Source organism: Cuculus canorus, chromosome 1 (genome assembly GCF_017976375.1).
Source record: "Cuculus canorus isolate bCucCan1 chromosome 1, bCucCan1.pri, whole genome shotgun sequence".
NCBI lineage: Eukaryota > Metazoa > Chordata > Aves > Cuculiformes > Cuculidae > Cuculus > Cuculus canorus.
The window spans coordinates 87,598,416-87,742,594 of NC_071401.1; the positions used below are offsets into that span (position 1 = coordinate 87,598,416).

At 38.2% G+C, this 144,179-nt stretch overlaps 1 long non-coding RNA gene across 2 annotated transcripts; it reads left to right on the forward strand.

Moving 5' to 3' along the window:
• Window positions 1–29,847: 29,847 nt before the first annotated feature.
• On the forward strand, window positions 29,848–118,594 carry LOC128850981 (uncharacterized). Of its 2 annotated transcripts, XR_008448252.1 has the most exons (4): window positions 29,849–29,956; window positions 30,793–30,938; window positions 31,514–31,575; window positions 118,404–118,594. It is a non-coding gene; the product is annotated as an uncharacterized LOC128850981 (long non-coding RNA). The 2 variants fall into 2 exon arrangements; XR_008448253.1 differs by lacking the exon at window positions 30,793–30,938 and having other exon boundaries at window positions 29,848–29,956.
• The last annotated feature ends 25,585 nt before the right edge of the window (window positions 118,595–144,179 follow it).

Below are 144,179 nucleotides of genomic sequence, written 5' to 3' on the forward strand. Positions count from 1 at the left end.
GTCAATAATTGTAGGATCTTCCCCTGTAACTGGTAAGAAGAGGAATAAAAATAAACTCTCACAGCAAAGCTGTCTTCTTCAATAAACACAGCAGCTTGCTTTGCTTCCAACATGTTGGAAAGAAATTTGGATAATGTGTCCAAGTTGTTTTAGCTTTCAGAAATATAATTCATTTGCTGATTGAGCTAACAGTGGTAAAATTCATCATTAAAACTATGTATTCAGTGATCCTCACATGCTATCTACAAACAGGTGGCAGTCTTACTAATTTCTTCATGATTCACAAAACTTTGACAGCTTTTATAAAAATGTGGCCACTTATGGCATTTTACAGTTTAAATGAAAGAATTTTTCCTTTCTCTACTGTTCACAAAATTCTCAGATAAAAGCAATTATCAGAGGCCAGTTCCAATAAGAGATAAGTATTTTGATAAAATTATTATGCAGATTATGATGAATAAATATATTTAAATAAATCATTGACGTAGGAAGCTCAGAAAAGCAAATTCACAGGCTTCATCCACAAAAGTGTCCCAAGAAAAAGAATTAACTGCATTGTCATTAAATGTATAGGGCACCATTACAGCATAAAAAACTATACAGACCAGAGCAGAACCTCATGTTGGCAAGACTGAAGCACTAATATCTGAAACAGAGCAATAGTCTGAGGAGTTGTGTCTGTGCTTTCTGTGAACACTGATCTGTGAGAGATGTGAAATCTGTTATGGGATCCTTTTAGCCTTAGTCTTTCACTTAGAATGGACAAGTCTCTTGGCTCAGGCAGCTGGAAAGGCCTCACAGAGCCCCATCCAAGTCTATGTCCTTGTGTTAGAAGTCCCAAACTGTGTGGCACTTATATATCAGGGATGAAAGTGGAAGCAAGTTCATGCATGGCACATCAATGATCTAGGCCACTGCTGTGCTTTGATTGCTCTGCAAGCTTCTTGTAGCCTTTTAATGCCATTACAAGGTTCCCTTTGAACACCTTCAGCAAGTTAGTGTCCAGCTAGCTGAGTCTTTGGCCATAATCTGTCAAAGTATTTGCAATTTTATGGGAAAAGGTAAGCTAAATAGCCTGCATAAAGCATGCAAGAGGAGGAAATATATCTGATTTCAGCTGAAATATTTAGCTGAGAAATGAACTTCCAGACTAACGATGACATTCAGGATGCACTGCAGGAGCCTCTTTGAGAAAAGCTTTCTCACCAGCATTAAATTAATGGGGGATGGAGGAGAGTAAAAATGTCTTATTTACCCAAAGCAAAACCTCCTCAACTAGGAAGTAGGATCCCAGTAAGGAACCTATTATGCATATCTAATTAACCAGAGGATACTTAGATACTGCAGTGATGAATGCCACAAAAACTCTAGGAAAGAAAAAGCTTAGAAAAACCTGCAGGCTGTATTTGCGCAACTTTATGTAAGTATCACTAACAGGTATTGTTACAGCTGTGACTTTATTGTATAGTCATCCATTAAAATGAAGTGGCAAAACTTACAGAACTTATTTTCTTAAACCAGCTTCAAAGGTTGCTACCACCCATAACATTAAAATGCAGATGGATTTTCTGGATGAATAACTCACAGTGTACCCTTGTGTCACTCCATTAGCCCACTTCACTTATCTATCATTTCTGAAGATGACAGGAAGGTCATATATCTTATTCCCAGCTTCAGAACAAATGCTTCTCTGGCATCTTTGGAACTTTTCTGTCTCCTCTTGTAATTTGTAGCTCCTGAATTCCACTGAGAAGACACCACATTGCTATGTGAGGGGAAATTTCAAGTAGTCATGAGAGATGTTTTCCACAAGTGAACTACCTCTGGTGAGAATCTTAAAAAAGATGATCCTCTTCATCCATTTGAACATTATGAAGTGTATTGAATGTGAAAGGGCATAGCACATGTCTGATTCTTTTAGATGAATGTGCTGTTTTAATAGGTGGGTACAAAAATTTGTGCCAGCTTATTTTCAAGAAAACTACTTGTCTGCTCTTTCAAGTTTTCATTTGTGAAGGTGAGAAAAATAAGGCACAGTTATTATTTTTTTATTTATTTATTTATTTATTTATTTATTTATTTATTTATTTATTTATTTATTGTGCTGGAGTTTGAAGCCTGTACTTTCCCTTCAAAAAGTAGCAGAATTTCCCATTTCTGTTCAGCTTAGGATATGAGCAATGATGCCTATTTCCCCTTTTGGAACAAGCCCAACATTATGTTTAAAGAACAATACCAGTGTTGACAAGACTTTTTTTTCTTCCAAACTGCATTCCCAACTCTTTTCAGATACAAGATCTTGGTTAATGCTTTTGGATGACAGCACTGATACTTTATTGGAGACACCTGTTCTCCTCTTGAGTTTCTTCTGTCCTTTGTCAATGCTGCTTCTGAAAACTGGGTCTGCAGAACAGATACTTTGCCAGCAATTTATAGCTGGTCTACAGCTTGGATTTGATTTTCCTCAATGAGCCCATTTTCCCCCCCCCCTTCCTTCAGCTAGCATTTGACGGTGCTGTAAAACCCAAATTTCATTCTTCAAAGCCAAAACAATTTACGGTTTTAGAGATCAAAACCCACAGTCTTTGAAGGCACTTTTCTCAGTGTGTACAAAAAATGTTACATTTCCACCTATGACAATCAATTACGTACCCTTGTCAATTATCAAGCTCATCCTGCTTATATTGGAAACTAAGTAAAAAAAAGACCATTAAACCAGGCATCATTGGATGCATTAAAATTAAAATTGTTAATGTGCAATAGATGACTGATGTTGATTTGCTATAATTTACCCACCGAAGAAGTACATGAAAAGAGATTTAAGAGTCTGTTTGACACAAACCACGGAAGAAAGAAATGCATACCTAAGTTTGACCTTGCAAACATAGAATAACTTCACATAAATCTCCGTGTGTGTTAATTTACTCACATGGTCAGATTTTAACTCCGAGCCTTCGATATTTTGTTGTGTCTTCTGTCATAGCCTTGTTTGACAGCATAAGATTTTTATCTCAGGTAGGTTTTGTGTTCCCCAAATGCAGATCCTGGAGGGCCGTTAGGCAACTTCCCTTGCAGACAATAAAGCTATTACTGCAAAGCAGCCTAAAACACTTCCTTTCTAAAGGGCTGAGCAAAACCTGGAGTGTCCTTAATGAGATCAAGAGACAAAGTCCTAGCTCTTTTATGGTGATTGAGAATAGTAATCATCCAGGCACTAAAACAATCCTCTGGGTTTTATATTATGCATCAGATTAAATAAAATACAATATTTTATTTTATGAAAGATAACTGTGTTGCAACTGAGTTCTTTTGGTCTTTGTCAGGGAATTTACTTCAGCCTTGCTCTTCCTTTCTCTCAGATTGCATTCTATTTACTCAACACAAGCACATACTTCACAGAAAATATATTCCATTCTGCCTTTGAATGTTCCATTTTTCCTTAATATACTGACAAAGGAAAATAATTCAAATGTTGCAAGTGTGGCAATTAATAAGTATTCTGGCTCTATTTAAAATCACAATTAAGTACCTAATTTTACAATAACAGTATTTGAATATATGGAATAAAAATTGATTTGCAAATTGAAAAGCTAAGTAAGATCTGAAACCTCTTCATCATTTCCATTCAAATTAATAATCCAAAGTTAGACTCTCATCTTCCTATTTAAAAGCAGAAGCAAGAGAATTTCAAAATCAGTGCTTTACTAGAATTTTCTGTCAAATTCAACAAGGTGTCCGTCCATAAGACTAACAACTTCTGTAGACAGATGGCGGTGCTTGTGAAATTAAGAGCTCTGGATACCTGACAAGTCTAGTTCCTGAAGAGCTAGAAGCTTCTGCACAACATCTTCTCAACATGACCATTCCTAGACCTGGCAATTGAAAACACCATCTAGTCCACACTACACGTAACATTTAAGTGGTATCACTTGAAGTCAGTCTTCAGCTGCTTTATGACCTTCTGCTCCCCACCTCCATACAACAGCAAAGATTCTCCAAAAATGCATGGTGAACACACAAGTTTCCACACCATAGCCGGGAAGCAGGTGTCATGTTCGTAATAGTAGCACCATGTTCTAATTCCAGTGTATGCACTGTATTTTCAGAATCACAGATTTAGTTTGATCTGCATATCACTTAATAGATGTCTTTTAATCTGCTTTAATCTATCTGGATCATGCAATGCTTCACTCCAATCTTAGCATGGAGTGTTTCTCCTGTGCAGGCATTGCAAGAGGCTGCTCCTTTCTTGGCACTGATGAAGCCTTCGGGTACACATCAGAAGGAAGACCTTTGATTTCAGTGCAAATACAGTTCTGGAGAGCTTCCCCAGCTCATGCTTTCCAAATAAGACAGATAATGAAAACATTGATGCTATTATAACTTCAGTTAGTTTTCACGAGGCTAAGGTATTGCCACAGAATTGTTTGTTCCTAATGAAGATGCTATGAATAGGGAATGTACTGTAGTATGAAAGATACCTCTGCTGGTATGGGTATGGCTTATTAGTGTTTTCTTAATGCAAGGTTTTGCTAAAATCCAGCAGGAACTCTCAGGGCCATGTAGCTCAGGCACCGAGGGTAGCCTGTCACATAGACCCACCCAGGTGCATGCACTAATATGCCAGCATATAATGTATTTCTTCTGACCAACAGAGATTCACCAAGCTCACAGCAACTTGAATAGTAGAAAAACACCTTTTAATGTGACTTACACCTTCCTATATAATGAAGCAGGGATGAAACAACTGAGGCTGTTGAGGACACAAAGCTGAGCTATCCCAAATCAAGATAAAAAAAGCTTAGTCTTCTGGACTGGCAATGCAAAGCATGCACATGAGTTTTAGACTGAGTGTGTAGGTCTAAAACACACATTCCTTCAATGCCTTATGCTGGTGACTGCTTAGGAGAACATCAGATGCATTTCAAATTCATAGAATTATAGAATCATTTAGGTTGGAAAAGATCTTTAAAATCATCAAGTCCAGCTGTAAATCTAATATGGCCAGGCCCACCACTAAACCATGTCCTAAGCACCACATCTACTCATGTTTTAAATACCTCCAGGGATAATGGCTCAACTGCTTGACCGGGAAGCTTGTTCCAGGGCTTGACAACCTTTTCATTGAAGAAATTTTTCCTAATATCCAGTCTAAACCTCCCCTGGCACAACTTGAGGCGATTTCCTCTTGTAATAGAATGACAGAATCATGGAATCATAGAATGGTTTGGATCAGAAGGGACTTTAAAGATCATATTGTTTCAACCCCCTCGCTATGGGCAGGGACACCTTCCATAGATCAGGTTGCTCAAAGCCTCTCCCAACCTGAACTTGAATAACTCTAGGGATGGGGCACACACAGTTTCCCTGGGGAACCTGTTCCACTGCCTCACCGCCCTCACAGTAAAAATGTCTTCCTAATGTCTAATGTAAATCTACCCTCTTTAATCTTAAAACTATTACCTGTCATCCTATCACTATAAAGAGCCTGTTACTTGGGAGAAGAGACTAACACCCAACTCGCTACAACTTTCTTTCAGATAGTTGTAGAGAGCAGTAAGATCTCCTCTCAGTCTCGTCCAGGCTAAACAATCCTAGTTCCCTCAGCCACTCCTCTTAAGACTTGTGCTCCAAACCCATCACCAGTTTCATTGCCCTTCTTTGGATGAACTGTAGCAGCAAAATGTCTTTCTTGTGGCCCAAAACTGAACACAGTATTCAAAGTGTGGCTTCACTGGTGTAAAGTACAGGGAGCCATTTGACTAGAAGAAAACTTATTTTCCTACTTTGCATATTGCCATGAGTCAATCATGAGGGGTTAGAGTGTGGGGTTGCTAGTCCTGTGTCCCTCAGACATCAGAGAAAGAGGATGACTTTTCTGTCTAACAACACTGACATCCCTTACTTGGGAATTTGGCACCAACCATTGGTGCAGTACTCACCTGACATATGAGGCTGTAAAGTGAAGTGCAATGAACAGGTTGATTTACAGAGCAGCTATGCAACTGCTCTTCGAGCTTCACCATTGCATGTGAAAACAATGGTGTGGGCAGGACCAGTTTTAGTCCTGGGTGTGTGGTGGAAAGGAGAGAGCATGGCTGAAGGCTTGGGTCCAGCACTGGGTGGCAACATGCAGGCATCTCAGCCTTTACGTCAGGAAGGGACTCAGTTCCAAGAAGTGAACTTGAAAAGTTTTCTTCTCCTGTGATGCTGGGCAGTGGCAGAGATCAAAGGAAAGCACAGTCACAGTTCAGTCTCCATTTTTTTTCCCACAAGCCACCATTTCTTGAGGGTGTAATATTGTTACCATCCAGCCTATCATGTTTTAAGTTTCCCATACATTCTGCTGCACAACTAAGTTAAATGAAAAAATAAAGGTTAAAAAAATACTGAAATATTTTCATCAATGAACAGGCTTCAGTTCAAAAATGCAGCATATAGCAGTTTTGTGATTTTTTTAGTAACAAGTAGGCCTAAAATGTCGTGTTCAGATATCAAATGCTAAAACTTGTATAGATAACATATAAACAGACCTCAGCACAAGGCAAAACCCATTGAAGTCATGATATGTATGAAGTTCTGCTGAAGTAAATGAGTGCAGAATATGCACTTGTTCATTAATGCACCAGGGCTGAATTTCAAATTAGAGATTTACTCCTTTTTTTAATTATTTTTAGGGCACTTTATATGGAAGCTGATAGTTTTCATGAAAAAAAACCCCAATAGATTTAAAAAATATATTCAGTGTGCAAGGCATGTGGTGCTGGCAACAAAATCTAACACAGTGTTGACCTAACAAGAGCTATGACTTTTGCTTAATGCATTCTGTTCTTTCCAAATCCATAGTTTCTGTTATGCTGTCTCTTCTGTCTTTCTCATTGTGCTTTTACTCTGCAGTCTAAAAAAATCACGATACCCACTCACCATGTTTCTACGTAGATATATTTGTATTCTAACCAAAATAAGGAGGAAGGTACAAAATTTTTAGAGCTTCCAGAAATATAATCAGAATTGGGAAGAGTGAGACCTATACGACTTATTAATATGTCATAATAAAAACTTAATGTTGTTTTGCAGTGAAGATTTTGCTAGTTTCCTTTGTTATCTGTCCTTTGGAGGTCACTGAAATGCTAAGTGATGTAAGCCTTTTTTCCTTTAAACCTTTTAAACACTTAGTCAGCTTAATATCTTATTTACATTTTTAATTCCAAAGCTTATAGAAATAGTATTAGTAGTAATAAATACAGAAAGTAATTAATAGCTCCACTGAGTTCATCCAAACACAGTTTTTGAGATGTCATAATAAACTATTCTACAACCAGTGTGAAGTTATTTAGAGCTTGGATTTCACCTACCTCAAAGCTGTTATTTCTCTAAATCCACTGAATTATCCCTGAAAAGTTACCAAAAATAGTACTAAAAGTAGAAGACGACGATTTCTGGTGGTCAAAATATCAGACTTGATAGAAGAGTCTAAAAGCTTACAGCCTCTTTGCTTTCATAGTTCTTACAGCGATGTATCCTACAGGGTTGGTGCATCTTGTACATATCAGCATTCAGGTAAAAAAAATAATACCAAAAACATGTCCTCCTCCCAAAAACCAAATAATATATTGCAGTTTTGAAAATGCTGAGAATTATATGGCTGCTATTTCAATTTTCAAGCTTCTAAGAAAAAGAGCAGCCTTCTCTATGAATTGTGCCTCCCTTAGACACAGAGATTTTTACAGGTGTTTATTAAAAGCAATGGAACTTAGAGGTCTGAACCAAACACCTTAGACTGAAATACACTACTCAAATTTTTGCAAATGATCCTTATTACTGCTCTGGTAATTCATATCTACTGAACAAAGCATTTTCCAGCCTGGAGTTTTTCACAGTCTGTACCGGTAACTATCTATTGACTTGAACATATTTGAAACAAAATGGGAATATGAGCTTTTGGTATGTTTTGTATAAGAACTGGACGTTTTGTTAAAATTATTTACACTAGCACATCTATATTATAATGAAACAACCAATAGGGAAATAAATCAACAAAATTATTCTGGAACATTTCAAACCTTTGTGGAAATGGATTAGGATACGGTACAAGAGATGATACTGCAGCAGAAATAGTTTTGTGGTTGCAGGATTAAAAAAGATAGATTTTCACTCTCTGTAACAAGATGAATAATAATACATTAGCTACAACCATCGATGACTAATATGACCATTTCTCTAAGGCTGCATGCTCTATGTGTTAAAAAGAATTTGTGTATCATAAAGAAGATTAAAAAAAAGATAAAAGAGAAAGAGAGGTGGAGCCAGCAAATAGTGCTGCAGGGCAGGTACCAGTGCATGAGAAGATGGCAGCGAAAACTTGCAGTGAGGTATACCAAAAATAAATATGCTTTTATAACAATTTATGTACTTTGAAGTTTTTAAGATTCATACCTTCTTTTACAGGATAGGAATAACTTTCTTAAAGCTTCAGTTCCTCAGAACAGAATACAAATGATAAATATCTAATGCACGCGACAAATTGGACAGTACTCTATAATACTATCTTGAAAGCATGAAGACCAGGTTCCAATATTTTGAATTAGGATACATACAGATATTTCCTTGCCATCTCTCATTTATGAATCAAAGCTCTTTTAAACAGCCTAATTCAGCCCAAGACCTTAAATGCATGTTTGATTTTCAGTGCATGTAATTCCAGTAGGGAGTGAACACATGCTTAAATAAGTTGATAAAATGCAGCCTGTTTGTGATCCAGTTGCAAAACTACTGGCCCTATTAATGCCTTAAAATAAAGGAAGGGATGATTGATCACTCATATCTTCCCTCTAAGCACCTGGAAATTTTCAAGTAATGTTAAGCTTAATATCATTCATTACTAATAACAAAAAAAAGAAAGAAAGAAACAAAAACTAACACCTTGCCTTTCAATCTAGTTTTGCAGTTAACTACTAGAGGCAAAAGTTAATGTTCTATAAATTAGGTGTTATCCCATGTAATGGCTGGCTTCATGCAGGTTATTGCTATTATAAACCACACTCAATTGTTTGGAAAATCAATAACATATTAAACAAAACAAAACAATTGCGGTATGTCTGGAACAGCCCTATTGGCAAATTGAGTGTCTGCTGACACTTAATGACTGATTTTCGTATACACAAAAGGTGGGCTTTGCTTATTTTATATTTGAAAGTCGACTACTTGTATTTTGAAGTTTTATGTTTTCCTACTGTCAAAGTAGCACTAGGCACACTTTGAGGTCATATTTTTTTAGGTAGCAAAATCAATTTGGAATCACTCAGGTTAGGATAGTTACAGAAAATTACTGACATATGATATGTGAAACGTTTTTTTCCATGTCAGAATTCTGTCCAAAGCCAATACAAATGGAGAAAAATGTTGGCAGCAATCTAAGAGTTAATCAGAATTCCATGTACATTTCTAATACAGCACTTAGAAAGAGTGCAGAGCTGGGTGAGTTACTAATTATCCAAGGGTTTGAGGGATTTGCATTTTCTTTCCTCATACTGCTTCAGTAATGTGCTATTAATTTTACTTCTACGTTAGGTTAAAGTGTAGTCTAAAAGCTATTGCATCCCCTGCCTTCTGTGTTAAAAAATTTATGAGAACTATTTTTCACCATATATCAGTGTGCCTTTTCATCTAGCCAGATGACAGGAAGTCTGATACTTGGGAACTTGTTTCCACTTTTTCCTTCTGTCCTTTTAACCACTTGGAAAACACAGCATAGGTGTTAGGGAAGTGTGAAGCATGTGCAGCTGGCTTTCATGGACATGGTGAAATCTTGACACCTCTGAAAAATATTAGGCCTTCAGTCAACAGGTAGCAATATTTTTTACTACTGGTTGGCAAAAGAGTAAATACTCCACTAATAAGGGTCGGTGATAACACAGTATATATACCTTTATTGTGTCTATTGTTTGTGACTGCTTTTTACATGGGTGTTCTCAGAGCTGTCAGTTATGGAAATGTAGAGTGGAAAAAATACATGGTAACAATGGGTTCAGTGTGCCAGTACTAGCCATGTTTTGTCGGAGTGCATTGAATTTCTCATCTTTAAAAGAAAATAATGCAATTCCTTTCCTGTCACTAGAAGGGTTACCAGAGGTATTCATCGTTAGATGAAATTAAAACATTTTTCTTTTACAGTTAACCTGTGAAAGAGGTCATGAATATCTAACTGTCTTTAAATCATGAACAGAATTAACTAGTTAAAAAAGAAACATATTTCATGTCTGCGTCTTATGATAAGCTGATCTATAGGTATATCTCTGTATTTCTACATGTAGTAAATGGGTGTATGTATATAAAAAAGTGGTTTCGGCCTGGTGTGGCTTACCTGTGTTTCCTGCACAAGTTTTGATTTCTACTTTTAGTAAAAGGTGACAGTAAAACTGGTCTGATTCAGCTGGAATTGCAACCTGTTCCTGAACGTGGCAGTCTCTAAGGCACACTTGCCTATTTGCCCATTTGAGAAGATTCACACAGGGGCTTGTGGGTGCAGCAGATAAAGAAGTAGGCATCTCAACAATATACGCTGTGAGTTTCAGGATACTCTGGACTGAAATATCTCACTCCAAATCAGAGATGCTTTTGACATGTACACCATTGTAAGTAGAAAAGATACCACACAGGAAAAGAGACGGAAAAATCCATCAGGGAAACTGCCTGAGTTTCAAAACCTCGCAATTCATGCTTGAGCAAGACAACTTCTTGAGCAACAAGTGTTTGGGAGGCTGGGAATGAGACTCGTCACTTTACAAGTCTTCACAGCACTGTGCGCACTGGTCTGCTGTCCCATGCTAAAGAAGCAGTCAGTTTTCATTATGGCACCGGCAGCTGCAACGCAGCCTGCTTCATCCTCACCCTGTGTAGCTAGGCAGATTGCTTGCAGGTGATACAGAAGCATTTAGGCCTATGGCAAATAGAAACTACGGGAGGATTTAGGGTACTACGACCACCACTTAGGCAGGCAGCTCAGACAAAGCAAAAAGATGTGGGAGGTAACTCTGCCGAGAGATTTCCAATGCAATTGTGTACAGAGAAAGGACAGCTGCACACTGGATATGGAGGCAGCTGAGCCTCCAGTCAGCCCCTCAGTTCACAGAATCACAGAATCACCAGGTTGGAAAGGACCCACTGGATCATCGAGTCCAACCATTCCTAACACTTCCTAAACCATGTCCCTCAGCACTTCATCCACCAGTTCCTTAAACACCTCCAGGGAAGGCGACTCGACCACCTCCCTGGGCAGCCTGTTCCAGGGCCCAATGACTCTTACTGTGAAGAATTTTTTTCTGATATCCAACCTGAACCTCCCCTGATGGAGCTTCAGGCCATTCCCTCTAGTCCTGTCCCCTGTCACTTGGGAGAAGAGGCCAGCTCCCTCCTCTCCACAACCTCCTTTCAGGTAGTTGTAGAGAGTAATAAGGTCTCCCCTCAGCCTCCTCTTCTCCAGGCTAAACAATCCCAGCTCTCTCAGCCGCTCCTCATAAGACTTGTTCTCCAGCCCCTTCACCAGCTTCGTTGCTCTTCTCTGGATACGCTCCAGAGCCTCAACATCCTTCTTGTGGTGAGGGGTCCAGAACTGAACACAGTATTCGAGGTGCGGTCTCACCAGTGCCGAGTACAGAGGGAGAATAACCTCCCTGGACCTGCTGGTCACGCCGTTTCTGATCCAAGCCAAGATGCTGTTGGCCTTCTTGGCCACCTGGGCACACTGCTGGCTCATGTTCAGTCGGCTGTCAACCAGCACCCCCAGGTCCGTCTCTTCCATGCAGCTCTCCAGCCACTCTTCCCCCAGTCTGTAGCGCTGCATAGGGTTGTTGTGCCCCAAGTGCAGGACCCGGCATTTGGTCTTGTTAAACCTCATCCCATTGGTCTCGGCCCAGCAGTCCAGCCTGTTCAGATCCCTTTGCAGAGCCTCCCTACCCTCCAGCAGGTCCACACTTCCTCCCAGCTTAGTGTCATCTGCACTTAAGTTCCCCCCTTAGCGTTCCTTCCTCTGGGGCTGCTGTGCCTCAGAGCCTGTTGGAGGAGCTCCAGGTGGAGATACTTGGGCCAGTGCCACACCCAGTGGACCTTGCCTCACCCGTGTCCGACGTGGGATTTGCTAATCCTTCTAAACTGGGGTCACTGAGCTAGACCCATCCCAAACAGGATTAGATATAGCGATTGCAATGACAACAATTGTTCTTTATGTGCCTATCTACCATGGAAGAAGTCTGGGAAGAGGGACTTTGAGGGTAATGCAGATATTCATATTTTAGTCTCTGCATAGGTTTTCAGTGCAAATGTATTGAAACAACTAAATAACAAGTTGGGTATATGTTCAACGGTTAGTAAAGCTAACTGCCTTCATTGGAGACAAATAGATCATTGAAAGTAATTTAGCAAGTAGACTTGACCAGGAACTTTGCTTTTGGTTTTCTTTTCTTTTTTGATCAGAATATATGAGTTGACAGGGTTGATTTAATCTAATTTTCATTTGGTAAAAATGTCAAAGCTGTCAAAGTATATTGATTTGTCATTTTCTGAATAGGAAAAAATTTGATTATTTCAAAATAAAATTATCTTTTATTTTGAAACATTTGTAGTGAGAAATAAATCAATGCAGAGAAAATATGAGTGAGAGATCCTTATTGTTTAAATCAGTAGGCATATACTGATTTCATTGTATGATACCGTTTCTCTGTCCCAGAGAGAAAAATCAGTTGATAAATATCACATATACTATCACAGGCAAAGATGGGAACAGAATCTATATTTATTAGTTTTAGTAGGTCACCATTCAGTCCTATGCATCCTTCTCGCTCATCATAAAAATAGGCCTACACCTAGGCTCACATCTATGTTAGATAAGCATAAACCACTTTCTGTTTTTTACATAAATAAAAAATCTCAATTAGAAATTCACTCACTCCAGATTTCATAAACTTAATATGGAAAGGAGTGTTTTTCCAAATACAGACATCTGTACTGGTGTTGGAGTCCTGGGCTTTGCTTGAGTTATCTGTATAGTTTATAATTCTTATGAGGTGCAAAAATGTATCTAAAGGCATAAAATCTGAATTTTAAAACTCCTAGTATGACTTATGTAAAGTAAGTGAAAAATGATTCATGACTATGCCTTAATGTAATCAACCCAAAAGAGAAGAAAAGCCCTATTCACTGATTCCCTGAATCACTGCCTGCATGCTTAGGCTTAGTAGCTTGGTGTTCAGTGCCTGTGGACACAGAGATAACATTCTTTCAACCCTCCAAACATGTTATGTCAGGTCACATCACGTCGTACGTGAAATGACTTAATGCGATGTGACACGGTGTAGCCCAACACCATGCCTCATCTTGAGCATCGAGGAGCTGGTTGAAAGGACTCTCAGCCATACCCATGGTGATTTGAATCCCTGGCTCTGGGAATACTACTAGGCTCAAATGTGACATCGATTTTAAGCAGATTTCCGTATTTATTTCATATGTTCTGATGGAAATCAATGGCACTGCCTCAAGCTGCTGATGAATATTTGCTCCTTATGAGCTTGGCCACATCATTTCCTCTGTTACAGAAACTGAAGAATAAAGAGAAGCATCACTTTACATATGTAACGAAACACACTGGGCACGATATTTCACTACTCACTGAGGTAACTCTCCTGTAACCCAATGCAGACTGCTAAATTTACAGCCTTCAAAGTAGTAGCACCTTACTTGCATTAAAAATGTTATAATAACTGCTTTAGCAAGTTGCATCTGATGTTTGTAAGACTTGTAGTTTGACTTCAGGTACATGAAGTACACTAATTGTGTTGCTACTGTGATATTAACTCCTACTTTTTGCTGGTACATACCAGAGCATATTACCAATCTTTGCTGGAGAAGGACTAAGGTAGAAGTCCATCACAAGTGCATCAAACAACATTTATTATCAGATAGTAATTTTTTTTTTAATGCATTTTTCTTGAAATATGCAACTGTGTAGTGCTAGCTTCAGGGTTGTTACTTTTCTTCCATTCCTTTTCGCTCCTGACCCTTCCACATGGGTGCCAGAAAGAGACAGATGCCATGTTCCTCCAAAACTGTCCTTTCACTTGTACTACCAGAATTAGAGAAGCTTCATAAAAACTCAGATGCTGACTCATCACTACAGACTGAATAGCACCAGGAGAAGACACACACTTACCAGTCACCATGGTCGCCTCCTCACCGAGAGAAGTAAGGATTATAAAGCTGCCATCAGATTGCCAAATTTGGAATGCATGGCTCTCCCAGTGCCTCACACATTTGTAGATGGTACATCTCCTGCTGCCTAAATAGGGACGCTTACCCATGTGTGCTGATTACAGAAATGTAAATGGTATCTTTTCCAATCTATTTCCTCACACATGGCTGCTCAGAAACCTTCAAATTAAGGGTATTATCTGGTTTCACAGGTGAAACACAGAAACTAATGCTAACACAACCAGCTCCAAAGAGGAAAGAAAAACACCCGTCTTGTTGGTTTACCACATTATAACTAATAGTAGTTTATAATAATATATAAGAATGTATAACAATATATAAGAATGTATAATAATAATAATGTAGTATAATAATGTATAATAATGATATCTAAATAATAAAAATAAAATAAATGTTATTCTTAAAAGTAAAATAAAAATACTTCACTATTTTCTGTTTCTAAAGGGTAATTTTTTAGTATAGTCTTTTTTCTTTTCAAGCCTCCATTCCCATGTATTTGAAAGTTACTTACTGAAACTTTCAGTGATTAGGGCCATTTATCTTACGTCAGTTGTGCTAATGCAAACCCCCAATGAGCTGACTGATACAAAAGAATGATAGGTAGGACTGGCATCTATGAAACTTGATTCATAATCAGGATTGGCATTTTACACTCTATCCTATTAAAGACAGTGAATTCTAACATAGCAGATGGAGACCTTGCATGTCGGGATACAGAGACTTTGGGATACAGCAAAGGAGTAAGAAAAAGCAAGAGTTTAGCATAAAAGGAAACTTTCAGTCAACTACTAAAAACTGTTGGATTTCTTGCTAACTCTGCTCAGATATTTGTCTACTGCACTTACGTCCTCTGTGTGACAGCCAGTGACCGACTCCCTGGTACCCAGCTGGGTCAAATTTCTACAGATTAAATAATTTGCAGCAAATTTTTTGCTCACGCTGTGACTGTGTAGTATGAAAATACTTCATTGTGATTCTTTGCAGTCTTAAAACTCTCATGTAAGTCTTAGAGCTTAAAGCTCCCTTCTAAGTAGGGATTTCTGGGGTAAGGTCTTTAGAAAGAGGTAAGGTTTCAGTGCCAGGAGCCAGAAGTGACTGAGTACTAGTACTGTTGGCACTGTCTTCCTAACCACCCTCGATACACAAACATGTTTTTAAAAGAAACTCCTGATTTATGTTGCTGTTATGTTCTCACGTTTAGCTTGAAGCTCTGCATGTATTTGTTCAGTCAAGCACTCAAAATCAGCAGTCCCTGCAGAACATTTTGGCTCCGGATTCCTTATGGCTCAGGTTTCTCCACCTGTTAACCCAGGATGACATCTAGGCATCTAACTTAGAGTTTGCAAGAATTATTTCACTAGAACTAGTAACATGCTTTGAAGTTCAGGCTTTTGTGTACAGTCATCCATTTTAATTGCTTTGTTTTCTTCTCCTGCCTTAAAATTCATTTTCCTCATGAAGTAAATCTCTTCATCAGGCCTTCTCACAGTTGAAAAAAATACACACAGACAGAAGGTGGGAAAGGCTCCCAAGGCCCATATGTTATACAGCATGTTTCTTGCATAAATATGTCATGGGTATTTTAGTAACCTGCTGCCTTCTGGCATGAGATGTATTCAGCTTCCCATTGTTTGCACAGACGGTTGGAGCAGGGGAGAGGGAGGATAAAAATCCACAGAGGGAAGTCTGATACTTTTCTGCCTTCTCAGGTCATATTCATTTATTTGGAAATAAACAGTCGTTCTCCAGTTTGCAGATTTGCTTAATATTGCGAACCACAGTATTATAGCAAGTCATATACTAGTATATCACTTGCTGCAAAGCTTGAAAACAAAGCAGAACAAAAGCTACTATTGTGTCAGTTCAGACAGAATAATCTACTCGTGCTGCTCTCAGTCTTTACTAGGTACTCTATTTGTATGCTAAAAAGGAGACTGCATTTAAATTCACAGCTTTTCTCTTTTTCTTTAAAATGGGCTTTCTGAAACATGAACATCTGAGGAGATAAACATTATTTAGAGCTTTGATTTATAATGGTTAACCATCATCTACCATTAACCATAGGTTGTCTGTTTGGTTACCTCCAACCCTTGTAAGTCCTTATTTATCAGCAGAAACCACACACTTTTAATTTAGTGTGTTAATTTATAGATCTTGCTCAAATTTTATTTAACAGACTGATTTATAAATGTTAGACAAAATGATCCAAATGATAGGTGTTAACTTTGGCATCAGATATATGCATTCCAACAAGGAACATGGTTGTATTTCTTTGGTTGGTTTACAAATGATAACATTAATTAGTTCTCTAGCTGTCTGATTAGAAAATATCTTCTATCCTGGCCATTAAGTTCTGATTCATCTTTTTGACATACAACTAGATCCCATAATTTGTTTCCACAGAGTTCTGATTTATTAAGGCCATGTGCTAAATTTTAAAACATAAATTTCAAAAGCTCTGAAATAGATGTAAAAAAAAAATTCTGACTGAAAAATATTTTTTGGGAGCATAAAGTAGACTGCTTTTACAGTTTTGCTTGAAGCTTACGGAAACTATTGAATGACTTTGCCAGGAAGTTTTTCCTCTTTTATTCTTTCTGCATAAAAAATGTCTGTATTTGAAAGCACTTGCAACTGCTAGAAACAGACATGTAATTCCACTATTGCAAGCACGAGCGTTACAGTATTTGATCTGACTGAACTGAGACAATTAGAGTCTACAGGGTTCAACTTAGGGAACTGGGACACAGTTTGGTTTCAATATACCAGCATCTCCACTGTTTTCCTTCTTTGGAAGAATAACCAAAGTTATGGGTTTTTTTTTTTTTTTGGTTTTTTTTTTTTTTTTTAATTTAACCAGCCGCTTAGAAAATTGAAGCTACTTATTGGACAAATTCTTAATTATACATCTGCTGAAGTTGCATATTCTTTGTCCAAAAAACTGCTACATGATTTGTGTTCATCCGTACCACGTTCTCACTACTGACTGTTGAGTTCCAGGGATCTTGGGCAGGGCTGGAGAACACTGGGCAGGAATTAGCTCAGCAGAGCAGTGACTTGCTAAGGCCCCTTGTATTTATGGCTAGAAATTTTACGGTTCTCATAAATATTACAAAAAATTTAGCTGATTCTTTTTGTTTATTTCTTTTTTTCCCAAGATTCTTGCTCCTTTTCTTTACCTGCCAGACCATTTGGGTAGTTTTCTACTAAGCATTATGTTCTAGAAAGACTTCTTATTCTTCTGAAATAAGCCTGTGAACAGCATCATCAGGAAAAAAAAAAATGATAAGGGCTGTTTCTCTCTATATTCTGCTAGAGCTAAAACCTGGTTCCATTGAAACAAGAAGATTTTGCCATTAATTTTACTGTGCTTGATCTCTGGATTTCAAAGAAGCAAGAACAACTAATATAGGGTAAAGCCTGCAGTCATTCTTGAAAATCTGTATAAAACCAGTGACTAAGGAAATGAAGCAGAAAGGTTTTGACTTGTTTTGGGTAACACTACAGACACACCACAGACAAAATGCTACATCAACAATCCAGTACTTATATGGAAAACATTATATAACTACTAAATAAGTCTTGCCTCCCTGTGATACTATTTCAATGACACCAGGACTCAAATTATGCTGAAAGACTGTTTGTAAAACATGTTGCTAAATCAGTAAAAAGGACCTGCAAAATAATGTTGAAAGAATCTAACCACCCTCAAATTTACACCCTAGCTTTAAACCTTAGTGTCTAAGCATAATAATGATTTTCATGGCTTGTTTCATCAAAATAATTACTAGATTTTTTTTGTATTATAATATTGCAATTCTGAAAATGAACCTTTCCTTGAAATTAGTGCAGGATCCATGTCTTTCTATTTATGGGTGTAGAAAACCCTTCAGCCTGATGAAAGGATTTGGGAGCCACTGAAAACACAGAGGGTCTGAGAAGCATATCTTTTTGCTAATGAGAATTCTTATCACAAAATGCTGTTTCTATTCACATGCAACATGCAACTAAGCCTCGTAAATTTCGACGTGGTGGTCAGTCTAAAGAGTTTGGGAAGAATTTTACTGAGAGTAGCTCAGCCATTTTTCAACTGAAGCTACGGAAAATTGTTCTGCATTTTAAAATTCTGTAGTTTAAAATCCTTCCTAAAATTCTAACTTTTAAAAAGATCTAGACTTCCTATATTTTTGCTTTTCACAATTGGCAGAGGAGACACAGCGTTGTTTTGTTCATCTAACATATGTCTAGATAGAAAATGTGATGTAAATAGTAATATAGAGAAAAATATAACTATGTACATGGGAGAGACTTGTTTGGCTTTGCTTCTCCATTTAAGGAAAGCTTGCAGTGAGTCAAGAAGTGGGACAAACTAGTAAGGTCCCTGTTTCATGCTTAAATTATTATGCAGACTTTTATGCTTGAGATAGCATATTTGGAAATATTTTGAGGTTTCTGTGGGTTCCTCTATGTTGCTGAATGATGAAGAAAGAAGAGAAAGAGTACCGCACATGACTCCTCCAAACTGACCACCCAAACAAGGATATAAAATTTGATAGATTGTTCACTCCAAGAACTGATCCAAAAAGACTGTATTGAGTGGATCATTACACTAATTGATCTTGTTTACCTGAAAAAGTCTTCTAAAATTTCTTTGGGCTGTAAAGATACACACACAAAATAATAATTTTTTTTTTTTTAGAACTATAGGAGTCTCAGAGGAGACCTGGGGCCCCACGCTGAAGACCCAGACTGTCTTCCAGTAGTATCTGGCCTTAAACAATGTGGCCACAAGCCAGCTAATGCTATGCGGGCCTTGGGACATAGCAATCAGCCCTGATCCTTTTTCGTTTAGCAGTGTACCATAGTAAAAATGGGTTGTGCAGTATTGGAAACTTCTTTAGGATCCAGCAGCTGAATCCCCAACCTCAGTGAATAGGCACATATCTCCCATGCTTCTTTTACTTTCAGAGTACCCTTGTGCCGCAGGGTAGAGAGTACCTTGTGCCACAAGGTACAATGTGAGCGCTCTATTTTCATTTCACACCCAAGGTGAGGAAGGTGCCTGTGAGTGTAGTGATTTGCAATGGATAGTCGAGGGACGGGCTAACACCTCGGAATGAAGATCTCTCTTTGATGCTTACAGGCATTGTCATCACCCCATTATGCCCAGGCAAGATGTACAAAAAGATAACCACGAGGGCAAGGATGGCAGAGGAATGAAGGAAGGGAGAGGAAGAAGATCTGCTACCAACAAGATGATTCTGTCAGATCCCTATGTCTGTCCTGCTCCTCCAATGGCAAGATGGCACAAGGAGACCAGTGAAGGACTGCTGCTTGGAAAGGATGCAGTAAGAGAAAAAAGAGCAAATTTGTTCTGGAATAGGGGTAGCTGGGATTATTTCAAGCAAGCCAGTTATATAGGTCCTTTATCATCACTGGCAAGAAATAAGACACTAGCAGAGCGCAATTCTTCTCAACCTAAATCAGGCACCTAAAATAGGTCAGATGAGTACCCTCCTACACTTGATTACAGAAGGCACTTAGAAGACCAGGTCAGACACAAACATTTACATTGCAGAATGTGAAGTTAGGTGAGATGAAACCCACCTGTATGGACTCCTTAGGAGATGGTTCAGCACTCAGATCTGGGAAACCCTGACAGATTAGAAAGGGTGGGTTGGGAAAGGAGAAAACTTAGGGAGAACGAGGAGAGTTTTTGTCCCCTGGTATACATCCCTCCTGTTTTGACAGGACCAGAAGTTTGAGAGTCTCGAGTATCACCCTTCCTTTGCTGTCCAATAAATACCTATGAAAAACATTGGCAAAGCTATTGCAGGTTCACACCAGTGCTGCTGCTGACTGCGGTAACTACTCCATTAGCTTAAGTGACACGTTCAGCTGTTTTAATGATTCCCAATCTGCTACTGACCTATGCAAATATCAATATGTATACAAAAGATAAAAACAGTTTTGAAAAAACAAAACACCAAGTAAATTGCACACATGCACAGAAATACATTAAAGAACATTATTCATCTCCACAAGCTTAATAACGTTCTTTTAATGTTGTTTGTGTGCATAATAATGGTTTAAACTTCTCTGGCTCTTGAGCATGGAATGATAAGTATCCAAAATAAGACTAGGATTTCAATGAGTATCTATCACATTGAAAATTATATAATGGGATTCAAATCTGAAAACTGAACAGAGCTGCAAAATTCACTGTTAGCAACTTTGTAATGCTGCTGTACAACATTATGAAGTGCTTCCTTCATCCCAGGCTATCATCTCTATCCACATGTCCAGATTGTTTTATTGGGAATAATGTACTGTACTCAAGTCCTTCAATATTGTCCGTGTACTCATTAAAGTAACTGTCTTTGTCTGCAAGGCCTACTGAATTTTGTTTGTTCTCAGCCTCCTTTTCACAATCTCAGTTCCTTAGTGCCAAAAATTGTCTCAAAGTCCAATGTGTGTAAGCACAGTGGCTGACTGTATTCCTTCTCCAATGCTAATGGAGCTTTAAATTCCTTTGTTAACCCTTTGAAAATGCCAAGTAAAGATTTACAATCTCCCTGTCCCTGCAAGGCCTCTGAAAAGCAAACCATCCAGATGGCCAAACGCAGTTCTGCAGTAACCCTCTCCCACAACTGCCAAATGCAGGAATGTGCTAAAGGCACTCAGCACAAGAAATTTCACAACTCATTAGCAATGCCACATGAAAATAATAAAGAACAAAACCCAAAGTGAAACCCGTCAAGCTGCAAACCCAAGGGTTAGCTGGCAGCAGCCTAAATGAGGATTTGATGTCATGATTTACACAGATAATGTTCCCTGATCACTATATTGCACTGCAAAAATGTTATAAGCCTAAATCTACAAGAAAGTGGAAAAAAACTTATTGACTCAGTCACCTTTTGAGGATGCAGATGCTAAAGGGTTTAGAACTCCGTAGGCATCTTTTCAAGAATTAGAAACCAAATTATTAGGTTGCTTTTCCCTCTCCTCCCAAAAAACAGAAGGTACAGCTGATTTTGCCACCCCAATTTTTTACATTAATCTTTCCTGAGAAAATGCCGAGGGAGTGTGAAACTGATTTTAAACTCCTTCTGGCAAAAAGAAGCAGCAACTGAGCTTTGGGAAATCTGAAATTCTTTCCCCTACAACTCCTTACTGCAGGCTGATCTTTTGTGTGTTTAGCACCGAGGACATCATGCTATCTACTGATTAACCACAAAAAACTCATTTTTTCCAGTTCTCCAGATTTTCTCAAGGGAAAGAAATGAGTATACTTAAAACAAGTGAAGTTATTTACTGACAGATTATTTATGCTAACTACTTGTGGGTTTTGCCCATGAACAAACTTCAGTTTTCTGAACTTGTTTGATATGAAGATGATGCAACAAATGCATTCTGCAAATGTATTTCACCAAGCTCACAAGATCTTTCAAGATCTTCAACTGGTCAATACAACTATTGCTTGAAGAAGGAATCCATTTAAGATTTGATATTCCCACCAGAGAGTTAGTGGCCCACTCACAAGATGAAACATTGCAGTGATTACAGGGTTGATTACACGGTTGACCATAGCCAATTTCCAGCTACCCTTGACTCATCTGAGCCACTGCACGCATGCAGCTCATTAGCGTAGGGCCACATCCTTGTATTTCTCCAGTTATCCCTTTATTTATTCTTTATTTGATTTGTGAGGTAACAGCCTTAACAGGCTAACCAACCAGACTTTTTACTAGCACCAGATAAGAAAGTCAACATTGGCACTGACAAGTTTGTCTGAGAAATCCTAAAGTAGAAATTGCAAATTGGAGTTTATATTCACATGTTGCTTCCCCTGCTTTCTCAGAGGATTACCCAGGGTAAGCAGAGTGCTCCAGTGGGTGCCTCTGAGTGACATTTGTGGCATTATGGGAATTTGTATGGCACTTAAGCAGTGTGAGTTGAGGATACTGTCACTGTCTTTCCCTTCTTCTGCTTCAGCCCCTACTGGTCACCCACCTCTTTGTTTTCTCCTCTCCACTTCTGCTGCCTCTCTCCATCCCAGACACCCCCTTTCGCATTCCTGACCTACCTCTAGGAGCCCAGAACCTGTTCTTGCCCTTGCTGTTGTGTATAGATTATATCCTACACACACATGGAAACATGTGTGATCCCATCTTCTGCCTTCTGAGGGCTGCTCTTATATCTTGCATTAAAAGAAAAAAAATCTTCTCTGGTCCTGTTCACTGATGAGAGTTTAGTAGCACAGAGGTACCATGAGCAGAAGCCATTTCCAGTCTTATTCTGGAAAGAGTGGACTCAGGTTAACCTGGGCATTTGACTATGCAGTTCCAGTCATGACTGGAATGACTGGAATTAATTTTATGAAAAAACTTAATTATACAGGCCAATTTGTAACAAAATTCTTTGTAGGAGCATCAGGTATGAATTGATGGAAATACTCCATGATGGAAAAAGGAGTAATTCCTACATAGCGCTATGCAAATCAGCTTCTCACAACTTCCTTCAAAGTCCTCTTGCTGTGCAAAAACTGACATTTGATTGCTGTCTGCAGTTTCACAGGTCCCTCCTTGGGGAACTCCTAAATTACCCTAATATTTTGGCAGGTATGACAAGGATATCCTTGAGGTGGGGTTTTAATTTGGTCACATAACAGGACCAATAAAAATTACAGAACAGGAACGTTGCACCTTTTTATGTAAAGGTATGTGATCGTAACATTAGAGTCAAAACTGTCATTTCCATTATAAATCTTATTTATGTTCTGGGTTGCTGTTTTGGTTGCAAACATTTTCTTCAGACTAAAATCTGACTGACAAACCCATAATTTGGAAGGAAATATTTACATTGTGTGGAAAAAGTCTGCAGTTTGTTGCTTTGGTGTTGCATTCAGAGATAGAATAAAATCAACCTCCATTTACAAAAAAAAACCCCAAACAATAAAACCACTCCACAGCCAAACACTGGTCTAAAATGATGTCTCTCTGGGGAAGCAAAGAAAGATATTCATGAAGGCTAACATTAGCCTTGGGAAGGAAGTCTGCTGTATTCCCTTTATAGGCTAGAGTAATGAAGGCTCCTCCACTGGGTGATTTGAAGCAAGAGACTAACTTTAGGTGCTCTGAATCTAGCCCCCTGCAGGAAATTGCCTCTCTGCTACCTGTAGGCATAGGCATGTACTTGCAGGCTGCAGAGGGTCTTTCTGAATGCTCTAATGTTCTAGTAATGCATTAATAAAAAAGACCATACAGGTTTGCAATAATTAAGCCATTGCACCAGTTACAAGGATTTTAAGAACCACCACCACCAACAACAAAAAAATTGCCCCTTTTGTCCCTCTAGTTTGGGTGTGAACTGAACACCTGTTTCACATAAAACTTGCCATGCTCTTACTCCTTATGGCAACAGGATGTGAGGTCTTGCCAGGGTATTGATCCTCAAACATCCATTTTCATTAACAAGCAGAGCATTTAGGGGATAAGGGATATATCCCAAACTTAATCATGCCTACCAGCTTGCCTGCTTGTAAAATCTGAAATGACAATGAGGTGACTCACTGCTTAGTATTCTATAGGGAAGAGTAAGATCCCAGAAGACCAGAGCTTATCATGACTGCACACACTGAGGTCCTTTTGAAGAAATAACCTGAAAGCTCTTTATAATCTTTCTTATGGCATGTAACTAGTAATAATTCACAGGGATATTTTGTTCGAGAGAAGTATCTATTCAAGGAACTCTGTGCTTCTGAGGCGGGAACAGACTAATCTTCCTTCAAAGCACTCTGCTGCGTTGTAGAAGGTAACAGCAGGACTTGTGACACACGTGCATTTTCAATTGCAGTCTCATAATTTTAGGAAAGTACTTACTTTTAATTCTTTGAAGCTAAAGCACAACAGAACCCAACCCATGTTTTTTCCAGCTTCAAGGTACTTAAGAGTTTCCTCTGTTTCATGTACAGTTTTTGTTTCTGAAACCATCAATTCTGCCTTAGCCCTAAGCCACTGTTACTTTATGCTTTGAATGTAAATTAAGGGACACTCATCAAATTATTTTGACTGGTTGATCAAAATTTATTTCCCCCGAGTCCTGAATTCTCTTCCTTAAATTAAATTGGAAATAAAAATTATTCTCATATCATTCATTTTTGGATACAGGTACGCAGACAATTTTAGGTTAGTATAGATAGATGGTAAACAAATGCAACAAATAATGAGATCTTAAAACATTTCATGAGGTTACTGTTCCACTAACAAGGCAGAACACAAGTGTTCCACAGCGGCACCAAGTAAAGCTGAAAGATGTAATCAAACGTTGTGGGCTGTAATTGAGGATTTGGGCAAAACAGGATTAACACATATTTGTCTGTTGAGTTGTAGAGTAAATTACAGCTGCTCTAAGAGAACTACTCCAAACTGATGACCGAGGAAATCTCTAAACCCATGGAGAACTGTAGAATTTTAGAGTGACTGAGCTACATTAAAAGTGTGAAACGCTGAGTATAAGCAGAAGTCAGACAATTTTTATTTTTCTCTGAAGCTTTAGTATATCTCCAGTGAGAGGATGCTGATAGTATCCAGCAGAAGAGCTATCCTGGATCAAACTCAAAGTCACTCCCAGCACTGTTTCCAACAATGTGCATACAGATTTCTAGGAAAGACTAAAAGCATATTTTGAAACTTCTCCTGGGTAGTCTCACACTTTCCAACAGTTTGCAACTCAGAGGTGTTTTTTAAGTCAGATGTAGATTCTAAGAGCTCAGTAAGGCTATAGGAATTTTCTAGACTGCTTGACTTAGTTTAAACATTTGTGGTTTTTGGTAGTAAGGACACAGATGTGGTTAAAAATTGCATGGAGATCTACGTGTGTGAGAAAAAAAATTAATTGCTCAACTCAGATCTCTCCATTTTTTTATGAAGATCTTGACATCCCATCGTTGACTACATAACAAACTTACACCTCGAACTAACTTTGACACCTATAGTTCAATGTGTAAAAACAGGCTAAAGCATACAGTGTGAGTACCCATTTAGTGTGAAAATAAAATTAGTTTTTCAATTTATTTGCTTTTGGGATTGGGTAGGAAGGGAGAAGATTTGGGAGATAAAGGAACTTATGAAAAAAATATTTCTTGGAGTTATTGTGTGCTAACAACAGGTGAAGTGGTCTTCACAATGTGTGCAAAGGCCTAGAGAGTGGCTCACCCAGCCCAAGCTTAATTAGAGGTAGCATTCATTCCTGGCTGCACTCTCAGCATTTGTACTTAGCAGTTCAGCTTTGCCTGGATGTTGGTAACCATCATGTAATTTATGGCCTAGCACAAGCCAAATTCTTTGCTGCAATCAATATTTCAGCACAAAATTTTCCTAATGGTTTCTTTGGAGGTGAGGGGGGAAGACAATAGCTTTGTTTTTTGTAAAAACTGAAACACATCTGAAAAGTTGACCTTATTTCTTGGAGTTATTGTTTTTATAAGACACTGTGAAAAGACCACATTAATTTTTAGATTTTGCCTTTTATGTTTTATGATGAAGAGTGAATTTAAAGCTGTATTTGCAGGAACATTGAGTTTGCAAACATACTTTATAAATATACTTCAGCTCTAATAATTACAGAACTTGATCCTTTTCAATCTGTTATCTCAGTAACATACAGAGAATCCCTAAATATAAATCTGGAAACACTCCTCAATTTTACTTTTCAAGTAAAAAAAAAAAAAAAAGAGTATATACATTCGTGCTGTATCAGAAAGAGAAAGGAGCATGCATCACATCTAAATATAATCTTGCTGAAGTGAAATCAATTCCACAAACCACTTTTAGATCTTTCCTTTAGTTTGTGGATTTAAATTGCTTCTAAAAACTCATTTGAAAAACCTCTGTATGGAAAGATTCGAACTCTACTATGACAAAAGGAGGCTGTTCCCAACCCATATACACCCTTCACATTCATTTTCACACTTCATGCTGCAGAGATAAAAATACTCTATTTTTGGCAGACATGATCTGAACATTGCGATGACCTTAAACTTTGGGAAAGCTTTAAAAATCAGAACATGGAGTTACAATTTTACATTAAATAAAGTGTATGAATCATAAAATTATGAATGCAAATTATTTATTTAGGATGACTGTTAAATTTTCAGGGATTCCCATATGTGGATTAACACTACTTATATGCTTCTTATCGTAAAGATTTCTCATGTGGCTGCTTTCCTACGCATTTCAAAGCTGCTTTCTGACTATTTAACCAGTTCGATGTATCAAAATTCTGTGAAAATACATGTAAATCTTTCACCTATAAATTGATTATGTCCTCATCCTAGTTGCAGAAGTTAGAGGCCCTAAAATCCAATACATATTTAACCTCTGTACATATGCCCAGTAATATAAATTTATAAATGATTGCAGAAATTCTCTGTAGAAGGACAATTACTTTCTAGGCTTTTTAAAAAGAATTGTTTGCACTTAAAACTGGCAACTTTAAACCAAAAGTAATTCAAGATTCCAATCAGATTCAAATAAAATCTCTACCTTTGTTATGAATGTCTTCTTTTACATCTGATTTGTTTGTCTGAACAGTCATAATGTCTTTCCTCGTAATCCATTGTCTTAGGTATTTGTTCCTGTATTGGCATGCTTTAAAATTATTGAAGGACAACTAGATGTCTTATGCCTAGATAGAGCAAATCTACAAACCTTGAATCTGGCAGATTAACATCATGTCTTTTAAAAAGTCTTGCGTGATTTACATTTGCAGCAGTACATAATCAAGGAACATGATGACTAGTTAGCTTTAGAATAGCAATACTGGATTAGAAATGTGTGATTTCTAATAATTTTGTACTGTTTTAAAGACAACAGGACCCTGCATCTTTCTATACATCTATTAAAAGTTCTTTGCTTATAATGATATTTTGCCCTTGTGTCATGTAATTAATATGTTATAAATAACGGTAGAATATGAGGAGGTATATTTGGGATGAGATGCCAAGAACTAAAGCAAAGGAAGTAGACTTCTATCTATGACCTATGTACAAATAGCATGTTAGAACTGAAATTAATATTTCCTGAATAAATTAATGAAATATTTCTAATCTTTAAAATATTGCTCTGATAAATGAATGCAGCTCACTACAGATGTGCACCAAGGAATATGTTCGATTTATCTGCTCTTACGTCTTTACTATCCAGGTTTCACAGACCCCTGTACATGTCATGTACCAGGTCCATACAGTATTTGGACACATGTTAACTCAATCTTTCTTGCCAACATTTCTTGCTTTAGTGCTGGGCTCCATCTTCCCATTCTCCTCTGGGAGCTGCTAACTTGAGCTCTCTTTTGATGTTCCTGTTGCACTGGGTCAATGCAAACCTTGGCTGTTAAGTTTTGCTGTGCCCTTCCTTGAACATTCCCTTCCAGAATGTAGCCATGGCCATTGAGTTATCTTATGGACTCTGGTCCCCACCCTTACAGGATTTCTAAACCCACTGCGAAGTCAGATCCTACTTCTGACCTAAGTAACAATCAAATGTAAATATATCTTAGACATTACTCTTGAAGCAAGAAGAGATGACCATAGTAAAAAAATTGTGACTTCACATAGCAAACCCAGAGGTAGTGGATTACATCTCAAGGAACCATCATTCTGTACATGAGCATTTCAGAACTGGAAGAGATTTTAAAGGTTCTCAGAGTGTTTTTTGGCATGGGGATCGGGAGCTACAAGACTCACTGAGTCAAAATCCTCTAGTGCTGAAAATCCCTAGGCTTTCAAAGAGGTATAACCTTTCTGAAATTAATTAATTCAGAATATTATACTAATAATAAATAAGATTAATTCCTAATAATATAGCAAAAAATCACACTTCTGGAAAGAAAGAATTGAAGGAAGGAACAATGGTGAACAAGAGGATGGTGGGGCCTTGCAAAGGATGTTTTCTTTGTCCCCTGTATCTGCCCAAGAACCAGATCTTGAACATGTGCCCCCATGAAGCCACATTCTCTGTTGCCACAAGCGGTGAGAGACAAGTCACTGGAAAAAATGTAGAATTGATAAAATGACAACCAGGTCTAACACTATTCTCTGGGAATCCTGCAAGTTATTGTATGGATTGCAGGGACTAATCTGAGGACGGGACCTGGGATTGGCGGGGGGGGTTGGTCTGATCCCAAGAAGAAGGAACTGTAACACAAACCTACAAGTAGCAGAAGTTAGGTGAAATGTGAAAAATGATAATATAAATGGGGAAAAAATTGTCAAAACCAGTCAAAATAGTTTCCTTAAGCACTAGCTGAAGACTTAAATGTTTAAAATGTAGTGAGATAAGAAATGTACATTGAAACATACGTTGGTTTTCCACATTCTCTCACAGACTCCTTCTTCTGGGAACTTCTGTCGTCCTGATCCTTCCCTCTTCCATTTGAATGCCCTCCAACAAACACTAAGCAGAGCCACCAGCACCTATCACGTTTTGTTTTTTTTCACCTTCTTTTGCAGAAGGGAAAGATCTATTGCAATTTGAGCATCTTCCATCTCAAACTAAGTATTTGTAACATGCTTGGTTTTTTTCCTAGGTTTGAAAATATAAAATAGGAAGGATGTTATTTTTTTCTCATTTTACATAAACACATGCATATTTGTTGGGACAAAAGTGAACAAAAGGGCAAATAAATGAGAAAATAGAATGATAAGAAGGGAAAATTGTTATATTACACTGACATATGCTTTCTGCAGCCATACAATTAGCAGTTGCCATAATTACTTTGGCAGAAAAGCTGTTGAGATCAGAAGTAGGGTTTACAGGATGATGTCCCAAATGCACAACTAGTTTTGGATTTGCAAAACTGGGATTTTCTTACTTTGGGACTTTCACATTTTCTTTCCAGTGAGATTTTCTTCGGATATAACATTCAGAGAAGCCCATTTTAGCTGTGCTTATAGAATCTCTTTTGCATTTGAAAAATGTGCTAATGTGTCTTGGATGTATTATTCATGTCACTCCTGCTGTAATTTACATGCCTCAGGAAAAAGTATTCACATTCTGGGTTTTCATTTGTTGCGCAGACAATACTGATAATGCTCATTAGAGCTGCGTGACTGTCTTAAAGTATGGTTGTTGGTCACCATGGAAATTTAGAGTAACTAAATAATCTTGGCACACAATTCACATTCCTTTGTACATTAGTATAATATTCCTTATACTTAGCAGCAATATTTCCTGAGCACTTTGGCAAATGGTGTGATAATGGTATTCACTTATTCAGTAAGACCAAAAGGATATACTTTTAAGAGCAGGCACTGAAGCAGGTACTGTAGGACTCTATACATATTTTCCTAATGAATCAAAGTTTCATAGGTTGCAAGTGAAAAAATGGCATAGATCTTCCTCCTCCCTCTCTTTTAATTAGGGGAGAGTGCAACAATGCCCTTGGGGCTCAAACAACTATACAGGAAGATACTGGGATTTACGAGAAGAGTTTACTATAAAATATTCCTGAGCAGGAAAGTTACTGTGTCATCAGAGATCTAGTTGCTGTTTCTCTGTTACCAGTGCTGGGGTAATTCTAAAATGCTTAAATAGACAAGGTCTTGCATAGCCTTTATCTCTGCAGGCTTAGCTCAAGATACAGAGAACGGGGCCCTTGTGTTCCTCTGTTGCATCCCACAAGATACTTTCAGGTAAGCCCATTTTCCTGCAAGTCTGCAGTAACTTTCCAACTCTCTCAAGCAGTGGATTCACTGCTTCTGCCCACATCTTAGGACGCTGCTTCTTCTTACCCACTGCCACCTGCCTTACCTCTCAGAAGCAGTGTTGTGCCTCTTTTTGCCCCTTACATGGCACTGACAGAACCACTAGTTTTCCTTCAAGGCATATGTATTAAATAGGATTCTATGACTGCTCCTACTGAATGACAGCAGCTGTGTGGCTTCCACTTTTCTTGTCTGTTCATGCCAGGCTTCTTAATCCTTCCTCTTCCTTATCCCTCTTTCCCCATTTCACTTCCTTGCATCTGTCTTTTATGTGTATCAGCCTGCTTCCATCATATTCTGCAGTCTGGTTTTGAACTATACATTTCATTATATTTTCTCAAGACTATGAAGCAGTGAAATTCTTAACTCGATCCCTTTTTAAATTCAAACTGAAACAAAACATCTGGCCTGTGAGCCACATACCTACCACTCAACCTAGCACTGATTCTTGCTAAACACTTATTTGTTGTATTTATTACTCTGTAGTACCTCAGAAGCAATCTGGTCACTGTCAATCAAATGCACTTTAAATGCAGATTTTGCTGTTTTGGTTCAGAAACCAGTCAGTATCTTTAATAACGTTCAAGGCTTATCTCTGTTGCCTGTATCCCCAGCTGTATTTGATCACAGGTCAATGAGATCTGAGCACTCTTTGTCCTGATACTATTCTGGGTTCAATAGATTCTCTTTTGCCAGGAGCTGTAAGTGTAAATCCAGATGTTCCGTCCTTAAAAGCTAATGCTTTTTCGCATTAATTGTTTCAGGCAGTAATGCTTAAAAAAGTCAAGAATAACATGTTCTGCTGCGAAGACTTTTTTAAACAACAACTCATCTAAGTCAGAAGCACTTCACCTAAACCACCTGATTCCTGCTCACTTGAACGATTTTTCTTAGACATGCAGTTTTTAAGGTATCATTTATGTCATTTAAGGGTTTTCAAAGATCAGGCGTGGAGTGCTGTGACTTAATAGAAGTTGATGATTTAGACAATGGATACAGACTGTTCTTGTATCTTCCTACTGTTGCACAGCTTTGTGGAGAAGAAGCCCTTAGTCAAAAACCAGTTAGCCAATTCCAGATTCTTCATCAGTTTGGTAGATAAGCAAGCCACTAAGCAAAATAAGCTGCAAATGTTATTCTATGTGTAACAACAAATATCCATATTATGGCCTTATTTTTAGTACTTGCTAGACTTGTAGTTTGACAGAATATGTAGCAGTGTCGTCTGTTAGTCTGGAATAAAGAATGATAGATAATCAATCCTTTTAAGTTCCCACTCCATTTAGTGGAAAAACTATGATAGATTAAATGGTAGAAAATACAGGCCTTGCATGTTAGTTTCATCCACTGTATAGCAGGAAAGCTAAGTGTAATAGGGCACTAATGACTGGAATTTCTAGTGTGCTTTGCTGAGTTTGTAAATCAGTGAGAAAGGCTGGCATATTTTAAGTGTACTGTATTACAAAAGGGTTTTTTATTTCACAGCTGTGTTTCAGAAACAGTCTAAATCAGAAACCATAATGATACAACTACTACATCTGTAAGAGGTAAGAAAGAGCTTCATAAATAACCCATGTTTTGGTGGAATCATCTATATGGAATCCTCTGATTAGTCATGCTGCTGAGCTGCCTCCTTCTCCAGTACAGGGCTGAACAGTCCACTAATGAACTATTTAATGCCTAAAAGGCTTTAATAGAACCTTTTAATGAACCCATCCAGACTATGTTTTTCCAGTTATCTTGGCATATGGGTTGAGTTTAAATGAATTTCACTATATGATACTATAAGGGAAATGTGTTGTAGCATATCCTGTAGGACTAACAATCTCAGTAGATCAGCCTTCCCTAAACACACTGCTGTCAAAGATAAGATTAACAGTGAAGCAAAGCTTTCACGTTAAAGAGAAGAATACAGACTTTCATATTACAGAAAATGATCTAGGAAATTCTATTGCAATGAACAAATATTCCTCCCATTGATATAATCAAGTTCCTCCTTCTTGCAATCACCTGTGTAGCCAAAAAAGAGAGTTGGTCTAGGTGTCTTCTCCAGAGTAATATTCATACAAACAGCAGTCCACCTCTCTGTGGAGCTGTGATATTTGTAGTAATTATAGTAAACACTCAGTACACTGAATCATACAAATGCTTTATTGTATTTTAACTTAATTTTACAGGTAATTCTTGTATCACAGAAGTCTAGTGTTTTCTCTAACCAGTATCAACTCCTTATCATGAAACTGGTGAGCCAATGGAGAACCATAGGGTCAGTTGTTTCTGGTGTTTCCCTACCACATGTTCCTACTGCCCATTCAAGGTTATGAGTGGAATTTTTTGCTATGCCCCTGAGCTGTTTTTCAATCAACTTCAAAATGAGAGTTTAGAAAGCCCTGCATATGCAGTAAAGATATGGTGAATACCCTACAAGTGGTTTTTAGTGACACTGTCATGGCTAATATGGGAAAAGAAACTGAAAGGAAAATAAATCATATAATGTGAATGTGAATTTATTTATTTCTCAAATTATCTAAAAGTTCTGCCACATAGAGGTGTAGGAAAGAGCACACAGTCCTGAGATTTGAGGTTAAATTATAGCAGCTATGGAAAGGCTGTCGTAAATTTCTTGAATCTTAAATCCACTGGCAACTTCTATACTATCTTTCTGATCCGCTGTAGGTAGTAGTTCCTATTTTGTATGGAAGCTGGCACAGACCTGCATGCCATATGTCTATCATTGTACTTATTTGTGCAGCTAAATCCTGATACTAAAGGAGGAAAATTAAGTCAACTTAACTCACTAAATGAGTCTGGATAACAGGTTGCTTTTATTTGTTTTTTATTTATTTTTATTTCATGTAGCACTGGTGAAAGATATGTTGGCATTGCATATGAGGAGAGGCAAACACAACAGAGGACCAAACCGTACTGGAGGAATGAGTCCTCATAGTATCATCCATACAACCTAGTGGAGCATCCTAACAGCAATATAAGCGCTGAAACATTTCCAGGTTATGTCAGGGATCTCAGGAGCAGAAGGCCCTGAAAAGGCTGTCACTAGATACTGATGTGCTTTTTAGCAGCAACAAATTAATCTCAGAGGACAGTCACTTACCTGCATTGTTAGCACTTACTGTTAATGGTCCTACCATCCTACTTTAAACATGCCAGGTTAGAGCAGAGCCGTGAGCAGACATGCTACATCAGCAGGATAAGCATGGGTACTGTGTATGAATCTAATATAATACATTTTCAAAGTAAAAGCATTTACATAACAGGGACTTTGATTTCTGTGGGTTCTTCAGTTTTCTGATGGTAGGAAAAATTTCTCTCTGCAGGTGATGAAAAGAGCAGTAGTGGTGGAAATACTTTTTTTCTGATCAACTCTATCAACATTTGTGTTTTTCTTGTTTCCTTGGCAGAAAGTTATCAAATTATTATTTCAGGGGTTCCTGAATAAACTTTGTATCCCACAGAAAGAATTCCTGTTCCCCCAAGCATTAGATCAGAATGAAAAATACACCGTGATGAATGTTTCTGCAACAGAGTAATAATGACTTGCAATGTACTGCACTAATGCTTTAGGCGCCTTATCTCTTTGATTCCTCTGAAATCAGTTACTGAACTAACCCCTATTAATTTATATTGTATCCATGTGGATGTCATCTGCAATCTCGTGAGACTTCTATTGTAAGTCAGCAGTAATTTAACTAATCATTAGAAAGAATATCTTAGCCTAGTGAAATAATCTCTTATTCATCATAATAATACTAATCGTAGTGGATTCATGTGATGTTATTGCCACTGTCACATGCATTGCTACAAAAAAATCCATTATAATTTCATTATAATGTAACATTATAAAAAATGACCAGTAGTATGGGGGTGAGATGGCATTGTAAATCTGTACAGACACTGTTATTTTCATACAGTACCTTTATATCCTGAAAAAGCAGTATCAAAGTGCTTGTTTCCAGAAAGTGCCTGCAGAGAAGTGGCTAACAAGCAACACCTATAGGCAAACTATTTATTAAAATAGGAGATCTATTACACTGAGATTAAATTTGAGACAGAATAAGTTTTGCATTTGTTTAATTTTTGCTAAAGCAAAACCAGTGTTGGAATTGCTAAGTGGTTATTCAGAACAGGCTTGTTTCTCAAATCAAATAATTCAGAATTTTTAGGTCCATGTTGCAGCAAGTAACTGTAGCCCTGATAACTGTAGCCCAATGAGGTCTTCTCTGCTCAAAAGGTAAAAAAATTACTTCTGCCCTGGACCCTGAACACTGAGCCTACATTTGGTTTAATCAGCCTGTCTTCTTTTTATGTTTTCATTATTTATAAAGGTCTCCTTCTCTTTGTTCTTAACACCACAATGACTTTGAAGCTTACTTTTGTACTTAAACATATGAAAGTACAGTCTGTTGACAACTGAGCCTTTCTGTTCAGGCCTGGACAGCTGTGGTCTTGTAGATGACAAGGGCTTGAAAACAAAGTCAAATAATTCACAGGGAAACTACAAGGAAGTGTTACTCACTGGTTAAAGGATGCAATTCTAAGCAAAACAATTCAAAACATTGCTTTCCTATATATATGAAAAGATTAGTAAATGGAAAATCACAAACGAGGAAGTGCAAATAAAGTGTGATAAGAATCTGCTTATCATACAGAGCAGAATGCAACTGTCCACTTTGTTTTTAGCATCACGCATGTTCCATTTTCGTGTCAGAGGTCCCTTGATCCTTTGTCATGATGTATTAACTTTCCATTCATTCTCATTGATCTTACTCTTTAGTTAAACTTAAAAATGTCTCTGTTCTCCACTTTCTCCTGTTCCCTAGAAGTATCCCATTTCTAACTTGGCTGTTAACTTTCTTTCTTCTCCTCTTCCTCTCTAGTAGCTCACTTTACTTTCTCCTGTTATTTCCCTTATTTTCTGTCTCACCAGAAATAGCTACATTTTCATTATTTGAGAAGCCAGAGAAAGATCAGGGCTGTGATATTTCTCATTTTCTTCCTCTCGATCACAGAGGAGTTGAAGTTGTTGAGAAATGGAGTTCCTTTAGCTGGAACTCAGACAGGCAGTTGTCATGACTGCTGGGATCCTTCAGGGAAGGATTTCAGTGGTGTGACAGCTCCAGCTACCATGCCAGTACAAGTGAGTAGAGGTCATATTGGGACGAAAAAGACAGAATTTTATTCTTGTTGCTGAAACTCTTAATAGCCAGCCTGGTTATCAGTGCAGGCAGACACCCAGCGGAGACAAACACTGTGAACTACAGGCAATGGACTTCTATGGAATGCTGACTGCTGTCCTACTTTACTTCTTTGCATCAAGCATTATGAGCAAGGAAAAAAATGTCTCAAGGCTGTAACAAAGTGGGAGGAAGGGCAGAGGTGGCTGGCTCCAGTGGCTGGCTGCTGGCCAAGAGCTGTGATGTCGAATGTTGGGCTGAAAATTCTGAGGCTGATTTATGAAAGAGCCCACTAAGGCTGGTATGCCTGTCATGGACACTGTGAACAGCAGAGGAGCAAGTAATTTTTATTAGGTGGATACAAGACGACCTCTGCATTCAGGAAGAGGAAATTCAAAAGATGTGTCCCAAATAGTGACACTGTGAATGACAGAGTCACGGGTTTTAAAGTTCTGACGTAGGCACCTCAAAGAGGTGTAAGTACCCAGCGAAGGGATATAAAAGTCACACCGGAAGAACTATCCAAACATTGTGTGCTGAAGAGAGTCGTGTTATGATTTGGATTACAATAACACTCAGAGACAACAGCCAGAACAGTGCACTGTGTATAGTGCATCCCTGTATAGGGAAATGGTCCTTGCTCTGAAGGGCTGCCATGCTGAACTTCAAAAGTAAAGGCAAGCACCGTAAACCTTGCTGCTTCAGAGGTGTTAACTGACCCTTCCAAGGTCACACCGCTCTGACAGGTGAGAGCAAGGAATATCATCCATCTCTTCCAACACCTTGGTTGGTGCCCTACCTGCTAGACTGTATTTCTCATAACAGTCACACTCCTCCAATTAGTCTTGTCTCCTTGGAAACCTGCATGACAAAGCAGACACAACTACTGCTTTGTTGAAGCCTTCTAAGGTTAGCCCTGACAACAACAAATATTCAAGGCCACCACCAGCCCACCAACTGCTGTCTCACTTTTGTTTTTTTTCCTCCCCTCTTCTTATTTTCTTTTTCAAGCAATATAACTGGTTAGGGAAATTCATGTATTTGGTCTTTTGAAAAGTCAGGGGAAAAAAATGTTGATGCTTTTGCTGTTGCCTTTTCTGGACAAATGATACAGACACACTCAGTAAGGGTATAAGTGCCTTTCCATATGATTTGCCTTCTGTGACACTTCATTTGCACCAAATATCCAACATGAATGTAATTTATAAGCTGGATAAAATTTATGGAGAAAGGGCAATTCACCCCCTCCCTCTCCCCTGTCTCAACCACCATCTAAATATTAAGCTTGCATAGTGCTTCTGTGGATGCTACAGACAAAATACTTGAAGAAAATCACTGCTGACTTAAGGATATGGGCTTGATTGGGCTAAGTTTATTCTGCCAGTCAAGCAGCTTATACAGATCTTAGCAGCATTGAAAACAAGACACTGGCTAAGGAGCAAAGCCAGGCTAAGTCACTTTGAATCCCTTGAAACCCTCAGGGGACAGGACCTAAGAGACAAATTCTTGATACCACAGGCTGACACAGTTTATTTGAAAAATTCTGGTACTGATTAATATGCACAAAATGTCAGAGTGTATTTAGGGTTTTACTTGGCATCTACTGTATCAAAACATTAAAAATTAAAACTAGCAATGTGAAAATAAAATAATTTTCTCCTGTCCCAGGTTTTGTAGGAATAAATTATTTGAATTTCACATGCCATTATACAAAATATTGGGCACTAACATGCACAAAGTAGTTACAAATTGCATTTGATTAGGATGCCAGGGAACAGGATGTTTGCACTGGAATTTTGCAGAAGACAAAAACTATAATGGAAAAAATTATACTGTTCTTTTAGTTTTATTCCTTTTTTCCTAATTCTTTTCAATAGGACCTGTTTCAAATAACTGATTCTGACACATTGTGGATATCATAATCTTACGAATTCTCCTTATGTTCTAGACAAATTTTACCTTGTACAGAAGGAAGTAAAATATACCCTCTGAGAAGTAAGTATTTGAGATTATTTTCAAGAACTACATTCTCATGTTCATGGTCCATGCCTTCATGTAAGTTACCTGAAGCAGAAAGCAGAGGCAGAGTAGAATGAGCAAACTACTGAGTCGATAGGGCTTCTACCAGGGGAATGAGGTTTGGAATAAGCTTCCCAGCAGAGTTTCTACGTGTATATATAAGCCATAACACTAGGAGAAGCAGTATCATCACTGCTGCTGTTGACTACATAGCAGTTTGGGGTTTGGGTTTTTTTTTAGTAACATATTCCACAGATGAGATAGGAAAAGCAAGTTCCTTTTGAAAAGGACCATCTTTCATTTTTAAGTTTCTTCAAACACTACGTCACAGAACCTCTGCATTTTTTTATTTTTTTTTTAACAGCAAGCACTAATAGTCATCTAGGTAGCCCTGTGTATTCCATTTCTAGGTCTATTTCTATGAAATAATTGTTTCCCTATTTCTATTCAAAATATCACAAGGCAAGGGAACACACCAGTTACCTACTTATCTTTTTCCTCTTTTCCCTCTCATTCTCCACTTTGCAGATACACTATCATCCTTGCACAGCACTGCAGACTCAGCAGTGGCTTTCAAACAACCAGTCAAGCATTGAGAAGGTGGAATTCCATCTGGGCAGGCTGTTTCACATTGGCACCTCCTAAAAAATGCAATAACCAAGAAAAGAACAGCTGAAGTAGCTGAAGACATGTTTTATTTTCACTTAAGAAAACACAGACATTCAAAATCAAGTCATTTATCCTCTCTGCCCCCTTATAACACACAGAGTATTTTTGTCCTTGATAGGACACCTCATGCATAAGATATTGATGAAGATGCACACAGAAAGGAGGAGGCTGCCCTCTGGTATTACTATTAGGCTTTGCTAACACGTTCATCTCAACATGACAAATTCTTAGAATAAATACATATGCTCTCTCATATGATTGTCTCCCATTAACGGAATTGACCATGTACCCCAAATCAGCATTTTAGCCTATGTGCACACAGTAACTCTAAAAAATGTCACTGCAATGTTACCCAGACAAATAGGTTATTATTGTACAATCATTCAGGTAACAGTTCCCTGAGACACAGCAGAACTGGTATTAAGCTAGTTTTTATAAAGGAAATGAAAATTAAACAGAAGTATGGAAAAGTACTTCAATATATATATATTTATATGCAAGCAGACAAGAGACCCCCAAGACATGAGCAAAACTCCTTATTTTCTAGTCCAATGCACGTTTATTTTAAGCAAAAAAACCCAAAAGATTTAAAGAGAATGAATGGCAGAAGGAGAAAATGGGAGAGTAATGAAAAGCAATGCCTGAAGCAGACAGATAAGAAAAGAAACAGAGGAATGACAAGGCAAGAAAACAAAGAATAGAGAAAGAGGATGAGGGAAGGAAGGTGAGCAAAGAGGAGAAGCTGTCTCATGACAGCTTTGCTCTGATGGCATCACCTGGCTTAATTTCCTCTTAGGAAGACTAGCTTGAAAGAACAGTCAAAACCTCCCTTGGAGCCATACCATGAGAAATGAGATGAAATAGAGATGTTCTGTCTCTTTAATTTCATCCCCTCTCCCAGTTTCCATTAACAACTCTGCACAAGACTGATTAGTGTGTATTGACAAGTGTCCCTATGGGATAGGGAAGCATCACCCTCCAGTCTCCAAAATAACACACAATAAGAACAAACAACTTGTTATAAGGTCATATAGGACAACTGCAATAAAGCTGGAAACTGGCCCAGTACCCTGAGATTCAGTCTAATTCTTTTAACAAAAAGATTAATCTTTGGGGGAATGTATCAGCTTAGCGATGTTGGCCACAACTGTTCTAAGAATCATAACATTACTTAATGCAGTGCATTGGAAAGACATATTTCCAGAAGGTTGTTTTCTTAATATCTGCACATCTCTAAATCAAACAACATTTTCCTGAAAATCTGTAGCATCTAGAAATAGCATTTTCCAAGCTTACCATGCTCCTTCACAGGTGGTAAAGGCAATGAGGGAGATATGCATCCAGCAAGCAGTGTAACAACCTTGTCCAACACGAAACACTGGCTAGAAGCAAGATTCTGGCCAGTCTGCAGTGTGAGAAGGACAGCAATGAGTACGTGTCATAGGCTGTGTCCAGGGCTAAGACTGGCTTCCAGTAACAGTCCCATAATTACCCTTCCAGTAGAGTTCTCTTATTCTTAGATATAAATTTATTTAGCTTAATAGACCTATATAGACCTATGAAAAGGAGCCTACATCCTTGATTCTGAGCTCTTCCTCTCTCTTGTAAGGCTGAATCAGAGCAATTGCTGATGGTATGGTCTCTCTGGAACCCTCTCCAAGGTCTGGATCTAATCAAACATCAAAGGTTTGGAAAACCACCAAGGCTTTTCCAAATTCTTCAAAGCAGGAGCTTCTCCCTCCCTATTTATGCCATTATAAAAACATCTTTTATTTCCCCAAAATGATCTTTCCTCTTCAAAAAAAAATGCCCCCTCCTCTGTTGTGTTGTCCTCTTGGGGAAAACATAGGCAAATTCTTGCTTTTCTGTGTAATCAAGTTTCATCCACAGGCAGGCCGATAAGCACTGGATTTCTCAATGGTCTGTTCTCATGGTATCCTTTAAAGGTGGTCCTACTACTGTACATTCTACTTAGCCCCTTTCTTGGGCAAAGCGTCTACTCCACAGTGGTCCATGTGAAGTGTCAGACCTTCACAGGGACTGACATCAAAAGAGGTGTAGTTGGGAATTCTGAAATATCATCTACACTTGCTGTAAAGCTACTGCATTTAAGTTGGTCCATCTTACTCTGAATGAATTCTCTTGGATAAAGGACAGTTTCATTCTGCAGAGGAAGAGTTAACTGAAAATAGAAAAGATAGTTTTGGAGCATATTTCTCTAAACTAGGTTTTCCTTCAGAATGACATCGTAACTAGGAGCTGTTCAAATTGTTCACCAGGGGGGTTAATGACAGAAGGAAAGAACCATGACACTGCTGCATTTAGATTAAGGAAGTGATACATATTATGAGATACATTGTAGCGAGGGTGGACTTCATTACCACAATGTAGAAGACAAGTCATCTGAATGTAGGCATCTCAACATCTGTTTCTGGAAAGGGGATATTACAGCCTCATTTTTCATGCAATAGGCTTCCCAAATTTTGATTAATCCCTACTCTTAATGTTACCAAATTTTAATCCTAAATCTTATCACAAATCATTCTAATGCATTTCAATTTTAAACTACTTGACGGCAGAATACATGCAGGCGCACCAATTATGCAGTTATAACTTATGAGAGCAACTTTCAGAGTTCACAATGGGCAGAATGATTTTTTGTTTTGTTTCATGTTTAGAAAGAAGTAGTTCAGGGAAATCGGCCTCCGGCAAAATAAATGTTGCAGGGAAACTAAATTCAAACTGTAGTCTGCCAGCCAGGGATTCTCATTGGCACTCTTAGGTCTCCATAAACCTTTCCCTCTAATTCACAATGGAATCTGATGACATGGAGTTAAAGACAAGTTAGTATTACAACCAGATAACAGTTTGTTAGCAGATCTCTGCCTCTATCCAAAGAATGTCTAGTTATAACTTATCTCATTTGGGAGTAATAAGATCTGTTATTTTAGTCCACAGTTAAGAAAAGCAATGAAAGAAATAGAAAGTAGGCAAGACAACAGATTTATACTGAGATCACTGTAGCAACAAAAGCAGATTTCCAAACACCCAGAGCCAAATGCCAGTTGGTACTTCAGGAGATAGGATTTTGTCCCAGTGAATGTTGGCATTGCATCAAACCACAGAACAGTGCTGCAGTAGACGGAGAAAAATCTTTCTCTCTCTGAGAACAGCAACCTTGCCTCATTCTGCATTTATGAGTTTCTGCTCTTGGCCAAGGGGGAGGAACTCTTGCCACCCTAAAAACTCTTGTCTTCTTAAAACCTAGCGATGGCTTTGCATAAATTCTTGGCTTTCTTTATTTCTCTCAATCAAATATAAAAGAAAAATAAAGTGTTTTAAAACAGGCCAGATTGGTTTCATTTTTTTTTATCCCAACATTAGTCAAAATAAATATCCCTTAGGAAATAGCTTTGGCATGTAACTGAACAGCTTAGCTAATTTTTTTCCTCCTAATATGGATGTAATTATGGACAATACAGTATGTTCTTATTGCAGTTATTGTAATAGAACTGCACTTGCATAGTAAGCTTCTCTGAGGCAGATTTTACTTCGTATAGGAGCTGCAATGGGTGTCTTCTTGTTTAAAATGAATGATCAAATAATTTCTAATACTGTCTTTTGACCCCGCAGCTTTTAAGAATACTGGGAGCAACCTAAACTTTTAGCTGCTGCTATGTTAAAGCTCTGAGAATGCACCCCTGCCCCCCCCAAAAAATCCAACAAACCAGAAACCCAAACAAAACAAAAAAACCAACCACACACACACACAAAAAAAGGAATTTCATGACCTCTTCTCCTTTCTTCCCTTCTTCACCTAATAAGAGCTTTAACTATGGATGTGTGCTCAAAGAGCAGTAACAGAAAATAACATAGATGGATTTTACATGAATCACCCCTCAGTCCAAGCTGGAATTAGACTGATGGAAAACTTTAGCTGTAGGCCTGTTTCTGCCTCTCTCTTTTTAGTACTTGTTGAAATACGGGGCTTAAAATAGTTTTAGTACTTGGATTTATTACATGAGTGATCTATTCTCCATGGATCTTGGTATGCTTCCTCCACTGTGCAATGTCTTCACCTTGTGTAGGTGTCCCCTTGAGTTTCCAAATGCAGAGGTACTAGCTGAAAGTATCAGGAATCTGCATGCATGTTTACAGAACTTGGGCTACAACATTTTTATCTATGAATTCAGTCATTCAATGAATTTTACCCTTTCATTTCATAACACTTCAGTAGAAAACCTAAAAGGACATTAGGAAAACTGTTTGAGGAAGAGTTTTGGAGCCAATTCTTATCAGATGAACAAGGTGCTAAGCTACCCTCTTATCCACATAACATACTACTTGCACCAAAAAAGATCCCTAGTTGACAGAGCCAACATGGCAGATGAGAAGTTGAGCTTGGAAGGCCTGCCCAGTTCTCTGTTCCACTGGGAATCCCGCTAAGGAGCCAACCCCAGTGGGAGATGAACAGTGTGTGATGTTATCTGGCTCACTGCTTTTCGCTTTTCTTTTATATCTTCTAGCAAGGCAGCACAGTCTCTGCTGAAACTTATCACAAACAGTGAATTACTGGGCTCAGAAAAAAATTGTTTGATTCCCAATGTTCTGGCTACTTGTCAGTGAACGAGACTTAGGAGGAATGAGGTTGGACCAGCTGTGGCTACATGATGTCATGATTTGGCAATAGGCCCCAGCTGACTGATAATAAACCACGAAAACAGCTGGAGCTTTTCTGTCTCCTCCGTGGTATGATTCCACTTTACACTTTGGTCTGAGTCCAGTGGCCAGTGGGCTCCTACTAGAGATGTCTTCACCAGTAGCAGGAATAAAGAGGTCTCAACACAAAGGGACGAGTCCTCCCATACCCATCATTGGGTGTGAAGGAGTATTTTTTTGCAATAAGCATGCTTATATAAAAGTCATGACTCTCAAACCTGATGGCAGTTCTTCTGCTATATTTGCAAATGAGCGCAGAAAACGAAGCTTTGTTTCCCCTTTTCCATTTCTATCTTCACAGAAGAAATGGACAATCAGGATGCAGGGGGTGGTCCTGTTCAAGGCCTTGATGTTCTAGGCATACTATTTACTCTTTGACAGAAATTAATGCAGTATCATTTTGAAAGTAGTTTTATTGCCCTCCCGGGTACAACAGACTGTTCTGAGACTCCAGTCTGGTGACTAAAAAGTCTTTTAACAGCTTTAGTTTGCAGATGCTAAAGATAAAGATGCTTGTAAGGACAATACAAAATAATTAATTTGTTTTACATGGTATATGCAAAAACGCAAGGTTCATTACATTTGCCCTGGTTCTCCTAAGCTTTTTCCCTCTAGTATTTCAAGAATTCTTACTTTTCATTGCTTTAAGGAGATGATGGCTTGAGGCTCCTGTTTGAGACTGATGAACACTATGTGAACCTTTAACAAAAGGACAAACCCTACCCTGTAGTCCAAGCCAGGACCTAGTAAATCACCACTGCCAGTGAAAGAAGCCAGGACTGTTAGGTCTGAGGGCTACTGACCAAACCCAGGCTTCAGGTTCAGCTGACTGAAATTACATGAAAAACTGCTTGCTATGACATGAGAAATCACTGGATGTGATGGATAATGACAGAAGCTGACAGGACTAACTGATAGCGCCATGAGGAACGGCTGAGTTTCATTGGTGGTTCAGAGGGAGTGATGTGAGAGATGACCAGACCTCCCTAACAGCGAGTTTCAGGACTGTGGGCAAGACCAATGGTGCCTTGGTAACCGCATCGGCAATAGGTAATAAAGCTAAGATTACCTATGTCAGAAATGCATTCAGGAATACTGACTGCACTATGGATGCACAAAACCAGGAACCAATAATGAAATGAAACTAGGGTGAGTTGTTTATCTAGAACAGGACTGGAGAGGAGAAAAAGAGGGGCAAGGATGGTGAGAGAAAGTGTCAAGAGATGGAAAATATGATATTTAAAAGATACTGATAAGGTGTTATTGTGGTTGTCCAAGAGTACCTGCTAGGCAGCTTTGCATTTCATCATTGCAAGTACAGCAGGACAACAAACCTGTTTTTCTGACCACACTGCAGGTGTTAAGCCTAATTCCATGGCCTGAGGGAGCATGGGCAGTAGAAGGTGCCTTCCCTTGCTGGCAAGAGTACAGCCAGATGGATGACTTGAACATCATAGTATCACTTAGCCCATCCCCATTTCAGACCTGAAAGTATCATAGCACTGTCATCAAGGGGATAAGGTAAAAAAAAAAAAAGTTAGGTATTCGAGATAGGCAGTCTGTCAGGACAGGCAGTCCCCAGTCTCTTCAGGAAATGGGAGCTGAACACAGTGGGTAGGTGAGAGAACTGAAGGCTAAACTGCTGGGTTATTAAATGAGAGAGTGGTGCCATCACAGCCTTGCCCCTCTTACATGAGAAAGCAAAGGCTGTAGCTGCACTTTCTGTGGACCAGATTTTGTTGTAGTTTCAGGCAAGCTCTTAGGAAGAAACCTGAATTTAGATTCCTCTATGTTTTTATGGGTTTTCTGGTTGCACCTGGACTAAGGGTGAGTCTACATTACAGTACAGTTTGGATCAGGACTCCACTTTTGAATGGAATTTCCATATTGTCTCCACTTACTGAGCTTCGGTTCACCTCAAGAAGAGGCCTAAGAAACACAAAGTGGATTCTCTTCAGTTAACACCAAACTGGAAGAAATTAATTGACAAGGAGCTGGGAATGTTTCATAGTTTCATTTTACTGGTATTTAAACCCTTTGTCTAAAAGTGCTGCGTAAGCTACACAAGTATTTTCAGGTCCCTTTTTCAGTTTAAGTTATTTTTCTTGGATGAACTTGCTAACTGGGTAAGAGATGCTCATTTTCGAAGTTAATGACTTCCTCTGTGCACCTCCTTCTCTCCTTCTCATCCCACTGCAATGGTTCAAAGAACAATGGTGTGAACCTGTGAAGTTTCAAAGTACTTGAGATAATAATACTCAACAGACTTTAGAGCACACTTGCAAGGAGGTTATAGAGAATGTAGGCAAGCTTAAATGTAAAAGAGCAGAATTCTTTTATTTTCTTATGAAAATAAATTGAATCAACACAGAAAGTGAGGTTTGTACAATGACAATCCTCTAAAAATTTTATATATGATCACTGACAGCAGAATTTCTTACAGTTTTGTCATATCGTTTTCTCCCTATCACACAAAATAAATAAATGAGCCTCTCTAATGGAAAACTTTTTCAAACATGATGTCAAGGGAATTTTTCTTCAGAAATATGCCACTATTCTGATGTGTTTGTTACTCTAAAACTATGAACAGAGAAAACTTGCTGATTTTACTTTTCTTCAGCTCCTGTTTCAGATTTCACAGAGGAAATACAGCTCTCTATTCTGTAGATCTGGCTTTCTCTGAGCCCCCTGTTGAAATGAATGCGTAATAATATATTTTATTTTATAAGTTTTCTATCCATTTTACTGGGTTAGACTGAGCCTCCCTGGAATAAATTAGAGCTTTTGCTGGGAAATCAGACTGATAGACTGCAGGGAGTTCCTCACACAAAATTACAGAATGACATAAGCTTGCTCTGCGCATCCTTTGAGATGAACAGTAATTGTATGGGGTAGTACAGCGTGAAGTTCAAGTTAACATAAATCAGCAAGGTGCTGTGCAGCTCTTCTATTCAAAACAGAGAGGAGGACAGAGCATGGTATGTCAGCTTGCAAATGCTCATGTAAATATACCCTACATAGCATCAGGCATGCTTTGGCATTAGTCACAGCTGTGAAAATCTTTCCAAAAAGGGAAAAAAATATAGATTACTCAAAGCAACAGTGATTTTGCAAATGTAGGAAGTGACAAAAATGAAGCCATTTTTTTGCCTTTTGCGTGAAAGTGATGTTGAGATGCCAATCTACTTTGCATAAAAGCAGAAGATGGTTATTTCATTAAAGAAGCTGAAAAATGCCATGGGCAATCACCTCTCTTAATATGTACATTTCCAAGGCTCTGAGGCCGGCACCTAGCCAGGTGAGGTACAGATCCACTGCATACGAGGACAGAACAGGTAAACCATTGTCTTTGCAAGCTCACAGTTTTAGATCCTGAATTTTTTAGTACTTGCCACGGGCCTGATGCTAGGCTGTTCACTGGAGATACTGCACATCACAGCACAAGGAAAATAGGTTTTGACACATCTGCGTCTTCCCCAAAAACCTTCTTTTTCCATCTTTTAGTGTCGTGAGAGAATGTTAGCCACTTACCGGATTCTCAGGTACTGAAATTCCCAAACACAAAACTACTGCACACTCAAAGGTAACACCACAATGGTGAATACAGTGGGATCATAAAACTGATCATTGCCACTTTCAGCAAATCCAACATGCTGCCTGGTATGGGGCTTACTGCTTATGCACAGATTGTCTGTGCAGCACTGGCTCAAGAAATCTTGAGCACCAGATTAATTTTACACGCCCTGCAGCGTGCCGGGTCATATCTTTCTCAGTCAGAAATGTAAAGCAGGAATATGGGAGCCCTGCAAAGAGCTTACAAACTATGCATAAGACAAGCTATAGCAGGTTGAGAAGGACATATGGGGGACTACAAGGCAGGTGGTTGTCTTACTTATTAGGCCTCTATAGGCTGGTTGAGGAATGCTAATGATGAAATGAAGCCTTTTCCTAAACCATCATCAAATTGAGTGTAATCCAGCCTGGAAAGTCAGAGCTTTGTTGAAGAATACATTCATTGTGTGAACAAAAATGATAAGCAGAGTAGCTGGAAGAGCCTAAACATTAAATGAAACCTTTCTCTGAATTTTTTAAACAACAAAAGAATTTACAAAGAAACAAATCATGAATAAGCAGAAATCATGAACTATGTACTGTAAGCAAAAAAGTAGGCAAATATTTCTACAGTGAAAACTATTCAGTAGATATGTTGCCCTTTACTGACTAGTACTGATTGCTGTGCAGACATAACATGGAATTAGCTGGATCAAGTCTTGATTCCTGTGACTGGAGTGAAGGTAGCAAGAATGCTTCCTCTTCACATGTGTAGCAGTTGAAAGTGATCAAAAAACTTAGAAATACATGATTTTTTCTTGTAAAAATATAGAGAAGATCATTACAGAAAATGGACTGATAGGCCAATCTTTTTGTTTGTATTACGTTTGTTAAATCACAGAGCAGTGGGATTATTTTTTTGTTGTTGTTGGCTGTTTTTTTTCTGTTTGAGTGAAAATGCTGCTTTCAGTAAAATATTTTGACTTGGAATGGCAAAGTATTTATTAATCATTTGTGTTAGAAACAGAGAAATGTGTAGCAAACTTATCAACAATTCCGGTGAACAGGAAAAATATCTCACGTGTAATCATAACCATTGTCTCCTGCTTGAAACATAAGCGACTCCTTGCCTCTGTTTGTTCTTGCAGTCTCAGACTCTTAAAAAAAACATGTGATTGATCATATTGGCACGTTTTTAATCCATCTCCCTGCAGCAGAGATTGGTAAGAGAAGGAGAGTGGTTTGTATCTAACACATGATCTCACATTTCCCAAGCACATCCCACAATGCAGCCAGTTGTCGATCCTTACAATGTAAGGGAAGAGACCTTGGCATCCCACAGGGTGGGGGTCTGCTCTCAGCCCCTAAGAACAGCAGGCAGGGGATTCCTGACCCCCAAATATCACAGCACATATAGAAATAATAAATAATGAATTCTGATATCCCAGACCAGCTCTATAGACTCTGCAAATACAACTCAGGAATGGAAAAGCTGCCAGCCCATTTTAGTACCTAATGAAATGATTATGCTTTGGACACTGAAGTTATAAAAATTTTTAGGAAAGGACAGACTCTCAGCTGAAGTAATTCTGCATGGTTGTTCTGAATTTACAATATCTTTTATTAAAAAATACTTATTAAGATTAATTGCAGCTTTTTCTGATGAAATGATAAAAATGAGCCAAGTCAGAGGGGATGTGGATGGGAGAACTGGGATCTGCACCTGTAGCTTCAGTGGGGCTGCAAAGCTGCAGAACCTGGGAAGCACTTTTGCTCAGTCAGAGATGATAGAAAATCATCTTAATGTACGATGGCCTTGTCAAAGATTCTAACAATCACATTTCTTCAAATAATTTTTCTGCCTGAAGTACCTGCCCCTGTTTTGATGTGATTCAAGACTCCTTTGCTATAGTTTTATGCTGATATAACCGTTATGAAATTCCATTGGCTAGACTGATGCTAGTATAAAACTAGAATGAAGCAGTGGTGAATCAGACCCATGGTTATAAATCAGCATCTTCAGGAAATTACATAACTGGATCAGGAATATTTTGAAGGAATTAATCCCTAAAAAATGAAATGGATGTGATTATATGCAGTCTTTCCTGCTAACAATACCATAAATACTGCTAATTACCTAATCACACATTGAACTGTTTTGAAAAAGAACTTGTTTAGCTATAAAGTTGAACAAACAGCAAAGATATGAAGAAGTGCTACTTTGCCTAGTTTATATTGACAAAATATCTGGTGTTTGTTCATACTGAAAGGCAGTGATCTGACCTTGCAGCAAATTTAACAGGTAAGATCAACTTTTTCCTTAGTAATTTAGGAAACAAAATATATCAGGAGGTGGCCTAGCAGTGAGCTGTGGTAGTTGTAATTAAACACATTTTTTTGGCTCTGATGGGACCTACTTCATAAAACTGAACTGAAAGCTGATGTCCTACTTCATGTCATGTACCTCTTCTTTCTGTCTCTCCCTCAGCACTAGGCACTGATCAGCAGAATGAGATCTGTGCTGCTCTCAGCTCTCACAAGTAGAAACTGGGGCAGGATTTAATTCAAATCCTATCGTATAAAAGAGCATTCGCTATCTTATCTACACACATGGGAGGATGTTTGTCACATCAATTTGTATTTTTGAGCAGGAGTCTAATCTAGTATACCATTATGAAGTACTGGTAATCAGCTCAAAACTATTGTTACATACTCAAAATAAGATTAAACAGAGGGTAAAATGTATTTCTGGATTAAGCTAGCACATCCACAATGACTACATCACAGATAATTTGGCATGGCATGTATCAAAATGCCCAGTTTTGTTCCTCAGAGTGGCAGTCTGCTCTCCCACACGTGGGAATCTCAGGACGCTACAACATTCAAACATAAGAATGGTGATCATTTGTGCCCTGTATGGCCACAGTGTTTTCATATATTTCAAGGGGTTTTTGCATTGCAATATTGAAATGTCTCAGATATCTGTGTGGTTTCACTGTTCTCTGAATTTTCAAACTTCAGGCCCAAATGTGAGTCTCAGCACACCACTCGTGCTGTGACTGTTCTTTACCTAAGGGTTATTGTCCTTATTCAGCCTTGCTTTCCTCCCAAACTGACAGGAAGTGACAAGTTTGACTTCCTATTATTTTGACAATCACTTTTTAGCTGCATTAGGTACTTTTTAGTCATAAACTCTGAAGTACCCTGAAAGTTCTTCTCTTACTAATTCCTTGTGAGTGCCCACAGTCACTTTGTCAGGTGCCCATTTTAACCTAGTGGCGAAGTGGCAGTGAGTTCATATTCTTCTTGACATAAAGAGTGAATTCCCAGCTTTAGATCTGGAAGTCAAAATGGCACTCTTTCCCACTGAACTCTGCAATACCAGTACTAAGGGAACACTTGATGAAACTAGTAAAATATTGGTTTAAATTACCAAATTAAGTACTTTCTATTTGCAGAGAAAAGAAGGATTTTCTGGAACATGCCATCATGAGGGGTTGCAGTGGCAAATGTCAGTAGATTCAGAAAAGGATTAGAAATTCATGGATGGTAAGTCTATAAAAAAACACAAAAAGGATTAGTCAGGACTGCTCTCTCAAAAAATTCCTAATATAACAATTATGAATGCTAGAAGATCGTAAGGGGAAAGAAATACCCCTCCTTCTGCTCTTTGTTGGTGACATATTCCTAGTTAAGTTAGACTGTGGGTCTGACTCAGCAGCACATTTTGTATGCTTCTGCACTACATGGGTACTTTCACTGGTCTCATTCCAATATGTATTCATACACATATTCCCAATATGTATTCATACACATATTATGAATTTACAGTTATGACTGTTCCCGTTAGGAGATTTCAAAACAAAAGTCTATATTAGCCTCAAGTAAGAAGGTCTTAACTTTGTCTCACTTTCCTCATTTTATTAAACTTCAGCCTAGACGTTCCACTATAAGCAAGATTCTTTGGGTTTTATCACATGTGTATAACATCCAGGCTAATGTTCACACCTCTGGTTCAAAGGTAGTGAGTTTCCCACACACCTGATCTTTTCATGTTGTGTTTTGTTCTCTTCTGTAATCAGTTTTTTGTTTTCTTTTTTTTTAATTTCATACTGTTTGTCTTGCCTGATGTTCAGTCTGCTCAAGAGCACTGGTGTACACAGAAAGTACTTTAGCAATCAATATGTGATGATAATTGCAGATTCTGGCTAAGTTGTTTGTGAAGCATCATCTGGGACCAGGCATGGAAAGATAGAGCTTTTGTCAACCATAGTCTCTTATTATAGATTGCCCTAAGATCAAAGTAAGTGTGCTGTAAAATGTACTAAGTAAGTTACAAAATAACTTCCAACTGCTGGGAGAGGGAAAGCCTCTTAACACTTCCTCTGGAAATGCTGGTCAGGAGTTGAAGACTGGTGTGGTGGGTAGCCTACAAGCATACAAATCTGGTCTTTAAAAAAAACTTCTAACATTGCTAATGCTGTATCATTCCACAAGTTTTAAAAATGATCTGACATACTAAGTAACCCTTGCTTACTTTAAATGTTTGCCTTTCATTCTTGAAGGCCCTAATGATTTTAGTTTATTCCCTCCTTTGCCCTTTTCTTCCTCTGCTTTGAATAGACATGGGAGGAGTCCCTGCATATTAATCTTGTTAAGTGTGCTGGAGCTGATGGTCTAAAATCTAAACTGGTTGATTTAACTGTCAGAGGTAAGTTTTCTCTTTATTCAGCCTCTCTCTGAAGACTGATGAACTGCTCTGAAAATGCAACAAGGTCACACCTTTGCATAACAGTGAAAGTAATTTAAATATGACTCTTTACAGATCTAGTTCGTGACTTCTTGTAATTCCTAAATCCCAGGGGGAAAAGGAGTCAGATAATTTCCCAGAGAAGCATGGGTTTGTTCATTTATTTATATGTTTTTCTGACTCAATGAGTTGCTTTTATTATTTAAGTCATTCAATTTTTCCTAGTACATATGTTGGAAGTACAATGTCACTTGTTGGCTGTGGCTGTCAATCCAGAGTAAAAGGCTGCAGCTGTTTTTTGCAACTTAAAACTAAAATTCTCAGCATGTTAAATCACCAGCTCCTATTACGAGAAAGCACTCCAAAAATTCCCAATAAACACTCTTTTTTACAAATAATAGTCAAATATTCACATACATGGGCACTCCATATCGTCAGGACTGCACTTCATGTCTGTCTTGAAGCAAAAGTACAAATATCTGTTACACGATCAATCCTACGGCAGCTCCTACTTGAGAATAATGTATCCCATGGTGATGAATTGTAGATGTGTTCAAAAGTTTACCGTGATGACCCAGCTGAAACAACAAAGATCTTTTTGAGCCCCTTGCCTTCTCCTCAGCCCCCAAAAAGGACACATTTCTCAAACCCAAACCAATACATTACTTTGGGCTGGGGTCCTGTTTAATTTACTCTGTGCACGAGTACTTCCATATATTCACTTTGTTTTATTATTTCCATCACAAACGTTTCTGTTTTGCTCTAAGAGTTCATAATATGAATAATAGTAGACAATTTGGTCTGTGTTTTATTCTCCCTGATAAGCATTAATTTGGGATAGTCTGTACAAAAAGTATTCTTCAGAACCTAAATTTCCTATAGATAACTGAGAGTCATTTTCTTGTAACATATCCTGTTATGAAATATATACATTTGGTCAACAAGGAAAAAATTGTACTATAAGTAGGAATTTATGTTTTCTACAAGTGGGCAAATTTATACTCGTAGTGATACAACCAACTCACCATTTTCCATCTTTGTCAGTCTGCTCACTCCTTGGGTTGCAGGCAAAAGGGGAAGGTAAGACTTTACTGTCTTGGCAGCTAATAGGCAGAGTCATTATGCAGCTCTCTCAGATCGTTAATAGGGAATATTATCTGATATTGACCTTGTTTAGACATTGAGTGCCTTGGGCCTCACTTCAAGATACTTAACACAAACAATTATCTGATAATATGCACTTTTAAAAGACTATATTGCTTACCCACTATTTCACTGCAAGAAGCTCTAGTGTGTGCCAGCATTCTCTTTCCAAAGGCTGTAAGAAGCACTTCATGTAATGTAGATCATATTTGTGAGACTGTGAATTTAGCCCCAGGGATTTATACCCAGCAGTGCATTATAATCTACTATGGAAAGAGCTACTCAGTGTCTTTGTTTCACGTTACTGCCCAAATTTCTTAGCATATAAACAAGTTTTAGCTTTTTGGAAGACATGCTGTGCTGAAGATTCAAATTAAGCAAAGGTCTGGATAAAACAGAGAAGGGACTGTGTGAATGCACAAAAAGATTGCTCCCTGTCTGAGGTACAAGTCCTATCTTCTTCTAGAGGCACAAGTGTTGATTGTCACCTATATGCACTCTACTAGGGCTCTTTTTTTCAGACCCAGGCGTTTCCAAGCATTCTGTTTTAATAGCTTGTTTTCAAACTGTTACTTAGATATCACCACCATGAGACTGGTGAGGCACTGGCACAGGTTGCCCAGGGAGGTTGTAGATGCCCCATCCCTGGAGGTGTTCAAGGCCAGGTTGTCTGGAGCCTTGGGTAGCCTGATCTAGTGGGGTGTCCCTGCCCATGGCAGGGGGTTGGAAGCAGATGATCTTTAAGGTCCCTTCCAACCCTAGCTATACTATTATACTATGATACTATGATATCTAAATAAAGTAGTTATTCTTGGAAAATACCAATAACAAAAGAGGGGATAATAATAATTTATGTATATTGTGATTTTTTTTTAACCTGTCTTAACTAAATAAAGCTGTATCAGGGCTGACAGTAACTGGGACACTAGGCTGATTGAGGTTACTACTTTTAAAACATACATATTGAAGCAATAGATTACATTATCTCTAAAATGTGTAATCATCAGCGGTGACAGATGACATGATGCTGTATATGGTGATGGTACGCACATTTAGACGATTGGTAGGAAAGCAGGAATGTGAATATTCTTCAAAGATGAAACAAAGAAAGCAGCGCAAGACCAGGCTTCTCCCATTGGAAGACTGTACTCACCACAGAGCATAGTCATGGTTTAAATCAAAAGACTGAAAAATCTTATTCTAAGGGCCAAAATAAAAATATCATATCCTAGAATTTCTGATTACTAAATGGTCATTCCAGTGTTTTTTTAGATACATATCTAATCATAGAATCATAGAGTTGTTCATGTTGGAAAAGACTTTTAAGATCATCAACTTAAACGTTTAACCTAGCACTGCCAATCCACCACTAAACCATGTCCCTAAATGCCATGTTGACACACCTCTACTCTACTGAAATGTAGAGTGTATGGTGCCTCTGTTATTCCACCAACTAGCTTCACCTGTGATAAGCTGCAAGTCTTAGCTCTCCCATTACTCTTTTCTGTCAGGAATCACCTTGGTCTTCTGCAATTTTTTTGGTGCCAGTTTTGAGTAATAAGGTCTTATTTAACTGAATATTTTTTGTAACACAACTTCTTTGGGTTTAACAGTTTTTCTGGCTCTTGCCAGAACATGACTGATATAAGAAAATATAATCCTGAGACTGTTTCTTCTTCATTTTGAAAGGCCAGCATATCTCGTTGCAGAAATACTCACACCTTCCTAATTGTTAATGAATATTTAAATAATAATTCATTCATCTTTCTAGGTTATTATGACTACAGTTCATAAAGCCTCCAAGAAAGAACTAATTCACATTTTGCTAACCACGCATGAAGTAAGATGAAGTATTTGACTGCGGGATGGTCAGAATCTAAGTTAATAAGAAAAATACCGGGTAAAAGAAATGTCCATCATGCCTGGCAGATGAGGAACCATAGCAGAAAACAGTTCAATCACAAAGTCTATGGCAAACCTGATGATTGAAAGTGGCCTTCCCAAATCCCAGGCTGATACATTAAACAAAATTGCTGTCTTCTTCCAAAATATTAATGCTTGGCTTCAGTTTTATCTTAGGATTCTATATCAGAAAGGTTAAGCAGATTTCACATACTTGCACTGAAAGTAAATTTACCATACAGCAAGATCAATTTTTTTTAACCCCCGTGTTACAGTTTTTTCATTTGCTTTACTGGATTTTATTTTAGAGTTTGATTATATCACTAATCAATTAAACACTTACTAATGATCCTCCCAGTGCCCTTCTACTCATGCGCTGTGCTAAAGTTTATGCAAAACAGATATGATGCAATGCTACAGAACCAACAGAGAGCTATAACTGTTTTCTGTACCGGGCATTTAGAAGGTAATGAGTAGAGGGGGAAATTTTGACTTATTAATTCAACTGTATTTACAACTTCATGAGCGCTAGTAAATGAAGAATTGCAATCATTACCTAGGAACATAACAGCCCATGAAACCATTTGTCAAGGTTAAACACACTGCCTAAACATCAACGTTTTACTATCTATGACATCAGATTTGCTCAAAGAATAGAAATATATTTTATGTGAGTTGTGTGTTCATCAAAAGGTACTTGATAGTAGAGCCCAGGGTACATAGTTCCCAGTGCAACTCATAATGATAAACATCTTGTCTGTCTTTTGAGAACAATTTAAATGCCTAATGAAACATGCACACATGCACTGGGGAGACTAAATTATTCCAATTCATTTCACATGTCCCACCAACAGCAATTTTATTTCATTAAGAGTCTGGACAGGCCCTAGAGATCTGGGATGAGCTTCAGTTATAGTTCAAGGTGTTCTTCAAAACTTGCATATAACAAGGGACACAAAAAAAGAAGAAATTAAGCACAAAGAAGGATTAATGTTAAAGAAAGTAAGAGAAGCAATAATGCTATCAACAACAATACCCACGAGGCAGAATTTGTTCAGAACGTTAAAAAATTTTCACATGTCTACAATAGCTGTACTGGAGAAAAGATCAAGGGCCGATTGTACAAGGTATCACACTAACATTTAACAGCCAGTTCCTCCCTGTAGCATTTTCATCTTCATTTGTTTGTTTTTTCTTTCTCCAGCTATACGGTATTCTCCCAGGGCCAAACTGCCATCTGTTTGATGCTCTGTCCTTGATGAGATTGCTCAGTATAACATATTTTTAAATGCAAGTTAGTTTGGAAGAAGGAGGTGAACCCAGGTAACACAGTGAAATGTATGTAGCCTGCTACGCAGTGAGTTGGAAAAAGGCTTATGTCCTTGGTTTAACTGAGAGCTCAGCACTACCTGGCTAACCTGGTCCCTCTGCACAGGTCTGGATTTCAACCTGAGAGAAGAACTTATATAGCAAGGTAGACCACTGCTAAGGCATCACGCTAGTCCATCTGTTTGCATTTCTATCTGAAATGTCTGAAATTTCTCATCAGTTCGAAAAAACAGTGCTATGATTTCATCATGTCCAAGCAATAAAGTACACCTGAGTTTTGAAAGACGGGACAAACTGATATTTGGCTTACCTCTGACTTTATAAGTCCTGCAGGACCAGATGAAAGATTTCTTGAAATATGTATGTGGCTAGTCATTCTGTAGCATCTGTTTCCTGTGAGTGCCACTGCATTTTCAATATTGTTTTGGCTGCTCTGTGTTAGAGAAAAAAAAAATAAATCTCCACTAATGCACAAGAAATATAATGGATAATATTTTATTTATGTGAGTGACATAATTTAAATAACACCTGAAAAATATCTAGGGAAGCAGGAAGCCTCTTACTTTTTGGCATAGCCAAAGAAGTTTAAAGATACTTTAATATAACAGGTATAGCTGATGAAAATCAAATTATCAAGACAGGTCTCAGCTGTCTGATCCAGTGGGCTAATGACAACTTACATCAGTATAAAAACTGGTACAATCATACATGCAGAACATACAGCTGCTTTTTTGCAAACCAGGATAGTAATGTTACCTCTACTTAGTGAGCATACTTATTTTATTATTAAAAAGTAAAGCCAGTAAAATTGAAGCTTTTTTGTAGGAGCAACTGTGATTCATTCAAAAGTCAGTGTAATGATTGCTGTTCCTGAAATTGTGAAAGAATTTGATTTATGTGTTGATTCGTAGTTAAGAACAAATTGGGACAACTTAAGTGAAAGAGTCTAGACCAGGCCTCATGATTTTGAGGATTTCTTTCTCTGTGGAGATCACTAATCACAAAATTCCTCACAGGCATCACTATGCTTCGTAGCAGAATAGCCTGAAGTGATAAGCAAGTGTTGTTAAAGATCATCAGTTGACAGAACCATATTCATATATAATAACAGGCTTGGAAAGAAATAGTCAAGAATTTAAGCTAACACTAACATTATAAGCAACCAGCTATTATCTTCAAACGCTTCAAAATAAATACAATTGAATGACCCTCTTGTGACTTCCCTTTCAAAAATGTAGGCAAATCATTATGGTTATTGTGGTTGTTTCTGTAATCGATCTGGTTAAGATTGTACAGTGGAATGTATACATGCATTTAAGTCAGCTACTAAGGAGGCCTGATTAACCCAATGGATTTGTTGAAGCTGTTTTGAAGGCTGGAGGCAGTAACTTTGCCAGGAGAGAGCTGTGACACAGGGTGGCTTTGCTTTGCCTTTAGCTCTTCTTGGAAGGGGCCAGAGCTGACAAAACCTCCAAAAGCATGTAATATCAAGCCAGTGGAAAATAAGCTTATAGTAATGGAGGAAAGTGCCTCTCCTTTAGCCTTTCTACAGCAATGTCCTAGCTGCCCTTCTACAGTGGGACCTCTCCTAAAAGGTCACAGCACTGCCTCTTACTGTTCTGTCAGTGACGAGTGACGCTGGCGAACACTGAGGAAAATAGCCTTGATCACATGTACTCACAACCTGGTTTTCTGCCACAGTAATCAGGAGTTGAAAACTGTCTTTGGGGATCAGAACCAAGGCCCCTTCAATCTTATATTTTTCAGAAAAGGCTCTAAGAATAGCAGGATGTAGAATGGGTGCAATGTGACCCTTTTGAGTCTTATTTCTCCTGTTTATGCTTAGCAGATCTGCAAATAAAGGACTGGTTATCTAAGTGTCTCGACTAATTAATCACCCATGCTGATGTTTATACCATTTAGGTTTTTGTCATGTAGAAAAGTGTTGGGTTCTTTATTTCAAAGTTTACCAACTTGTAGCTGTGTGGAAACTCTACTGTTCTTTATGCTGTGGGACAGTTAAATCCAAGTTCTCAAGAATCCCACTCTTTGATTTTCTTTTTTAGTTCACAGAGAGGTTTTCATATATTTCTTATTTGTTGCCTCCCCATTTTGAATCTCTCTTCAGGAAAAGTTTTCCATACGCACAGTTGTTTTTGTCATCTGACTTTTCATCTATGCTAGTCTGAATCAAGAGCAAGAGTCATTACTCACATCCATAAAAGCATTGTTATATACCCATATTATGCTTCATTTCATTGCTTGTGTCTTACAATTGAGCAATTAATCTGCATTCACTGATGCACAAGTCCCTTTACTACATCCCTGTATAACTTAAATATCCTGTGTTGACTGTATTAATTCCCGATTTACTCATCTATATACATATTAACTTGTGTTCATCAACTGTAAGTGTTACTAACTGAATGCTGAAGTTTCTCTTTTGCCTTCAGAAACTGGAGGGCAAAGGAAAGTATTTATCCCATCTGCTTATGGCTAATTCAGATGCCTGAAGGACAGTTCAGAAGTTCAGGGTTTGTTATTCATGTCTCTTCCAAGCAGACAAGAAAGACAAATTAATTCCAAACTAATAGTTATTAAGGCCAAACCAATAAAATGCCTTACGCATAAGTATTTCCCATCTTAAATAATGTTATCAGATGTGTGCTGTGCTGATTCCCTTCTTCCAGACTGATGCATAATTTAAAAATAGAAATTAACATAGAATTACCTCTATCTCTTAGATAATTGTTAAGCCTCAGTTTTGTTTTATCTCTCTACTGCTAGCAGTAGATTTCTTCTTGTAACTTCATTTCAAAGAACCTGGTGAAAGGCTCTCTGATGCCCTAAGTTGCCAGCATTTTCTACTATTTTGCCAGTATTGCCAGATTTTTTCCCTTCTTCAAAAGAGATGATGAATACATTGAAACACTGTAAAATTTTGAAAATTTAGCCATGACTTTAGAAACCATTAGAGGAGCTGGTAGATTTTGAGAATGGCACAGTGATGCTTTTAAATAAAAATAGTCATTCAGTATTTTGGGAGAGAGGTTGTTTGCTTTCACTGAAATTCTCATTCAGTCAGGCAAAACAAACAACAGTGTTTTCAATGACCAGTCCCATGGTTTGTACTATTCAGTGTGCATGGGATTTGAGGGGAAGAGAGGAGAATGCAAGTTGCAGAGAGGAAAACTCTGGAAGGACATTGAATGAATCACTGCATGTGCAGCCAGGTAGAGTGCTGTGCTGAAGCAGATTTGCAATTCTGCCATTTCAACATATAGTCCGTGTCATGAGAATGAGTCAGCGAGGGCACATTTAGCTATTTCGTAATAGGTGAAATATAGTTTGAAAACTATTGGAAACCTTAGGGGACCTAGTGAGAACATCACAAAATTCTGTTTGTGAAGTGCTCAAGTGCAGTTTTAAAAAAATGAGGGGGAAGAATTTTCTCTTATTTTCCTTATTATTTTATTTGAGAGCTTTTTTAAAATTTTTGTTAATTTTATTATTCTGTTAGTTCAGTTATAACTCTGTATTTTTGATCAGGAAACTCACAAGTCTCCTACTATTTTGTAAGCATGTCTACCAATATGTGTATAACTTCACAACTAGAAAGTAAGTTTGGTTGGTTTGGGATTATTAGCTTTCTTGTTTTTTTCAGGGCTTTCAAGGATACATTATATTATAAATGAAGACAGTTTTGCCTCATCACATCCCCAAACACTACTCTTAGTTAACAGGCATCCCAAGTCTCAGAGGAAGTCCATGTTCGAAGCCTGCAGTCCTACTCTGACGTTAGCTAGGAATCAAAGTTTTTGTGCACCTGATACATTCAATGGGCATAAAACCAGGTATTGAAACTTGTGTGTGAATTTTTGCCAGCTCATTTTCCACAGAAGGAAGAATGACTGTCATTACTTACAAGTTATTATGGTAGTTATTTCTGGTAGTAATTTCAGTACTTTAAATGATACGAAACGTAAACCAGTCCCATTATTTTCCAGGAGTAGCCAATTTATACAACAGCTGGGAATAAAATCAAAGCAGTTTTTTCTATGTGACCAATGGAATCACAGGATACACACATCATATGCTGGCTGCTGTCCTGAATATAAAAGAGCAGTCCAAAACCAGAAAAATAAATGTTACAAAGCAAACGTTTTGGGAAGTGTTGTGCTCATATCACAGCACAAGCATGTTTGCCCACCGTAGACTGAATGAGTGCAAAGGCTGACAAAGCATTGCAATGGCAAATTTGCAGTGGACTACCAATGCAGTCTGAGTACTTAGTCCGAGGATATGATTGGTGATGCTCTCACAGTCTTTGTGCTAGAGTACAGTACACTTGAGGATGCAGATTTGTCAGAGACGGTGAAGAGGGAGCTATGAGAATCATGTTTCAGCTTCTTGGTTTGGAGTGCTCACACCGGACATTTTAGGAACTTGTTTCTATCTGCATATTTCAAAATTTTGCCATATAAAGCTTCTTATTCTGTCTGAAGGCTTGTGCAATTTTACAAGGAGATTATAAAGAGAAATGTAAACCCAAGCAGCAGCAATTTCCTCTCTTTTAGGAAGACCAAACAGTGTAGTTGTAGTTATTAACAAAACACATAACATTTGGAGAAGTCTGTAATCTGCTTTCCTTATGTATAGCTCATGTTCTTTTAGTGTGAGCGCGTGCAAAAGGAGAGCCTCAAGTGGTGTAAGGGGGATAGACTTATTCCCAAATTTCCCAAATGGAGAAAACTGTCAACACTGAATTACTTCATGTCAACAGCTCTGAAACACAGGTGGATAAAGACTATGGTCTTCACTGCCTGGGTGCAAAGGTGAATGAGGGTTTTATTATATTTGCCTGGAAATGTAAAGGTAAACAGAGACAGACACCCAGGAATTCTTGTCTTATAGCTCTGTACCATTCTGTGAGTGCATGCTTAGCATGAATTAAGAAAGAAAAAGGCATTGCAATTAAATTTGTTTGATTTGGCAAGCTCTTAAATAGCAAACTATTGGGGTAGCAGGGAGAAGGCGGCTACAGAGCCTTTGTCTTCTTTGCTGTAGAGACAAAAGACTGAATTTCATTAACAGTTACACCTACAATGGTTCAAAAATGATTACCATGTAGAATGAATTTGTGTTAGAAGCAGTTATTTAATAATCCTGAAACAAATCTTGCTAACTTAATTGCGAGCTTTGGAGATAAAAAAATTGATATTTCAGCAGTGTGCCTCTGTACTTATATTCCCTCTACTTAAATGTTTCCCAACCTGCCCTTAAATGCAGACAAGCTATAAGCTAATTTAACACCCACTGCTCAAGTTCATCTCTGATCACAAGATGCTAACATTCAAACCCAACACAACCTTTTGTATTGTCCCCATTTCCATTTCTGCTCCTCCATTACCTAATTAATTTAGTTGGGCTGGTAACACTGATCCCACTGTGCTGGCACCCACTCCTCCCCTGCTGCACCAGTTTCTGTTCTAGTGAAAGCTGGCTTTCTGCAGCATTCAGGCCTCCTGCTCTAAGGAAACATAAATGAGATCAGGGCTACATAGTCAAGCAGATCCACTTCTAAAAGCCTTTTGCTGTGTTACTGCTATTGCAGTGTGTCAATCAGAATTCATGGTACAGATATGATAGCCATTAGGAACCAGGAAAAGGAACCAGTGAGGCTGGAATAGTGGAGAAAAGGCAACATGTAAGGAAAATTAAGTACAGACATCACCAATACTAAAATGCTTAGAATTGTTAAGAGGTGCATAATTACAATATTTGAGCACATTAATTGAAATATTGTTTTATATTAAAAGCATATTTCATCTCTTCTTGGCAATCACAGACTTTGAAATAAATGAGTCCTTTTATCATCAAGTTGGCTTCTTGTTATACCAAATTAACTTTCATTAGTTTAATTACCCATAATATATGCAGCTTAAAAAGAAATAGTATCCATTTTGCCTAGCACAGCAAATTAGAAGTTCTCATAGAAATATCCTGCTTAATGCAGAGAGAGTTCATAATTTTCTAGTTATGAAACTAGTTATTCTTGTAATAATAATACTTCTAGCAATTTCTGTGAAACACTAAAAATAGAAGAGTGACCCCATTCTTAATCGTCCCACGACAGGGAGGAACGATCCTCATTTATTTCCCCTTTTCCTGTCAACTGAATGCTTATGCTGCCTAAAGTGACTCTAGTCCACTTCACTCCTAACTTCAGTTAATTATAAAGCTCTAGTCATCAAATTTTATTATGTTTGATATAAAATTAATTTTTAGACAGTGTCTCCACAGGAGGCTGTTTCTGACAGTTTCCCTTTGGTGAAGAAAGGATCTAAACTCTTTACATTTATTCCCAGATTATGAAAGGAGGAGGTATAAAAGACCCGAACAACAGCAAATCCTCTCCCATTGAAATTGAAATCAAAATTATTCCAGAAATACTGCGTTAGAAAAAAAAAGAAACAAGTAGCGGGCCATGGAACCCTTAAAGTATTTTGCATTTTGTGCAAAAAATTGAATATATTTAGGATGGGAAGAAGACATCACAGAAACCCTCTCCTGACAAACTACTTCTTGTGAATATAAGGGTGAGGCCACTCATTTGTAGCTCCAGAGTGGGAATGAAGGAGGCAGATGTTCCATTGTTAAGTTCTCTATTGGAAAAAAATATTTGTACTGAACACACACCTGACCTCAAGTTTACATAAAGTGTCTGAATTACTTTCACCTGACTTTAAAATGTTATGGTCACAGAAAAGAGCATGCTACTCAAAGTGTAAACATAAACAGTAAACAGAAATAAAGATGAGAGTGCTTTTACTTGAAAATAAATCAAAAAGTTTTCAATTAAAACTGGAATTTGCAGTTATCCATTGTTTCATTTTCAGTTGATCATTAAATTCCCAGACTACTTTGCGCATGTATTTAGGAAATAATTTACTCATTTTGAATAGGTTAGAAAGGAAGACATATAATGGCAGCAACAAGTATGAAATTTACAGACAACTTGTGATTTCTTTCCCTGATTTAGTATGAATAAATAACTTCTAAGGGACATAAAAGTCTTCTCAGGTTTCTCCTGAGACAGGTTTTTTGTTTTAGATGAGTTCATATAGCAAGCAACCTAAAGAAATTTCATTTATATTTGTTTACACTTATGTACTCCATGCATAAGCTCAACCTCTGTTGCCATGGGCCTTCGTGTATCTTCTGTTCTCCCCGACTCCGGTACATTGGTTTATTGTATTCAGAGGGGAACCCATTAACATGCTCCATGTTTGATGTGGTTGACATTCTTTCAATATTAATTCCTTGGTGTGCCATACGTTGCATGATAATAGTTATTAATGTTTTCCAAGATCCCAGATATTTACATTCACCATTCTTCTATTATACAAGCAAAAGAAAAAGAAAAATCCATTAAGCTATTTAAAATATTAATAGTAACATTAATACCATTAGAATAATGAAAATGTACATCCGTTACAATCTTTATTTCTTTGGAAAAAAAATCCGTTTGTTTTTGTCTGGAGCTTGTTAGATGACTGAATCTACAACGAAATGCCAAAATGCAGTCTTTTTATTTCTCCCTCTAGAGACTGAAGAACAAAACAAGAGTCAGTAATTTAAACCACACTGAACAATCACGCTGAGCTGTACCAGGACAAAATAATTTTGTGGTTACAGGAATTCTGAGCCAGACTTACTGTACACATTTAGCTGGTCCCTGTGGAAAGATGAGAGCTATTCAAAAGTGCTGATTTCATTATAACAGACAAAAGCAGAGTCCTCACATGGAAGGGTTATGTAAACACCAGTAACGTGTCAAGGATTGCCCTAGAATATCATGGGGCCATGGAACTGCCCTCATAGACAAATGACTCCCCTCTTCCCCTTCTCCACCACGTGCAATGTGTAAGCAGAGATAGTAAAATGGCTGAAAAATATTTGGGAGGCATTTCAGTGCACTTAAATTGTAAATAAATCTTACTGAAAACTTGAGTTTCAAGTTTCTACGTCAAAATAGGCACTAATTATTAAATATATATCATGTCTTTGATTGCTATCGGCTGGATTTATGCATAGGCTTCATTTCTTTGCTGAGTTAGGTTCAAAAGTGAAGAAGTCAGTGAACAGAGGAAATCACAGAACATTCAAATAAAATTTAAAAAAGAGCTAAGCTATATAGAAGCAATAGCTTTTTTCCCCACTGTCATGCAAGTAGTGGCCAAAACCAAATAAATAAAAGGGTGCGCAGATTTACAGACATGAGAATTGCAACCGAATTCCAAATTTCTCAGATCTACTACTCATAAATACATTCTCCAAAATTAATTACATGAAGTAAGTTTTTGGTACCTCGTGAAGGACAAACGTTGTCCTTCCAATGATCTCTATATTTGCTGCTGTGCTCCTAAGAAATTAAACTTTTTGCTCTTTGGGCCTTTCAGAAAGAACAAATTCAAGCCTGATTTTATAAGTAAAAAGAATTGATTAAGTTTACTAGTAATCTTATTTTATATTCTTTTAAATGGCATAAAATCTTTAAGATTGCATCCTGCATATTTCAAATCTAAATGTTAATTAAGGTGCACTGAAAACATTATGTCAGAACTTATTGTGTATAACACATCCTTTAAGCAATTCCAAAATATTGTGTTAAACCGTTTTAAACCTCTTTGTAGCATAATAGGATGATTCAAATAGCAGTAAATATAAATTGCGGCTTGACTAATTGTAAACAAATATTGTTATAAAAAAAGTGCATTTTTTCCAAATGAACCCTCTAATGCTGTGGGGTTTTTTTCAAAGCATGCACTGGGAGAAGTGGTGGTGGCTTAATCTTTAATTCAGAGCTGAGCTGAATCTAAAGCTTATCCTGACCATTCAGGTTTAAAAGTAGTTTATATTTTACAAATATTTTGTTCAGACAAACCTCATGCTTTTCTTGAGTCACAACAGCTGAAATACCAAATTCTAAAGGCACTTCACATTTATAAGGTGACCTTCCAAACAGACTCTTCAAATCTGTGTAGGTGGAGTCACACATGGAGACTTTTGTTTGCTTAAGTTTCTTGTTTTTCAGAAACAGGCATGTATCTCTTCTCCATACTTCTTGTTCTGATTTGCACCTTGGTCCCTTGTTAACAACTGATTTAAAAAGCTCCTGCCCATGTTTATGTCATTGCAAGCACTGATGGGCTGTGTGCACAGCGCAGACGGGAAGACAAAGGACAAAAACAATGAGTAGATAAAACAAAGATATAACACTGTAAAACTTTTACAGCTAAAGACTCTACAGAATTCCAGTTTGAAACAACTGCTTCCACCAAGAATAGCTTTTTTTTCCATTCTTCTTTCTTTCTTTCTCTAGTCCCTTGTAATAGTTGCTCTGCTTTGAGCCCAAAATTTCAGCAGCTTCTGGTTCCATGTCTTCCAGTTTTTAAACTCACAGACACAAGAAGATCTGGTAAAGTTGCTGACAACAGGCACCTGCAAGCTTGTTTGGTTTAAGATTCCCATTAAGTATTTCAGTTGAATTTAACATTTAAATCTTCCCTGTAGAATGCTGTGCTTTTGAAAGGCATCAGCAAAGCATTTCATCAGTGAGATTTGTCTGAGAGACACAGCATACTTCTATTGTTAGTCCTCTCAGCCAACATTGATCATTATTGGACTGATCAGTGGCTAGTCATGGATGTTAGGCTATTGACAGGCAGAATAATGAGCAGAATGATTGAGAAGCCTGCCAACATCTTCAGTGCTCACTTCTTCTGAAACTTTTCAGAAGCAGGCAGGTACCCTCTCTGTTCCTCCACACCAATGAACACATGAACAGAAGGTCTGGGAGTTAGCTAGAATAAAGAAGGGGACCTCACATTACTAGATGTTTTATGCAGAAAGAAATTCAACTCTAATATTTAACATCATCAAAGTTCAGACATTCCTTCAGTGCTTCATCACTACAGAATCATGCATGTTATTTTTGTAGAGTAAGAAGTCTAAGAGAAGAAAACATAAGTGGTTTCTTTTCTTCCACTTGCAATGTGATGAGTTGTTATGAACTCATGATTCGCTCATGATGTAGTATTTATTACTTCTCACAGAAAGTAGGGTAATTTTATCTGATGGGAATATCTTGTTCCTAGCAGTTTTATGTGTAAGAAAGTAGAACTAGTTAAGACACACTATATTTGCAGCCCCCATACCTTTGGCTAAGAATTACTAATCTACATTTGTCAATCAGTAGTTACTTTGAATATCAGTTCATTGCCAAATTTATTATAGTAAGTAATCAAGCTCTCACTATGCGCCATGTTTCATTGGTGACATGATATAATCCATTTTCTATGTATTAAAACTAGGGTAAGTTCTTTTTAGTGTTAAAATGTCAACTGTGCAGCCTGACACATGTTTTGATTGAGTTTGGACATCCTGTTGGGCTGCCTGAGAAACTGACTTTTAAAGCAACACTTGTGAACAGACTCTATCTTTGCAACTGTTCTTTTGTTCTGTTCACACAGCATGCTGAAAAGTGACTTTTTTTCTTTCAGTTCAAATATAACTAACCAAACATGTTTCTATGTAAAATTTTTAAATAATATCCATAGTTAGATAAGAATCAAATCAAAAAAAACAACTGAGAAATGATGTTCTACTGTAAGTTCCATTAAACATCACAAAGGAGCAGAACAGCAGGACAGATCAGAAAGATATAAAGCATAAAGGAATAAGGGACAAGTAACTGAACAGGGAGAGCTGAATATGAGGTGAAACAACAAATTGTAATGGAATTGAAGGACAAAGACTGAAAAAGGTTTAGAAAGGAAAATGAAAGACTGAATGGAGCTTTGGTATTGTTCAGGCTGCAAGATAAAAGAAAAGGTAGGGAGAAGAGGGATTTTCTGAGTTCTTTGCAGTTACTCTTCAGGCCACCTGTGTTTCCTAAAGACAAAAAAAAAAGGCAAGGGCTTGTGATTTACTGGTTAATATTTACTGGTTAGAAATTTTCACTTGTGTATTTATATCATTCTGGATTAAGATATATTCAATTTTTCTTTATCATATAGAGAATTGCATGTTAATCAGCAACAGGGTTTCTACCATAACAAAGACATCATAAAACCTCAACATTCAGAACAATACGTCTTTCTCCAACATGCATTAGAAGGTTTTGTACTACATTCAAAGGAGACACAGAACAAATTGTAGTAGAATCCCTCATTGTAGCCTGCAGTATATAAAAATTGGGTCTAAGTTTGTCAGGATGCCTTTCACAAGCCTATTAGGGTCCCATTCAGTTTTGGAGTGACCTTGGGAAGGTCAGCATCTACAGTAAAGAGACTCCAGAGTGTTTTACTTTTTGTTCTTTGTTTGTAGTCCTGTACTGTCTTTACAATGCTATAATAGATTTCAAATAACTTAATTTATACATATAAGCATGTGTATGCAGCAGCAAATTTGGCTGATTTCTGGTGGTCATTAAAACACGGACACAACTGCCACCATTCCAAAGCACAGCTAATGCCAATTATGATCATCTCTGCCTGTTAAAAAAGGTGGAGTGGCAGCTGTATGACCTAGGATGGTGTTTGGTTAGCATAAAACCCCTCTAATCTGGTGGTATAGGAAATGATTTTCATCTTCGTCCCCAGTAAAGTTCATGTATTGTAGGTCTAAGCGTAATGATTTTAGTCCTCAAACAAACGTCTAGTCCCCTGCAAGCAGACAAATTTAGATTTTGGTTGAGAATGTCACTAAACCTGATAACACACACTGGACTCTTAAATGTTTATGATTAACAATTTCTATTTGAATGCTTATGTGTATTATCTTATTCCAAGGCACTACAAAACCGAAGAGATATTTATCCATAAATATGTAATCCATTCAAAAAATTCCTCCAGTAATACAAACAAATTCATCTTTTACCATTTATGTTTGTAACAGTAATAGGCAATTGAACTCTACTAATGCTCTTTAATAAATCTACAAGTTGAGTGCTGAAGAGTTATTTCCTTAGAGTCTTACAGCACAACACTGTGGCATCAGAAGTGCTGTCCAGTGTATATGGCTATAAAGGAGGGCTACCACTTTCTCCCGCTTACTTAGAATTACCCAGCGAAAATGAAATTTTAGTCCTCTTGAGGTGTATTGACAGAAAATGTTTTTTGCTTTACGTAAACAAGTAGAATGCCCAGACATACCATGATAAGAATTTCTGGTTATATTTTAATAAATTAGGGGTTGATTTGTTTCTTTAACTAGTCAAATAAGAGTAAAACTGGCAGCTTGGAAAAAATGCTAATGCATGAAAAATTCATGCTGTATCTCCAATGACTAAATCCAATTTAATTAATGCTAGTAGAAATCCAAAGGAATTCTGTGGAAATAAAACTACTTACACTTTCTTTCTTTGGCCTAATGGTCTGCAAAATTTGATCCACATTGTTTAATATAATAGAATTTACTTTTGATGTGCAAAATACGTCAACTGCTAGGACTCTCATGCAAGAAGAAACAAGGAATCTGAGTAGCTGCTAACATGAACTCTGAACGCAGTACATTTTCATCAAATAATCTCAACAAACACTCCTTGTATTAACTTCACTCTTCACTGACAATAAATGTCTCTTATCGTTTCATCAGATCAGAAGTATCAGTTCATTTGGAGCATGCAGAATGGTACTTACTTAATGGGAAGCTTGAATAATTTATGTCCCCATGTATTTTTTTGCAAATGTTTCAAAAGAGACAGGTGAATAGATTTAGACTTTTAACATTGACTGTGCCAGACTGATGAGGCATGTGCTTATTCATGAGTAGGCCATTTCTGCATGACTCAAAGTGTAATATATTACATTATACAAAAATAACAGAAGCTTAAAAGACATTATGTCAGTAGGAAAAAATAAGAGAAAACTCATTATTCAAGGCCACATATATGTGAGAAATCTCATAAAATTGTAATTCCTCCAAAACAATATGCAAAATAATAAAAATCTCACAGCAATTCAACATATGTGCAAAACTGTCACTGTGCTATTTCTACAATTCACATAAACACTTAAACCTAGAAGATAATGAATCAAACCCCTTAGGCTTACATATACATTCAGACTAACTTCTACGTTCTGAGGCCAAGCCTGATAATTTGTTATTTTAATTGTCTAGTCATGTGTAATGATCTAATTTGCTACAATATCTCTTTGAATTCCTTGCTGATATACATTTACCATTATACTCTTCTCACTCCAAAATAATTTTTAATACAGATTAAGGAAACAAATTAAAACCACACCCAAAATAAAGAAGGAAAACAAAAGCTATTTCCTTGTTATATACTGACATTGTCATCATCTACCCCTTATAGAAGTTCAGAGCTGCACATGATGCTTATCATCAGCTCCCTAGATTAATAATACAATACATCAGAGAAGTATTCAGAGTGCATTCATCAGAGAAGTATTTTCAGTTGGACAGGCTCGTGTTAAAGTATAGTTGATGTGAAATCTTGATCACAAGAAAGACCTTCAGAGGCTCAAAGTCTAGGCTAGGCACTGATAAGGAAGTTGTCAACAGACTCAGAGTATCTACAGTAGGCACAATGTGAGATAATGAGCAGGCCAAGGATTTAGATCTATGGAATCATCAGAGTAAAGATAATGAAACTACACAGCTACTTGGATAAACCACCTTTCATCGTACAACAAGCCTGATTGACTTACTAAGCACTAACAAAGGTGGTTGACTATATTCTGAGGCATCTTTAAATCTTTTTTTTAAAACATTCTGCCTTTTCACAGGATCTGCTCTTTTCATACTAGAGCTATAGATAAGCTGTGATTTAACCTTATTATCGGTAAGATTCACACATAAACCTAGCAATGAAGACTTAAAGAAACTGACTCAACTGGCACGCAACTCCACAATTAAGAACAAAAAAAAAAAGGGTTATCATTAAGGACTTTCCATTTATAGGAAAAAGCATAAATACTAAAGAAAGGGATCTGAAGAAAGATTTCATGATAGAGAAGAAGGGGAGAAAATTGATAATACCATGAAACACTTATATACCGAATTAAAGAAACTAACATCCTCTCAGCACTCTTTTGTTCATGTGACTTTATGAGGACTTTCACATCTATTTTGCTGACAGTAAATTGGCTTTATGGGGTTTGTAGATCAGGAAATTTACTATAAACAATGATCACCACCACTCTGATTAACTGTGCATATTAACTGTGAGAACTAAATTTGCAACTGGTAAGATGCTCTAGCAAGTGCCCAAGTAGACATATATGCAAAATATATAGGTAAAAATGTGCCAAATCCATAACTAGATGGAGAGATAACCACCTGGAAAAGCAAATATTTTTTACAAAGAAATGGAAATTAATAAATTATCACAATTTTTTTAAAATCCATTTTCACTTATCTTATGAGCATACATGTTTTATTCGGTTACAAGTGTGCTCTATGACTAGAGTATCTAGTTAGAATCTAGTGCAACAGCTGTCATAAACTAGGCCCAGTTAGCATAGCTATTAGTATAAGCCCATTAATTTTAACTGGGGTTTCTTCTGTGTGTAGTAGAAGTAGACACAAATATGGACTATCCTAAACAACAAAATAGTTTTAGTGTGCTTAAAGAAGTAGATGGACAAATAACCCATTGATCATCAGGAAGTGTAAAAGTGTCCAAAAGGTATGGACTGTGGTGATGATAAATCAGAAAACATCCATTGAATTCACACAGTGTAAACATCACCAAGGTATTCTGTAGCCAGTCCTAAAGCTAAGGACACCTAACAATACTGGAGTAACCAAGAGTTCCTGAAAAATGCTGCAGGGAGGGACACCCCAGGACCCTTTAGCAGGATCTGAGGACATCTCTTCAACCTTGGGGAACACACAGACTGGAAAAGAGCCCACGACCCTGCGCCAGGGCTGTGTGTAGCATGGCAGGAGCCACTACACTAGCCAACTCAGCCTTTCTCCAGGTCTGGGCCATATGTCTTGTGGAATGGGGAAGTTATGTAATTGATAAAATTGTATGTCTATGCGATTAAAGCGTTTTGGTGACCAGATTCATTTAGCTTCCACGTGATAATTTGTTCTTAAACATCAACATCCAGATGCGTGAGAAGATATCCAAGTACTTGACAATTCCTGTTCTTTTCATGGGCAAATGCGATGTTTTATGAGTGAAAAAACCTAGCCCTCTTCCAGACAGGCAAGGCAGTAGAAGAAACAGTGACTGAAGTCCAGCCATTGTCATGGCATCTCTTCTTAGCTGAATAGGTGCAGGAACAGACTTAGATAAAGAATCCGCATAAGTTCTGAGACAAGTATTCACAGCACCATAATACTTTATCTTGTTCTAATTGACAGTTTATCTGTGGAAGAAAATCATTTGGCAAGCTGTCTTCATAATAAACTGCTTTGAATTGTTTTCTTATGGGTTGCTCTGTCTACCTGCAATTCAGAACAGATGCATGGTAAAAAAAGTTATCTGTGTCACATTTTTATGCTTCTTACAGTGTGTTTGATGGTCTTTAAAGCAACATTTAAGCACATGTTAATTCTACACAACTAAAAGAAGTGCACCATATTTTATGCATCATCAAATATCAATACTGCCACATTCCTGTAAGAGCAGGTGGATGCAACAAAGTACCTCAGCTGACAGATCTGCAAGTTTTGGGATTTATCTGGAATTCTCCACGACAATGAAAGACTGAAGTCAGTAAGAGTTTTGCAGGTGTTTGTTCTGCATCAGGAATACCCAGCCTCGAGTACAATTAGATGGGTATTAGAGTGAAATAAAATGAAATATGGCCTCAAGTTAATAACCATGAAGTTTGATGTTAATCTGATAGTTTTATTTTATTTTGGGGAATAATAGTATGTCAGAGATAGTATGTCCAGAGAAGAGCAACGAAGCTGGTGAAGGGGCTGGAGAACAAGTCTTATGAGGAGTGGCTGAGGGAACTGAGGTTGTTTAGCTTGGAGAAGAGGAGGCTGAGGGGAGACCTTATTGCTGTCTACAACTACCTGAAAGGAGGTTGTAGGGAGGTGGGTGTGGCCTCTTCTCCCAAGTGACAGGGGACAGGACAAGGGGAAATGGCCTCAAGCTGCACCAGGGGAGGTTCAGACTGAATATCAGGAAAAATCTTTTCACCGAAAGGGTCATTGGGCACTGTCAGAGGCTGCCCAGGGAGGTGGTTGAGTCACGATCCCTGGAGGTAATTAAGACAAGGTGCTCAGGGACATGGTTCAGTGGCAGATAGGAATGGTTGGACTCAATGATCCAAGAGGTCTTTTCCAACCTGGTGATTCTATGATTCTATGTCAGCATGTGAGCCACAATAACATTTTTTAAAAAAGGGAAAACACAGACAGTGTATTGGCAGTAGATGCACTCATGCTCTGAAGGAGATACACATGTGGGAGAAGGCAACAGTTTTTGGTCACAAATGTCCCATGAAGACACTGAGGCACTCTGTACATTCTTCGCTCTTAGAAACCAACTTACTGGTTTTGGACCTTCACTTGGCATCTTCCTCTTCCACAGTGGAAAAATAATTAGTGGGCACTCCTTTCATGAAGTAGTCAAAAGAAATCAGAAAATAAGGACTCCTGATTATACAAGGCACAACACAAATACAGAGCTAGGGGCAGCCTCTATACTAAAAGGATTACAGTTTAAAAAGAGATGAAATAAAGATTAGCGTACCTTTGCACATGAGGTCACACAAAAGCAGAATAGTAGAACAGGAATTTAACCCTATATGCCTTGAATACTGGTCTCATCATTTGCATTACCAATTCTTCATGGCGCTCATGGAGGTTAGATTCTCATGAGCCTTCCTCTCACCTCAGCATCCCCACTGTCAGGGGGTCATAACTTGATTTTCTGTAGAAATTTTGTCTCATATGTAAAAGAAGAATCCACTGAAAAGTTAGAAAAAAAAATTTAAAAAGTATTTTCTAGTCTTCTTCATGTGTTTCTCATGATGCCCAGTCACAAATATCTGCATGCGTGTGTATTAAAAACAAAAAGCATATGAGTCATTACATGCATTTCTGCAAGAATGGTACACCAATGAAAGGTAAGTCAAGGATAAAAACTGTAATTGTAAAAACGTATTGAAAGTAAAACTCAAGTGTTTGTTACCGAGCTGTAGCCTTGGCTGCGAGGGACTCTATGGAAGTGGGAGCTCTGAAAGAGGTCTGTGTTCTTTGTTATGCTGCGGCATAACAGTCAACAGTCTGAGGGAATGCTGCTCTGCTATTCAGTGAGGCAAGAACAAAGATTAAATCGTCATTCTGATTTTGTAGGTACTCTTAGGGGGGAAAAAGAGAATTTTGAGGCTAGCAGTTGTCAGCATTTGTGTTCAGTATCCACTGCACAAAAAGAACCAATGAAAGAGAAAGGTACAACCCATCTTTTCTCTCCCTTTGTACACTAGGGGGGAATGTCCATACATAGGACCATAAAGGAAGCAACAATTAACCATTTGACATTTTTCAAGATAGCTATAAAGAGGAAGGAGTAGTTTCAATTTGCCTGTCCTTTAGCCACGTACATGCAGAAACAGGGTATTCCTCACAAGAGGAGGCAGTTATTACTGAACCTATATGTCTACAAAATGACTGCATAAAAATTCTAAATCTTATAGCTTATACATAAAAGCATGTCCAGCCTTTACTAGGCAGATACAATCTAGACCCTCAGAAAAACTATAGGGCTGAGATCTTCAGCTGAGTTCAGGAAAATAAAAGCACTAACAGGCAGTCAGGGATTTTAACTGTGCCTAAAGCCAAAGATCTGAACAAAGACTGCTTTGCGAGAAAAGAAGGGGATCTCTTTCACCTTTGCTGAATGTGTAAGAAAAAAATGAAGTAAAAAGAGCATTCAGGTTTCCACAAACCTACACTCCAGCAATGAAGGCACCAATGTGTCACTGTCTGTCTCAGCAGGATTAATGTATTCAACTTGTTCATTGATGACACAAAAATTGGAAGCTGTGGATGCTAAAATGTGGAGTTATGATGCTGCCAGTGTAGTGAAGCAAACATTTAAATTGTCTGAATGCTGAAAAGGAAGCAACACAGCAGTGTGCTGTTTCTAATGTGTGACACTCAACAGTGTGAATAGTATTGTGGCATGCATATGCCTACATAATTATTGCGATCAGACTTAGAGTATCTACAGGGCAGTGAGCCAATATCATAGCCCTACTGGATTATTTAGAAAAAGGAGGAATGGAATAAAGATTAAATAAGAGCTATCATATTCAAATAACAAGACTGTTTCTTTGACTTGCCTGGTATTCTCAGGGCCAGTGTGGGGAAAGAAAAAGACAATCTGGAGAATATTTGGTCTCAGGGAAATGAGCTTGCTTTTCTTTTGGGAGGCCAGTAGCTTTGCAGTGCAAAGATGGACATGTTCCCTCCTGTCAAGGCAAATACCTGGAGAGGGAAGAAGGACAGAAGAATAAAAAAAAAGATGGCATGCCTCGACTGGAAAAGAGAGCATTTTATTAAGGCCGTTAGCAATCTGTAAGGAAACATGATGATTCAGAGAATCCTTTTTCAATACAGGAAGAAGGAAGGAGATCCTACTCTGAAGAGAATGGAGATTCCTTTTCCCCACCACTATTAAAGTGACAGTTTTGAGTCAATTTTTCTTCTGCAGGCTGAGGCAAGCAGTTTGGGGCTTTCTTAAAACAAAGTAAAACAAACATGTACCCCAAACAAATGACCAAGTAGAGATGGGCTGGTGAAATTTCAAACGGTGACATAAAATAACAGGGAAGTTAGCTTACACACTTCTCCTGAAAACAGCAAGCAATATATTTTTAAAATTTCTTCCACCAGCCTGTAGACCCAATTTAGATGAGACCTAGCTACACCACCATGGTGGGTTGACCTTAGCTTGATGCCAGGTGCCCACCAAGAGCTGCTCTATCACTCTGTATCCTCAACTAAACAGAGAAGAGAAAATACAACCAAATGCTTGGGGATTGAGGTAAGGAGGTAAGGACAGGGAGATCACTCATCAATTACTGTCACAAGTGAAACAAACTCGACTCGAGGAAAGAAGTTTAACTTATTATCAATCAGATAAGAGCAGAATAATGGCTGATGTGGCCCCACATTGAACACTGTGTGAGGTTTCGGGTACCGCAGTATAAAAAGGTTATAAAGCTACTGGAGAATGTCCAGAGGAGGGCCACAAAGTCGGTGAAGGATTTAGACTGGAAGCCATATGAGGAGCAGCTAAAGTCTGTTCAGCCTGGAGAACAGGAGACTGAGGGGAGACCTCATTGTGTTCTGCTGCTTTCTCACAAGGGAAGGAGGAGGAGGAGCAGCTGATTCCTTCTGTCTCCTGACCAATGATATGACCCAAGGGAATGGCAGAAATATTTGCCAGGGGAGGTTTAAGTTGAATATTAAGAAGAGGTTCCTAGCCCAGAGGGTGCTGAAGCACTGGAAATTGGCTCCCCAGGGAAGCAGTCATGGCATCAAGCCTGACAATATTCAAGAAGCATTTGGGCAATGCCCTCAAACACGTGGTGTGAATGTTGGGGTTATCCTGTGTATGGACAGGAACTGGACTCGATGATCCTTGTGGGTCCCTTCCAACTCACGCCATTCTATGATTCTATGATTCTATGATTCTATGATTCTATGATTCTATGATTCTAAATCTTTAAAACACCTTCCTCTCACCCCTCCTTTCTCCTCAGGTTTAACTTCTCAAATTGTCTACATCCTCCCCACTAGCTGTGCAGGGGAACAGAGAGTGGAGTTCAGTCAGTTCATCACACATTTCTGCCACTCTTTCCTCCTCAGGGGGAGGGCTTCTTACACTGTTCCCCTGCTCCAGCATGGAGTCGGTCCTACAGAAACTTCTTTGACATGACTCCTTCCCATGTGCTCCAGTACTTCATGAACTGCTCCAATGGAGGTCCCTTCCCAGGACGCAGTCCTGCAGGAACAGGCTGCTGCAGCATGAGTGTCCCCTGGGGCCACAAGTCCTGCCAGCAAACCTGCTTCAGTGTGGGATATTCTCTCCATGGGTCCACAGGACCTACCAGGGACCTACTCCAGTGTGGGCTTTCCATGGGGTCACAGCCTCCTTTGGGCATCCACTTGCTCCAATATGGGACTCTCCATAGGCTGCAGGTGGATATTTGCTCCACCATTAACATCCACAGGCTGTGGGGGACAGCCTACAGTGGTATTCACCATGGGCTGCAGGGAAATCTCTGCTCCAGTGCCTGGGGCAGCTCTTCCCCTTCCTTCTTCACTGACCTTGGTGTCTACAGAGTTGTTTCTCACATATTCGCACTCCTCTCTCCCACTGCAATTACTATTATGCTGCAACTTTTTTTTCCCCCTTGTTTCCCTCAGTTTCACTGTCTATACCATTGATGACGATACTAAGCAGCACTGGTCCCAGTACAGACCCCTAAGGGGCACCACTTGTCACAGATCTCCACCTGGACATAGAATCATTGACAACTACTCTCTGAATATGACCATCCAATCAATTTCTTATCCACCAAACAGTCCATCCATCAAATCCATATCTCTCCAATTTAGAGAGAAGGATGTTGTAGGGGACCATGTCAAAGGCTTTACAGAAATCCAGATAGATCACATCTGTTGGTTTTCACATGTCCACTGCTGCAGTTACCCCATCATAGGAAGGCACTAGGTTGGTCATAGAGGACTTGTCCCTGGTGAAGCCATGCTAGCCGCCAGTAATCAACTCCCATCTTCCATGTGCTTCAGCATGTCTTCTAGGAGGATCTGTTCCATGCTCTTCCCAGGCACAGAGGTGAGACTGACAGTTCGATTGTTCCCAGAGTCATCTTTTCTACCCTTTTAAAAAATGGGGACAATGTTACCCTTCTTCCAGTCACCACAGACTTCTGTGATTGCCATGACTTTTCAAATATCACGGAAAGTGGCTTGGCAACCACATCAGCCAAATCCCTCAGGTCTCTGGAATACATCTCATCGGGTCCCATAGACTTATATATGTTCAGGTTCCTCAGGTGGTCATGAACCTGATACTCCCCTATGGTGGGAGGGGCTTTACCCCCTCTGGTCACCATCTTGCTGCCCATTGACCCAGAAGGGGTGAGGAAAGTGGCTGTTAGTGAAGACTGAGGGGAAAAAGTTACTGAGTACCTCATCTTTCTTGTCTGTTCGTATGAGGTCACCATTTTCAACCATCAGTGGGAATAAGAATTCTTTAACCTTCCTTTTCTGGTTGAGGTACCTGTAGAAGCCCTTCTTGTTAGTCTTCAAGTCCCTTGCCAAGGTGAGCTGTATCTGCGCCTTGGCCTTCCTGGCCCCAGCTCTACACAACTGGGCAACATCCTTATACTCTTCGCAGGTTCCCTGTTCCTGCTTGCACTGCCTATGCAGATCCCTCTTGCTCATCAGCTTGACTGGTTTGAATGTGGAACAGTTAAATACAAAGCCAAAAGAAGTGAAATTCCATTAGAGAAATTCAATTTCCCCTGTGGCTGCATGCAAAATAAACACGTGAGGAAAAATGTACCAGGTAGTAGTATTAATCTCTTTTGTCTGGCTGTAGAATGAAGTATGCACCATTTATCTTTGCAGAAGCACAGGAATATACACACTCATCACATTGTACATGATGTAGCTGTACTGACATCATCACCGGCTATCCAAATAGCCAAGAGGTTCAAGCTCTTCATGTCTTACTAATATATGCTCTTTTAAAATGTGGTATGCAAACTAGGTGAGTAAAGATGAGACTTTTAGCGTTGCAGAACAGCAAGAACCTTCGCATTTTGTGGAGGAAAGGCTAGGTTAAAAACCTGCTTCCCAACACTGATGACATTTCTGTGTTGATTTACACTCAAATTTGGTGCCTGACAGTCTAACAAAACACCAAGAAGCATCTTGGATGCTTGAGCCCAGGCTGCCTGTACATTTGAATGGTATATTCATTGCATGCCTAGGAATAAAAGAAGACATATCTGATTTTGTCTAGTGTCAAAATAAATTTTGGAAAGATAGGGAATAAGTGTTTCTTAAAGAAGAGGAAGTATACAATCGTGTTATTCACCGATTACAAAGGGTTGTCCACAGCATCTGTAGAACAACTGGAAAACAGCTGCTTACAGTTCAGACTTCTGCACCAGACTCTCCATACTGACACGGGGAGGGCTACCAGGTGCTGGTTGCACTGGTGAAGTTAACCTCAGCGTAGTACACATCTACTGTAGCAGCAGGGACAGGAATTGCCAGCAAATAGGGAAGAAAAAACACTTTTGCTGAACACACAGAAGTTGTTAGAACCTTTATCACCAGTGTGTGATGTAAAGCACTTTCCCTATCTCTGGAGTACTGAAAAAAAACGTATTTAGAACAGACTAAACACTGTGCAATGGACCTCTGTCAGCCAGAATGTCCAGATGGGTCTGCCTAGTGAGAATCAAAACACAAATAAGCTTGCAAACAGCTTTCTGCCTTGAAGTCTGCAACACTTAGGATAAGTCATTGCTCTTAGGCTTGCTTTCAACCAGTGCAATGACTTTCAGAGTTGAAGCAAGCTCTTTAATTCCCTCTCTTAGCCTTTCAAAAAGTCTTTTTGCACTTCTTTAGAGAGCCTACTGTCTGTTTGATGACGTTTCCCAGTCACTGGGACAGAATGGCAGTCCCCATGTTCCTTTTGCTGCTCTTTTCATTGTAGCCCTAGAATTATTCTCTCCCCAATCAGGTGTTGTCCTCCTGGAGAAGGCCATGGAGAATTTGCTGCAAAGAGTTGTCCCTTCCTGAGGTGTTCTGTTTTGAGCTAATGCAGAACCTCTAAATTTTGAGCTAATGCAGAAATTCTCTAAATTTTCAGCTAAGCCTCTTCTAGGTAATTTCAATTTCTGAGAGCTATCAGCACATTTCTCAGACTGTGGCTGCCTCTAGAAGTGATAATACCTGTTTATCACTAAGGTAACAGGGCACTGGTATGTAGAAAGGCCATTGCTCATAATTCTTCCTATGGAATTACAGATCATCCTAGAATTGGTAGAATGCCGTAAGTCAAAGAAGTCTCACCTGCAGGGAGGAGTGAACAGGACAGATGACCCAAAATTGACCAACAGAGTATACCATGCTCTATATTGCATACTATATATAAAAATGAGGGGTCATGAGAGTCAAGCCGTCTTCTTTGGTGGCCACTGTCCAGTGATAACCTCATCCACCTCTCTGCCCCTGATCCTGATTCATGTGGTCCTGAATCCAGTTCCTGAGTCTAGCTCCTCCCTGCCGCTAAGTCCAGAACAGGACTATCCCTGCCTCTGCCCTACAGTATCAGTGGTGATGTGTAACCATCAGGGATGTTTGATCTGTTTTTATACACTTGTATATATTTTACTATTCTCTTATTAATGTTATTTTAATTTTTATTTTTATTGTTTCATTAAAGCTGGTTTATTTTCCAAACCCCTATACTTTCTCTCTCATTTCCCTTTCCCTCTTCCCTCTAGGGAGTAACTGGGTCTTCAAAATGCCCAGTCTGGCTGCTGTCCTGGCCTGGGGAGCAGCTAAACATGGAAACAAGGAATAACGTTTTCCATGAAACATTGTTATTATGGGTAGAAAACCTTGCTGCATTCAAAATCTGGCTTAACACCAGGAGGTTTCATGGACACATTCTGACAAATTCTGACAAATTCTCATAAGGGAGAATGTCTTCAGAAGGCAAAACTTCTGTTTTAAGTATAGTGACTCATATTACTTGGTACAAGTAACGCTGCTTTGGAAAAACAGCACGTCCATTTTTAATGTCAACACATACAAGGAAATTTGCTTTGCACAATGAGCTGCAATCCGAATAGTCATTCTGAGTTTCATAACTGTTTGCAAAAAACAGAAAGGTAAAATGTGACTCAACTAAACCAGCTGTGAACCACAAGCATTTAGAGTGCAAATGAAAAGGGGAAGAGAATTGATTTAACAAATAATTAACCAACAGATTTGTATGAACTGTCTGTTGCAAATGGCGAGCAAGATTCAATGGAGCTCACTTAGTATTCCAGAATCCTGAGACCTATCATAATTTCACGCCTAATAAATAAAAAAAAAAAGTCAAAGTTCTAAGGCATAACTTCATTTTCAATGTGTCCAGAGCAGATACATCTGAATTTGGGCCATTGTGAAGAAGGCAACTCAAAAGTCTTGATGTCAGAAGAAAGAAAGCATATTGGGTGGTAAAGTGCTAGCCTCTCCTCCCAAAATTCTCATGTACTTCATCCAGCAACTCATTAATGCAAAAGCAGTCCTGGGAAGAGGCAGATGAAGCTTGACTCATCTACAGTCACTATTGTCACCTCTAGATTTGAGACTCCTGTTCCTTTGAACTGTTTTTTTCTGAAGTAGAGTTAATTTTCTTTACACTAGCTTGTATGGTGCTATATTTTTTTTATTGTGACAAAAACAGGGATGTTTTAATTACTGTGGAGCAGTGCTCACACAGCATCAAAATCTTTTCTGCTTCTCACACTGCCCTAGCAGCAAGTAGGCTGGGAGGGTGACAGATGGGATAGCCAATCCCCACTGACCAAAGGAATATTCCATATGATATGATCTCATGCTGAGTAATAAGAGTTGTTAGGAAAAAGGTGGAAGGGAGGGATACCTGGAGTTATGGCATTTGTCATCCCAAGTCACCGTTATGCATGATGGAATCCTGCTTTCCTGCCAATTTTTCTGCCTACCAATAAAAAGTAGTGAATTAATTCCTTATTTTACTTTGCTTGTGCATGCAACTTTGCTTTACCTATTAAACTGTCTTTATTAAACTCAGTCCAGAAGTTTCTCACTTTTGTCCTTTGGATTCTGTCTGCCATTGAGCGGCTGCATGTGACTTAGCTGCCTACTGAGGTTAAACTAAAATATCCTTCAAATTTATCATTAGGGTCCAGAAATTTCCTGGTAATGGCAAGCACAGAATGCCTGAGCTTTCTAGCCTGCTTAGTAGAGTGCCATCATGGAAAGAGAGGCTGCTTGTATTGATAATCCCATGATGAGGAAAATGTGTGTCTGCTTCTTTGGGAAAGGCTTCGATCTCTAGACTATATTATAAAAGTTGGGTTTATGCTGCAGTTTCCTTTTTCTTTATTCAAAAAGGAGAATAGCCAGTTGTCCAAGCCTAACAAGGCAATCTTATTGGGTAAATCTCTGTAGCCTTTAACAGTGAATGCAATACTACTGTGCAATGAATGCTCTGAGCTACACAGGTGCAACTCACCTCTGATCCAGGGCTTAGTAGAAACGGTTTGAGACACCAATTTTCTGTGGCTTCCTTCTGTGTGGTATTTACTTATCAGCTTGAAGGGAAGTTGACACTTAAATAGGAGCTGAATTCCAAAGTGACTCTGTAGACTGCAGTCCTTCTGTCACTTGAACACGAGTGGAACTTGTATCCCAAATTCTGGCAATTATTTTTTATAGTTTAATTGTTACTAGTATCCATTTAAATATCACCAGTATTTACACTTGGCACCTTTATCACATAAAATTATTTCAATATAACCAAAGTAGAATCGAGTCAAATAGTAAACAGGATTTTTCCTATCAGTGGTAAAAGCTAAATACAGGAGTGTAGGTAAAAAAGAGAGAAAACTAACCTTATTCACTTCAGAGGAAGGCAGTGTACTCACAACTTCATTGGGTTTGCCTATAGGAAACAAAATAAAACTAAATATACATATAACTGTCTCAAAATTATTCTTCTCATATTAAACTAATAAATATTTTATCAAATTAACTATGTGAAACTAAAACACAACTCCAAGTTATGAAAAAAACAACCCAGGGCTAAAAAGCTGTAAGTAATCTAGGTACATTCTTCCAGTCTGTCCATTCTATAGATCAAAACAAATTGAAGTATCCAATCTAGGGGCAGTGAACTGTAAAACATGATAGAGTTAAAGCTGATGTTCTTTATGGTGCTGTGCTTGATTCCCATGTTGATGTTCCCCTGGCAGGATCATTTCTCTGCTCTTAACACAGGAAAGATGTGATCATAGATCCTTATGGGCCATTCTGTGGTAAGGATCCTCTCAAATTTTGAGAAGATACCTTGTCACTCTCCCTTGAGACACCATTTCCAGAAGGTTCAGTGCCATGGCAGGAATACAAACCATGTTAAACAGAGATGGCCACACCAGTCTCGGAGCAGCAAAATCCTGTGTAGAAGAGGAGCTGTCAAGTGGGTCTCCTGACCAATTTATACCTTGCTAGCAATAAGCAGGATATGTACACACACGTATATACATATATATATATGTGCATTGTATAGTGACACATAAATATACACATATTTATATACAAATACATATGCATATACACATACATATATCTCACTGTTCTTTTCAGAAATTAGAGGTTCTGAAGCCACAGATGCTGTCATGCTGTGCACATGGATGTGAGGAGTCGGAAATGGGCAGAGAACATCATATAGACAATTGAGATGTTGACCTTCTTAGTTTTTGTGAAGAATAATACAGTATTTATAAAGTTTCAAAAATGGGTAGAAAGACAACTCTAAAACAATGACCAGACTGTCTAGTCATAGAAGGCCACAGGGTCTCTAGACTTGATAAACAATCAATACCCATGGTGATAAAGAAATGAGTAATTTTCTGAATCGAAACCTTGTTAAACAAGTTCAGTGTACTGCATGTAACAGCTCTTTGGCCAGTTCTTTCCTGGGAGCCATTTCTGGTATAATTAAAGAGTTTGCCTCTCCTCCTCTGCTCTAGCCAAGGGTTTCTCCCTCTTGCCTCCAGCAGTGGGCTTTTCATTTAACACTCCAGTGACTCACCAATAATAAAAAACAATAATCCAGAACACTGAATGGGTGATGACTTCTTTTTTTCCAGGATGTGACCTTGAAACTGGTAAACAAATTCAGAAAATAAACTTGAGTTTCCTCCTCTCTTTCAGGTTTACAATTTCAAATTGCAGAGTCAAAATTGTTGCAAAATCATATCGTTCTGTGGTGTATTCCTCTCAGGGAACGCACTCTGCTAATATCCATTAAGGTACTACAGTTTGTACCTAAGTACGTGAACATTCCCATTTATTGCAATGGGATTCATACAAAATGCAGATGCTTTAGTGAACAGGGATGTAGGCAAGTATATACCTAAAATGAGTGCATACTTAACCTTTTCTTGAAGCTCAGGCTGAATATGGGAACTTTTGATGTCTGCTTTGTTCCAGAGATACTCCACCGACTGAGAGGTTTCCACTGTAGTTTCACTAGCTGTATTTATTCATGACTTTACTTCAGAAAAGTTTCTTAGGCTTAGCTCTTAGAGAAAGTTAATTTGCTTAACAGATCAGAAAACTCTTTCTGATACGCAAAATCCTCTTTCCCAGAATCACCAACGTTAATGAAACTTACCATAACCCAGTGGCGTTTAATTGACTTTGGAAAATCTATTTTTGACGTGTAAATCTCAATGTAGTCAAACGTGGACAGTAGGACTTTAGTACCTTTTCTTGCTATAACATTAGGAAGGCGTCTCTAGAGTGACTGAAGAGATTCTTCATTAGGTGTAGGTACTTTACCTCAGTGAAGTGCATCGGCACAGAAACAAGGAAGACGCTGCTGTCATTGTTGGTGACAGAAAGGTGTCACAGATAAATAACCTTCATTATTCTGCACTATCAGCCCTGTGTCTTTATAAACAGCATATTCATTTGAAGAAAAAACTAGCAAGGAGGATTTTTCCATTTTTCCTTATGATATATTTCAAATCTTGGTGTCATCATATATAAAATTTATATTTTGCACACGACAAGATTGAGATAAAAATGTTATGTAGTAGTGCTTGTCATAAACCAGTTCCAGACTATATTTAGATAAAAATATATACAGAGAACAAGGATTTAGTGGAGCTGAAAGCTAAGTGAGATGTACTGCTTCAAACTGAACTAGAAGTAACTGTGGTTTAGTTTTTATACAGTTGAGTTTTTACCATTTACTAAGGTATTGAAAGCCATGAATGTAATCAGTAAGCAAGAAAAAAAATTGCTTAGCAAATGAATGTGTTTTCTAAAGGGAGTGATACAAAAACAAGCAAGCAGAAGCCCAGGCATGCAGTTGTTGAAGACGCTGAAAGAATGCAGCCTACATCAGCGTAACCTTAGTTAATTTATGTTCAAAGAGGACTATAACTACAATAAGTAGGTTTTGTCATCCCCACCTATAAATATTACAAATCAATATTATTTAGCATTGTTTTGATTTATAGATCATTATGAATTTTAAGCAGATATATTAGAGCTATGATCTCTGTCTTGCAGAAGCCAGCTTTGGTTGTCAGACTTTGTAAAAACAACATTTTCCAAGATAAACATCTTGGTAGGAGACCAAGAACAGCTCTTCTTCAGTTCTCAGAAATGTTGGATTTTATTTGTGAGATGCTTCTGCAAATTGTGGGAACTCAATATAACTTAAGGGCAATCCTATTTAATATCAAAACCTTTGCACTGCAAAACTGAAACTAGTGAGACTAGGTAGCAGTTTTAAGTCCCAAACACTCTCTGAAATTAGTTAGTGAACCATAAATAATCCCAGTACACCAGGAAAAAATAAGAGAGAAAGAGAATGGGAGGAGGGAGCTGGAATGCACTTTTAGCTGAAATCAATGCTTGAAAAAAATACAAACCAACAAATATTGAAAGGTTCATGAGTTAGACACAGACTAGTTATAATAATTGTGCCAAAATGAGTAACAGCAAACAAATTACAGAGTAAAACAAACACAATTAAAGAAGATACATAACATTTTAACTCCTTATCTGTCATCCCTTTGACTTTGCTTTATAATCTGTATCTAACATGCCTCATTCCTCATTCACCAAAAAACCCCACCTCCTTTTTTTTTTTTGTAGATTTCTGGGAAATAAATGAAATTTGTTTGTACCTGTGAAGTCTTTTCCAAATGATTATGTCTACTGTGAAATAAACAGACAACTTAAAAAAAGGGAAAGAAAAAAGTGAAGTTTTGCTCACCACTGGCATCTCTACAATTCTTAGAGAGGGGGAGTTCTAGGAGCTTTGTGAAATGGAAGGGTCTTATGAAGAAAAGCATTTATTTAATTTGACAATCCTAAGAAACAGCCTTTGTGCTCCATACAGTATAGAATTCAGGCTGGATTTCTCTGCTTATCTTACCCAAATTCAGGAGTTTAGACTTGGAGAAGATTTCTTTGTACACAGCACAAGATATCCTCTTCGGTTGCGTTACCCTACAAGAAGGAGACCTCACTACTTGCACTGTAAAACTAGCAATTCCTGCATACACATTTCCCTATTTATCGACAGAGGTACCAAAGGGATAACAGTCTGCACCCGAGCAGTGCGGATATACTTGAAGCCATGTCAAGTAATGCAAGTACAGCTCATTATCACACAGCAGTACTACACAACCAAGACACAGATTTTCATTCCCACTGGACTTTAAATGCCGCCTTACAGATAAGCTTCTCAGAGGATTAATAGCTGGATTTTTCTTCTATATAGAACAAGATCAAATGCGTCAGCCTCAGAAGTTTCTCAAAGGCTTGCTCTTTAACATTCATTTCTCAGGCAGGACAAGGAGGAACTAGTGGCATTTCCCAAGTATCAGCATGGTTTATAGTAATGAGCGCTGTTCCTTGAAGTCTAAATAGAGAGGCCAAGTAACCAATGACCACAAGGATGCTAAAGTCCTCTATACCCTGATGTGTTTCAGTGAAGACACTTGTTTGCTGTTCCCTGGGACAATGGTTTCCCAGTTCTGCTGGTAGAAAATTAAAATTGTGTGGACTACTCAGACCTGTAAGTTTCAGAGTGCTCACCCAGAAAAGCTCAAAAGCATTTTTCATGTTAATACATTCAGTGAAATCAGCTTGAGAAATGAAATTTGTCTTGTAAAACTAAATTTTGACAGTAGGGTGGTGTTCAGCTCACTTAGAGTGTCACCATCTCCTTTTGAGCTAGTATTCTTATGTTCCCTTCACATAGGTAAAAAAGTGGGTTTAATTTGATTTGCTTCATTTGTTGTATATGCAGTAATTTGGTATGGTTAACCCACTATGGGCAACCCTATCAGGCATTGAAACAATTATTTCATACTTCAGTCAAACAACATATATATTTATACAGATATTTGCAAACACTTAAGGAACTTGGATGCTCAGCTAAGACTGAGTTTCTATTTTCTGTGGACATAAAACTAACACTGGGGTCCTGTGGAGATTCCTGACGTGTGAGTTTCCCAGAACTGAATTTATCAGGCATGTGCCTTCTACTCTCAGAATTATGTTTTCAAAGCTGTCTGGGTATGATTCACAAGCACCATGGGTGATTTGAGAAATGCTGTGAGATAGTATGGTAACACTGCTAAACTATAGCAATGAAAGCGTGTGGAAAGTCAAAGATTTTTTACTATCATCTCCTTGCCATTTTTTCCCAAATGTTCCATTCTACATACTACAAGTCAGATCAGGCAAATTCTAGTTTACTTGAGGACATCTACTGTCATGGCACAAGACAGAAAGACACTATCTGACCTAACACACTGACCTCGGGCAAAGAACAGTATCTGTGAAGTTGAAGAGATATATTTATATATAAATATTTGTGTGCCTATGTACTTGCACGTCTGATTTAAAAGAAATAGAAGCACTGATTTTTCCTAACCATACTTTTGCTTTCACAAACAATTGAATCAATCAATCAATCTGTCAATCTAAATCTGTCCACATAGGGAGAGAAAGAGAGACTGAGAGATTTAAGCAAACTAAAACCACACAATTTAGCAGCTGTGGCACTGCAAAATTGTGTGTGCTCTACAGATGAAAAGCAAACAAGAAAAGAGCAATAGCTAAAACAAGCATTCTCAGCCTTTTTGCAGGGAGTCTTAATTTAGAAAATCTACTCAGGAAGAATAATTGTTCCCATTTGTTATTTTGCCTGGATGACTTTTACGGAACTGTTTTTACCATCAATTGGCAAATTCAGTGGAAGAAACAAATTACCGTATTATTAAAGCATATTTGCAGCAAACAATAGGTATCCAACATAAGCTGTGTTTACACGGCCATTTTCTTAACAACTTCCAAGAACATTATGCCTTTATCTCCATTTGCCTTTGTCTTACTTCTGGTGAGTGACGAAAGAGATCTCTAACAGAGGAGAGTTCTCACTCTGCATGTAACCTAATGGATTGTGTTCCAGGTCAGAGCAGCCTCACAAACTGAAACTTGTGAACTTTTCAAAGTGTTTCCTGTACTGTTTGCAGTTTCTGTATAGCTTAATTTCAGTCTCTCTCATGAGTTCTGCTAAGGTTGTTTTGGATCAGCATTCCATTTATAAGCTGTCCTTGTTTTTACAGGTGGTAGTACAAAAAAGTTTTAAGGTTTCTTCTGGGCTAATATTTTTCTAACTATGGCAGCTTTTCTCTTTTAATGAGAGTTTGATTTTTATTTCATTCCAGTACTTAATTAGTTTATAAGAAAAGATGTCTTGGGAATTGACCTGAGTATACTTTTCAAAGTCAAGTATTAAGAATTAAATTTATCTTGCCTAATTTTTGGCATCTATGAGTTAGCAGTTGCATCTAATTTACTCATGTAAAACCCTTCAGAGTTAGTGGGAAAAAATGAATTGCCTTTTGTACTTGCTGCTTTTTGTTCCACTAGTGATAGAAGTAGCCAAGATTAAAAGAAACCACCGATATCCAAGAAGGGCACTTTAAAAAACAGGGAGCTAAAATCCACACCTAGAGTGCATTCGTGTCACGCATCTTGATTTACTTGCAAAAATATTATATATACATTTCATTAAACTTTTAAAGGACATTTTGAAACACAGGTTGCAGCAAAATCTTTATGTCATTTAGAATGAAAAAGTTTTAAAAGATCAATAACCAATGGGTTAATGAGTCACTGTTAATAATAATAGAAATTTACATCAGCAGCACCTATTATCAAGAGCAATCACAAGGCACTTGGGAAGCAGATTCACAAACTATTTCTGCTTAAGTGGTGTCATAGGTCAGTTTGCTTCAGAAGTCAGAGGGAGAGGAGCAGCAAATAATCACCCTTATAGCAAATACTGAACTACAGTCACCACACACTTTTATAGAAGACACAATATCTGGTTCACATTTAAGGATGAAACAACACTACTTCTCAGCTGTCTGAACGTGGCTACTCTGTAGCAGGTATCAGATGGGCATATGAGCTTTGCTGTGTGCCCTGAATGTCATTAAATAAGAAGTTTTTCCGACACACTATGATTCTAAGTTGAAAGGCCCTCAGGTGAAAGATACTATTGCCACTAGTCTGTGAAAGCCTGCTTTCATGTGCATCAGCCTTAGATTACGCTGAGCCTCAGCAACTGAAAAACAAACACGAATCACTGGAGAACAATGTCACCCTTACGAATATCTCCTGAGGCAGGCTTCAGGGCATTGGGTACAGTGCAAACTAAAGGTTTTTAAATGATCCTACAGCATATGTAGTGCACTAATATAAATGTGACAAAAAGTGAGTTGGCAACAAAGCCTGCTCACCCAGCTGCAATAAAACTCTTACAGGTTTTGTAGAGTCACAGATTCTCTATCAATATAATACAATCTTTTCCAGTTTACCCTTTTGGAGTTTGTAGCTCAGTCTTCAGGGATGCTTGTTACCACAAGAAAATAGGCATGCAACCTTTGCATAATTGTCTAAAATGCCAAGAATTCTTTATGTTACAAACTAGAGGCAGCATACAAAATGAGACAATGCAATGTAACACCAGCATGCATTTGCCATTTCTGTTTCCTTATCAGTTTTTCATTTTTGAATCACCTACATAGATTAGGAGCTTTCCTGCCTGCCTTGGAAATAGTAAGACTCCTTGGTCTATTTTCCTCCCTTCTTTATGCTGTGCAGAGCATTTTTTCCTATGTCCACAATTAAAGTACATTTCTTTGTTATGAAAGCAGAATGTTCTGTTATTCTCCATCCTCATATTTCTTTTTATTGCTGTGAAGTTTCAGATGCTCTGCAACCTGCCTAGATTTTTCAGATCCAGTGTCAGTACCTGATCTCCTTGTTCTGCTTTTTGGGAAATCTCTCAAATCTCTCTGTTTGTGACTCCTCTCAGCCCCACGTGCTGTGGTATTGGCACTGACTTCCCTTTATGTCCACATGCTGCTGCTTGAATAGAAAGCACAAAGATACACAGTTTTCCTTTGCACTGTTAAGGCCCCAGCAGCAGGGAGCTAACTATAAGAACCAGAACAAACTCAGTAGCACAGCAATTTTGTGAACAGAGGTCATAATCCCAAGATAATTTTAAATATCCTTTGCACACAAATAGGCATTATCCATCACTGCTTTATATTATTGTGAATATATTCAGCATAGTCAAGGTGCTAAGTTTGGTAACAATTTATGATCAGAATGATGATCAATTACCTGGGTTGGAGAACATGAATAGTAAGGTTAGTGTAGTAGGGCCACACAGGTCATACGTCCCCTGACATTAATTCAACTTAGAATTATAGAATAATTTAGGTTTGAAAAGACCTTTAAGATCATCAGGTCAAACCCTTAACTCAACACTACCAAATCCGCCACTAAACCATGCCCCTAAACATCACATTTTTAAATGCCTCTAAGGATGATGATTCAACCACTTCTTTGAGCAGCCTGTTCCAGTGCTTAATAAATGTTCTGGTGAATATTTTTGTCCTAATATCCAATCTAAATTTCCCCTGGCACAACCTGAGGCCATTTCCTCTTGTCCTATTGATTGTTATTTGGGAGAAGAAATGGACACCCACCTCACTATAATCTTCTTTCAAGTAGTTGTAGGGAATGATTAGGTCTCCCTTCAGACTTGCTTTATATAGACTAAACAACCCCAGTTCCCAACTTAAATGACAGAATGATAGTGGAAAAAAAACCAAACAAACAACTTTGTTTTGTTTTGTTTTGTTTTGTTTTGTTTTGTTTTGTTTTTTAAATAGGCTACAATGAAAGTAACAGCCCCCTACATTTTCTTTTCCTGTTTCCACTAGAAAGACGAAATGGTTTGTAGTTTCACAGGAAATAAATATGCAAGTCCACTTCCATAAAGCAAAGAAGAGAAACTGAAAAAGAAACAAACAAAATACAAAAACAAAAAAAGAAAAGTGATTGTGAAATGGGTAAACATAGGTTAGACTGGTTTGGGAAAAATAAGCACATTTGCAAAAAACGTATTTGCAAGGAAATTTTCCAGGCCATTATTTCTTAACAGACACCATGATTTGGGCAAATTTTCAATTGTAGTGACCGAGAGTTTCTTAGAGTTGTGGACAAACAACAACCTAAGAACCTATGCTTATTGAAATTAAAGGAGGTTTTGCCAGTAACATTAAATGAATTTGGTTTATCCTTATATGCAAACTTAAAATGCCAAAAACATCTCCACAGTTGTACCTCTGTAATTCTGCAGATCTCTGGGAAAACTATATCAAAAAAGGAAGACAATCCTTTAAAGAGAATCGCTTTGGGACTTCACGAGGATGTTGCTTATCTTCAGAATGTATCACTTACCACCACCAAAGACTTAGCTTCAAAACAGTAATGACCAGATGCTCAGAAGAAAAAAGCTTAAGGCCCATAACACCATATAAGAAACAGCTCTTAATTTCCCCTGTGGTTTTCTGTAATCTTTGACACTGCATTTACATTCTGTGTAGCTCTCCAATATGTCCTAGAATTCCAGCATAGGAATATAGTAAAACAGATCCAAAGGGTCATGTCAGTATACTAAGGATCTCAAAGACAGTACATTAGCTATTGACAAGTTTCATGAATAATTTTATTGCATTTTTAATTGCTTCGTAGTAAAAACATCTGCACAAGAGATAATATCATTATTCTGTTCCCTTTCACTTTCAAACGTTTTTTTTGATATATCTAAAAAAATCTGTTTTCACTGATAGATCTGAAAAAATCACACTTCTAGTATGAATCCGTAACGTAATTAAAATGCACTCTTCTCCCTTGAAGCTAAATGGGCAAGAAAATAATAAATTACTTTTTGCCTTCTTTTGTAACTTAATACTGGTTTAATTTTTAAAAGCTCATTTTCTAAAAGTAAGAATATTTTAGTTAATAATTTAGGACTCACTTCAGTTAGAATACTTATTAAATCTTTCAATGAAATTACAGTTAAAACTTCGAAAATAGTCTTACGATAATTTCCAGATTCTTGGGTTTCTGCTCTTAATAGAAAGCACATGCAAAATCACTTTTTTATCTTAGTATTGGTAAAGTATAATTGTTCAAAACTATTAAGCAGGATTCTTAACTGACAATACATTTGAATATATCTGAGGTTTTTATTCTTCATACAGCAGGTCAGCTTTTTCAGAGGGTGCAAACTGCTGCAACTCTGCTGCCTGCAGGGAAGACGCTTTGCTCTGGATCTTGTGTATGCCCCTCAGCAGATAAGAGGCAGCTTGTCAACACAACAAAGCCTTTGTCCAATTTGTATTTTCCTACTGGTTACCTTGATGTAATTTGCCATGAGTCTGAAATGTCCAGCCATCTCAAAGTAATAATCCCTGCCTTAGGTAAAGCTGAGAAGAGGACAGGCTCAGATGCAAGTGAAAAGCACAGGAGCTTAACCACATACGTCAATGAGCCTAGGTGCCATCCACCCGAGGGTGTTGAGAGAGTTGGCTGATGTTTTTACAAAGACACTCTCCATGATCTTTGAGGAGTCGTGGAGATCTAGAAACATCCCCAAAGACTGGAAGAAGGCTAATTTCACCCCCATCCACAAGAAAGGCTCCAAGGAGGAGCCAGCCAATTATAGACACATTGGCCTCACTTCAGTCCCTTGGAAGACTATGGAACAAATTTTCCTAGTGACTGTCACAAGTCAACTGAAGCACATGTTTAGGAAAAGCCAACATGGATTCACTAGGAGCAGATTGTGCTTGATAAACCTCATGACCTTCTACGACAAAGTAACCCAATCAACTGATGTGGGCTAAGTAGTGGATATTATCTTCCTGGATTTCTCCTAGGCTTTTGACAAAGTTTCTCACAGCTTTCTCCTAGAGAAACTGACATGCTATGGCCTAGACAATGGTCCGTGTGATGGGTGAGGAACTGGCTGACAGGCCATACCCAGAGGGTAGTGGTAGATAGTTCTTTCTCAAACTGGCAACGACTTACAAACGGGATCCCCCTGTGATTGATATTGGGCTCAATGCTGCTTAATATCTTCATATGTGACCTGGATATTTGGATCAAGAGCACCCTGATGATGTTTACAGGTGACACCAAGTTGAGTGGGGAGGTTGACTCTCCAGAGGGAAGAGCTATCTTCCAGGAAGACCTGGACAGTATGGAAGATCGAACTAGCAGGAGCCTTATGAAGTTCAACAGAGATAAGTGTAAGGCCTTGCATCTGGGGATACTTAACTAGCTCAGACTGCAGCTCAGACAGGGTTCCACCTGTCTGGAGAGCAGCTCTGTGGAGAAGGACCTGAGGGTCTCGGTGGACAACAGACAACATGGGTGAGCAGTGTGCTGCAGCAGCAAAGAAGGCCAACAAGATGCTGGGGTGCATCAAGAAGGGCATAACCAGCAGAGATAAAGAAGTCAATATCCCATTCTACTCAGTGCTCATCAGGACACACTTGGAGTACTACATCTGGTTTTGGTCCCTGCTATATGAAAGAAATGCAGATTGGCTAGAGAGGAGGGCCAGTAAGATGATCAGAGGACAAGGAAACCTACGATACAAAACAAGGCTGAGAGAACGGGTTTATTCAGAGACCCAGTTTATTAGGGGAGACCTTATTATGGTGTACCAGTACATAAAGATTTTCTACCAAGAGGATGGAGACTCCTTTTTATGAGGAGTCACACAGAAAAGACAAGGAGTGATGGTATAACTTTCTCCTGGGGACATTCTGATTGGACTCCAGAAGAAATTTTTCCACCATGAGAACAGTTAAACAGATTGGAATAATCTCCGCAGGAAAGTGGTAAATTCCTCTACACTGAACACTTTTAAGACTGAGCTTCACAGGGTTCTGGACCATCTCATTTAAACTGTATGTTGCCTAAAAGATTGGACCAGCTGATCCCTGAGGCCCCTTCCAACCTGGCATTCTATGATTAGCACCTAGTTATTTGCAGTTTTCAAGAGTAAATGACAAGAGGGTACGTGATGTTATTAAGTGGGAAAAGCAGCATTGTACATCCACTTCACTGAAGTCCGCAGGATGAGGCAAGGAACCAGGCAGTAGAAGGGCTGACCTAGAGAATAGCACAGCAGTTCTAACAGCTTTAAAAAAAGCTGTGCACACCTAAAGTCTGATACAGAGTGCTATGCTAGAATTGTCTGAGGTACACTTACCAAGGACAGGCAAGAATATTTCATACATATTACAGTGTTTAAATAGCTGCATGTACTACATCTAACATTTCTAATGCCGCTAATAATAGTAGCTACAATAATGCACTAACCATAATCTATTCAAAATGTTCATTAAAAGGTTGTCTAATACTAAAAAAGCTCTTTTTACTGGTACGTTGTTTCAGCTGGTACCTTTAATTTAGATTTTCAAGACTTTGCCTGACCATTTGGACTGAAATATTCCATGTCATTGTCTGTCCCATACTTCATTTCCTTTTCACTGGAAAGTCTTAGCTAGCACAAATTCAGTTATTCATGAGAATGAGGCTAAAGAAAAATTTCTTCTGCGCTTCAAAAGGACTAGATGCCTCCACTGTGCTGCAGATGGATCACGAAATGGGCAGAAAAGGTCCAGATTCATACTATCAACATGAGAGGTCTCCAAAATGTGTCAGGTTATCAGGTATCATATACTTTGTAGAGACTTGAAGGCTAATATCTCTTAATAATTTTCCTGGGCTAAGTTTCTCCAGCCTGGAGTATTTAGGTACTGAAGTGGGACTTTCTCTGCAAATATGGGTCCAAGATGCTACAGGCAGCAGAACTGAGAAGATAAAAGCCGCCTTCCTCCTTTCCTTCAAATCACTACAAACTGCAAGACCCATAATCACTCCCCAGGTCCCAGTGCATGCCTTAGCCATGTCCTGAGATAGAACAAATGAAAGACTGTGAAGCAGAGCCCATTTCCTGCTTTTCATAGGAAGGAAACCTTTGTGCATGAAATACACAGGATCTTTGGCATACTCTGTCTTACAATCTGATCTATCTGATTGGTCAGTATGGCAGGGCATAACGTGAGGATCACCTCTAGCCTTGGTGCCTGAAACAACTCAGATAGCATGTCGGAAGAAGGGAAACTGAGGAGATGCAAAATTTAATTGCAAAGGGAAGAACAGCTAGAACTGATAAGATCCAATGGAAAGAAAATGAAGAAGGAAAGTGAGAGTGAGGAACAAGGATTGAGACCTGAACCTTCCAGACTGAGACTTGAACAGAGCGGAGAAGATTGGGCCTGGAACAGATACAGGGAACTAAGTCTAAGTAGAAACAAGACAGTGAGACTGAGAGACTGAGTTTGTCACTTCACAGATTTTAAATCTAAATGGTCCATTAACTGGTAGAGTTAGATTTAAGGAACAGAAAGTGAGAGCTGAATAGCAACCAGGGAGGAATACAGTTAAACAAGTCTGAAGAAGGTATCAGAGATAGGGCCCTCAATGCAATCCTCCCTGACAACCTCTCTCAACCCAAAAGGGACCTGGCTGGCCAACTTATGGTCTGCTCTGATATGGATCTGACCTCTGTGAAGTGGCTTGGCAAAACACGTAAGAGGCAGGAGGATAGAGTATCATAGTGAAGACAAGAGGAGAAGGGGATTCAATAGGCTTAATGAATAACACTACTTTGAAATAGAATATGGAAGTTGCTGCATAAGAGTCTGGAGAACTAGCTGGAAAAGTGACAGGAAGTGAAGAAGCTCATACCAGAGGAGTGAAGCAAACAGTGAGACTGGAAATTAAAGTGAATATCTGAGTCCCAGGGTCAGTTACACAGTGTCTGAGCCAGTTATCTGCATTGAGACAAAAAAAAGTCTTGTCCCAGAAATGCACATTTCTCTCTACTGGATGGTGAGTTTGAGTACAGAAATCCGCATAGCTTATGCAGAAAGTTAGGTGATACTACTCCTATTTCCAGTGTCTGGGGAGTAAGGTTGATAGACTAACTGAGGAACAGAATGGGGGCCACTGGGAATAGTTGGGTAAGCGGAAGAGGCTTTAGAGAGGGGTGGTGGAAGGACAGAAAGAAGGTAAGTGTTAAGGTGCAGTGAACAAGGCAGAGAAAACTGTGTTTGGGGTGAACAGATTAGATGGAACAAACCTTTCCAGAGTCTGGAGTGTGTTGTCTCACCTTGCCCGTCTCTGCCAGGAAATGCCTGCAGGAACTACTAGGGAATTGCTTTAGTCCTTTCACTGCCATTGCACAGCCAGAGGAGGAAAACTCACTGCTGCTGTCAGTTACTGTGCCCCCCTGGTGTGGTAGTCCCAAAGAGCTCTATCTTTCTGATAACCACAGGGTGCCTCAACAGGTACTATGTGATAGATTTCTTTTCCTTCAAAGATTTATTTTTGAACTAAAGTAGAAAAACACACTTAGACTATAGAACTGTAAGAACCCAAGCAAAGCCACATTTCAGATTTTCTCTTTCATGCTTATTGACACTTCCTTCTCGTTCTGCAGCCATGAAGTGGACAAATAGATTAACTGTGTGGGATTTCTGCTTTACTTCATTAAAAAAAAAAATTGAAATAAAAGAGCAGGAAGTTCCAGGAGGAGCAAGGGCATTCTCAAAGAAGTCAAATGCTGAGTGGAAGAGCTAGCTTTTAGCTCTGTCTCAGCTACAGAGTTTCTCTTAAGTCACTGAGCCAACTGTTTCACAAAGTCTAGTCATTGTGCTAGATTTTATGTGGGTCAAATGTGCAGAAGTGCTTAACCTTCCCAGATGCAATTGAAACTTCTGGGTGCTAAGCTTTGAACGAAAGTTGAAATACAACATTAAACACTCTGCAATATCAATTTCTACAGTGTGGCTCTTCTGAAAGTACTGTATGAATTCTTACCTCAATGCCTCTACATATAGAAGAAATTCGATTTTCACTCATGTTTTGTGCAAATATAGGGATTGTTTTTTTCAGGCATTTATACGATGTGGAAATAAGCACTACAGAAACTAACAATTTCATTTTCACTGCCATATATTTCCGACTAATCAGAAATATAAGGATACATAGACATATTGAAAGGTGAAAGTGAAAAAAAAAATTAAGGGTTAATTTGGTACTCTATGTCCAAGATGGTTTGGGGAACTAGTGGAAAAAGGAGTATGTAATTAAAGCCTTATCAGTATGCACTGAAGACAAAGGTCTAAGCTACAGTTGCACTGTTAACCTTAATTATAGCACTTCTTATCCTCTTATCTTACAAACTCAATAACTTTTTCAGGTGTTGTTAGTTTCTTTCAAGTACAACATGTGCAACATTCCATACACACACTTTGTGGAATGTGCCAAATCTGATCTGCCATTGGGGTTTTCTTGTTTAGAATAGAGTTTATGTGAAAAAATACCCCACTTCACTACGTTTCTTCCATAACTTTTCTTTAGCCTTCTTTGGATGGAAAAACCCCCAAGTTTCTTGTAGAAGAATGACCAAGCTTAGCTTAATTCAGCATGGCTTCTAAATTCCTGGGCACATATCTGGAGATTAAATCAAAGACAGGTCATTTGGCACCTATCCATTGCTTCTTGGAAAAAAAAAAAAAAAAAAGAAAAGGCTGTAAGCGTAAGCATTTGCAAATCTTTTTTTTTTGTTCAGCTGTGAAATGAGACTTCCACTCATTTGGTATGAAGACAGGAATATAAAGCAGTTAAAGGCCCTGAAAGAATTGTTAACCGTACAGTTTCCATATAACACATAAGAAAATGTAAATTTCAGATGCCATCTTAAATATGAAAACATCACAGGATGTAGTATCCTTCCACTGCTCAGAATCTAGCCTGGCAGTACTGCTACAAGATATATGCAAAGAGATTAAAGCAGAATTACTTGTAAAACCTGTAGTTTTCCTCTTATCAGGAATGTTAATTTTCCATGACTCTCATTCCAAAGTTATCTCTCACTGCCACACCTTCCCAAAATTAGTTATCCTTGTTTTCCCCAGATTTGTTAAGGAGGTTCACTGAGGAGAAAGCAACACCTAGTTTCTTCTGCATTCTCTTTGAGATAAACTTTTTGGGTGAATATGGTCATTCATAACTGAATTTACCTGTCAGTGTGGCTCAGGTAGAAGCACAAAGGAGTGGTCTGTGAGAGGATGCCCCCATAGAAGGCAGAGCTCATGTCTCACTGCATGAAGTGGTCTTTGAGCTGCTCCATATTTCAGAATATTTCAACAATATTGTGTAGGATAGTTATGCTCATGCCTATTTTTGTATATCTACTTCTATGGGAAGGAAGCACTGATGTATGGGTGGAATGGCCTTATGGCTATTTTTGTTAGAAAAATTAATAGATTTTACTTGTAAATATCAAAAAACTTATCTATAGAAATTGGCTGTCTCCTGGATAGTTTCCATGACTTCTAAGAAAAATGTCATGTTCAAGTCATGCATGAAGTAAATCAGGTAAAATAAAACAATTAGCTCATTTCAATGCTAAATTGCTATTTATTGCCAAAGGGAAAAGCTGCATTAGTTCAATAGAACTCCTTTTATTTCCTTTTCTTTCCCTTCTTTTTACTGTTTTACTCATTTTGGACACTTAACAAATAGTCCGAACATATTTTAAATCCTTTTGCTTGCCAGTTATTCCCTGAGTCGCAGCAGCATGGGGGCCTTACATGTGGAAGAGCCTCTGATGCTTTCCTTGTTCTGCTTTCTCTATACATTGAATAAGCAACCATGCCATACAGACAGCCTTTAAACTTTTCATAGAATCACGGAATCATAGAATAATCAGGGTTGGAAGGAACCTTAAAGATCATCTAGTTCCAACCCGCCCTGCCATGGGCAGGGACATCCCACTTTTGTGCTCTTCCATTCAGAAGCAAAGAAATAGAAACCATGGCCCTGCTTTCCTCTTCCTTGTGACTTAACAGCAGACAACTAGCTGTTCCAGAAGTCAGAACTTTTTAACAGAAAGAGGGTGAAAGCCATAATCCAAAGGTTGTCTCAAAGCTTTAGCAGCACTGACTGCAGTATGAACAAACTACATACAAAACTTTCCAACCACCTGCATAGGCTTTTTCTTCAGCTAGCTCACAGTATGGATTATGGCATACTATTAGAAGAAGCTATCTAGTCTATCTTAGTGATATCTGTATGGTTTGAAACATGTAACTGTAGTATAGACAGAGTGCTAGCTGAAGCCCATTTAGAGCTGGATGCACTCAAGCTCCTCATCTTCAGCTGTTTGTTCTTCTCAAAACTGTCTTACCGTTGTTGTCAGAACCAGAGTCTGGAAGTCAAATCGAGGAAGCTATAACAGGATGGATAACAAAGGCAAGGTGTTCTGATGATATTGACAATTAAATGTTAACAGGAGAAATAAAGACATTGTTCTATCTCAGTCAATAGTGTCAGTGGGCCCAATCTGGATCTTTCAGATATGTATTTGATGATTCAGCTAACAACCCAAGCACAGCAGTTAAGGGAGTGAGAATTTGAAAACTATTGCAGAATAATAGAAACGTTCATGTTGGAAAAGACCTTTATGATCATTGAGTCCAGCCATAAGCCTGACACTGCCAAAATGAAAAGTTTCTCAAACCAATGAAATTTGTGATCAGTTTGAGCTAGTCTTCTTCATATTTGCTAAGACACTAAAGTAGTCCTGGATAGACTTTTTGGTTTTGTTTGTTTTAAGATTAGGATTCTAAAATGTGTATAGAAAAAGCACATTACAAATTCTTCGTTGAGAATGTAGTTGGATTTGGGACTTTTGAACTAAAAATTACTGATTATGTAGTTTTTATGACAACTTGTATTCCTTCCATAGAAATTGATCAGGTAGCTTATAGCAATTCTGCCTCCATTTGCCTCCCATGTTAAAAAAATATTTAAAAAGGTCAAAAATAATGAGGCAACAAATACTGTATGTAATCATAAGTTTTAGAAAATATATTGACAGAATTGTACTATGTGAAATACTCAAAGACAAATAAAAACAAGCTATCTTTTTCATCAATTTTGTATGCAATAAAAGAAAAAAATGATAAGCAGCATTGCTTAGGTGTTCTATAAATGGAAGGCCTGAAGATGGACATGTTGGAAGAGGTCACAATGTAGGTGGTCTACATGCAAGTGGACATTAGGACTGACAATGCTCACAATATATTGAAAGTTTTACTGTGCTTCCTTAAAAATCTAGATGTTTTAAATATTGAATAAGCTAAATGGTCTGCACAACTGATTTGACCCTAAGCCCTCTTCAGTCTTCTACTAGATACCAGTAGGCTTTGACAATGCTCCAGGTACATACAGAATAAATAGGAATGACTTCTGAATATTCGTAGTACTTCAGGATAAGTTTCAAGGTACAGCACTGCCATAGTCAAGCAAAAATGTTATTTCAGTGTAAATAAAACTTCCATCTCTTCTCTTGGCAAAAGTCACAAGTGTGAGCTGAAATTTCATCCTCTCACTGAATTTTAAAGAAAAGCCAGAGAGTGCTTTGGTAACTGATGAAATGTCTTAAGAAAGCAAGAATTTCATATTTATAACGCAATCTATTTCACAGCTTCTGAGAAGGGCATCAAGAAGGAATATCCTATATCTTTAGAGCATAGCATATGTTTGTTTTACTCCATTATAGATTTTTTAAACTTCTTGCTTTGCCAAGTGCAAGAGTTTAAAACTGTATCTCGCTGCCTGTGGGTGCTGCAAACATCAGCAGAGCTCTGCCTGGTTGTTTTCTTCCTGTCATGCTGCAGGCAGGGAAACCAGAGAGTTGCATGTTCAGCCAGACTCTCAATGGCTTTCACGTGGTTTTTACATGATACGGCTGCCCATTCGGCAACTTGACGAGCCCACATATTTTAATGAGTTGTGAACTAAACCCAGGGGCAATAGGCTTGTTCTAGCATACTAATGTTTTCTAGATTTTTATTTTCTAATATATAGCTTTATAAATACTAGATTACTGAATACATGCTTTCCTAAGCTGCCAATAGATACTTTAGGGAATTTTTTGTTAACCAAGACTGCCTTGCAAACATATGACTACGAAATTGTGCTAATTATGGAATTAATTCCAATTTAATGTCTGGTTTATCATAGACCTATTTATGAATAGGCCAAAAGCTGTTCTGGCAAATTAGCAGGAAATGGGAAAAAGAAATATCAGTATCGGCTTCATAACTGTTGGCAATAACTGTGCCTTACTTATGCTCTACTTTAGTGATGTTGCTTTATTTTTCTTATAGAAAAAACTGGCATAAGAAGCCTCTAAATTTGGTAGAGCTATTAAGTTCATGATGAAAATAACATTGGGATAACGTTCCCTGTTTATTTCAGCAATAGACTAATGGTGCAATTGGATCGGTAAAAAGATTTAGTAAGTTTAACAAAGAAATAACAGTGACAAAACATCTTTAGCACCTGTGGAATTTTGTTCACCATCTTTTAAAGACACAAATTAAACCCTTATCTGAGCCCATAAACCCCACACCTCCCTTTTGTCATTGTAGATGTATTTTAAGACAGTAATTCAAGCTAACTTTTTCTTGTAAATGATGGGTGAAATGGTATCACACAATTTTTTTTATTCCATGAGACATTTAGAATGCAGTTCTTGTATCTCATTTTTCGCTGTGATGTGTAAAAAACAGTTGCAAGTGGCAAACCTAATGGGGGCAAGACAATTTAGCATTTTGTTTCCAGTTGTGGCCAGATTTTGGTCACATACCTTCTATTGGCTCCCATAAAGATAGCAAATCTTATCCTTTTTTTTTTTTTTTTTTTTGCTGCATTAGTAATGATTTTGGCTCTTGTTTAGATTTGGTTATATTTTGCTGAATGTTTAGTTGTATCCACAATGCAGACCATTTGTATTCAGCTACACACATCCTGGTTGTTGCCAGCCTGCATGTGTTGTGTTTTCATTGCTTGAAAACTAAAGCAGAGAGGTGGGGCTATGTGTGCCGTGGTGTTAGGCTGCAGTCATGGTAGGTATCTGGATCTGGAACATGCAAAGGTCTCCTAGGACCTGTTATCTAGATCACGCATGGACATTCTGAGGAGATCTGAAAGTGAAAAAAAATCACTGTCTTGAAACCTGAAGCTTAAGAACAGTAAATAAATACATTGACTAGAGTTCATAGAAAATGCGTGGTTAGCCCTCCACTTGAGGTAATGTTTCATTCTGTAGATTGTGGAGTTGGAAACTGCCTTTATGCAGTATTTCAATAGCTTCTTTTGCTTTTCAAGTGTAAGCTGGCTGAAATGTATCATGTCTTTAGGGAAGGAAGAGTCATTCCCTGATGACTGGCCAAGAAACAGCAAAGACAGCAGCTGCAGAGGCAGCTGGAATTGCCACCCTCACAGATGGAGTCCAAGTGCTCAGCTGTAGTTGAAATAGGAGGGAATGAGTGAAAACGGAAAGAAGGTAAAAATAGGTAAAGAGCAAACTGGAAGCTGCATCTTAATAAGATCTGAAGAGTTTTCTGCATATTTCTGTGTAACACAGGCTGGAGGTATCTTGGGGTCTTGAAGAGGGCTGTATGCACTGTGCACGCAGTAGAAAGTGTAGCTTCTCTCAACAGGACTATAACGGAGACAAAAAGTCTTTTAATATCCTGATTTCTTTCTTATATGCAGAGAATGGGCAGAGAAATGCAGAGACAGGAAGAAATCTTTCCAGGTCACACTGGGATTGTTTTGAGGGTGTTGCCTTCTCCTAGTGTTAGGCTGAAGCTTGAGTTATAACAACACAACTACCGTTGGATTAGATTAGGAGCAGACCAATGGCTGTTCTCGGACAGTGGCCAGCAGCAGATACTTTAAAGACTGCAAAAAAACAGGAAGGCAAAAGATCATCTTGCCCCTGGCACAACCTTCCAGCATTCGATAATTTAAGACCTACTGTTCTTACATTTTTAGTCCTTTTTCTCTGATATACTGGATCTGATATATTTGCATCAATGCCTGATTATTAAAGTAAATTTAGATGACCCATCTATCTAAACAGTATAAAGGAGTGGAAATTCTGAACCTCTCAATTTTTCTTATTTTTTTTCCAGTGAAATCTGGAAGGACTGTAATTTAAGAAATCAGTTTTAAGCAGAAATTTGAACTAACAGTTCGGATGAGTTTATTAAGCTTAAGTAGAAATGCAGAATTTAAGTACAAATTCAGAATTTTTCAACAGAAGGAAATAACCCATTAACAAAACAGAAGATAGAAACAGTCTTTTCCATTTTAGACTTGCTTCTTACTTTCTTAAAAATGCTGTGAAAAAGCAAATTCCATGCCAAAGAACTTAGGCTCATCCTAGTCATGTTAGGTACACATGCTTATGTGTTCATAAGAGAGCTGCTGAGAGTAGGGGAAAATAGGGTAATATAAGACACAAACTCATGTTAAGACAATGTGTTTTAGAGCGACAAATATAATTGAAAAGAAAAGCAAAAATACAATCTCTTGATCTGGATATAGCTAGGGATTAAACATTTAGATTGGGTTTGAATACAACAGTTATTTTTCCTCTGTGTTCACTGCTTTCCATGTCAGTTAGATCCTCCTCAAAACAAGGTTTCAAACAAAGATCTATACATGAACTCACAGTAAATGAAATGCATAATTAAGTAAGAAACTGAAATTATATAATCTTTATATGAATGACTTACATTAAAATTATTCTTGATCATGAATGTCATGTATTTAAAACAATAATCCAGCTTTTAAAATAAAATGAGCTAACTTTTTTCAAAGAAATCTAGAAGTAATTACTTAATAATCAGGTTGGTGAACTAGTCTACCTGGGAGTCAACTGATCACCCAGGTGCTCGTGAATCGATTTTAGTGAGAGCACAAAAACATTTCAGAGATCCTGAACCTTACTGCTGAGACTGTTTTGTCTCTATGTATGACTGGACAGATAATCTGCATCTTCCAGACACCATCTCTAGCAAAATTGATACCAGATGCCAAGGACTAAATCTTTATGAGCTGGGTGACCCTTGCTAAGAAAAATGTTACACACATCTGTACCTGCTGAAAAGTAACTACCATGGAGGGACAGTATCTTAACTTCAAGAGTTAATTAGTCACCACTTGATCTTGCCTAACTACTGTCTTTCTTTAATCTCCAGTTTAATTTATTCTTAGAACGGGTCCATATTCTTATAGGGTTCATAATGGGTGGTAGCATTTAAAATTCCTGCAAGAAATTATTTGTCTTGTGTATTTAGTTCAGCTAAATCCAAATGCCTGTACATCAATCCTCTTCCAGGGCTTTATAAGAAGTCCAGTTCTGACTTTAAGCCTTAGCTCTGCATAAAATAGATTGTGGATGAATGTCAGAGCTAACAAGAACATCTTCCTATTGAGTGAAGCACCAGGTTGACAGATTTATTTGAACCTTTTGTCCCGTGAGAAAAAATCACATGTTCAAGTGCTTTGCTACATGTAGCTTGTTCTCAGATCAGGGCTTCCAGATAGGAAACTTGTCAGATTTAGAGTTTAAGACCCGCAAAAAAGTCTGACAGCATGAAGTGAGGCAGCGAAACCTCCCCTACATCCCTAGAGATTAAAATGCACTTCAAAATCACTACGTTGAAGAAATTCAAATGTGTTCCAGGTTTTTGAAAGAGAAACAAAAGCATGTGTGGTTGTCTTTTCCAGATTTACTATAATACTGGATTAGAAGGTAATTTTAGACTGGATTTACTTTAAGTGAAAAACAGGTTCCACTTAATGAGAAAATAGGGAATTTTTTTTTCCCTGGGAATATTAAACTACAAACCATGACAAAATGCAGTGACAAAGTGACAGCTAGGCAGCCAGCTGGATCCATGGTATTTACAATTTTGTCAGATGAGTCCCCTTTTGCAAATGTTTTAGCCTTTGCATATTTACATTCCTTGTGCGTCATGCATTGATATGCTTCATGTAGCACAGCTTCTGCTCTCCATCAATTAATGCTGCTCTTCCTAGTTTCTGGTAGGCAGGTTTCCATTGCTTTGTTTCCTGGTTTGAATGCAATACATGCTAATTTTACAGTAAATGCCAGTTTACATTAGCTCAGCTGTCCTCATGACATAATTTGACTTGAAGTTATGCAAATGACTTCTTTCCAGATACCTCTGATTAGATGTAAAAAACACTCCCTAATTAGTCCTGAGATAATCAGGGAGAAATCACAGTTGATTACATATACTGAATTTACCTCTTCAATCTGAATTGCCATTTATCCTGCCACAGGACCTGTGAACGCTCTATTATAGAGTTTGCACCTTTCCTTCCCTTGAAAAGCACTTCAACTGCTCCCTCATAGCTCCATCAAATCAGACATATCTTTTTTTACTGACTCTACCCAGACAGCTAGGGATCCCTGCTGACAGCCTAGGAGAAATACCAGCCACATGCAGTACAAATTCTGCCTACTGCTGAAGATACAAACTAATAAATCTTACTGGAAATGTATAGGTATCAGAAAGCTTTACAACTAGCAGCAAAGAGAGAGAGCAGGAAAGCAGCTCCTCTGATTAAAATGACATTGTCAACCGATACCAAAGTGACAATTTAAGAGTTCAGTAATTTATACTGTATTTCCAGTGGAGTTTTGCTGGCTTGCCTCAAACTGAACTCTACCTGTCCCTCAGTGATGTCTCAGTAACTTATCATAATCCATTTTTCAAATAAACACGGACATTTGAACTTCAGAAGGCTCAACGTTCAGATTCAATTTGAGTAAACAGACAAATGTTCAAAGGTTTATTCAGAGTTTGGTCTCGATTACCTAATACACCTTGAGTCCTTGAGTTACCAGGACTGGTAACCTTTTCTACATAGTCCCTAAACTGTTCTCCTTACAAAGTGCCTTGACAGGGTGAAGAGTAGGTCATGAAATTCTTAATAAAATCTCTCTTTTTCAGAAACAAGACTGCTGTCTGCTATTTTCTGTAAGAGAAAGAGGAAATATAGCTGAGCTTGAGGTCATATAATGCTTAACAACTCCAGAAACAAACACACACACAAAAAGCACCCAAGTTTTGGTTTTGACTTGTATAAGTTCTCGAGGATGCTGGGAGTTGAGTCTTGGATCTGAAGTTTTCCAAAGTATCTCCTTCCAAAAGGGATGTCATTTGAACTTTGGATTGGTATCTCCCATTCAGATGGTGTCTAAGATTCACAGAGTCATAGAACCATATAATCATAGAATGGTTTGGGTTGGAAGTGATCTTAAAGATCACCTAGTTCTAACCCCCTGCAATGGACAAGGACATCTTCCACTAGAAGAGGTTGCTCAAACCCCATCCAACCTGGCCTTGAAAACTTCCAGGGATGGGGCATCCACGACTTCTCTGGTCCATATGTTCCAGTGCCTCACCACCCTCACAGTAAAAAATTTCTTCCTAATATCTAATCTAAAGCTCCCCTCTTTCACCTCAAAACTACTACCCTTTGCTTTGGGACAGCTTTCTCCCTGACTTCTTCATGTTCTGACTTATGTCTGCTTTTTAGCCTTTGGCTAGGCTTTGTATCTCTAAAGCTGATAGTGAAGACAATTATCTAAATATAAATCACCCCTATCATCACAGTCCCTCATAAAGAGCCCCTCCCAAGCTTTCCTGTAGGCCCCTTTAAGTACTGGAAAGCACCTATAAGGTCTCCTTGGAGCCTTTTCTTTTCTAGGCTAAACAAGTCCAACTATGTCAGCCTATCCTTGTACGGGAGGTGCTTCAGCCCTCTGATCAGCTTCATGGCCCTCCTTTGGACTCATTCTAACAGATCCATGTCCTTCCTCTGCTGAGGGCTCCAGAATTAAATGCAGTACTCGAGGTGAGGTCACACAAGAGTAGAGCAGAGGCAGAGAATCACCTATTTTGACCTGCTGGTTACACTTCTTTTGATGCAGCCAAGGATATGGCTTTCAGGGCTAAAAGAGAACATTGCTGTCTCACATTGAGCTTTTCATGCACCAACATCCAAAGACCTTCTCTTCAGGGCTACTCTCAATCCATTCTACACCAAGTCTATATTTGTGCTTGGAATTGCGCTGACACAGGGACAGGACCCTGCACTTGACCTTGAACTTCATGAGGTTTGCATAGGCCAGCCTCTCAAGTCTGCCCAGGTCCCTCTAGTTGGTATACCTTCTCTCCAGCACGTTGACTGCAACACGCAGCTTGGTATTGTCAGCAAACTTGCTAAGGGTGCCCTCAATCCCATTGTTTATGTCTCTGACAAAGACTTTAAACAGCATCAGTCCCAATACCGACCCCCGTGGAATGTCACTCATCACCAGTCTCCACTTGGACATTAAGCCATTGACCACAACTCTGAGTGTGACCATCCAGCCAATTCTTTATCCACTGAGTCAAATCCAAGTGTCTTCAATTTAGAGACGAGAACATCCTGTGGGACTGTGTTGAATGATTTGCACAAGTCCAGGTAGACGGTGTTGTTTTCTCTTATCTACCAATGCTGTAGCTCCCTTGTTGAAGGCCACCAAATTCGTCAGGTATGATTTGCCCTTAGTAAAGCCATGTCAGCTGTCAGCAATCACCTCCTTATTTTCCATGTGCCTCAGTAGAGCTTCCAGGAGGAGCTGCTCTATGTTCTTGCCAGGCACAGAGTTGAGACTGAATGGCCTATAGTTTCCTGGGTCTTCCTTTTTTAAAAATGAGAGTTATGTTTCACCTTTTTCAGTCAGGGGGAACTTCACACACACAACTCCTCAAATACAATGGATAGCAATTTAGCAACTTCATCCACCAGCTCCCTTAGTACCTGGAGATGCATCTTATTAGGTCCTATGGACATGTACACCTTCACGATCCTTAGACGATCTTGAACCTGATCCTCTCTTAGATTGGGTGGTTCTTCAATTTTCCAGTCTCTGCCTTTGACTTCTGCAACTTAGGTGGTATGGCTTGAGCCCTTGACAGTGGAGACTGATGCAGAAGGTCATCGAGTACCTCAAGCTTCTCCATATCCTGGGTAACCAGGTCTCCTGTTTCTTTAAAGAGAGAGCCCACATTCTCCCTAGTGTTCCTTTTATCACAGACATACCCATAAAAGCTTTCCTTGTTGTCCTTGACATCCTTGGCCAGATTTAATTCTAGCACAACTTTAGCTTTCCTAACCTGATCGCAGGCTGCTTGGACAATTTCTCAGTATTCTTCCCAGGCTACCTGCCCTTGCTTCTACTCTCTGCAGGCTTCTTTTTTGTGTTTAAGTTTGTCCAAGGCTTCCTTGTTTATCCATACAGGCCTCCTGATGGTTTTGCCTGACTTCCTCTTTGTTGGGCTGCATCGCTCCCAAGCCTGGAAGAGTTGGTATTTGACTACTAACCACCTTTCTCTGGTCCCTCTCCCTTCCATGGCTTTATCCCACAGTACCCTACCAAGCAGATGCCTGAAAAGGTTAACCTCTTCTCTTCTGAATTCCAGAGCAGTGAGTTTGCTGCACACTGTCCTCGCTGTCTTAAGGAACTTGAACTTCACCATTTCATGGTCACTGCAGCCAGGGCTTCCCCTGAGCTTCGCATTCCCCATCAGCCCTTCCTTGTTGGTGAGAACAAGGTCCAGCAGAGCATTTCTCCTTTTCGGCTTCTGTATCACTTGGAGAAGGAAGTTGTCATCAACGCACTCCAGGAACCCCCTGGATTTTTTGGATCCTGCTGTGTTTTCCCTCCAACTGATGATTGAAGTCCTCCATCAGGACCAGTGCCTGTGAACATGTGGCTTCACATATCTGTCTATAGAGTGCCTCATCCACTCGCTCTTACTGGTCTGGTGTAGCAGACCCCCCCCTATAACATCACCTTTCTCTGCCTTCCCTTTAATCCTGATCCATAAAGTCTCGGTCAGCTCATCCATTCCCAAATGCATTTCCATGCATTCATTGACATAGAGAGCTACACCCCCTCCTCATCTTTCTTGTCTGTCCTTCCTAAAGAGCCTGTATCCTTTCATCCCAGCACTCCAATCATAAGATCCATCCCACCATCTCTCTATGATGCCAATGAGATCCTGAATTCTGGAAATTTTGACCTCTCAATTTTTCTTGATTTTTTTCCAGTGAGACCTGGAAAGACTATGTAAGTTAAGAAATCAGTTTTTAGCAGAAATTTGAACTAACAATTTGATTTAGTTTATTAAGCTTAAATAGAAATGCCTACTTGGATACATTTGTACAAACTCAGAATTCAGATCCTTAAAGTAAAGTAGTTTTGCAAAATTAAATCAAATTATAGTACCAAAAGGTAGATATTTCAATTTAAAGTTGGAATGAATGACAGATTTTGTTAGCTAGAGAGATCAAGAAAGGAATTTTCGTAATGTAACATCAGCAAGAAGGGGATGAATCTAAATGTACCTAGAGCTAGAATTCCTGAGCTCTATGGAATAAAGACACAGATATAGGACTAAGTTTTTCTCTAATTTATGACAATGTAGATCTGAAGCAGTGATATCAAGTTTGAATCTTACATAAATCTGATATGAAGATGTTATTGTACTACCAAAAGTCCCAATACTTTTTTTCTCTTTTCTTTTAGAAAGGATTGGTGACATTTCTTTAGGCTATTAGTAGGAATTCTGTTCTTACAATGAGCACTGTTTCCTTTTGTCTTCTTGTTGCTGGCTAATGATCTGGAGAAACCAAGGCCTGTCCTGAAGATTTCTGTACCATAAAAGGCAGTATAAAGTGTCTGAAGTGGCATTATATCCTCCCATACTCACTACCGCTGGGATATCACAGTCATTGCTCGCAGAGAAAAGCGGTGGTAATTACAGAATATGACCATGAAATGGATTCCATAACAGTATGGAGCATAATAATTGTGGGATTGTTTTGTACAATGTTTGTTATGACCATGAAACCATGGTAACTTAAATGTGTCTCCCATTACCTATCAAGAACAATTTCATTAAGTTCACTTGAGACTGTGGTCTGCCTTCTTTATTCTGATGGGATGGTTTGTCTTACAAGTTGTAAAAATATTGTTGACAAAATATAAGGTGAAAAATATTGTAAGAAAGGTGATAACTTTGATATGCTAATGTATGTCTTTAAATCCTATCTAAAATATTAACCTATTTGGATAACTCCTTTTCCTGTTCAGTTTTTTTTATTTCCATGTGAGACCACTACCCCTCCAGAGAATCTTAACAGTGCTCATTTTTTAGAGGCAGCCGGGACATAGTCAGGGAAAGGGTTGCACCATATAAATCATCCTAGCAGTCCAGGTGCCCTCCTATACTGAGACTACATGCGCCTTTGCTATCACAGTCAGAAATAAATTCCTCTTACAGCAAATTTCCTCTCCTGGCAAGGCACGTGGAATTTTTGGCAGTAATGATAATGACAGATAGTTTCTGCAATTTTATGACCATCTAAACATGCGTAATACCAAACCACATCAAATGTATTAGGCACTCACAATATTATGTAGCCACAATACTAGCTCTGTGTCCTACTTTGTCACAGCATCCACAATAATTTTTAGTCTGCTTCTCTGCTGTACAACTCTCTTCTGCTCCTCCCAGAGCTGCTCTTCCCCACTCACAGAATCATGGTATAGTTATAGGAAAGGCTGCACACCCAGATACTCTTCACTGATCTAGTATTCCTTCCTCTTCTCCCAGGGATGGGCTATAGCAGATGCATGACGAGTGAGGGGGTCTATGTTCCCAGGAGAGGAGTAAGGACAGGAGGTTTACCCTATATCCAGTAGATCAAAGAAGGAGGAAAATGTTTTCCGACCACTTCAGTGTTTCACAAGTTGAAGACTTTCAGGGACATAGCCCATCTACCCGAGAGAGAATTGTGAAAGAAAGGTTAGTGAGGCATGAAACAAACAAAAAATATCACCTTATTCCCAGTTCGCACTGACTCTTTTTCTAAAGGCTGCGTATGTGGAGGTGCAATGACATAGTTTTTGCCTTAGCACTTAAAATTAGTCAAATAGAATTGTCTCTCAAAACGATGTGAAACGTGGAAACTCTACAGTACAATGTCAGTCTCAGTCACTTGGAGGCAAAATGTGTATTTTCATCCTCCATGACAATATTCAAGCGTACATGTTCACCTTTGATAGTAAGAATATGTATCTTCTCAGTAAATCCCTAGTGATATTTATGTATCTACATCCTGGTAATCTCATAACCTCAAAAAGTTTGGTTTGGGGTTTTTTTCCTTTTTATGAAACAGTGGAGGGAAGTTGGTATTTGAATTAGTTCATCTTCATTATGTATTTATTGTTATCATTATAATTTAAGAAGGACCTATTTACAGGCCGATCAAATAAAATCTCCCATGGCCTCAGAAATGAACTATGCATACAGAGAAAATCCCACTCTGCATTGTAAAAGCTGCATTTGGCCCTGTCACAAAGTAATTCATGGACATTTTCCCAGCATAGCTGTCTGCTTCTATAAAAATCCCAAGACGAAAGCATTTTTACCTTATACAAAAATGTAAAGCAAATACATTTGATCTCAAGGCAAGAAATATCAGTCTATGACAATATTTTGCAATATGGTGACTTTAAGTTCATTATGCCAAATGCTTGCTGTTGATACAACCATTTTTTATGACAGATTGTTGGGGGTAGGGAAAACATTTTTTCATAGTAGTCCTGAACTGTCTCAACTGTCTCATTGAATGACAGAAGAGAGTGGGTCCTTTACAGCTATTGACATATATAACTGCATGTTACCACTCACTGAGGTCAACAGCAAAACTCCTATGGACTTTAGTAGTGGAGAATCAGGATTTCGTTTTTCAAACATTCCTTATTTTGTCCCTGATGGGTTGTAAAATGTGCTACTTTGCAAAATAATTGGATAGTTATCAAGTTACTGGGATAGAGATAGATACATAAGCATTGAGAAAATTCTCACTAGGAAAAGTAGCCTCTTTGCTGAGCTTGATCCCAAATTAGCCAAACAATAAAATGCAAGTCTTTTCTTTCCCTTCCCCTCCCTCCTCTCCTTTTTGTCCTTATTAGTTGGCCATCTCTGTGCAATGACAACACAGATGCATCCACTACCTAATTTACTACCCATCCTCTGACTCTATCAATTGTCTTCATAGTCTGCAATACCCTGAGTTTTCTTGTGTAAATATTCACTATGTCCTGAAAGTGAAAAACAGAGATGCTTTCTTTATTCTCCACTCTCATGTTAAAGGCTCAGACTCCTCAAACAGTGACCTGTTTACTTTCTGTATATACTTGAACTTTTTAAAGCATTTTTTTAGAGTACATACAGAAAAATAAAGTAGAAGAGAGCTAGTCCTTTAAACCAGTGAAAATCTGTAGTTTTTCCAAATTATCCACAGCTTTTTCTCTAGAGGTAGATCAGCACCGATGAGACAAAACTGGCAATAAATAACTTCTTTCTAATTGGTTTATAAAACAAATGTGATGTGTACTTGGAACAATCAGAAGAACAATTACCCAAAGGACTAGTTTTTCTTGCTATTTTTGTAGTTTTGAAGTGCATAAAGGTGAAATATAGTGCAATCTGTTTGGAAAGCACCTTTTGGAAAAGGAACACTTGAAAAGTGTCTCTTACTAAAAGTGCTTTCTTGCCTCTACAAGTGCTTGCTTCTGTACTTCCTTTTTGGCTGCTTACATTGTTCACCCCATTATCTTCCCCACCCCACGACTTCTTTTCTCATCAGCCTCTCCTAGGTGCTCTCTGCTCCGATAATGAAATAAATTCTTTTGGTTTTCTTTCCTCCCATCTTTTCAGCTGATCTCTGGTCTTCCTTGAAGTTGAGGCCTCCATTTTTTTCTTGTTTTAAAGTGAACATTCAAAGTAGTCTTTGAACGCATGTCATTAAAAGTTCTGTTTTCTTTCTAAGGGTTTCTCCCTTTTTCTTTTCCCCTTCTCAGTATTGGAAATAGGACTTCAAACCTGGAAGTTTAAAACAACCATCACAGCTTGTGACGGAGGAACAGAGTTTGGTTCAGAACATGGGGCCAGCAGGAACTTTTTAGCTACAAATGAAGTGATGGTGCTTTGCTCCTTTAGTTGTGCGTTGGGTTTTTTTTTTCTGATAATACTAACTTTTATTATTCATGCTTTTGATGTCTTTTGTTTGTTTTCTTTCAGTGTTAATACAGATGGCACTAAATGACAATAGCTTTGCTGGCCACTTACACTAATAACATTGGCATTGGTACACTATATCCTTAAATAAAATTATTTGCCAAGATTAGATTACTATTATAATGTATGTATGTTTTAATGATCATATTTAATGATTTCTGTCTAGATCAGCATCATTCCTTTTTTATTATCAGTACTATTCACCATCTAGTTATGCTTTACATATTTTCCTAAATAAAATTACAGCACTAATTTAAAGATTTCATATCATGTGAAAAGAATTGTATAAAATCCAGACTGCTCCTTCTCAAATAAAGGTTACAGTCATACAAAGTGTGAATTAGAAGTATAAATAATCTGCATTTTCAGTTTATTCTTCATTGACAATTAAACTAGTTACAATGAGATGTATTTAAATCTCTGAGACATTGTACCATTTGATCGAAAGAAAGAGTAGAAAAAACACTGCTGTCACAAATACTTCATATGACATCACTAGAAGGAAAGACAGAGTTGTCTTCTTAATTGTATATTCTTCCTCATGTAAGTATTATTTGAATGGTATATCCCTCAGAGATTTCAGCACAGATTAAGAAAGGCACAATCCTGGTGGCTATTGAACTTTGGTAATGCCTACAGATTATCACTAATGTTAGAGTTTTTTCCTCTGTATCTCACAGCCACGACATTTACTTTGGTTTAAGTAGCCGATAGAATTTCAGTTTAACCTTGCACTTAGATAGAACAACCAACTTGCCCACGAGTCTGAATTTAGTCCATGAGAAATACGGAGGTAAAATGTGTTCTCTAGTGGCCAACATGCCTGATCTAACAAGGCAGGCTAGCACACAGTCACTAGACTCATGAGGCATCTGGAGTTAAACAAATGCTGAACTGTTTTGTTGGATGTTGGATTAAGTGATGTTCTTAGCTGCTACCTAAACTGCTGAAGGATCAAGTACCCTGAAATTTGAGGTGGTGACCAAATTGAAGTAGGACAAAGAAAATTCCTCTCTTTGTCTGTAGGAAGAAGAGAATTTCAGAGTGGTAAAACAGAAAAGACCAAACATATTTAAGAAAGACTTTCTTTCTACAACAATTCATAATACCCATTGAGAAACTGCAAAAAAATGGATTACTTTCTTTAAAAAAATTCATTATTTCTTTATTAACTTCAACCAGGAAAATTAAAATAACATGTGCTGAAAACATAAATTACTTGAGATTTAGAAAAAGATTATCTGCTCTCAATCTTCATTTTCCATTCGGTGAAATGAGAAACAAATAATTACAACTGTATTATAATACTTAATAATATTAAGATATTATTAAATGTAATTCTGGAGAAAGCCTTAAAGAATTCCTGCTAAGGCTTGCAGATGAAAAAACTGATCTAAAGACAGTTATATGAGTCATTTGGTAAATTGACTCCAAGTATACAATAAGCATTTGATGCAGCTAAAAGTAGTAATGTTGTTGCAGCTGTAGTGGCTTAATGGTATGAAAGGAGGCAAGATTTGCAGGAAAAGGTGTTGATTTTTTTTTGGATCAAGAAGTTAAATCACTTCAACCTCAAATCTCATGTACAAAGCCATCTTTAGCTAAACTACAGTTCTCAGTGAGAGAAAATGAAAAAAAAAGGATCAAGCTGGCAAGAAAAGAGAGAGAGGAAAGCAGCCAGACAGTATCCCAGTAGTTAGATCTGTCACCAGGGACATGAAAGATGTGTCCCTTCCTGTTTTGAAATGGATGAGTGCCTTAATGTCTGGGCTATTCAATATTCGGGTGCGAATCTGTCTGATTTTGATCAGACTTTCGACACAGAAATGAAGAAGAGCTCACATGCTCAAGGCTTCTCTTTTTTTTTCTTTTCTGAGAATAAATGCTGATCTCATCTAAGACTTCTCATTATAAAATTTTCCTAACTACATTGTTTGCACAGATCCTAGTGAAAAGATGTGGGACTGTGTGCTGAAAAGTAGTGATTCTGGAGAGGGATTGGGAGTCATGGTGGATAAATAGTTGTTTATGAACTCTCGGTGCAAAGCTGTTACAAGCAGGATTCTGACACACTTTGAATGTGAAACAGAGATGTTAGCAGGAATAATGAAGAAGGTATAGTCTCCCATATAGAGGGCTGAAGAGACCACTGCTGTTGAGCTGTAGGTAGTTATGATGTGTGTGCTTCAAAGAGAATACTGCAAATTTAGCAGTTTCAGAAGAGATGGGAAAAAGTTGTTCCAAACAAAAGAGAAAAGCTCTCAGACTCCAGTGAGTCAGGGAATTGATGAAGGAGCAAATGACAACAGCAATCCCTGGTCTCACAGGCAGCATCCATTGTCATGGCATTGTGAACAACATGAGTTTAACTCACTCTTCATCCTTATTATTGGTGACATTCAGGAACCGGTGGTAACTAATAGCGCTCTCTGTAGCAGTAATGAAGAAAACAGGGATGACTCTTAAATGGCCATGCTCAAAATGGATATTACGGAGTGCAGTTATCAAATATACCCTCTATTAGACACAGCTGAACCACCTATTATCAAGAAGAATTAATAAGGACTGATATAGGAGGTGAAGCCTGAACTACACAGTCATATGTATGTTTTTCTGCTCATCACAATTGTGCAGTTTTATTAGCCCAAGGCTAACTTCATTACTGTTGCTGTAAGGATGACAAGGTAACAATTGGTACTAACCATGATTCAGCAAGACTCTCAGGGGTATGAGTAATCCACATGATATGTTTAAAATGGAGCGCACGTTGACCCTCTTTGCTGAATAAGTGTCATGTAAAGAACACTAAGTAACCATGGTAAAAAGAAAGGAAAAAAATAAAGAACCTATAGTAGCTCCTAGTTTTTAATTTTTTATAATTCTCAGTAGATTTAAGGGACTGCTGGAGCCCAGAGTCTTGGTTTCTAGCAAACTTAGCTTAAATGTCTTTGCAGTTCGCATGCCAAATTCTCCCTCCCCCCAGCTGTTGCAATAAGAGATCATGCTGCACACCCTCACTCCTATTATATGCACTGCTATTATTAGTGCATGGAGTATCTGCCTCCTTCTCTGTTTGAAATCCCAGAATTTAATACTAGAGAAAAACACAAACAACCACCACCAAACTCATCCTACAACCCTTATTTTTTATTTAATCTCAACAGAGCTGTTTGCCAAGACCTTTTTTTCCCTTTTCTAATGTCTTCAGGCCAACTTTGGCCTCCAGATTGCAAGGTCTGCTCTCATTTTGTGACTGCAAGCAGCTCCAAACGCATAATTCATTCCAGTGCCTGTGGCCTCAGGAGCCTCCAGCTTCTCTTGGCTGTTGTCTTCTGATGGTGAGTTATTTAACTGAAGACAATTTCTCATGAAACTAATGAAGGACCTTAACCATTTTACAGTGAAAATATTAATATTTTTGTTGCTTGCATAGTGACATCTATCTTTCCTATATAACCTGACCATGTTCCCATTATGTTCAGTGGCAAAATCCTTTTGTATTTAGGATGAGACAGCCCTTATCCTTGGTACTGTAGTGAAATGTTTAAACTGCTTTAAAAAATCTCCCACATCAGTGGAGGTTACTTTAGCCACATAAACAACAGCAACAAAAAAATTAAACGTTTATTTAAACATGAGCCCACATGTTTCTTCTCAATTCTAACAGCTCCTGAGTACGCCTAGTAGCACAATTCAAAGACTTTAGGTATTGGACTCCCCACAAAATTAAGAGCCTGTCCCTAGTAAGGTCATTCAAAGAGTAAGAATCAGGTATCAGTGCTCTAAGCACTACTAATTACTCTAAGTCTAAGCTGTAAAGGCTTCCAGAGCATAAACACCGCTTCTGGTGAATTCTGTGCCTCAAAAGGTTAATAAAAAACCAAACAATAATACACTGAACAAATCACCAAAATACTACAGAAAAAGGCACAAGAGAGGGTGCAGAACTGAGCTCTCTTTTGCTGAAGCTGTGAACTCAAGGCTTAAACAGTTGAGCTCTCTTATCCATAGGTCCATATACCTATAGAGAAGTGTAGAGGAGCTTCATCAGAGAGAAAGGTAAGCTACCTAGAGAAGTCTATAACCTGATTCTTTATCTGTCATTATCAGATCTTCATCTCTCCTTCTTCTAATACACTAGATGTCACAAGATTTTGTACAGAAAAGGGGAGTGGATCATAAGTAGGCACAGATGCAGCCTTTGGAGTCAGCTTAATATTCTCACATTCTCAGCCTTCTATAAACTGTACGTAAATTCATAATTTCTCTCTGTATTTTGTGGCTCAACTTTCCTAAGTTCCTGTTTCTTAACGATCACTGTGAATTACTCTTTAGAGACTCTTAGAGTATCTTATTGGCTGTGTAGAAAGCCCAGTTGCTTCATTACAGCTTTCTGAATAAACCCAACAGAGAAAAGCATGGGATTTTTAGGCACTGAGATGGCACAGTTAGGAAGGCCAAAGTGATATCTCTGAATTTTCTATCCTTCAATTATAAGAGTAATTGTGATTTGGGCCTTCACTTGCCATTGTGAGAATAATGGCAATAATTCTCATTAAATGGTCCCTTTTCAAAGAAGAATGTGGAATAAATGGATCATTAAAATGATTGAGCCATTATGGTAAATTAAGACATAAACAGTCTAAAGGCAGAGACTACTCAAAAAAATTTTCCCTCTTCCACTGGCTTTAACTCAGCCTCAAAAATCAAGTAGAGCAGTCATTATTCCTTCCTCAGTAGTAGTAAATAATGTGTCTTCTTCATACTTAAAGTCCACTTCAATGCACCTTCCCAGTGAAAACAATGCAAAAATAAAAGTCCCACCGGATTTAGCAACAAATCTGTTTGAGGAGAAGGCTGACAGAAAGTCAGAAACAATGTAAAGGTAGCATATAAGTAATTTTAGAATTAAGACAGATGTAGCTCCCTTCTAATAATTTACACAACTTGGGACATGTTGCAATTTCTTCTTTTTTTTTTTTATCCTAAGAATATACAAATATTAGGGCTAAAAGTACACTTCTTTGAGTGCTGACAGTTATACAAATAGATTTTCTTGACACAAGATAGATTACACTTAAGAGATCCTTATATGGAGTTATATTTTGGAATGGTAATCTTGCTATTAACTGTACGCTTAGTACAACAGGAGATGTGATTCATCTTATACTCGTATCTGCTATTTGTATTGATGTTAATAGCTAAGAAAAAGTCCTTTAATGGCCTACTTAAATAATTCTGTTGCAGGATAGTATCATTATAAAGTGAGATTTCTAAGGGTAAGTTATTTAACATTTGTACTATAACAACAGCTTAAGTATTTAGTCCCATGAATCTATGTTTGAAAGATGAAGAGGACATAACACTTTTCTAATCATACTTTTCCTTTTTCCTATTCATATTCTTTCTTCCTAAAGACTCCTTTTTCTCTATGTCCTTAGCATGTTCACAGACAGCTGCTATGAGATTGTAGTGTGACATCTGAAGTTATGCATGTGGTATTTTTACAAAACATAGCTAATGTACTTTCTCTACATTGTGTTTAAAACATCTCAAAAAAGTGAAGATAACCTGAAATGAAGAAGACAATGTACTAACGCTGAAAGTCAATGGGATATGTACGTCCACTAAATATTTCTGTCTATAAAATTTTTGTTTGCTATCTACAATGAGGTTACCATTGATTTTTTGTCTGTGTAATCCACAGGTTCCCCTGTATCTTTACAATGAAGTGTAAACTAGATATACAGTGTAGTAATTTTCAGTGTGCTTCTTTTCAAAAGGCTTAGAATAAAAATAAAATTACTTTTGAGAATAAAGCGCAGAGTCTTTCATCAAACAAGTATTCAAAATTACACAGTGTAAATAAATATCCCAATGAGGGAAGAAAAAGCAGGATCTCTCATGCACACTTTTTCCATTCTTAGCCATTTTGCTGTGTGGGTGTTACCACATGGTGGAATGCCTTGATCATAAGATTCATCAGATGAATCTTGCACAGACAAAACCAGAGGAGCAGTGGAGGAACTCAGGGAGCCTGCAGGGGGAATTAAGATGTTTCATCCCTTTCCTTTCAGCTTCATCAGCAAGACTTGCTCTACCAGCCTTGAGATTCTGCTCATACCACTTTGCAAACCAATGACCTTTAAATCTTTTTCATGCTGACAGACATTCCTAATGAAAGAGGCAAGTTTCATTTCAGAGAACTTATGCAGAGCCTCACAAAGGAATTGTGGCACTTCAATTTCATTTTAGACTGCATTCATGTACTTAACTCTGAGGGGATTCACAAAAAAAGCTGCTTTGCTGCTAGAGTTTTTCAGCGTGCACAAGCACCCAAAGTTTTCAACACAAAGCTTAAGTAGGTGCCTAAAGTTTTGCTACTGTGCATGCTGAGATAGGCCACCAAGCTGGCTGAGCTGCATGACTCAGTGCCTAAGGCTGTCAGGAATTCACAGCTTAGACATCCCTCTACTAAAGTCCCCTGAGGTCTGGTCTGGTAAGCTTCATAGTACACCTAATATATCCTGACAGCATGAAGGTCAGGCCAAAGCACAGGAGGTACAGTTATTTCTCTTCAAAACAAGTGATTATTTCAGGTTCCTTTCCCTTCCAGAGCTGCTCAGTCTTTTAAAGAGCTTACCAAGGAAGCAAGCCATGCTAGTTCAATGATGGTGACACACTTCCGTGATTTTTTTCTGTCGTTTCAGGGATTTTATATAACTTGGAATTAAAGAAATAAAGAGATTGATCCAGTCTGATCTGACAAAAAGGATAAATTGACCGAGGGTCTCCAGTCACAAGTCTCAAATTCATACAAGGCATTGAATCTCCCGGCATTTGTTTGACCAGCATTGCACCTATCGGGTTACCTGTTAGGAAGCCCTATTAAGGGACATAATACTTCCCAGTGTGTAAGTATACTTATACATACATTCATGGGCACGTAAGTTTCTTAACATGTGACGGTTATCAGAGGTTGATTAAACCATTAATTGCAGGTACTACAACATTTACCATGACAACTCCTAATAGGCTTTCTGAACTTGAGCCTTTGTGTCTGTTTCTAGAAAGAAAAGGAATAAAAATTTTGATTGATACCTATCCTCAGTGAGTCTTTACTTCTAATTTCATGAAATTTCTTTTGTGAAATATTAGTTCCCTACACTCAAGTCATGTAACACTTGTCAGTGAACTAGATTCTCTACTTCGTCCTCGTTTAAAACCAAAACCTCTGTGAAATTAGTCTTTGGTGAACCAATTGCAAAGGGGGTAATCACAGGATTGACCCCACAACATATGGATAGATTTTAGTTTTTCATAATGGGCAGTCTGAAACCTGATCTACTTGAGGACCGGGAAGGTTATACTGTCTTCGACTGACTTGCATGGAACCTGCTTTTGCAGTGATGTCTTCTAACATAGGCAACTCTGTGATGAGTTTACCCTAACAGTCAGATATTGCAGAATATTCACGGTTTGAAAACAAAAGATTCCGATTACTTGTAAACTCAGCTGAGCTGAAATGGTTTTTATGTGGATGAAAATATAAGGGATTACACAGGCTCACTTTATTAGATGTCGTCTTCGACCTGCTAACAGCTTTAAAATCCTCACTGAATCCCATCATTTGACTTATGCGGGTTTTTTATTTGGTGGTGCAGCTAACGCAACAGTAATTTTCCTTTTTTACCTAAAACTTCTTTTCAGGATATCTTGTCCAGACTTTTCATAGTCTTACTCTGTGAAGCAAATGAGAGCCCTGCTTGCTTCTGCACACTGTCTACCTTTTAATCTAGCTTCCTCTAGGACAGCATTAGTGAACATCAAGCATGGCCACAAAGACTTAACAGCTGTCAACATTTTGTCTGTCTTGCTGGTGTTAGCACCGTAAGGAAAAGGAAACAGTTTGAAGAAATTCTTTGCTCACTGTCACTGCTTTCCCTAAATTGGAGGAATCCGGTGTGAGTTTTACTTAAATGTCGTTCATGATGAGAACAAAGACTACTAGTCATGATTTGTATTAGAAAGTCTCCAATGCTCAGTATAAACCTTTCCCCCCTCCCTAAGCTGCAAGTAAGTGATGTGAAGGTCAGGCAGTAGATAAGATCTTTCAAACCACTCAGCTCTGTTACCCACAACTCAGCTGTTTGTTTGTCAGCTGATTCTTTGTAGCCTGCAAACTTATTATCTATGGTCTAGCATACTTTAAGCATACTTTTTCCAGGAGCTAAGGACAGTCTGTCTCATTCACCACTTAATGGGTTTGTGGTTTCCGTTCCCTACTATTTACAGTACTTTACAGTAAGAACAGGGACATCACAAAATGCATGTTCTTAAAGTTTTTTGATATACTTACATGTGAGTAATTTTAAGCCTCAGGTATGCAGTGAGACCTAGGTAAAGGATTTACTGAGGCATAGCTTTTAAAATGTCATCCACATAACTGTTCCATACATAGAGGTTTTGGATTTGCCCTTTTGTTGCCAGTAACTTGACTTTACTTGTCGTAGGTTAGTTAATCTGCCTTTTTTTTTTAAATGCATCAGACGTATTAAAAAGCAAAAATTACTTTTGAAACTTCACAATAATCATGTTCAATGGCTTCAATAGTCATTCCTAACACAATTGATCTCTTTCTCTAAGGAGTGAGAGCTGGAGTGATGCCTGAACATTTGTCACGTATTCCTAACGCAGGCCAATAAATCTCACTTGATGATCTGGCATTTGGTGCAATGAATGAGAACCTTTTGCTACCAACCAAACAGGAGAAGAAAAGTTGCTTCGTGTAATTCGATTTTTTTTTTAATTTATGCAATAAAGATTGTTTAATGTCTCACTTCTAATAAAAAAAAAAAAAGGAAGAGAGAAATAGTAGACACTAATTGGAAGGGCAATCTGCAAGGTGACAGGGAAATGTCCAGAAACCAAATCTTCAAGACCCAACCAGCTGGTCACAGGTCTTTATACAAAGGGCAGTCCCTGGCCTTGTCTCATTCTATTTTGGGGATAGGTAAGGATTTGGGGAATTACCATTCCTTTATGTCTCCTAGAGGTCCTGAAAAGAAAAAACAAACCCAAAACTGTAGTAGTTTCTTCCACTAACTACAATTTCAACTCAGATTTCTTTGGTTAGAAAAGCTTACATCAATGTTTTAGGATTAGCTAATTTCAAACAAGAGTGATACTAGTCCAAAAGATAATGCTGAACTCTTTAGATTTCTTGCTGGGAATCATATGCCAATACTTTGAAAATAATGCTTAAAGTACTTTACATCCTCCAGCAATTCTACACAGAGCAGTCTTCTTGGAAAAACTGTGTAAATCAGTTGTCAAGCTGCTGCCATTTATCATGGGTGGCCTTGGAAAATAGTGGTCTAGAAACAGGACAGAAAGCTTATGGTCAGCCATGCTGTACATCTTTTTTTTTCTATGGGGACAACAATAAACGTCTTATGCTATTTTCTGTTCTGCTGGAGCTGTACAGAAAAACAAGTGACAGAAGAGATCCTCCATGACCTCTGTGCCTTCACAGAAATTCTTATGCACACAGATGATCCAACTGCAGCCTCTTAAACTGAGATTGGGGTAAGATTATGATAGAACCGTGCCATTAGAAGTCTAGGCCAAACGCTTGGTCTGTGTTCTATTTTATTTCTTTAAGTTCCTTAAGAAACGTTGATATTAATTCTGTTCTGCTTTTTTACTACCAAGTGGGTACAAGGATACAAGTACATTCATCATGTGATATACAGAAATTTTGTTTTTCCACCAGACAGCGTTATTTCCCCTACTCTCAAAGTCAGCTTTTTTCATAACTTTCAGCGGAGGATCTGCCTGGATAAGGAAGGAGAGCATAGCTGAGAAAGGTAATGGGCAAGTGATGCGAGTCAGTAGGACTGCAGGGAGATACATGTTAAGAAACTGAGACTAGATGCAGGTGGAGGGGAAATACAAGGAGGCTGAGAGAAGACTTCCAAGAGGAAAAAAAGTTGTGATGAGAAGCTGCTCCCACGGTCCTCTCTTGCTGACATAGCTTGAATAACAACAGCTGGTAAGACAGAAACTTGAGTGTGAGAGTGCGTGTAAATCAACATTCCAAACTGCCTAAGAGAACATCTGATCCCAACAATGATTCTGTTAAAGAGGAAAACAATCTCTAGTCAGATTAGACAGTAACTGCATAATTGCAAATAGACTTTGGAATCAAAGTTGAAATCAAGTTGAGAAGCATTATAAAATAAGCGCAAAATTTTGCAGCAATATGGAGAGACCTTGGACTGAAAACTGCAGCAAATCTCTTGCGATACTACTAGAAGTCTCCCCACTGGCACCACAGCATCTGTCAAGGTCACACAGAGCAGCATCCTCATCAGATCTCTTGAGAATCCCACATCCAAGTGGTGGACTGTGCCTATGGGGTGTGATGAGTAGTTCTGCACCTCAGGTGTGCACAGGTGACCTCAGTAAGGACTTTCTTGCTGGTATGTGGATTAGTAGCCTGTAGGAAGTGACATGGGTATACATGAACCTAGAGCATCCTCATCTCTAACAGAAGGCATGTGCAAGTAGGGAAAACCACCCACATACTCTCCTTGCCCACTCCCCCAGGAGAGGTTTATTTACTGGCAACCAGCTTTTCCTGAGGGAAGGAGTTGTGTCAATGTGCATGTACACACATGAGTGATTATAACTTTTGGACTCTGGCTCAAGAAGGATGTTTAGAACCGTGCAGGTGTATATTAATATTTTGAAAATGTCTAGAATTTTGTTGTTGACCTTGATCTTGAAATTATAATTCAGTGTTCTGTCATTAATAAATCAATAAATCACTTTGATCATAATTTGATTTAAACTATGTGAACTGAGAAGCTTTTTCCTGAGACAGAAATTAGGACTAGCAGCTGTTGTGAGGGAGATAGAAGATGAATTATGTTGGGAGCACTGAACAGAGAACAAGGACAGGTTTGGCAAGAAATCTGGGAGTGGAATTAGAAGACACAAGACAAGCTGGAGACGGGAGGTGGCTAAAAAGAGGGTTTGGGTGATGTGAAATACTGTACCACCTTTCTTCTTTACAGTCTGAAATAAAGTCCAGGATTCCAAAAACTCATATATGCTGTCTAAATAAACATTTATCTAATCCCATTTTGGTGCTGGTCCAGGAGGAAAACATCCTGCTCCTGCTGTCATTTACTTACTTAATCCAAAGCAGAGAGAAATATGGGGTGTTTCTTAAGGTCACAATTGTGTTATTGACTGAGTAGGTGTCAAGACCACGGAATAGATTTGGGTTTGTTTCTTTTATATTCACACTCCATTTCCTTTCTTAGAAGAATATGGTCATGGCTGCAAAGTTAAGCTGCCAAAAACTAGACGTGAACAGAATCAAGGTTTCCAGTATGACCTTAATTTGTTCACCTTTTTCACGTGTCATAGTCTTTAATTACAGGATCACACACTCAGTTCTCTCAAGAGTACTCCTACCTAACTCAGTGCATCAAAAGGACTTAATTTAATTAGCAGCTGTTCAATATTTTTTTTAGCCTCGTTGTTCAATATGTTGCCCTGGGCCTTATTTAAAAAACACTGTTCAAGCCCTACTCTGAAAACAAAATTATTATTTTCCTCCTGGGTTTTTCAATGATGCTCATCACCTCAGACTGACTGCTTTGCAGACAATTAATTCATCATTGTAAAATCCATGTGAAATTTGAGGGTATTATCTCCATTTAGGAGATAGGGAGCTGAGATACAGACTGAAGTCAAATATGTTGGGTGTCCAATGTGAAATACTTCAGACTGTCAAAATTATACTTTAACTTCATACAACACCTTGCATACTGATAGGTGAATTCCCATGGACTTTGCTAGCAACTAAAACCACTCAACATTTTGCAAAGCCGACCTAGAGGTATAGACCAGACACCCAAAGATGACAAGCATATCTGAGTTTCAAATAATTTTACATAGAGTTTTTGGAAGGGACAGGTATAGAACTAAATTTCCCAGGAAAAGTAAGTCACATCTGTTCCTGCAGTTCTCTGCCTCAGTCACTATCTGCCTATCAGCTTCTGAAATGAACAAAGAAAAAGAAATTATAACAAATATCCCATTCCCGCATTTCATTATCAAGGCGTATGTGTGTTAGCTGAAACCAAAGTCCTAAAGAGGAACTAGCAAATGATCTGTGGTTAGTAATTTTATTATAATATTCAGATACAGGATATCAGGAATACATAGGGGCAGGGGGATACAATGTCAAAGCAGGCATTCTGTCATTTCCAAACGTTAGCCCTTTTAATTGTATATCCTTATGTAAATTAATGTGCAAATTAGTGTATGGCCACTTATGTATGCCTTATAAAACAGAAGATTTTTGAGTTACTGGCACTGATGAATATGAAATGTAACTAGGAGAAAGTCATTCCCAACTGCTTATTCTTTGGAGATAAAGAAAAGCTTTCAAGCATTTTGTATTTGATAAGCAACATTATGCAAAGCTAAAGATCCATTTTCTATTGCTTTCAGGCACAATTAATCTTGAGCAGCCTGGACAGCCATCTCTTCTGGATTACGGAACTGTCAGAAAAATATAAAAGCTCCACAAAATTTCTTGCTAGGGCTCTCTGTGCAATTCCAGTTGTGTACTCACCAAGATCCTCAGCAAACTTGTAAGCCTGACATTTGATCAAAATATTCCTCACATCTAGGCCGGGAAAACATACACTTTATGTTTCTAGCTGAACAATGTAAATCTGCTCAGTTTTACTCTACCTGCTCCATAATACTAAACACTAATAATAAAGGAAAGGATCTACCCCACTATTCTATTTTAGTATACAGGTCTTACAGGATAAACAAAATTGTTTTTTATAGAATCTGCCTTTTTACCAGTGTGGCTAGTATGTTGACAGCCCTAACTTTATTCATCCTTTGACGTAAGAATTGGCTTCTCCCAAATCTGTAGTGCTAGAGAGCTAGTGTGTTCTTTTGACTCAGTGGTCTGACTCAGATAATTTAGTCAGCAATTAATTTAATAGTTGAAATAAACCATGAAGTCAATGGAGACATCAATGAAGTAACTCAGTTCTCAAATCTTTAGGAAAATTTGCAGAATGGAATGAGCAAGAATAATTGAACATGCAATCTCTATCTATCTACTTTAGCGCATACACACATTTCCTTAAACATAATTAATGAGAGTCTTTTTAAAGGAGGTTCTAGTGTAAGTACAGCTTCATCCTTCCCATGAAGGAAAAATGCAGTCTCCTTACTACTTTCAGTATTTCATCAGAGAGTAACACTAACCCTGAGTAGGAAATACATGGTGTCCCTGTAGCAGGGGTGCCAAAACAAGCAATAGGAAGGTAATTGCTCCTTCTAAGTACAGAAGTTGCATGGACCTGGCATTATATGTGACATGTCAAACATCAACTTGAATAATACTGGAACAGCTGAAATGTTCATTCTCAATTAAAAGAGTGACACCCACACAGAGGCACCAGAATAAATAATTTAATTTTCAAAGCTACTGACTACATGTTACACCTAAGCGAAGTCAACAGATAAACTCTGGGACAACCCTATTACAGGCACGGCAAACAGCACCCGTAGCATTTCAACATTTAATTGCTTCATATAACACCAAGTCTAAGTCGGATTTTGGAACTCCAGGCTTTTCTGATGTAAGTTACTTCCAGTGAACTGAAACAATTATGGGAGAAATAGAGCAAAAATTTACATAAGGGCTTTCCAAATTATTTTCCTTGCTTTGGATTTGCACCAAAATTGGAGTCTTTGCACAAAAGTTGAGAATATTCTTTCACTTTCTTCCTGAGAATGAATAATTCATTCAAAAATCACTTTAAGTGCATATAAAAATCAAGATTATTAATAAAACATTTTTTTTAAGTTTTGTTCATTATTTAGAATTCTTACACTCTTCTTGTTGAGTTGTTATTACTTTGTCTTTCCTCCTTGCTGTCACAACAGTGCAGGTGTTGTAATTGTCTTGGGCATTTGGTGCAATTGCTTAAAATGTCTACTAGCAAGATTTAATTTTCAAGAAAAAGTGTAGTTTTTTTGTTGTTTGTTCAGTTGATAACTCACCACCATTACTAAGTAAAAAGCACCTGCATTTTCTTGGCTTTCATTCCATTTTGATTCAATGCTGAGGTGTCTTTTTTGATTAAAAGGGCAATCAACTAAGAAAGTTATTAATCTGGTTCACAAGAAACTAGTGCATAATTCTCTGCTCTGCCACGAGCGTCTCGTGTGTTCTGGGGCTGGTCATTCATCATTTCATCTGATGGTGCCAGAATGAAAATTAAAATATTTTCTGCCTGCCCTCCATTTCTCTGTTTCCTGCTGGAAATGCAAACTCTTCATATCATGCACGGACATACAAAGCCAGGCAACACAGTGCCCTGATGTCTCTAACCGGTGAAAAACAGTGATTTATGCCTTCACACAATACCATGCACACGTCTGACGCTATATAAAAATGTTAGCAGTGCTGCTGGGATTTTGTCCTACCATGTCCCCTGCACACATAATCACCACATGTGGTGTTCATGATTTCAGTTAATAGCTGGTGCTGTGGGTCATGAATGTGTTTGTTAGGTATAACAGTTTACATCAGAGAATTCACAAGGTTATGAATGTTATGAATGGTAGGGATTACTGTTTGCCAAGAGTAAATCAACCACAAACACTTTTCCAGAGAAGGAATTAAGTTGGGCCAACTAGGTAAACACATTTTAAAGCTTGATTTTGAGAACTTTTTATCATCCCCCATTTCTGTCGAAGGCTAGAGAGCTGTGGCTGTTGAGCCTCACAAAATATGTGCTTTCTTAATGAGCTTTCCTTACAGCTTATACATTTTCATATGTGTTGGTAAACCTTTTGGGAGTACTGGGACAGGGAAGGTTTTCCAGTCGTATGCTGTGGCCATATCACTGTATTTGCATAGGTAACTTTGAATTGAATTCAGTAGAAAATGCCTGCAACTACTTAGACTTCCCACACAGCTTGAGCACAGGTCAACTCTCTATTAAATTACCTTTGCAAGAAGACCAGATACATTTGCAAAATTTCTGAATATACCTTTTCCAAAGCATATTTTCAAAAATGCGTGAGTTACTAAACAGCATAAATATATTTTTGGCTAGTGACTTGGGGAATTAAATTTAAATCTCACTTAGCCTCTCAGAAGGACCTAGCAATCGCAATCACTTAAGCATAATGTAAAATTTATCCTTCTTATTATTACAAATGGTTACTACCTCCAGGGTGATTATTCTTATCCTTAGGCAGAAATACAAAGCACTCCAGCTAACTAAAAGTGATCCATCAGTTGCTATTAGGCTCCTTCTGTGGATCAGCAAAATTTATGAGCTAGCCTTAAAAATATTGCTGGAGATATTGCTCCAGAATTCTCTTATATCTGGATTCCAGATTTTTATCCAATGACTCTGACATGCACCTAAAAGTTAAGACCAAAGTGACAACAATAGGTATGGGGCCAATTACTGAGTCACAGAACTTCCAAACATGGTGGGGCAGGGAAGAGGGGAGGAAGAAAGAAAAGAAAAAATAATCAGACTATAGAATTGTTTCTTGAGTGCACATGTCCAGAAATTTCCAAACCTGATTCTAGCAGTAACACTTAATATGATGGGTTAGCCTTGGATAAATATCAAATGCTCACTCACCCATTTGCTTTCTTCCCTTTCTGGGGAATTGGGAGGATCTAGAAGGAAAGTGAGAAGACTTTTGGATCAAGACAATGACTGTTTAACAGGGAAAGCAAAAACTGCATGCACGAGCAAAGTAAAAATGGAATTCATGCAATACTTCTCATTGGCAGGAGGATTTTTAGCCACCTCCTGGAAAGCAGAGACTCAGCATACCTAACAAGTGCTTGGAAGAATAACACCATAACCATAAATATCCTCGCTTCATTGTCTTTTCTTTGACCTTTTATTTGTGAGCTTGACACCATATGTTATAAAATATCCTTTTGGTCAATTTGGGACAGCTGTCCCAGCTATGTCCCCTCCCAATCCCTTGTCCACTCACAGCATACTCATTGAATGTGGGCAGGGAGAGAAAGGAAGAGTGGGAAATACAGAGCCTTGGTGCTGTGTAAGCACTATCCAGAAGTAGTGGACGCTTTGGTGTTTATCAACGCTGCTTTGGTCAAAGATCTAAAGCACAGCACCTTATGGACTGCAATGAAGAAAGTTAACTCCATCCCAGCCAGACGCAGTACACTTGGGAAATGTCTGTTAAACACTGTTGCTTCTAACTAGATGAGACATTATTTACATTGAAGTCTGAGTCATAACAACTGAGTTGTTTGCTATTCACTTCTAGTTTCAAGACACTCATAAATTTCAAACGATGTTTGTAGGGACATACATACCCTGTGGTGTACTAAGATGTTTCCATTAGACAAAACTGAGATCTGAAAGCCCCATGCAGAAAGGAACTTTCCATACTGGAAGGAATAAATAAGTCAAATATGTAACTTTGTTACTGTTGTTACTCATTATCATTCCTTTTTTCATCTTTTTGCCATAGAAACAAATTCAAACATCAGATACTCTTTTTTTTTTTTTTTTCTTTTTCCTTCTGGCTTAGATGCTACTCATGATATTTAATACAAGATGTCCTGATTTCTGAAAAATACAGTGGCTCTAAGAAAACCAAAAAGAGGAAAATAAGGCATTCTCCAACTGAATTAAGAAAACCTTAATTTTCAAGGTACAGTGGATAAATTACAACAAAAACTAGCAAGAGAACGTGAATCTGTGCAACAGAAGATTGCCTGCATCTCTTGTTAGTAGGTACAGAAGTAAAAGGGTGATTTTTAAATTGCTGCTATTCTGTATTGTGAAGCCTTGATAATGGGAAGATGATATGAAGTAAGCTATTCTTATAATGAGAAAATTAAAGCCTTTAAAAAAAATGGAGAGAGGATCTTTTTACTCACATGACAAAGAGATTCTTCTTTAGATCTTCTTTATAAGTATAGAGGAAAGCACTAAGCAAGCGTTTGTCTGACCTTTATCTTGATTATTAGGACAGGGACCATTTTAATCAGCATGCAAAGTTGACAGATTTATTTTGGATCATATTTTGTCAAACTAGACACAGGGCAGAGGGTTCTGTGGCTCAGGTCTACGTCATTGCAAAGAAAATCTCACACACACAAAAAAATTAATTATGTATTTCGGTTGTTGGCATTAAAAGCATTTAAAGAATGCAAAATTTAAAAAAAGTAGCTGCCAAACTTTTTAAAGTAAGTTTTTAACCTTTACTTCCAAACTAAATGTGATTTGTTCTTCAGTTGATTTCCATGTAGTAAACAACTAACTGGCAACTACTCAGGTTGTGTACTAACATGCACTAAAGTTATCCTAGAATATCAGTGCTAATGCATGTAACAATCAGCAACCAAAATCAACCTACAAAGACACTGAAGGAAAATACGGAATACAGCATAGACACAGAAAGACCCTGAACTGCTGGAGGAAGCAGTTATCAAAAACTTTAAAAGTATATTACCTTCTCTAACTAGGAAGAAATTTTTCTAGTTATGTGTTTGGTGACACATTGGCAAAAAGGGAAAGCACTCAATTTCCTGCACCATTGTCCTACCACTTATTTTAATGAAGTGCTGACCTCCATCAATAAACTCATGGTTGATTTTCATATTTAGGACAGATTCCATGTTTAGGAATGATTCCTCATGGAATTCGCATGATCTTTAAAGTATTGTGATGGAGTAAGTCGGCTTTAACCAACAGCAGAACCATCTGAACTGGACTGTGTCTTACTCTGATTTCAAATACGCAAAGCTAAAAAGAAACTATACGACCAGAATCTCTATGATCCCAGTGCTAACCTATAGGTTATCCACTGCCTTTATCTGTATCAAAGCCTACTGCAGCACTATCCCAGGCACTTCTCTACAGCTTGAAAAGACTCAGGACTAAAACTTGATTAGGGGATAGATATTCCCTTCCTGATAGCCACCTGTAGAGCCATTTGATAAACCTGGTCTTTCTTGTTCAGCAAAACATATATTGCAATGCAGAGAAAATTCTGTGGCCACCCAGCCTAAGGCAGGATGCCTTTTGGTGGTTATATCTATGTATCACCAGAGGAGAGGTCAGAAGAGGTAATATTCAGCCTGTTATTTCCCTCTAATGTCAGTGGTGGGCAAGGGTGCGAGGACAAGGATGGAAATTGAACTGACAGAGCCCTGGCTCACAGGCGGAAAGGCTATGAATCAAGCTGGAATTGTAATAGAGCAGCTTCATACAACTGAAAAGAGCTGAAAAGACAGCATTTAAAGTTCAGTATGTAACTGGCTCTGAAAAAAAAAAGGAAGCTTAGTGAAGAATACTACAAGTAGGGCAAGGAATCAGGGACAATATCATTTTCATGTACATATATCCCCACAGTTAATAGACTGGCAGTGAAGAAAGACAGAAAAATAAATGTCGTAAAGAGAAGATTATTTTTAATACACATATCTGCCAATCAAACACTATACTGATAGTTTCAAAAAGCAACCTGATTGCTTGGCCATTAGTGCAACAGACTGCCTTGTGAGGAAAATGAATCCAAGTCCAGTTGTGTGAATACAACAGAAATTTGGAGGGGGCAATATAATAATGGCTATAACTGTGTCAAGAAAAACAAGTGAAAAAGAATGTAATCTTCCAGTCCACTTTGGAAGATCAGTCATTTTAAAGTGCTTAAAAAAAATCAAATGCAGGTATTTTGTTTATGAGCTAGCACAAAATTCAAGTAGGAAAAAGCTTACAAATAAGTGTTAATGGGATATTAGTGCTCTCAAATTTTGCTGTAGCTCAAAGCATCTACCATCAGTATCTCTCTTTATTTTCTCCACTTTTATCAAATCCTTTTCATTGCTACTCCATGACTGCAAAGATACAAAGTGCATTAGGGTACAGTTGATAAATGGGTCATTGACACCATCAATCAACATTAGAAATATAACTGTGTAGCATACACTACATGCAGGAGATTTAGGTTTTCTTTCTAACAGAGTTCTACTATAAAGCAATTCTTTTTATATAGCAGATGATAACACGAGAACAATGTCCTGTATATTAGATTAATATCTATATTAATTACATGAGGAACAAAACATTCATTTCAAAATATAGACTTTTCAAACTTTACTTTTCTTTATCTTCAGGAGATTTATGGGTGGAGTACCTTGCAACACTTTGTCTAAGTTAGATTAATCATTTTTTATATGATTATTTTTCCTAAAATCCTCTCATTCATGGTTTTAACTTCTATATTTTGACTGGAAGAAAGATTTCACAATTCATTTCTGATAAGAAAACACCATATGCTAGTGTTACTGATGAAAGTTACTGAAAATATATTAAAAATTATTTGCTGCTCAGTTTCATGTGATAAACTCAGTTCTACTTTCTGCATTGAGTTTACAGGCTAAATAATATTGTTTTACTAAATTAAAGACCCCTTTATGCCAAAAGAAGTGCGAATAGTCAAATAAAAAACCTTGGCTGTACTGGTTACATTGTAAATATAATGCTAAAACAATTATATTTAAAATATTTCCCACTTAACAACTCTAGGATTTCAACTAGTAGGAAGTAAATCATAACACAACCCTTATCATTGGAACATTATCATACTATTGCAGCTCTTGGCAGGTATAGAATAATGTTTATAGAGCAGCAGAAGGTAAATTCACTTCAGAGGCTGGATTTTTTTGGTATAATTGGACAACTACATCAAACTGAATAAACTCTTACTGCTATCTCCATCTTGATCTCCAAAGACTTAACCCCAAGTTTGTATATGAACCCAGTGAATTTTTGCCATAAAGTTTAGAGACAACGCTGAATAACTGCACTGAGAAAAAACATAGGACTGCTAGAGAAACCATAGAAGGTCAAATATAAATATTTCAGGCTAATCCATGTTCTAAGCCCCAGAAGGGGAAAAAAATATATATGTTATCTCTTAAACTGTTAAACCACGCTGGCAGCTGCATTTTAACTTCTAGCACAGCTGTGGAGAACGGAGATTTTAAGAAACCATAGTGGCAGTTTAACCTTTATGAGCAAAGGCAGTACTTTCTAGATAAAACAGAGCTGACAGATTTGCTGGCACAGTTATGATTAGCTATGCATCACCTATCATTCAAGCTGACAGAAAGATTTTTGTTCAAAGTTAGTGAGTCTTTTATTTTTTTTTATTTTTTGGTTATTGGCATCTAGACTCATCCTGGAGGCCATCAGGAGCTCTTTAAATCTGCTCCAGCTAATCTACCAAACATCACTCTTCCCTACTTCAGCAGGTCATCATTGCCATAAGCACAGGATTTAACAAGGGATTGACAAACACTTTAATAAGTTTAATAAGCAAGATAAGCATTCCAGAAACCTATAATATTCATAATTATAAAACAAGACCACCCTCTTTTTTATTCTGTCTGTGTGGTTTAGAAATTAGGCCACTGAGAATATGAAAAACCATGTGAAATGAATACAACTACCAGCAAATGTTCAAGGAATCCAGTTTCAGTGGTGCAGCTATAATTCACGCTGTGATGTGGGTGTCAACTTGAGCTGTTCCAGAAAATTAGACACATATCATTCCCTGGTCATCTTCTGATCATAAGACTAGGTCACAACTTATTATTGCCTCCTCAGTCCCATAATCACAATTACTAAGACTAAAAGTCTCCCACTTCTCCTTTCAACAGAAATATATATGCACGTACCATGGTTGAAAATCAATGTGATCTTTTTCAGAGGGTGGGTAACAGGAAAAATTGGAAAATGTGATGGCAAACAACTAAAAGAAACTTGAGAAGAGCAGAAAGCAAATTTTGTCTGCATCAGATTCGGGGAAACAGCAACTAAGCAGGGAAACTTCATAATGCCAAACACTTCCTGGGCTGCGTATAAGTGCAGAGAGAAGGACTTGAGGGCAGAGCCCAAACCAGTGATTTCCCTCTCCCTGCAGAATGAGCATCCTAACAGGAGATGTGAACTAGGCCTCTGAAGGAGTTTCACAGCAAGGCTTCAGCTTCTGAAAGTTGAAGGGCTTGATTATCTTCCTTCTCCTACAACAGCTCCCTTCCAGCTTGTGGGAAGAAAGGCACATCTAAGACTGTAATTTGTATTTATGACTTATCTGTCACTTGCAGAAGTAGAGAAAGTTCTGTGACTTCTTTGGGACAAGGTAGAAAGAAAAATAACTCAGTGTTAATAGCTGACAGTTAAGGTACAGAACGATTGTACCTGCTCTCTCTCTGTGCACAGAAGAGGAGATACAGTGAAACAGGGAAGAAATGGCAATGTTCACATGTTCTTACTGGAGCACAACTGTCAGGCACCATAAAAGGGAAATGCTGCAAGATTGCAGCATAACTTTTAATTGTGACTCAGAGCTTCTGGCATGAGGCCTACTTGCCTTCTTCCTCCTCCTTTCCACCCCACAAAATGACAAAAATATTATTAGTCTATTAGCTAATAGTTCTAATCATCATTCACGAGCTCTTTATCATAGTACTTCACTGTTTTCATGGGAACAGCATATACATTCTTGTTCTGCAGCAGCAGCTTTCAGGGCAGAAATATGAACATTGTTTAGAATATATTCAGAAACCTGTAGACATTAAAATCAGAGAAGATTCATTGGTCATGAAGCCCATTTCTCTGCTAAGGGAGGCTTAGTCCCGAAAGCACACTTTATAGTGTTTCATACAGAATAATGTTAAAAATACCAGTGGTGAATCATCCTGCAGATTCTCTCAGGAGATAACTCCTCAGCAAAACCACTTTCATGGGTTTTATGGTGGATTATTTTTTTTTGATAGCCTCATGTTTAAATTTCTTTATTTTATCCTTAGCTCTATCTTCCTTTACAGCATTAACTACTTCTCTCTTTGCACACAGCTAGCAACCTTCACACTTTTCTGATCCATCAAATAAGCATAAGACTCACTCTGCTGCCCCCTCCTTCACAGTCCCATATGGCTGAGGCCTTACTGTGGGGTCATTTGCAATGCAGCATTAGGACCATATACGAATCTCTGAGCAGATGCATCTGACACATGGCATCCCAGGACAGGAGGAAGACAGGAGAACAGAGCTGGATCTAGCTGCATGCCATTCATCTGCAAAGGCTGCCCAGCTGCTCTGCAGCTGCCTTGATCTTCCTAGCAAGCACATTCCCCTGGTCATCCTAGAAATGATGGCTCATCCTTCTCACAGAAGCAAATGTGACTTCTTTTTGACTGATACATATTCTCTATCATAGGAACCACATAACAACACGTGAGACACTGAGCCTGAGCAAATTTGAGAGGTTTATCTGAACACCATTCTTTGCTTTGCTTAGTCATCATATACCTAATTTAGTGCCTTTAATATACCTCCTAAATTTTAATTGTCTTCCAGTAATTAATTTGTTGTTCTTTGTTGAACTGTCTCTAATTGATCAATATCTTTCTAGTTAACATACTGCTGAATGCTGCCCAGTATTTCAGAAGCAGTAATGAGAAGAGCACTGTTGTTGCTTATTAGACTCATGCTTGGCTATTTTTATCAGCTACTGTTGTCATTAAAAACTCAGAACTCAGGAAAACTGTCTCTTGGCATAATAGCCTTGCTTTGGGAAATCCTCAAACCCAGCAACATTTCACCTGAGCCCAACGAATTATGCCTCAATCCAAATTTTTAACAAACAGGTACCTTGTACCAAGCTGAGCAAATAACAGGGGAAACGTCATCCTGAATGTTAAAACTTGCTTATATTAATAGTTATTTTAAGTGTGATGACTTCAAAACATTTGTAGGACTTGGCAGAAAGCCAGCTCAGAGAGAGAGTTCTCACTTCATTGACAGGACATGAGCATAAAGTGACTTCTGATCATTCATCACCTTTTCCTCCTTTAGCCTCCATTTTACTTCTTTTTCCCACCACTTCCTCCAAACACACTTTACGGTGCTTCCCCTATTTTGGACTTCACAGACAAGAAATCCAAGAATGCTGAAATGCAGAAGTACTAGTTAAAAGAAACAGATTTTTTCTCTTGTGCCGGTTATACTTGTACTTATGAAAGGTCATGTAGCTTTGCCACAGATTTGCTCATTTTCACAATTAATAGAAACACGTAAATATCTATATCTGAGCTGGTAGGGAAGATATTGGACATCTGTCAGTAATTATTGCCTCCAAAAGGGAGCGTGTGTTTTTCATCTCCCGAATGTTCTCTTCCAGACTTGTTTGCTGCTTGCTATAAACAGCTCCTGTCTTGTACCATTCAGGTATATTTACCCAGGGATTTGCACATGCAAACAGATACATATTTATCCATCCATGAATACATATACACGCATATCTGTGTATGTGCCTGCATGCGTGTGTACATGAATGTATATTTACATTTACAGGTATACACTGCCCAGGTGTGTGTTACTTCTGGCATTTTTCTGTGTATATGATTGGAAGTTATAATTTTTGGTATTTTTCTTAAAGCTTCTTTCTAAAGGTCTTGTGATTGTGATCTAGCTTGAGAAGTTCATATACAAAGATAAAGCCAATTTTTAACCCAAATTAATTTCTAACATGAAGTAATCCTACAGCCATGAAGTAAATAAAATCAAAGATGTCAAAATAATAAACTTGAAAAGAATGTAGCATTCTTAAAAAATCTCTGATTTTTAAAATCCCTCGCTTTCTCAGTGACTTCTAATTTTTGCTAATGCTTGGTTTTCCCTGCATTCTGGTCAGTGAAATTTACATCTATGTGAGATGCCACAAAGATAATTATTTTCACTTTGTATTAGCACCTGAGTTTCCAGTAATTTAGATTTTTCCTATTTGATGAATAACACATCTTAAAGTCTACCTGGAAAGGTACCCAGTAAGTTCTAAGTAAATTTTTAATAATTATATATCAATTTCCTGTGAACAAGGAATTTCACCAGCTGGTGAAATTTAGGTAAATGAAATTGTCAGTTAAATCCTACTTTCTAACCAATCAAAAATGACAAAATAGGACCTAGAGATCAGTCAAGTGAATTTAAAGAGGGCCTAATCAGTCTTTATGGGAGTAATTTTTTTCTTAATCTACAATGTCCTGTCCTCCCACAAACCTCCCCACCACCAATATTTTTCTATTTGGTTTGAATATTATACATACATACCTTTGTATATACTGAACTAGAGAGAAAATGTAGAGAAGAAAGGGAACAAACTGTCTGCAATCAAAAAACAGCACTATAAAAATGCAAGTAGGACCACAGGGAATTTGAATTTGCTATTTCAAAGGTTTGGAGAACATGACAGTGAGATAAATCTTTGCATAGTTTCAAGAGAAATCTTGCATAGTTGGAGCAAGGTGTGCAGATACTGCTGTTCTGATCTTCCCAGACAGTCCTGGACCACAGCCCATCACTGAAGTGCAGATACAGCTTCATGATTCTCCAGAAAGAACACACAACCGACTAGTCACCTTGCCATTAAGTGGTATACCTTCCTCTGACATTTTAGAAGCATTATTAACACCTTATGGTGTCAATGGCTCCTTCACCCAGAATGTGATGCTGTGAAAAAGTGGCTTGTTGTGTTAAGGTTTACTGTGATGCTCAATCAAGGGACTGAATTTTCAAACTCAGGAAACTCATAGAGTCATAGCATCATTAGAATAATTTAGGTTGGAAAAGACTTTTAAGGTCATCAATTTCAACCACAAACACAACACTGTCAAGTCGACCACTAAACAACATCCCCAATGCCACAATTACACATCTTTTAAATGCCTTGAGGGACAATGACTCAAACACTTCCCTAGAAAACCTGTTCTAATGCTTGATAATCCTTTTGTTGAAGATGTTTTTCCTAATATCTAGTTTGAACCTCTCTTGGCACAACTTGAGGACATTTCCTCTTGTTCTACCACTTGTTACTCAGAAGACATGGACACCCACCTCACTACAACCTCCTTTCAGGTAGTTGTAGAGAGCAATAGTGTCTGTCCTCATTCTCATCTTCTCCAGACTAAATAGCCTCAGTTCCCTCAGACGCTTCTTATAAGTCTTGTGTTCTAGACCCCTCACCAGCCTCGTTGCCCTTCTTTGCACACACTCTAGCACCTCAATATCTTTCTTGTTGTGAGGCGCCCAAAACTGAACGCAATAGTCAAGATGCGGCCTCACCAGCATGGAGCACAGGGGCACGATCACTTCCCTTGACCACACCATTTCCATGCTGTTTGTGTTCTTGGCTACCTGGGCATACTGCTGGCTCATATTCAGCAAATTGTTGACAACCATCCCCGTCCTTTTCCACCAGGCAGCTTTCCAGACACTTCCCCAAAACTGTAGAGTTGCATGGGGCTGTTGTGACCCAGGTGCAGGACCCCTTAGTGTTGTTGAATTCCATGCAATTAGAATCCACCCATTGATACAGCCAGTCCAGATGTCTCTGTAGAACCTTCCTTCCAGCAAGCAGATCAACAGTCACGTGCAACTTGGTGCTGTTTGCTGTCATCTTGAAGGTCATCATAAAGATGTTAAACAGAACCAGCTGCTAAACTGAGTCCTGGGTAACATCACTTCCGTCAGGCTGCCCACTGGATTTACCTCCATTCACCACAACTCTCTGGGCCTGGCTGTCCGTTCAGTTTTTTTACCCAGCAAAGACTATGCTTATGCAAGCTATGAGCAGCTATTTTATCAAGAATGCTGTGCGAAATGATGTCAAAGGCTTTGCTAAAGTCTAGGTAAACAACATCCACAGCCTTTCCCTCATCTACTAAGCGAGTCATCTTGTCAAAGAAGGGGATGCCTTTCATAAACCCAGTCATAGCAGTAGGCAGGATCCCACCAATGTAACAACAGGGTGAGAGAGCAGAATCAGAACATAAGAGCAAAAGTTACTCTAAAACAATTTAAAATGGAAACAAAATTGAAAGCACTGACTGGACAGATGCCTCCAATATCACAAAAAAGAAGGATTTTTTTAATATGTAAACAGTCAAAGCCTCAGAGAAATGCAGACATGAATAACATTGTGACGTGTTTTGACAGTTTTTGTAAAAATCAATTTGAAATTCTTGATATAGGTTTCCTTTTTTTATACCTTTGAGATAACATTAGATTGGGAATAGACTGGCAGGTTGTCTGGCAGACCTGGGCAGAAGGAAACATGATTAAGAATGTATTAACATTTGTGAAACCAATATATTGAATTACTAGGCAGAATTTGACATACTAGACCTCAGCAAAAATTAAAACATTGCAGAAATTAAAACTTACTAGCTTTGGGAAAATAAACATTTAACCTGATCTACAAATGACTCTAAACAAAATAAAATCATGTTATTTTCTTATTTAGGTCAATAGCTCAATTTTAAATGTACACTAGGGCTTCTAGGAGCCATGTTTTTAACCTGGAATTCTGTATAAAATATGTTCCCTTAAAATCAGGAAATGCAAAACAGAGAGATGTAAATTTTCCTTTCTGTTCTCAGAATAATCATGAACAAAATAAATATTTTTGTACTTCAGTTGTGATATTTCTTTTCAGAAAATAAATAGTACCAGCAAGACATTTCAAATCTGTGGTCTTAATTTTCATAATTAGGAAGGTATAGATATTTATGTTTGAGTCTGTTTTTTCTTCTGAAAAACAGTTTTAAAAGCACGAGTAGTCATTAATCTACCTGGAAACAACTAAAATAATGACTTCATCTTACTTCATATTAAGCTTCCATCTCTAAATGGTTTCAAACTTCAGTGTAATATGCAAATCCTTTTGAATGACAGCATTTCATCTTCAGAACCCAAAGGGCATAATACATTGCCCTCTTCTGCTTCTGTACAACCTCTCTGCTTGTGGTACACACAGGAGCTGTGTGGGCTACTTTGCCACACCATCCAGGACAAGCCACATCTACTGTATAGCTCCAGTCTGGTAGTAGCACAACCAGAAATCCCATAGAAAGTCATGAAGATACCATGTTGTTAGACTGTTTTCCAGATGTCAAGGTGTTGATCCCAGCAACACAGTATAGCCATTTGTGAAGCTGAAGAAGTTACGGCATTTGAAAAAGACAGCTAGAAGCTTTCCCAAGATTTTTGGTTTTTCCTTTTCTTTCTCTACTTCTTCTATTCCTCTCCCCTGAACCAAAGATACTATATTGCTGTGACTCTCAGTCACCTCAAAAGCAAAGGTACATCTCTCATTCCTTCTCCTAAGGCCACATTCTTAATTACTTTGGTATTGGAGGTAAAGTTTCAGATACAGATTTTGACCTATGCTGCCTTAAGCAGGGGGTAAGTCTAAGCGATTCAACAGTACCTCTGTTAGCAACACCACTGGTTGATGTTAGAGAATGTGCTACACACTCTCTGTCATGGACACACTGACTTTCTGAAGATGGTAATGTCTGTTATGCAGTGCTTTCTCAAGCAATGGGATGAGAAAAAGAATGTTACTCTTGTGACTTCAGTGGAAAAAGTTCCTTCATTAAGAGCTACTAATTTTAACATTCTAACTTTCTTGCTAAAGAGCAAAGAAAGTGAGATCTTTATGCACATGCATGCACACGCTCTTATGAAGATCCCAATTTGGAGAAGAGGCAGAAATTGACACGAGGGATAGATGTTTATTTTAAGAATTCAAATAATGTCCTTTCAGCTGATGCCTTTATATATTGTCACATCTTTATATCAATCAGACATGTAAATCTAAAAAAGCATTATAGGCCTGAATAATTCCATACATAGGTAAATAATTTTAAATTAATTAAAACTTAATGTTAAAAGGTTTTACCTTATAGTAGAGATAGTCCTGAGCTTTCTGGTTAAGTTCTGTTTGGCTCCAAACTTCTCCAAAGTTTGAACTTGGGATTTTGGAAGCATAGGTCTGATACATTTGCATTCACAACAGTTCTCTGCATTTTGCCTGTACACTATGAATAGCATAAATAACTAAAATTGTAGTAGCGAATAAATTAGGGTTGAATTTTGTGATACATTATCCTGACTTTTTTAATTGTGTTTGCTCATTTATAAGCTTGGTAGCAGATCTCTCAGTTATTACTACAAATTAGAGAGTTTCTATTAATTAGTGGTCACCAGATGCCTTCCATATTGTTTTCTCCATACGACAGAAAAACACAAAGAATCATGGAAAAATCAATGCAAACAAATGAATAAAACCTAAAAAGTTCAGCCAAAGCATGCTTCTTGATTCATGCCCAAATCTACAGTATGTTCTTTAAAATCAAGAACAAATTACTGTGATTTATACTGTTCCTTGAACAAAAGAGCAACAGTTTCATGTAATTACATTCTGTCTATATAGTGCACATCTCTTTGAAACAAGGCATCCGCCGAAATATTTACTTTTTTTACCATTAATTTTTGGTCTCTGAAAAAATGTTGCATCCAGAACTGTCTGTGTTGCTTTGGTCTCCATATCAGTAGCTAACTATAATGCAAATTTTTGTGCTTCCTCAGCAATTTCTTCTTTTTAAAGTGAAGAATGAAAAGAGAGTAGGCTGTTGCCTTATTCTTACTCTCCATTTTGTGCACAAACCAGTGATAGGATGGAGGGCATTCTGTATGACTCCTTAGCGGAGGTTCAGCCCCATTTTTCTCTACAGCTATATCAACTTTTAAACTTGTTGCTATGCAGTAGTAGATCTGTAAAATGAAACAGCTGGCATGGATTTGCAGTCAGCACTCATTTGATGCTCTATCAGACCAGTTATTTTTTGTTTAGTTTAATCTAAATAAATGTAGTTTAAATACTCTGAAGCCACTCTGGGCTGTTTATGAGACAGTCATTAACAGATGAAGCATGATGAATTCAGCTAAGACAGAAATCAGGTTCTATAATATCTAGGGGCTCTTCTATCCAAACCATGGCTAAAAACAAAATGGAGAGTTCACAGCTTTGCCTATGTAGTCCAACATTTTGTTCTCTCATATGTCATCAGTCAGAGCAACTTGTTAAGGAGAGCTGACCCTTCCATTTAGAGTGCCAAAGAAGTGATTACTGGCTTTAGTTAGAAAGAAAAAGAGCTTCAGTATGAATGCATAATGTATTCTGACTCAAATGCCTGGGATGAATATCAGCAGAGGGAATTTTCTCCTATAGTTCCCTTCATAAACACTGTCACTTCTTTGAGATCAGAGAATTCCCTCAGGCCACATCCTCTTATATCTGCCTGATTTCTACTGCATCACTTATCTATCAATATGAATCTTTGTCTACAGGTGATAGATACTCTTTCGGTTGCAGGAAAGAACAAAGGCTTGATGTATATTTTAAGCAAAATAAGGCCATTTTAAGTAAAAAATTTAAATGCACTAGTAAAACTGTTCAGGGTGCTTATTTTTAGTGCTAGCAGTAGCATTTTTTCCTTTTAGCTTGCAGACTGAACCCGAAGTTAACCTTTTTTTGGATGCTTCATCAGCTTGCTGTAAGTCTGTTCAGCTTCTTTGCACTTAATTTATTCATTACTGTCACCTGAATTTTGCTCCAGAAGCAGCTAACAGCTTAAGCAAGTACAATGTAAATTGTCTAATTGCTGACACAGGGGAAAAAAATAAATTAATTCTGTGGTAAAATATATCCAATTATAAAAACATCCAAACTCAAAGCAAGGGGAGAGTTGAGAAAGAAAAACTATGGCTCTATTGTAAACAGTATATGTTTCATTTAATGAGAATCAAAGCTATTCAGAGTCAGCTTCGTATTAAACTATAATCAGTCAGTTATGTTATTTAATAAAATGTCAGTAGAAAATGCAATCTTTTTTTTCTTTTTAATGTGGAGGTTTACATATTTGGAGGAAAGTATATTTAATTATCAAAAATAATTTATTGAAGAATATATTCATGTAACCACATTAAAAAAAAACCCAGATTTTCTTGAAGTCAGGAAAGATGGACTCATTCACTATATGTATCTAACATATGGACTTCTGATAACATACTTAAGTTACAATGAATCTGAGAGTTCCTGGCATAATAATACCTCCTGCCTGGCAGGCCGTCATGAGGGTAAAAACTAAAGCTTAATGCCCAAATTGATCTTGCCATGCACTACTGAAGCAGGAATATACAGAGCTGTGTTCCTGCTTTCCTTTTAAAACTACTTTCAGAATTCAAAGACTTGGTTTAAAAAAATAAACAGGAAGAAAACAAACAAACAAAAAGAATAATATACCAAGAACAGTTTGTTCAGGATGTAAGGGAATCTATAAGTAATATCTAACACTGAGATGAAATTACAGCTGCAGCTAACAATTCAGCATATTACACTTGAAACAGTCCTCTCTCAGAGATAGCCTAGTGTTTCACAATTATTATAACATCAGAATAAACCCACAAAATCACAAGTGAAAAGTTGCAAAGAGGATAGGTTAAGTTCATGCCATTTCCTATTCATGTTATGCCTTTGTCTGAAGATGGATTGACTGGAGAGAAGCATGGATCACACTTTTCATCTTTCTCAGTTTACCCAGGAGACTGAATTTTTTTCAGTCTCTCAGATTTCTTAAGGGGTTTACGGTTGGTTTGTTTTCAAACAAGCAAAAACCAAACTTTTCCATTACATTTCAGCAGAAGCTACAGATATAAAAATGATATTGAAATGTCCACTATTTTAAAATTCAAATGTTTCAGGAATCACGTACCATACTTGGAAAACAAGTGTATCTGTTCTATACTCATAACTTGACACCGACCTTAGTGCTGGATACTAAACGTGGAGATATTCATACTCTATTCTCTCACAGAACATATGAGGCCTTACTTTCTTCTTATTACTTTTTCTGCAACCTGAAGTAATAACCTCAAGATCAGTATTAATGCATGGGAAATCAAGGTGGCTGAAGGCAGTGCACTGCATTGATTGTTTGCTTTCATATTTTAGGTGTAATGGACTTGATCTTGCAGGGTAGTAGACTGGGACAAAAGCAAATATCTGAGACACCTAGTTTACCATACTTAAAACAAAATGAGGCTTTTTGTGATCCATTATCATTTTCTAAAATGCAAAATGCTAGAGCTTTAATGTATAGAGTGGTGTGTATAGAATTATCCTAATATAGAATCATGCAAACATAGAATCACACGATGGTTTGGGTTGGAAGGGACCTTAAAGGCCACATAGTTCCAACCCACCGTGAAATGGGCAGGGACACCTTCCACTAGATGAGGTTGCTCAAAGCCTCATCCAACCTGGCCTCGAATACCTCTACAGACAGCATATCCAAAATTTCTCTGGGCAACACTTTCAACTGGCAGGGCATTCTTCAAGAAAGAAGTCTTAAAGGCACAGAAACAGGCTGTCCCCATGTGCCATAAGAAAAACTGATGCTGAAGACAACAGGCCTGGCTGAACAGAAAGCTTTTGATGGGACTCAGGAAAAAAAAGAAAAAAGGCAAAAGACCAGCTAGAACTCAATCTGGCCACTGTTGTAAGAGAGAAAAAAAAGAAGATTTTACAAATAAATTAACAAAAAGAAAGCCAAGGAAAATCTCCACCCTTTATTGGACGTGGGAGGGAACATCTTGAGTGCACTCACCAGGCATGAGCAGGAAAACCAGGGGATCAGGTCCAGCCAGCATGGGCTCGTGAAAGGTAGGTCTTGACAGACCCTCTTGCTCTCCTTCTATGACCACGTGACCAGTCTAGTGGATGAGGGAAAGGCTGTGGATATTACTTACCTGGACTTTAGTAAACCCTTTGACAGGAGTCAGCAGTCTCCTGGAGAAGCTGGCAGCTCATGACTTGGACAGGTGTACTCTCTGCTGGTAAAAAAAACATGGCTGGATTACCCAGCCCAGAGACCTGTGGCTAACAGAGCTAAATCCAGTTGTAGCCAGCCACAAGCAGTGTTCCCCAGGACACAGTATTTGGACCAGCCTTGTTTAATGGCTCTGTTTAAGGTCTTTCTCAGAGATTTGGATGGGGGGATTAAGTGGTCCCTCAGTAAGCTTGCAGATGGCAGCAAGTTGTTTGCAAATGTCAACCTGCTTGAGGGAAGGAAGGCTGTATGCAGGGATCTGGACAGGCTGGATTGATGGGCTGAGGCCAATGGCATGAGGTTCAACAAGTGTCAGGTCCTGCACTTGGGTCACAACAACCCCATGCAATGCCACAGGCTTGGCAACAGTTTCTGGAAAGCTGCCTGATGGAAAAGGTTGTGAGGGCGGTTGTCAACAGTTGGCTGAATATGAGTCAGCGGTGTGCTCAGGTAGCCAAGAAGACCAATAGCATCCTGGCTTGTACTAGAAAGTGATACACCTTCACTACTGTGTCCAGTTTTGGGCCCATCACTACAAGAGGGACACTAAGGTGACAGAAGGTGTCCAGAGAAGGGCAACAAAGCTGGTGAAAGGTGTAGAGCACAAGCCTTATGAGGAGCA